Below are 141,206 nucleotides of genomic sequence, written 5' to 3'. Positions count from 1 at the left end.
CCATGTTTCATTCTGTTGTACGTAGGGTCCCTATGCGTGTGAGATGACTCGACAGCACCTAACAGCAACAACTTTTTAAGACCTTTTAGGGTCTAATGCGCCTGATCATTTAACTCTCCTTTTTGTCTCTCTCTTCACCCTGTGTCACTGTCTCTCTCTCTCTTCAAGGTTCACTGTTCTCCACATAGGCCCCTGTTCTAGAGCAGCAGGAACATAAGCCAAGAGACTGTTCTTTGTATCTCTCGCCTAACTTTACTTGCTTTTTTTCACTTTTATTATTTTCCATAGATGCTCATGATGTTCTGGGTTCGTGTAAACAACACAAACTTAGTGACAAGGGAATGCTGGGAAGGAAGAGTGCTTCTTTTCTCCCTGAGTCCTGTCTTGCCTGCTTTCTGCCCACTCTTGCCTGTGCAGAAGGAACCTCAAGTTATGAATATCACTGAGGAATCTCAATTTTGGGGCAGAAGTCAAACCACACGTGGTTCCTGTGATTTTTAGACCCCTGCTGTAGCCTCCTTCTGCTTCTGAAAGAGAATGGAAAGCTGCCCACAGTCACCTGGGGGCGTTTCTGTTCTGCTCCTCTGCAGGTGTGGAGCCTGGAGAAGCAGGATGAGGAGGGAGAGGTTCTAGCGTAGGAGTACCAAACTGGGGCAAAGCCGAGTTCTTCCTGCTTTCCCCCAGCCAACCTCCCCTCTTCCTCCTTTCACAACCGTATCTGTGTGTGAGATATGGTATGAGAGACATTATACTTCCGCCATGCACCCCACCTTGTCCGGTGTTCATGTCTTTTCTCCAGCCAGCCTCGCCTCGCCTCTTCCTCTGTTCACAACCCTATCCCTGTGTGAAATATGGTATGAGAGATGTCCTACTTCCTCGATACGCCACAGCTTGTCTAGTGCTCTTGTCTTTCCTGGAGCCACTGGGGAGTCATACTGAAGAAAAACTCTACTGTGGACTGCAGAGAACTAAGAAACTGTTATATAGGCCAGTTTCTTCCAGCTCTGGCTGGCCCATCCTCTTTGTATCTCTGAAGAGTAGAGGGTGGTGGGGGTAGTGAGGGAGATAGAATGCAGGATGGGATGGTGTGAGGACTTTGAAAAGCATACTTAGTATAATTTTACATTTTGGAAAACAAAACAAAAACAATTGTTTTCATGGTATGAACTAGCAAGAGTCAACTTTTGGGTTGTTTTGACTGAAGCTTGAGAGGCACTGAGAAGATGGCATCTCCAGCCCAGCTCAGAAGAGGGAGCTGTCTCCAGAACCTATGTAGGTAAAGCTGCAGGCTCTTCTCCACCTTACAGTTTCTGTTGCAACTCTGTCCCAGTTCAGCACTCCCTCCAGACATTATAACCATTTATAATCCATATGGGAATGTATGAAGTAGTTAAAAATACAAGAAGTCAGATAGATTAGTTGGCTTCAAATCTTAGTTCCCACCCCTTGCTAGTTCTGTGTTCTTTGGCAAGTTACCTAACCTATGATTAACTTACTGTTATGAATTGAATCGTGTCCCCCCAAATACGTGTTATAAATCCTAACCTCTGTACTTGTTGACGTAATCTCATCTGGCAAACGGGTTTCTTTGTTATGTTAATGAGGCTGTATCAGTGTAGAGTGTGTATTAAGCCAATTACTTTTCAGATATGAAAGGAGGAGCTTAGGCACAGAAACAAGCAAAATGGGGAAAGATTGATGTCACATGGAGATCACCAGGGAACCGAGGAAAAGAAGCTGAAAAGAAACAAGGGCCTTCCCCCAGAGCCAACAGAGAGAGAAAGCCTTACCCTAGAGCTAGTGCCCTCAATTCAAACTTCTAGCCTCCTAACTGTGAGAAAAGAAATTTCTGTTTTTTAAAGCCCCCTACTTGTGGTATTTCTGTTATACCAGCACTAAGAAACTAAGATACCTAGTAAAACTCCTAATTTCAGGGGTTAAGATCATGGACCCTGAAGCAAGTTATGAGGGTTGGATTCCTAGCTCCGAAGCTTGTTAGCAGTGTTACCTCGGGTACGGTACTTATCTTCTCTGGGACTCAGTATTCTCATTTGTAGAACGGGAATAATACTAGTACAGCTACCTCACAGGGTACCTGTGAGGATGGAATTGGCTATGTATGTGTGTATGTGTATAAATGTATGTATGTACCTGGCACACAGTAAGTGCTTATAATTACTGGTTAGTACTATTATTAATATTTTTTTTGTTTAGGATTAGACTAAATTATATGAAAGTAAGTCGGAAAAAACATAAATGAATCATAACATAGGTAATACAGAGATATGGTGAAAATTGAGATAATGATATTTTATGACTGAAAAGGAGTGCTTGTCTAGACGACAGGCATCCTGTCCTCTGCTTTGTACCTCACTGGTTCCTGCTGATTTTTTTTTTTTTTTTTCTTATCGTACTTGGTGGAAACACTGGTGGCGTAGTGGTTAAGATCTACAGCAGCTAACCAAAAGGTCAGCAGTTCAAATCTACTAGGCACTTCTCGGAAACTCTATAGGGCAGTTCTACTCTGTCCCATAGGGTCACTATGAGTCAAAATCGGCTCAGTGGCAACAGGTTTTTGTCATACTTGGTACTTCTATTTACTGGGCTTGCTATCATGTACTTCACGGAAAACCAGCTCCTTCAGTGCCTGTTGAATACTTCTTCTACCCTCTCATTCTTTCTACTTCTGCATCTGAAAAAGAATTATTCTAAGGGTTCCAACGTCCCATAACCACTCCCTAATGCATTAGAGAACAGATATCTATTATATCTTATATCAGCGGTTCTCAAAGTGTGAAGCCTGGACCAGCAGCATCAATATCACTTAGGAACTTAATAAAAATTCAGAGTCTTGACCACCCCCCCACCCCACTACTAGATGACTCTGAGAGTGGGTCCCAGTAATCTGTGTTTTAACAAGCCCTTCAGGAGCTTTTGGTGCATGACGAAGCTTGAGAAACGATGCACAGTGGAAGAGCGGCTCAGGTGACTATTTTGGGGTTGTTCAAGCTTACAGCTGTGGTCTAGACACAGGACTCTTATGCAAAACTATGAGGCTCAGCTGTGAACACAAGAATCAGAGACCGCTGACCACTATGCCTTATGACCTGAGCTCAGGGATGCTGGGCCTGGTGTGTTGGGAAGATAACCCTAATTCCCATATGGACTATACTGATCAGTTGTGAGAACTTGGGGAGTCACGTAACCTCTATGGGTTTCATCATAGATCATAGCCCTCTGTGAACAGAGATTTTTTTTCCTAGGGAATAAATGAGGTAGCATATTTGAAAATACTCTGCAAAACTGCAAACTACTCCTCTACCGTGAGTTGTAACCAGACAACTAAACTCTTTGCGGCAGCAATTCTCAACTTCTCTCCGGTGGCCACGCATAAACCAGATTATGTTCACATGCTGAACAGACTCCTGAGGCATCCCAGCTGCCACTTCTCCCATTCCTCTTCTGCTCAGAGAGGGAATGTTGACAAGCTCTGAGTCAGACTTACAATGGGTAAAGAGATGTTTCTGCAGCTTGTGAGCATGACCTTATCTATTCACTGCTCCCCATTCTAGCCCAGCTCAGCACCCTGCAGTCTCTCCATCAGTATCTTTCTAATCTCTTCTTTCGTCTGTGATCTTTCTCTCTTAACCTCTGGGAGTGAACTCCTCGCCTTCTCCTACCAACGATGTGGACCTTTCATGATCCCTTCTATTCCATGCCACCAAAGTTTCTTTCCAGGAGCACAAGTGCCCGTTGGGAACTTGGTTTTATTGTTTTTTTACTGAGGGAGAGGGTAGTTCCTGAAAGGAACTCTACCTCTACCTCATCTGACCCTACTCCTGGGACAGGGTTTTACACGGGGACATGTGTGTAGTCGACAAAAAGTCAAAAGCTAATCAATTCATTGAGAAAACCTAAAAAAACCCAGATCTCCCCAGAACTGATCCCATGCATCTCATCTATTGATTCCCAAATGCAGACTTGGACACTTTCCCAGTCTTCTTTTGTTTTCCATGTTTAGGTATCTGGAGACACCAAGGGGCCGTGTAGAATGGTGGTTGAGAGCATAGGTTGGGGAGCCAGGCTGCCTGGATTTCAGCAGAGCCAGGACACTTACCAGCTGGATGAACTTGGGCAAGTTATTTAGTCTACTGTCCTGCAGTATCCCTACCTGTAGAATGGAATAAAAAGAAGATAGTCCCTAACTCATGAGGTTTTGTAAAGATTGAATGGTTTAATACGTCTACAGCACTTAGAACAGGGTCTAGGATATAGTCAGTGCTATGTGCTTGTTCTATTAATAATAAGAACACGAAGTGTACAAAGTACACATCTAGGAAAATTGGAAGTTGTCAAAAATGAAATGGAATGTGTAAAAATGGATATCTCAGGCATTAATGAGCTGAAATGGATGGGTATTGGCCATTTTGAAGTGGACAATTTTATCACCTACTAAGCTGGGAAAGAAAAATTGAAGAGGAATGGTGTTACATTCACTGTCAAAAAAAAAAAAAATTCAAGATCTATCCTGAAGTACAACACTGTCAGTGATAGGATAATATCCATACACCTACAAGGAAGACCAGTTAATGCAACTATTATCCAAATTTCGCACCAACTACTAAGGCCAAGGAAACCCTGGTGGCATAGTGGTTAAGAGCTATGGCTGCTAACCAAAAGGTCAGCAGTTCCAATCCACCAAGTGCTCCTTGGAAACTCTAGGGGAAGTTCTACTCTGTCCTAACCAAAAAACCCACTGCCGTCAAGTTGATTCCGACTCATAGCAACCCTATAGGACAGAGTAGAACTGTCCCATAGAGTTTCCAAGGAGTGCCTGACAGATTTGAACTGCCTACCTCTTGGTTAGCGGCTGTAGGACTTAACCACTATGCCACCAGGGTCCTATAGCGTTGCAACATGTCAGAATTAACTCAACGGCAGTGGTTTTTTTTTTTTTTTTTTTTACTAAGGCCAAAGATGAAGAAATTGAAGATTTTTACCAGCCTCTGAAGTCTGAAATTGATCAAACATGCAATCAAGATGCATTGATAATTACTGGCAATTGAAATGTGAAAGTTGGAAACATACAAGAAGGATCAGTATTTGGAAAATGTGGCCTTGGTGATAGAAACAACGCTGGAGATTGCATGATAGAATTTTGCAAGACCAACAACTTCTTCATTGCAAATATCCTTTTTTAACAACGTAACAGCAATATTACACATGGCCCTCACCAGATGGAATACGCAAGAATCAAATCAAGTGTATCTGTGAAAACAGACGATGGAGAACCTCATCAGTTAGAACAAGGCCAGGAGTCAAATGCGGAACAGACTATCAATTATTCATATGCAAGTTCAAGCTAAAGCTAAAGAAAATTAGAGAAAGTCCACAACAGCAAAAATACAACCTTGAATATATCCCACCTGAATTTAGAGACCATCTCAGGAATAGATTTGACTTATTGAACACCGACTTGTGGAATGATGTCAAGGACAATGTATGTGAAGAAAGCAAAAGGTCATTAAAAAGACAGGAAAGAAAGACCAAAATGATATCAGAAGAGACTCTGAAACTTGCTCTTGAATGTTGAGTAGTTAAAGCAAAAGGAAGAAATGATGAGGTAAAAGAGCTAGTCAGGATTTCAAAGGGTGCCTTGAGAAGACAAAGTAAAGTATTACAATGAAAAGTGCAAAGATCTGGAGTTAGAAAAAAAAAAGGGTGGAACACATTTGACATTTCTCAAGCTGAAAGAACTGAAGAAAAAATTCAAGCCTCAAGTTGTAACATTGAAGGATTCTATGGAGAAAATACTGAACAACACAGGAAGCATAAAAAGAAGATGGAATGAATACACAGAGTCACGTACCAAAAAGAACTGGCCACGTTCAACCATTTCAGGAGGTAGCATATGATAAAGAACCGACAGTACTAAAGAAAGAATCCAAGCTGCACTTAAGGCATTGGTGAAAAACAAGGCTCCAGGAATTGACAGAAAACCAAGTGAGAAGTTTCAAAGAACAAATGCAGCGCTGGAAGTGCTCTCTCATCTACGCCAAGAAAATTGCAGGATAGCTACCTGGCCACCCAACTGGAAGAGATCATATTTGTGCCCATTCCAAAGAAAGGTGATCCAACCAAACAGAGAAATTATTGAACAATATTGTTAATATCACATGGAAGTAAAATTATGCTGAAAATCTTTTAAAAGCAGTTACAGCCGAGCATCAACAGGGAACTACCAGATGTTCAAGCTGGATTCAGAAGAGAACATGGAAAGAAGGATATCACTGCTGATGTCAGGTGGATCTTGGCTGACAGCAGAGAATACCAGAAAGATTTTTACCTGTGTTTTATTGATTATGCAAAGGCATTCAACTGTGTGGATCATAACAAATTATGGATAACTTTGCTAAGAATGGGAATTCCAGAACCCTTATTTGTACTCGTGCAGAATCTGTATATAGACTAAGTGGCAGTCATTGGAACAGAACTAGGGGGTACCGAGTGGCTTAAAGTCAGAAAAAGTGCCACTCAGGATTACATCCTTTCACCATACTTATTCAGTCTGTATGCTGAGCAAATAATCCAAGAAGCTGGACTATATGAAGAAGAACATGGCATCAGGATTGGAGGAAGACTCATTAAGCACTTGTGATATGCAGATGACACAACCTTGCTTGCTGAAAGTGAAGATGACCTGAAGCACTTACTGATGGAGATCAAAGACTATAGCCATCTGTATGGATTGCACTGCAACGTAGAGAAAAGAAAAATCCTCACAACTGGACCAATAAACAACATCATGACAAATAAAGAAAAGATTGAAGTTGTCAAGGACTTCATTCTACTTCAAACTTCAATCAATGCCCATGGAAACAGCAATCGAGAAATCAAAAGACTGATTGCCTTGGGCAAATCTGCTGTAAAAGACCTCTTTTAAGTGTTAAAAAGCAAAGATGTCCCTTTGTGGACTAAGGTGCACCTGACCCAAGCCGTGGTATTTTCAATTGCCTCATATGCATGTGAAAGCTGGACAATGAATAAGGAAGACCAGAGAAGAATTGATGCCTTTGAATTATGGGGTCGGTGAAGAACATTGATTATACCATGGACTGCCAGAAGAATGAATAAATGTGTCTTGGAAGAAGTATGGCCGAATGCTCCTTGGAAGCGAGGATGGTGAGACTTTGGCTTACGTAATTTGGACATGTTATCAGGAAGGACCAGCCCCTGGAGAAGGAGATCATGCTTGGTAAAGTAGCCCCCAAAAAAAAACCAAACCCTAAAGTAGAGGATCATGAAAAAAGAAGGCCCTTAATGAATTAACTGACACAGTGTCTGCAACAATGGGCTCAAGTATAACAATGATTGCGAGGATGGCACAGGACTGGGGAGTATTTTTGTTCTGTTGTATATAGAGCGCTAGGAGTCAGATCTAACTCGTCAACAACAACAAAATGTGCAGTCCATCATATATTCAATATTCTTTGTATCACCATAATTCAAAGGCATCAATTCTTCTCTGGTCTTCTTTATTGATTTTCCAGCTTTCAGATTCATATGAGGCCATTGAAAATACCATGGCTAGGGTCAGGCACACCCTGACACTTTAAAGAGGTCTTTTGCAACAGATCTGCCCAATGCACTCTATTGTTCGATTTCTTGTCTGCTGCTTTCATGGGCATTCATTATGGATCCAAGTAAAATGAAATCCTTGACAATGTCAGTCTTTGCTCTATTTATCATGATGTTTCTTATTGGCCCAATTGTGAGGATTTTTTTTCCTTTAAGTTGAGGTATAATCCTTACTGAAGGCTGTAGTTTTTGATCTTTATCAAGTCCTTTTCACTTACAAGAAAGCAAGACAGTGTCATCTGGGTATCACAAGTGCTTAATGAGTCTCCCTGATGCCATGTCCTTCTTCCTATAGTCCAGCTTCTTGGATTATTTGCTCAGCATACAGATTGAGTAAATATGGTGAGAGGATACAACCCTGACACACACCTTTCCTGATTCTAAGTCTATGTTCAGGTTCAGCATGAGGACAATTAAGTGGTCTGGAATTCCCATTCTTAGCAGTGTTGTCCATAATTTGTTATGATCCACACAACCAAATGCCTTTGCATAGTAAATAAAACGCAGCTAAACATCTTTCTGATATTCTCTGCTTTCAGTCAAGATCCGTCTGACATCAGCAACGATATCCCTCATTCCATGTCCTTTTCTGAATCCAGCTTGAATTTCTGGCAGTTCCCTGTCAAGGTACTGCTACAATGATTTTTAATTATCTTTAGCATAATTTTACTTGTGTGATATTAATGATATTGTTTTATAATTTCCACATTCTGTCGGATCACTTTTCTTTGGAATGGACACAGATACAGATATTTTCCAGTTGATTGGCCAGGTAGCTGCCTTACAAATTTCTTGGCATGGAAGAGTATTTCCAGCGATGCATCAGTTTGTTGAAACATCTCAGTTGGTATTCCGTCAATCCCTGGAGCCTTGTTTTTTATTACTGCCTTCAGTGCAGCTTGGAATTCTTCCTTCCGTACCACTGGTTCTTGATCATATGCAGCCTCCTGAAATGGTTGTACGTCAACAATTCTTTTTGGTCCAGTGGGCTACACAGAGTCACTTGATGCCCTAGTGTGATTCAAATACTGTATCACACCCCAGACTATTCCCTTATATACTCCCTTCTGTGCTTTATTAATCTGCCCCCTTACACAGTTCCCTTTGCCCTGGCTTTGAGCCTTAGCTAGCTTTTATTCGCACTTCAGGGGTAGAATTGAAGACCCAAGAAAGATATATATGGGCAGTGGGATCACTTAGTTCGGAATTCACATCTGTCCAGCTTAGAAAAGTTTCACTAGTCCAAGCGGTCCTATTTCACCCATTTGTGGTTCCAGGGGAATTGAGAGCCTGTCTCTCTCCACCACCACTTTTCTTTACAAATGCACATGGCTCTGCCTCTGGGTCACTTCTCCTCTACTGCACGTCTGTAAGAGATATCTAGGGGTGTACAATGTCTTGTAGCACTTACTTCCAGCCCCCAATAGCTGCCTTTTGGTTTCCTGAGTGCCCTGAGCTTGTTCCCATACAGAGGTCTTTGCCCTCTCTGTTCCCTTTGCCTGGAGTGCTCTTACCCCAGATCTTTGGACAGCTTCCTCTTTGTCGTTATTCACAGGTCTTTATCAGAGAGCCCTTCCTTGGCGACTCTATCTAAAGGAGTCCTTCTCTCCTCCTTATTATACTACTCTATTTTGTTTTCTTCATTGTTCTTTACCTAAAACTGAAATTATTTTATTTAATTTTTTGTCTGTCACCAGTTTCTGGTGACAGAGGGGTGCTAATTAGGTCACCACCTTGTTTATATATTGCTCTGAAATAACTTTTTGTTGTGCTTAATAATTAGAACTGCATACATAGACATTCTGTCAGGTTAAACAACAAAGTATATTTTTATTTGATATCTCTCACTACCGCTTGGCCCAGAAACAGGGAGGAGGAAGCCACACTTACATTATCAAAACAACATTGTTGACCATCTTGGGTCTTTCATTACTTTGGTCAAGTAGTAATCATCTGAAGGGCTTCTCATTCCTGAGTCGCTCAAATGCCAGGCCTAAGGGCTACTACCAGTATTCTCCCAACTCCAATGTCCTTCTACAACATAAACCTCTTGAGCACTGGCGGCCTATCTGTCTTGTTCATCATAATATTCCCAGCATGTTGGCAGGGCCTGGCATGGAGGAGGTGATCAACAAACACAGTTGAATAAAGGAATGAGTGAGTGACAGGCAGGTGTCTGTATCTCTGGACAGGAGGGTGTGTCTTTGTGTCCCTTACCCGTTGCAGTGGGAACCCGACTACCTCACCTGATGGAGGTGTGGTGGTGTAGGGCATGTGGAGCGTCTGGAACAGCACCCACAGCAAGTGCTTCGTAACATCTGCTGTTCCCCCAGGACCCAGGCCGGAGACTCAACTCCCATCCTGGGGTCCTGGCATTTAGCCCACTAGGGTTCCTTGCACCACATCCGGCTGTTGTTGGATGACATTCTCACAGAGAAATGGAGACTGTCAGGTTTATTTATTGGAGAGCCCGGTCCACAATGCTGCCCAATCATAAGAACAAGACGCAGGCGAGCAGAGCAGCTCATCTTCCACAGGGAAAGCCGTGTTCCTGTGTCAGATTCCAGCTGGTGGCCACGTGCCACGGGAGAAGCCAGCACCAGTCAGTGAAGGCCCAGACCATGAACCATAGCAGGAACTGGCTACAGCCTGAGTGTCTGCAATAACAGCATTTGCTGCAGCAGGAGGTCCTGGGTGGAGCAGGCAGGGCTGCATTCTGCCTGGGAGAATTTCTTCTTCTCTGAGCAGCCTCAGTTTTGCTCTTAAGGCCTTCTCCCTGATTGCCACATTATCAAAGTAATCTCTTCTACCTAAAGCCAACTGATTATGGAGGTTAACTACATCTACAAAATACCTTCACAGCAACACCTAGAAGCCCTGATGGTTCGGTGTTAAGCACTTGGCTGCTAAGTGAAACGCTGGAGGTTCGAACCCACCAGCTGCTCTGTAGGAGATTAAGAAGAAAAAAACAAAAATGATTTTTGTCAGGTGACACCAACTCATGATGACCCCACACATGTCAGGGTAGAACTGTGCTCCATAAGGTTTTCAGTGGCTGATGTTTTTCAGAAGTAGACTGAAAGGCCTTTCTTCCACACCTAGATTACTGTTTGATTAAATAACTCTAGTCTAACCAAGTTGACACATGAAACTAACCGTCATAGCAAGTGAATCAGTGAAATTATTACACAGATATCCTTGAATTTGCTTTAATATATTTTTTAAATCATAAAATATGTAATTCAAAATCATCCCTTCTTTTTTATTAGTTAGAAATTATTTACAAAATATTTGTATTAGTCTCTTGATTCCACATGATAAAAACCTTGCTTGAGCTGATTAAGCAAAAGCAAAAATTTATTGTAATTAAAGAGTGGGAGACAAAGTGGCTTCTGGAATGGCCTGATCCAGGTGCACAAATGAAGGTGTCAGTCAGCTGTTTCCATGTCTCAGCTCTGCTTTCCTATGCCAGTTTCGTTCTCAGGGAGGCTCTCCCCGGGTGGTGGCAAAGATGGCTTCCTGAAGCTCCAGGCTTACATTCTACCAGCTTAACCACCATGCGCAAGGGAATACTTCTTTCCAAATCATTCCAGAAAAGTCTAGAAAAGACTGACTCTAGGTGGACTGACTTGAGTACAAGTTCAGGTCTGGGTCACATGCCCTCCTCTGTAGCTGGAATAGGGTCAGCCCCCTCTATGCTGCATGGACTGAGAATGGTTGACTAAAGGAAAGTTGCTGAAGGAAGCGTGGACACTGGGCAGGCAAGTGAAACAGGTATCCACTCATAACAGACCATCACAAGAAAAGGATCCCAGCACAGTGGTTGATCCTTTCCTGTGTGGCCAGTTGGATACCAGGGCATTTCTCTGCTCTTGACAAGAATGACCAGTTCTGCTTGATGCCTTCCACTGCATCTAATCCCTCCACCAATTTATCTCTTAAGCCCCAATTCAGTTTTCTTGATCTTTTCCTATTCTGCCTTCACCCCTCCACTGGGAATGAATTCCTCACCTTGTCTCCAGCTGGGGTACCTGTCATCACTTGGGTCTCTCATTCTTTTCCTTCTCTAGGTGAGATTTCAGGGTGCCTTCTCCCAGGTCTTGCTCAGTATTTTTTGTATCTAGCCTCATCCTATTCCCAGGCAGATAGCTCTTAGAGATCAGCCCTAAATGGACATTTAACAACTTGTGAAATAAGGTGTGGCAATACAGGTACCTCTCTCATCTTTGAGTTTCCCAGGAGCCAAGAGCCTTTACATTTCAACTTGCTATATGTCAGAAGGTTGAAGCCCTAGTGGTGTAGTGGTTAAGTGCTGCTGCTGCTAACCAAAGGGTTGGCAGTTCAAATTCTCCAGGTGTCCCTTGGAAACTCTATGGGGCAGTTCTACTCTGTCCTATAGGGCCGCTAGAGTCTGAATCAACTCGATGGCACTGGGTTTGGTTTTTTTTTAAATATGTCAGAAGGTGGAGCCCTGGTGGTGTAGTAGTTAAGAGGTTGGCTGCTAACCAAAAGGTCAGCAGTTCGAATCCTCCTGCCACTCCTTGGAAACCTGTGGGGTGCTACTCTGTCCTATAGGGTTGTTATGAGTTGGAATCAACTGCATGGCTATGGGTTTGGTTTTTATACATCAGAAAGGGGAAGGTCAAGAGTTGAGCTCTTTCTCAGTCCACTTAGTCCTCTCTGGTTCTCCTAAAAGTCTGTCCCCACAAATCAAATATGTGTATTCTAGATCCCAAGCCCTGATTATTCTTTCAGATTTTTGTTCTGCTTTCATAATTCAGGTATCCTGTTTTATGCCCTTCCCTTGGCTGATTATTGCAAATGAACTTGCCTACTGGCAATTTCTCATGTATTCCTTCCCATCCCCACCCCTGGCCAGTATCCTTGTTTGGTCAGTCCTTATTCAGGATCCAACTGGAATTGTTTATTCTTCAGCCCTGCTTCATGAAACCTTCCTAGAATCCCCAGACACATGAGCACCCTAGAAGAAAGTGGTGCCATTTGTTAAAACACCCACAGACGGCCAGGGTTCCTTGTGAATCTCATCACTGTCTGCCCGCAGAGGCTCTGACACTTTCTCCTACACTAGCATCATCTCCCAATGTCCTGTCCCCTGCCTCTGCACTACCTCTGCCACCTTCTCACCTTGTTCTCCCCTCAAAACATATAAATCTGGGGTGCAGTTGACTACTTTTGTGTGTGGCCTTTCTAGCCATGGTCTTGCAATTCCTACTCAGGTGATTGGGAAGGGTTGTGCAAATGAGATAATCCTGGCCCACCAAGTGGGTGGTCACTTTTGCCTTAAAACAGAGCTAATTCCAGAGCAGAGAGAAGAGCATACTACCACCAAGGAAGGAGAGACCAGCAGGAGAGAACCGGCAGCAGGAGGTGGTGAGATGGGCTTCTCAGCTCACAGAGAGGGAAAGCTGAGTGTCTTTGGGCAGAGAGTGAGGGCCAGAGAAAGGCGTGCTTGTGAGCACTGCTGGGAAGAGGCTATCCTGATGAAATAACTGTATCCTGAGTGTTCCTGAGCCTGAACTGTAACAATTACTTCCCTAATAAACCCCATAATTGTGAGCATGATCTGTGAGTTCTGTGCGGCCATTGCAATGAATTACCAAACCCAGTAGAGAGTGCTGTGGGAGGGAGGGTTGGTGTCAGAACTGGTAAAGATGACAGAGAGAGGAGGCATATCTGACCACTGCCTCATAGGAATCGGCATTGGGCTGTTGATCTTGAGTCTCCTTTCCCCTTGTGAAGTTAGAGGAGGTCAGACACAACTCCTGTGCATGCCTATGAGGCGACTGAAAAGACCATGGCTTGTGTTGGGCACACCTTAATCTTCAAGATGACATTTTTGCTTTTGAATACTTGAAAGAGGTCTTTTGGGAGGAGGCGGAGCCAAGATGGTGGAATAAAAAGATGCTTCCGGTGAGCCCTCTTTACAACAAAGACCTGAAAAAACAAGTGAAAGGAGTATATTAGTGACAAGCTGGGAGCTCTGAGCTTCAAAGGCAAGCTTAGAAAATGAACTGATGGGCAGGGGGAGGAAGAGACCGTTCAGAAGGGGAGAGGACTTATCAGACCTGAATCGTGGGGAGCTCTCAGGCACCATTCCCCGGGCGGAGGCAGCAGGATGGTACTAGCGTTCGGCGGCAGTTTCCTCGGGGAGAAGCAGCCGGCCACACAGCCTACTCACACCTCCGGAACCTGAGAAGAACTGCACTCTCGGCAAAAGCTAAGTACTTGTGTACATTTTACCATGACCCCCCGCTCCCAGGCCAGCTTCAGCGGCTGAATTCCCTACGCCTGAGATAAGTACTGTTGAGCACCCAGAGCCATCCTCCTGGCCTTGGGGAAGGAAAAAATTTGCAATTGGGGGATAAGATAACTTGCTAGCTCCACTAACTGGGGGAGCTCAGGACAGAAGCAGCTCCTATCCAGGCATAAACCGTCCATGGACTTTGAGCACTTTTCCCTTCTGCATGGACCTGTATGGGCCTATTTTGGGAGAATAGGCCCTTCTTGGCAGACTCCAACCATTTCAGCTGTGCGTTGGAGAGATGGGTATTTGATGTTTGACATTGCTTTGCCTATTAAACCAGGTCCTCACCTGCCCACATCAGGGACCTAAGGACTGGTAGCTCCACTCAGGTCAGCCAGCCACCTGCGACAGGTGTCCAGAGATAACTGGTAGCTCCCAGTCCTTACAACCAAAAACTTTGGATGCCCACAGTCCGTCTGCAGAACCTACCCACCTGCATGCTCTAGGAAACAGGGACGTGCTTTCCTCAGAGGCACTCAGGGGTTGGTTCTCAGTCCCCTGCCTTGTTCAGGGCGTGACCCCCTGCTGAACCAGATACTGGTATATAGCCAATCACCCCTGCCCCTCTAAGACTGTAGGACAGAGCCTGTAACACACACTTCATGATCAGCTACCTGGAAACCTGAGCTGAATTCATACAAGAAAACTGAGTGGACTCCTAGACTGATATATATACCTGATAACAGCTCTAGCCATCTGGGGACAGGACGTCAGAGCTCCCAAGGTGAAAATAATCAAGCTAGCTCACTCAAGCAACCCACAGGGGTATACCAAAACAAAACAAAGCAAGAAGCTACAACACAGTAAGCAAGCATAAACTAATACCATAACTTATGGATGATTCAGAGACAACAGTCAATATCAAGTCACATAAAGAAACAGACCATGATCACCTCAACAGGCTCTCAAAAAAAAAGAATCCAGGGATCTTCTAGATGAAAGTGCATTCCTGGAATTACCAGAGCCAGAATATAAAAGTTTAATATACAGAACCCTTCAAGACATCAAGAAGGAAATGAGACAATACACAGAACAAGCCAAGGAACACACAGATAAAGCAACTGAAGAAATTAGAACGATTATTCAGGAACATAATGAAAAGTTTAATAAGCTGGACAAATCCATAGAGAGACAGCGATCAGAAATTCAGAAGATTAACAATAAAATTACAGAAATAGACAACTCAATAGAAAGTCAGAGGAGCAGAATTGAGCAAGTAGAAGCTAGAATTTCTGAACTGGAAGATAAATCACTTGGCACTAATATATTTGAAGAAAAATCAGACAAAAGAATTAAAAAAAAATGAAGAAACCTTAAGAATCATGTGGGACTCTATCAAGAGACATAACCTATGAGTGATTGGAGTACCAGAACAGGGAGGGATAACTGAAAATACAGAGAGAATTGTTGAAGATTTGTTGGCAGAAAACTTCCCTGATATCATGAAAGATGAGAAGATATCTACCCAAGATGCTCATCAAACTTCACATAAGATGGACCTTAAAAGAAAGTCACCAAGACGTATTATAATCAAACTTCCCAAAACCAAAGATAAAGAGAGAATTACAAGTGCAGCGAGGGATAAACAAAAAGTCACCTACAAAGGAGAGCCAATAAGAATAAGCTCGGACTACTCGGCAGAAAACATGCAGGCAAGAAGGCAATGGGATGACATATTTAAAAAATTAAAGGAAAAAAACTGCCTGCCAAGAATCATATATCCAACAAAACTGTCTCTGAAATATGAAGGTGAAATTAAGACATTTCCAGATAAATACAAGTTTAGGGAATTTGTAAAAACCAAACCAAAGCTACCAGAAATACTAAAGGGAGTTTTTTTGTTAGAAAATCAATAATACCAGGTATCAACCCAAGACTAGAACACTGGGCAGAGCAACCAGAAGTCAACCCAGATAGGGAAATCCAACAACAAAAAAAAGAAAGATTATAAAAAAAAAAGCTCAAAACACTCAAAAAAGGCTAACAAAGATGTTATTACATAAAAGAAGACATTAAAATAATAAAGGGGGACTAAGAAATGTAATCATACACCTTCCATATGGAGAGGAAGATACAGCGATACAAAGAAATAAAAGTTAGGTTTAAATTTAGAAAAATAGGGTTAAATAATAAGGTAATCACAAAGGAGACAAACTATCCTACTTATCAAAATAGAACACAAGAAAAAATATAGACTCAGCAGAAACAAAATCAACAACAACAAATATGAGGAAAGGACAATATATAAAGATAATCTACTCAGCACACAAAATTAAGTGGGAAGAAGAAACTGTCAACAACACACAAAAAAAGACATCAGAATGATAGCACTAAATTCATACTTATCCATAGTTACCCTGAATGTAAATGGACTAAATGCACCAATAAAGAGACAGAGTGGCAGAATGGATTAAAAAACAAGATCCGTCTATATGCTGCCTACAAGAGACACACCTTAGACTTAGAGACACAAACAAACTAAAACTCAAAGGATGGAAAAAAATAAGCAGACAACAATCAAAAAAGAGCAGGAGTGGCAATATTAAATTCTGACAAAATGGACTTTAAAGTTAAATCCACCACAAAGGATAAGGAAGGACACTATATAATGATTAAAAGGACAATATACCAAGAAGATAGAACCATATTAAATATTCATGCACCCAATGACAGGACTGCAAGATACATAAAACAAACTCTATCAGCACTGAAAAGTGAGATAGACAACTCCACAATAATAGTAGGAGACTTCAACATGCCACTTTCATGAAAGACAGGACATCCAGGAAGAAGCTCAATAAAGACACAGAAGATCTAAATGCCACAATCAACCAACTTGACCTCATAGACATATACAGAACACTCCACCCAACAGCAACCAACTATACTTTCTTTTCCAGTGCACATGGAACATTCTCTAGAATAGACCACATATTAGGTCATAAAGCAAGCCTTAGCAGAATCCAAAACATTGAAATATTGCAAAGCATCTTCTCTGACCATAAGGCCATAAAAGTGGAAACCAATAACAGGAAAAGCAGGGAAAAGAAACCAAACACTTGGAAACTGAACAATACCCTGCTCAAAAAAGGCTGGATTATAGGAGACAATAAGGATGGAATAAAGAAATTCAGAGAATCCAATGAGAATGTGCTGGGAGCCAGGCTGCAAGGGCGGCCCCTCTGCACCCACTGCCCCCAGCATAAACATCGAAGAATTCCTGAAAAGTCAGGTGCTGGGAGCCAGGCTGCAAGGGCGGCCCCTCTGCACCCACTGCCCCCAGCATAAACATCGAAGAATTCCTGAAAAGTCAGGAATATCTCTGTCATCTGTGTTATGTTTCTGTTTCATTTTCAGCCTGTGTATAGCAGAATGTGTAAGCATAAAATTCCATTATAGATTTAGGGACCTTTGGAGGGGGGCGTCCTACTCATAATCCCCTGGTAAAATCCCGGGTAGGGACAGCCTGTGTATTACCTGGGGATAAACATGAAGTTTTCTTAGGGGGAAAACAAATAGCTCGACTATGGAAAACAAAAACAGGATGGTGGAATCCTGGTACTTACCGAGGCCCTTTTGTGATTAAACCACCACCCACACATGATCCCATAAAAGTGGAAAAACAATATTTTGAATTTCTATTGGCAAGAAATTGGGATTATGACGCTGATTGGAGACCATATAGAGTAGAAGGAAGTTTTATTACTCCAAAACCGGCTTGGGGGTGTAGAGATTGGGCTAATTGTCCTTGGCATAATCGTGGACAATATGACGTAACCCAAAGTGGCTGGACTTCAAGAACTTGGCCACCCTGGACAAGATGGACAAAGCCTATGTGGCAATGGTTTTGCAAAAAGACTAATTGTTATAAAAACTGTGGAAGGTATTGCAAGATTAAGCATAAGTGTAAAGCAGTATGAAGTCAATTGTTACTTTGTGTAAAAAATCAACAAAATGTTCTCTTCAATTAAACAAAAACTCATTGTATTTGTGTGCGTATGCGGAACTGTACTATGTGTCACTTGGAAAATTATGTCTCTGGAAAATGATGTTATCTATGATGATTATATCTTGTACTGCCCCTTTGTTGATCATGCGATGTTATGCTTATGTAAGCTTATGATATAAAAGACCATGTAAAAAATAAAGAAGAGGCTTTTTTTTCTGCAGAATGAAAATATAAGACACACTACGTCTCATTCTTTTTCGCCAAACTCTACCCTTCCTTTGGTGACCCTGTTCTTTGCTGAGGCTGGCCCCCGGCAAGAATGAAAACACTTCCTATCAGAACTTTTAGGACACAGCAAAAGAGGTGCTCAGAGGCCAATTTATGTCAATAAATGCACACATCCAAAAAGAAGAAAGGGCCAAAATCAAAGAATTATCCCTACAACTTGAACATATAGAAAGAGAGCAACAAAAGAAACCCTCAGGCACCAGAAGAAAACAAATAATAAAAATTAGAGCTGAACTAAATGAAATAGAAAACAGAAAAACATTTGAAAGAATTAACAAGGCCAAAAGCTGGTTTTTTGAAAAAATCAACAAAATAGATAAACCACTGGCCAAACTGACAAAAGAAAAACAGGAGAGGAAGCAGATAACCCGAATAAGAAATGAAAAGGGCGATATTACAACAGACTCAACTGAAATTAAAAGAACCATATCAGATTACTATGAAAAACTATACTCAAACAAATTTGAAAACCTAGAAGAAATGGATGAATTCCTAGAAACACACTACCAACCTGAGCTGACACAAACAGAGGTAGAACAACTAAATACACCCATAACAAAAGAAGAGATGGAAAAGGTAATCAAAAAACTCCCCCCCCCCCAAAAAAAAAGCCCTGGTCCAGAGGGCTTCACTGCAGCATTCTACCAAACTTTCAGAGAAGAGTTAACACCGCTACTACTAAATGCATTTCAGAGTATAGAAAAGGATGGAACACTATCAAATTCATTCTATGAAGCCACCATATCCCTGATAGCAAAATCAGGTAAAGACACCACAAGAAAAGAAAATTATAGACCTATATTCCTCATGAACATAGATGCAAAAATCCTCAACGAAATTCTAGCCAATAGAATTCAACAACATATCAAAAAAAAAAAAATTCACCATGATCAAGTGGGATGTATACCAGGTATGCTGGGATGGTTCAACATTAGAAAAACAATTAATATAGTCCACCACATAAATAAAACAAAAGACAAGAATCACATGATTTTATCAATTGATGCAGAAAAGGCATTGGACAAAGTTCAACACCCATTCATGATAAAAACTCTCAGCAAAATAGGAATAGAAGGAAAATTCCTCAACATAATAAAGGGCATCTATACAAAGCCAACAGTCAATATCACCCTAAATGGAGAGAGCCTGAAAGCATTCTCATTGAGATCGGGAACCAGACAAGGATGCCCTTTATCACCACTCTTATTCAACATTGTGTTGGAGGTCCTAGCCAGAGCAATTAGGCTAGATGAAGAAATAAAGGGCATACAGATTGGCGGGGAAGAAGTAAAAGTATCTCTATTTGCAGATGACATGATCTTATACAGAGAAAACCCTAAGGAATCCTCATGAAAACTACTGAAACTAATAGAAGAGTTCAGCAGAGTATCGGGATACAAGATAAACATACAAAAATCAGTTGGATTCCTCTACGCCAACAAAAAGAACATCGAAGAGGAAATCACCAAATCAATGCCATTTACAGTAGCCCCCAAGAAGATAAAATACTTAGGAATAAACCTTACCAGAGATGTAAAAGACTTATACAATGAAAACTACAGAACACTTCTGCAAGAAACCAAAAAAGACTTACGTAAGTGGAAAAACATACCTTGCTCATGGATAGGAAGACTTAACATTATAAAAATGTCTATTCTACCAAAAGTGATCTATACATTTAATGCAATTCCAATCCAAATCCCAAGGACATTCTTTAAGGAGATGGAGAAACAAATCACCAACTTCATATGGAAGAGAAAGAGGCCCCGGATAAATAAGGCATTACTGAAAAAGAAGAACAAAGTGGGAGGCCTTACTTTACCTAATTTTAGAACCTATTATACTGCCACAGTAGTCAAAACAGGCTGGTATACTGGTACAACAACAGATACATAGGCCAATGGAATAGAATTGAGAATCCAGACATAAATCCATCCACATATGAGCAGTTGATATTTGACAAAGGCCCCAAAACAGGTAAAGGGGGAAAAGACAGTCTTTCTAACAAATGGTGCTGGCATAACTGATACCATCTGAAAAAAAAAAAAAAATGAAACAAGACCCGTACCTCACTCCATGCACAAAAACTAACTCAAAATGGATCAAAGACCTAAATATAAAATCTAAAACGATAAAGATCATGGAGGAAAAAATAGGGACAACATTAGGAGCCCTAATACATGGCATAAACAGTATACAAAACATTATTAAGAATGCAGAAGAAAAACCAGATAACTAACCCAGACCGGGAGCTCCTAAAAATCAAACACCTATGCTCATTCAAAGACTTCACCAAAAGAGCAAAAAGACTACCTACAGACTGGGAAAAAGTTTTTAGCTATGACATTTCCGATCAGCGTCTGATCTCTAAAATCTACATGATACTGCAAAAACTCAACTACAAAAAGACAAATAACCCAATTAAAAAATGGGCAAAAGATATGAACAGACACTTCTCTAAAGAAGACATTCAGGTAGCTAACAGACACATGAGGAAATGTTCACAATCATTAGCCATTAGAGAAATGCAGATCAAAACTACAATGAGATTCCATCTCACTCCAACAAGGCTGGCATTAATCCAAAAAACACAAAATAATAAATGTTGGAGAGGCTGTGGAGAGATTGGAACACTTCTACACTGCTGGTGGGAATGTCAAATGGTACAACCACTTTGGAAATTGATTTGGCGCTTCCTTAAAAAGCTAGAAATAGAACTACTATACGATCCAGCAATCCCACTCATTGGAATATATCCTAGAGAAAGAAAAGCCTTTACACGAACAGATATATGCACACCCATGTTCACTGCAGCACTGTTTACAATAGCAAAAAGATGCAATCAATCAAGGTGCCCATCAACGAATGAAGGGATAAATAAATTATGGTCCATTCACACAATGGAATACTATGCATCGATAGAGAACAGTGAGGAATCTGTGAAATATTTCATAACATGGAGGAACCTGGAAGGCCTTATGCTAAGTGAAATTAGTCAGTTGCAAAAGGACAAATACTGTAGAAGACCACTATTGTAAGAACTTGAGAAATAGTTTAAACTGAGAAGAAAACATTCTTTTGTGGTTATGAGAGGGGGGAGGCAGGGAGGGTGGGAGAGGGGCATTCACTAATTAGATAGTAGATAAGGACTACTTTAGGTGAAGGGAAAGACAACACACAATACAGGAGAGGTCAGCACAACTGGACTAAACCAAAAGCAAAGAAGTTTCCTGAATAAACTGAATACTTCAAAGGCCAGTGTAGCAGGGGCAGGGGTTTGGGGACCATGGTTTCAGGAGACATCTGAGTCAGTTGGCATAATAAAATCTATTAAGAAAACATTCTGCATCCCACTTTGAAGAGTGGTATCTGGGGTCTTAAATGCTAACAAGCAGCCATCTAAGGTGCATCAATTGGACTCAACCCACCTGGAGCAAAGGAGAATAAAGAACACCAAAGACACCGGGTAATTATGAGCCCAGGAGAAAGAAAGGGCCATATGAACCAGAGACTACATCATCCTGAGACCAGAAGAACTAGATGGTGCCCGGCTACAACCGATGACTGCCCTGACAGGGAACACAACAGAGAGCCCCTGAAGGAGCAGGAGAGCAGTGGGATGCAGACCCCATATTCTCATCAAAAGACCAGACTTAATGGTCTGACTGAAACTGGAAGGACCCCAGTGGTCACGGCCCCCAGACCTTCTGTTGCCCTAGGATAGGAACCATTCCCAAAGGCAACTCTTCAGACATGGATTGGACAATGGGTTGGAGAGGGATGCTGGTGAGGAGTGAATTTCTTGGATCAGGTGGACACTTGAGACTATGTTGACATCTCCTGCCTGGAGGGGAGATGAGAGGGTGGAAGGGGTTAGAAGCTGGCGAAATGGACACGAAAAGACAGAGTGGAGGGGGAGAGTGGGCTGTCTCATTAGGGGGAGAGTAATTGGGAGTACGTAGCAATGTGTATATAAATTTTTGTGTGAGAGGCTGACTTGATTTGTGAACTTTCACTTAAAGCACAATAAAAATTATCTAAAGAAAAGAGTTTGAACAAACAAACAAAAAAAAGGTCCTTTGTATCAAATTTGCCCAATGCAATGTGTTTTTTGATTTCTGGACTGCTGCTTCCGTGGCTGTTGATTGTGGATCCAAGTAAAATGAAATCCTTGACAACTTCAATCTTTTCTCCATTTATCATGATGTTGTTTATTGGCCCAGCTGTAAGGATTTTTGTTTTCTTTACACTGAGATGTAATCCATACTGAAGGCTGTAATCTTTGATCTTCATCAGTAAGTGCTTCAAGTCCTCTTCACTTTCAGCAATCAAGGTTGTGTCATCTGCATATTGCATTTTGTTAATGAGTCTTCTTCCAATCTTGATGCACCCTTCTTTTTCATATAGTCCAGCTTCTCCAATTATTTGCTCAGCATACAGATGGAATAAATATGGTGACAGGATACAACTCTGACACACACTTTTCCTGAATTTAAACCACTTAGTATCCCCTTGTTCTGTTTGAATGACTGCCTCTTGGTCTATACACAGGTTCCTCATGAGCACAATTAAGTGTTTCAGAATTCCCATTCTTCTTGATGTTATCCATAATTTGTTATGATCCACAAAGCCAAATGCCCTTGCATGGTCAACAAAACACAGGTAAACATCTTTCTGGTATTCTTTGCTTTCAGCCAGGGTCCATCTGACACCAGCAATGATAACCCTGGTTATCTAAACAGTTTTGTTGCTTTTTATTACATCTCATGATGAAATAGTTGCTTTTTTTAAGTCTTATATTTAATACATCAAAAAGCTTTGCATTTGATCATATAGACCTTAAGCTCACATTTCTGAGAGTGTAAGTGGCATTAAATTTTAACTACAATATTTTGAATCACTGAACACTTATACACCAGGTAGCTTAATGTTTTATATATGCACAATTATATACATAGCCTCACACGTCTATAAGTTTGTCGTACTGTGGTGGCCTGCATGCTGCTGTGATGTTGTAAGCTATACCACTGGTATTTCAATATCAGCAAGCTCAACTATGGTGGATGGGTTTCAGTGGAGCTTCCAGACTAAGCAGACCAGGAAAAAGGACCTGACAGCCTGCTTTAAAAAATTAGCCAAAGAAAACTACATGAAAGGCAGTGGAACATTGTCTGGTACAGTGCCAGAAGATGAGCCCCCAGGTTGGAAGGCACTCAAAATACGACTGGGGAAGAGCTGCCTCCTCAAAGTAGAGTTGGCCTTAATGACATGAATGGAGTCAAGCTTTCGGGACCTTCATTTGTTAAGTGGCTTGACTCAAAATGAGAAGAAACAGGTGCAAACATCCATCAATAATCAGGACATGGGATATACGAAATAAGGATCTAGGAAAATTGGCAGTTGTCAAAAATGAACTGGAACACACAAAGATCAATATCCTAGGTATTAGTGAGCTGAAATGGACTGGTATTGGCCATTTTGAATCAGACAGTCATACGGTATACTAAGCCAGGACTGATAAATTGAAGAGGAATGGCTTTGCATTCATTGTTAAAAAAACATTTCAAGATCTATCCTGAAGTACAGTACTACCAGTGTTAGGATAATACCCACACTCCTATAAGGAAAACTAGTTAATATTACTATTATTCAAATTTACACACCAACCACTAAGGCCAAAAAAAAAAAAAGGCCAAAGACGAGGAAATTGAAAATTTTTACCAACTTTTGCAGTCTGAAATTGATCAAACATGCAATCAGGATGCATTGATAATTACTGGTGATTGGAATACGAAAGTCGGAAACACAGAAGAAGGAACAGCAGTTGGAAAATATGGCCTTGGTGATAGAAAGGACGCCGGAGATCGCATGATAGAATTTTGCAAGACAAACAACTTCTTCATTGTGAATACCATTTTTCGACAACACAGACAGCAACTATACAAATGGCCCTCACCAGATGGAATCAAATTGACCTGACCCAAGCCTTGGTGTTTTCGATTGCCTCATATGCATGTGAAAGCTGGACAAAGAATAAAGAAGGCTGAGGAAGAATTGAAGCCTTCGAATTATGATGTTGGCAAAGAATATTGAATATACCATGGATTGCCAGAAGAACAAATGAACCTGTCTTGGAAGAAGTACAGCCAGAATGTTCCTTAGAAGCAAGGATGGCAAGACTTCCTCTCACATACTTTGAGCATGTTACCAGGAGGGACCAGTCCCTGGAGAAGGACATCACACTTGGCAAAGTAAAGGGTCAGCGAAAAAGAGGAAGACCCTTCATGAGATGAATTGACACAGGGGCTGCAACAATGGGCTCAAGCCTAACAACAATTGTGAGGTTGATGCAGGACTGGGCAGTGTTTTGTTCTGTTTTATGTAGGGTCACTATGAGTTGGAACTGACTCCATGGCGCATACCAACAACATACATACAGCGGAGCAAACATAGTGTGTCATTTCACTCGATCAGCGGTTCTCCAACTGCTCTTAAAAATTACTAAGGACTCAAAAGAGTGCTTGTTTATGTAGGTTATATCTATTGTTACTTACCATATTAGAAATTAAAACTGAGAAATTTTTTTAAAGTATTAATTTAATAATAATAATCACAAACCCATTACATGTTAGTATATATAACATATTTTATGGAAAATAGCTATATATTTTTCAAAAAGTTGTGAGAACAGCGGCATTGTTTTATATTTTTGCAAGTCTTATTAACGGTTGGCTTAACAAAAGACAGCTGGATTCTTATAACTGCTCTGAATTCCATCTGTTGCACTACTGTGTGCCATGTCACCTCTGGGAAACTACTGTACATGAGACAGAGAGAGAGAATGAGAGTGAAAAAAGCAACTGAGATCTTGACACCATTATGGAAATAGTTTCAGCCTCACGGAAAGGTGATCCCTGGGTCCCTGAGGTGTCTGAAGACCACACTTTGAGAATTGTTGCATTATATTCACATAATTCAATGCCATCTGGGCTGGCTTTTTTCTTGATGGGCGGTATTTCAGGGGAAGAAGGCAAGAAGGAACAGGGGAACCAACCGAGGAACCCATAACCTCATATTAAAATGTCTAAGATAACCACTAAATTAATAGAAATAGAGCATATATTTTCCAAGTCAGTGGAGGAATAAATGAAATGAGAACCACAGCAACCATAAAACTTAATCCCAAAGAAAGGCTCAAACCAAACCAAACTCACTGCATCAAGTTGGTTCTAACTCATAGCCACCCCTTAGGGTTTCCAAGGCTGGAAATTTCTACAGAAGCAGACTGCCACATCTTTCTCCTGGAGAGCCGCTGGTGGTTTCGAACCCCCGACCTTTCGGTTAGCAGTTGATTGCTTTACCTACTATGCCACCAGGCTCCTTCAAAAAAAGGCAAGAGGGGAGAAAAAGGAAATACTAAAATGTGGGGAAAATTGCACAAATTAAGGCGGTAGAAGTTTCGTTTTTTCAAATGAGTGTAGTCACTTTGTGATAATTCATCTGACTTGTGAACTTACTTGGCCATATGTTTATGCAGGTACATTTCATTATGTGTATGGACTTCAACGAAGGTGTTTAAAAATAAGACGGCAGGCATAAATCAAAATATATTTAAGGGGACAAAGAGGTACAGTTAAAAGACAAATATTGTCCGATCCTGAGACCAGATTTTTCAAATCCAACCACTCTATATACTGCTTATAAAAGACACATCTAAAAGATGAGGATACAGAAAGATTGAAGGAAAAAAGATGCACAAAGATGTACCAGGCAAATATTAACAACGACAAAAAAATAGTTGGTGTGGCTATACTAATGTACTAGTTACTAGGGTTGCTGCAACAAATAACCCCACATTTGGTGGCTTAAAACAACAGAAATGTATTCTCTCACAGTTCTGGTGGCCCGAAGTTTGAAATCAAGGTGTAGGTGGGGCCAGGGGCATATCTAAGGCGTGGCAGGTATGGAACGTGCCTTGGGTGCCACTCGAAGCAGGGGGACGCCGTTGAGCAGTTTCTATTAAGCCAATATGGCTTCACGTCCTTCCTCAAGCACAGTAGACACAGAGGCGTGGGGGGCGGGTGGCGGCTCAAGGGAGGACAATTGCCCCTGGCCCACGACCAAGGGGGTGCCAGATGAGATGCTGGAATGATATTCAAGACGCCACAGATATGAAAGGCGCCTGACTGAGACAGCTGGACAAGAGGAAGGAAGGCGTTTCTGCTGACGCATCGCTGCTATCAACGTGGGTTCATCTTGAAATTGGGGGGAGGGTGCAACTTAAAGATTGCCCCTGGGTGCTTGTACTCTCCCTACGCCCTTGGCATAGGGGTTTCCAAGGCTGTAAATCTTCATGGAAGCAGACTGACTATCTTTCTTCTCTGGAACAGCTGGTGGGTGGGAACCTCGATCTTTTGGTTAGCAACCGAGCATTTAATCACTGCACCACCAGGGCTCAGATAACAACAAATGTTGGTGAGAGTGTGGGAAGATTGGAACTCTTATTCATTGCTGGAGGGACTGTAAAATGGTACAAGCACTATGAAAAATGGTATGACGCTTCCTCAAAAAGAGAAATAGAAATACTTTATGATCCAGCAATCCCACTCCTAGGTATATACCCTACAGATCTAATACAAGAGACACAGACAGACATATGCACACTTATGTTCATTGCAGCATCATTCACAATAGCAAAAAAAAAAAAAAAGGAAACAGCCTAAGTGCCCTTCAGCAGATGAATAGATAAGCAAAATGTGGTCCATACATACAATGGAATACCGCAGCAACATAGAAAACAATGATGAGCCTGCGATACATATTACATCATGGATGCAGCTGGGGGGCATAGCGCTAAGTGAAAGAAGTCAAGCACACAAGGACAAATACTGCATGATCCCACTTTTATCAGAACACAAGAATGGATATACACACAGAGACCAACGTTCATTGGTGGTTATCAGAGATGGGGGGGATGGGGAAAGGGAATCACTTTCTAGATCGTAGATACTTGTTATTTTCGGTGATGGGAAAAGTTGCACAGACAGGGGGTATGACGAGCACAGCTTGACAAAAGTAAACAATGCCACTAAGAAGCACACAGAGAAAAGGATGTTTGTGCTAAGGAATATAACATACATAATTTGGCAACAGCACTAACAATATGGTCACATATGCAGGTACGAAGGCATGTATGTGTATTGGTAGGTACAGGTGCACATGAATTTGGGTACAGGTACCCAAACCATTGCCGTCAAGTCAAATCCAACTCCTAGCGACCCTACAGAACAGAGCAGAACTGCCCCATAGAGTTTCCAAGGAGTGCCTGGTGGATTAGAACTGCTGACCTTTTGGTTAGCAGCGTAGCACTTAACCACTATGCCACCAGGGTTTCCTACTGATGTATCTATATGTATGTACAGATATGTGTGTGTATACATATATATTCATAGAGGACACAGTTACAGATACTTCTCAGACATAACCATACACCTTTTGAGGTTGCTTTTCTGGATTTGAAGACTTAGGACCTTAGTCTCATGGGACCACTTAGTCAATTGTTATAATATAGTTCACAAAGTTTATGTTCTGCATCCTAGTGAGGTGAGTAGAGTCTGGGGTCTTAAAAACTTTCGAGTAGTCATCTAAGATACAACTATTGGCCTCTACTCCTCAAGGGCAAAAGAGAAAGAAGGAGACCAAAGTCTCAGAGGAGAAACTAGTCTATATGGCTAATAGCCTACCCAAGCCACAGCTCCATCTACCCCGAGACCAGAAGAACTAGATGGTGCCTGGTTACCCCTACTGACCATTCTGATCAGGGCCACTACAGGTGCACCCTGATAGAATGGGAGGATAACACAGAAAAGAACTCAAATTCTTTAAAAACCCAGGCTTTTTGAACAAGTTGAGTACTCTCTGAGACTATCGCACTAAGATTCTCTAAAACTTGAACCGAAACTATCCCGAGTCACTTTTTAGTGAAATAAGATTGGTACACAAAATACAGGATATTAGGTGTGAGTATGGTACTCCATTAAAAAACCATCTACATGAGACCAAAAGGCCAACAATTACCCCAAAGCAAAGATGGGAAGATAAGGGGGCATGTATACCAGAGCACTGGAAATGGAGCTACCAGAACACAATTAAAAGAGTGCTGGCACATTACAGAACATGTAACTAATGTCACTGAACAGTTCATATAGAAATTGTCAAATGGGAACCTAATTTTCTGTGTAAACATTCACTGAAAACAGTAAAACATTATTTAAAAAGAAAAGATCGATCAAGGAAAAAAGAAGGCACAAGTACACAAATTAAGGATTTGAAATAGGACACAACTAGTAAAATATATCCTGGCCTGAATTTTCTTCTCACCAGCTCTGATTCTTCTCCCAGTGACTGATTCTTTCCTTGCATTTTTTGTAGACCTGAGCCAGCAAGTGCTTTGATTGGAATGCCGGTCTTCCAGGTCCACATGCAGGATCCTACCTCGTTCTGCTGACACTTGCCTGTGTTGTGATATGCGGACCTAGCATGTGGAACCACCTTTCTGAATCAGGGCCAAGGATAGAACTAAGAGCCCTGCATTAGATATGTGTAAGCAACCATCTCATATATGCTGAGTGGAGAAGATGAAGAAATTCAAGACTATCAAGTAGACACATGAGACTATGTGGGCAGCTCCTGTCTGGAGGTGAGATGAGAAGGCAGAGGGGGACAGGAGTGGGTTGAATAGACATGAGGAATACAGGATGGAGAGGAGTAGGCCCTCACATTGTAGGGAGAGCAACTAGGGTCACGTAACAATGTGTGTATAAGTTTTTGTGTGAGAAACTGACTTGAATTATAAACTTGCACTTAAAGCACAATAAAATAAAATAAAAAAGTATTCCAAGACTATGATATTTCAGGATAGATGGATTTATAATTTACCATGAGACAGTACCAACCATAAATAAGGAAATGCCATCAACCCCCAGGGAACTAAATAAAAGCACACTCATCTGGTGGATGAGTTGGGTTTGAGATACCCACTGCTCTCCTTTGCCTTGTAAACTGGGAACAGGAGCACTTACCCCAGTTCTATGTCATTTTTCAGCTTTTTATGCATCTCCCCCGCCAAACTATGTAACACCAAACTGGAAAACCTAGTCTCCTGTGAAGATGACATTGCTTGTGCCTAAGCTCTCATCTGCTTTCGTTGTGGCTCTCTCTTGAGTTCTTCTCCTCCAGCACCCTGACAGAGAGGTACCCCAATTCTGCAGCCTCTGTAACCCTTTATCAAAGTCTCTGCGTACCAGTGAGGAGGAGAAATAGAAAATTAAGGGGTCAATGCACGCATTGAGAGCACTTAGCAACACAGCGTATGCACGCCAAGTTACGCTTTGCTTCTTGAAGAACCCCACCACATGAGACACATTGTAGGGCCCAAAACAGACCAGGAAATTGAAGAGAGTCACAGCAGCCAGCCCCACAGCTCTCCAGCGCTTCTGGGCCCCCACTTGGGACCTGGAGAGCATGATGCGCACAAAGCGCCAATAGCAGAAGATAGTCACCACCACGGGGATGAGGAAGAGGACCATGCAGAGCTCCAGCCGCACAGGGACTACCAAGTCCAGTTGCTCTTTAGTAAACTTATCATAGCAGGCAGGGAGCTCTTTGGCATGATTTACTGTATCGCTGGTTGGTAAATATTGGACAATGATCACAATGCTACAGTGTCCCAAAGACAAGACCCAGGAGACCACAGCAGCCATCACTCCATACACCGGCCGGCGGGAGAGCTTGTAGTGCACTGGGAAAGCCACACTTCGGTAGCGCTCGATGCTGATGCCTGCCAGGAGCCACGTGCTGCAGTAGATGCTGCTGTAGAAGCCATAGCCAGTGAGGGCGCAGAGTATGTCGCCCAACAGCCAGTGGAAATTGTACATAGCCTCGACCATCTTGAAGGGCAGCAGCAGCAGGAGGAGGAGGTCTGCCAGCGTCAGGTTGAGCAGGAGGATGTGGATGGGTGCAGGGTGGGGCTGACGGAGCCGCCTGGCAAAGGCCCTCAGGGCCAGCAGGTTGGCAGGAAGACCAATGAGAAACGATATGATATAGACAAAGAGAGCCGCCAGGCTTCTGGAACCCAGGGCCATCTTTCCTGAGGAGACAAAAGGTGAAGTCAGAATCCTCTCTGATCATGGGCTTCCCAATGCCAGACCAAAGTGAATCCATCTGAGCTTCTTTGCGCACCCTTCCAGCTGGCAACTGTTGAGCTTCCTATGTTTGCCATTGTGTGTCATGGACAAAGAGGCTGCCTTTTTTACCTACCAGATTCCTTCTTTAGCACCCTCCTCCTGAGCATTTCCACCCCACCAGGGAAAAAGTTGCTTCCATAAGCATTTTGATGTCCCAGAAGTCTACACAAAAAAAGTTGTGAAGTCTCCAAGACCCCACTAGAAAAGGAAACTCAGGAAGACATTGACATCCCCTGTTTTGTTCAGCACTGCAGCCCTAGTACCTAGAATTATGCCTGGCACATAGTAGGTGCTCAGCAAATATCTGTTGATAATTCAATGGATACATTAACTGAGGATATTTTTAATGAACTGAGGAGACAGTTATTTTATCAGGAGGAGCCAGGAAACTGAGACTATCTCTGAGTTTCCCAAGTTCATATTCTACACTCTTAGCCCAGCTACGGCATTTTTCTCTCTTTGCCTCTTTTCTCTCCCAGCATCAGTGCACTTGAACACAAGACTCTCAGCTTTAGCTCTGGAAATGGGAATTTGGCTAAGCCTGAGAGAAAAGTAGCTTAAGCCTAAGGTTAGCTCCGGATGTTCAAGCTTCTTGATTCCATGTCGAGCCTTTCAAAGAAAACCTGTAGGTTTGGGTGGGGTAATGGAAGGGGCCTGACCTGGGCAAAAGGATTGAAATCCTAGCCATGGTTCAGATCAGTCATGTGACTCTCGGAAAACAGCTCTAACCGCTTTAGCCGTCAGTACCCATTTTCACCACATAGAAGCGCTGGTTTCACCAGGGCTATCACTGTTCCTAATATACACGACCTGCAAATTCACTCTTGCTCTCCTCTTGGAGATAGCATATAGGCATTAGATTTATGAAAATCAAGAGTTGCCTTAAACTTCCTCTAGTTTATCATTAAATTGTAGGCATTTAAAATAAAACTTGAGTCTTTAACCTATATCTGGTAGCGTACTACTTATGGGTGACTCATCTGCATATCTCATTCCTACCTTTGAGAATCTCAGAGGTAGAGGACCAGGAAGATTCCCTGCCTTGTTGGGGCCAAGCTTGTCTATTTTTCTACTCATGTTCTCACCTCTTCCAAGACCCACAAAAGCATCATCTCTCTCTACACTTTTCCTGGCCCCTTTCCCATTTCTCTGACCTCTTCACTCTCTTCCTTAGAGAATAAACCCCGTATACTCCTCCCTTTTCATAAGAGCTTGTCGACATGCATTCCTTCTATCCTAGCTCTTCTTAAAGTTGTAATCCCTGAAGCCTCTTCCCTGAGCATAAGCAGATCGGGTGCCTTGCCTTATCCTGGAGGCAGATGATGGCTTTTCAAATATGTCAGGTTTCAGAAGCAGGTGGAAATCTTGGCTAACTGGACCACCTCATTCTCTTCCATGGCTTTTATACCTAGTAGGGTTGCGTAGTCAAAAAGAGGAAGGTGAGTAGTTGAGCCTTTTCTGAGGCAGCTTGACCCTCTTGATCCCCCGCAAAACTCTGTCCCCAACAAACTTAATTTATCTCTCTCAGAATCCAAATCACAACTATTCTTTCAGGTTTCTTCCTACTCGTGGATTCCAAGTAATCTATTACATTTTTTTTTTTTTTTTTTTTTTGGTGGCCAATTATTCCAAACCATTTTGTACATGCATGAGTTTCTTACTACCTCTGTTCTTTCTTCACCAGCTCCTTCCCCGTGTTTCCTCTTAAGGCCCCTGACAGGGTCAATTTCCTGTTCTGTTTCCAGGAGGCTCCAGCTGAAGCTGAATAATATCTTAAGCATTGCTTGACTTCCTCCAGCCCACCAGGTCCATTCTTACAAATTATGACCACAGGCAGATGATCCAGAAAAACTCCCTGAGCCCAAGGGGGAGTCAGGAAGAGGCAGGCTCTGCGATGACCTGTCCACCCATTCCCTCTCTCAGTGAGTTGTGCCCAGTCTGGGCTGTTTTCTCTTCTCACTGTTGTTGTCTCACCAACCTGTGTAGGGTCTACATTGTTCCATCATCTCTGGTGGTGCCTTTGAGGCAGAAATATGAAGATATGGAGACACAGGGAATGCTTTTGTCCCTCCTGAGGGAATGTGTGTGTTTTACTACTGGTTCACTGGCCCTATCAACAGAGACTGTTGTGCTTCCCTCTGGACCCAAGAGGAGTGACCCTCAGCCAAGCTCCTCCCCTAGAAAGGATCTCTTGTCGTTTAGGTCTTTACTCACTGATCAGCAGTATTCACCTGGGTACCCAAGTTGTCTCTCTACATTCCTTCTAGGTGGTCCTCCCTCACCCACACAGCACTTGTCCTAAAAGGAACATGCAGAAAATTGTTTTGGATGCTTGGTGCACATGAAAAGAATGCAACACAATTATCTTTTAGTCTCACCAATTTAATTTGTGCATTTTCCTATCTGCATTTGATTAAACACCAGAAACTTACTGGAAAGGCAGATATTACCAGATAGGGTGTTCTCATAATCCTAAATACTGGGAGACGGCCCTCTTTTCCCCATGCCCATCCTTAACTATGCAGAGCTGACTCCCACTTCAGGGCAGAGCTGTAGTAGAGTCCTTTCTTCTAGAGGTGCCTGGGTAATTTCCAAGGCCTCAGGAGTCTCTCAATAGTCCCCTTTTCTCCTCCTTAGATAATTTCACCCCTTCTTATCTGTTAGGGTTGAGTATAGATGTGATTGACTCTTCTGAAAGTGGTTGTTTTGAAGTTCATCCATAGTCAAAATACCTAACACAGTCTGTGATATATAATAAGCCAAAAAAACCAAACCCACTGCCTTCGAGCTGATTCTGACTCACAGTGACCCTACGGGACAGAGTAGAACTGCCCCATAGGGTTTCCAAGGAGCGACTGGTGAATTCAAACTGCTGACCTTTTGGTTAGCAGCTGAGGCCTTAACCACTGTACCACCAGGGCTCCGCTTGTATATCGTAGACGCTCAAATACTATGGAATGAGAAGTTGCAAGCTGGATGCGCCTGTAAAAGCTTGCTAGGTGATGATTCAAGCAGAGATTGCTGGCCTGCCACTGAGGTCAGAACATACTTTTTTGCCTCTTTATCTCCATTCTGCATCCGAGTCATGGATATTAGTTCGTCTTTGGTGCTGGGGTCCCTAGGGTCACTGGAGTAGAAGGGAGGATTCAAACTAAGTTGGTTTGCAGAAGTATATGGGAGTGGGCAGTGCAACATATTAAGTCTAAGTCAGATTCATTCATAATATTTATTCATGTGAGGTTCCTCTCCATGATGCCACATCATTCACAATCACTCTACTTTCCATTCATGAAATACTTTGAGCTTTTACTCTGTGCAAGACACCGCTCTGGGCACTGGGAATATATGTGAACATGACAGACAGTAAACCAATAAACCAACTAACTGGATAATTTCAAGTGATATGACTTATGAAGGAAGTGAAGCCCTTGTGGCACAGTGGTTAAGAGCTACAGCTGCTAACCAAAAGGTTGGCAGTTTGAATCCACCAGCTGCTCCTTTGAAACCTTATGGGGCAGTTCTACTCTGTCCTATAGAGTCGCCAAGAGTTGGGATCAGCTTGACAGCAACGGGTTTGATGAAGGAAGTAAAACAAGAAAATCGAGAGAGGGACCGGTATGAAAGTTTTTAGATAGAGTTGTCAGGAAAGGCCTGGTCTGAGAAGGGATATTTGAACTGATGAGAAGCCACCAGCCATGTGAAAGAGCTTTTCCAGTATAGGAAACAGTGAGCGCTAAAGTCCTGCAGTGGGAACGTGCTCCCTGAGTCAGACAAACAGAAATGGGGCCAATGTGGTTAGGTATAGAAGATGAGGTCAGGCTGCTCAAACTTGTGATCCATGATAAGAGGTCCCAGGACAGAGCTTGAAAGTGCTGACTTTAGTTTGAAGATCTGTTCTCTCATCTGCTGATCTTATCTTTCTCCCCTGGTCTTTGCTGTGTCTCTATAAGCTTTTGTAACCAATCAGAGCCTGACAACCCCCCTCCGGCAACACCAACCCACATAGAGCCATACTGTCCTCTTCAGTATCCGGCAACAACAGACAGAGTGAAGGTCAGAAGTGAGACACCGAACACAGGGTGGCTGTGACACAGCTGTATGTACCAACAGGGGAAACAAAGAGGAGAAACATGGATCCAGCCAGGGAAGTGGGTTTGCTACTCGTGCTCTCATTTGCTTTATAGCTAGGTTTCCTGTACAGCTCAGCCCACAGCAGTTCAACTGTATTCCTTTGGTGATTTTTAAAAATTTGCCTGTGGTTAAAATGTGCATAACAAAATGTGTGCCATCTCAGCAACGTCTACATGTAAAATTCAGTGACGCTGATTGCATTCTCGAGCTGTGTAACCACCCTCGCTAACTTTTTTCCAAATCGTTGCACCACCTTTAACATAAACTCAATGTTTCCCCCAAAAAAACTCCCCTTTACCGGTCCCCACCACCGCTGGTAACCACTACTAATCTTTGGCTTCTCTATATTTGCTTGTTTCATTTAAGTGAGATTATATAATATTTGCCCTTTTGTGACTGACTTATTTTGCTTAGCATGATGTTTTCAAGGTTCATCCATGCACCTGGACTTCCTTTCTCTCTATGGATCAGTAGTATTCCATTGTGTATATATACTACATTTTGTTTATCCATTCATCTCTTGATGGACATTTCGGTTGTTTCTACCTTGTGGTTATTGTGGAAAGTGCTGTTATGAGCATTGGTGAACGGGTTTCTGTTGGCATTCCTGCTGCCTTCACTTCCTCTGGGTATATACCCAGGATGGGGATTGCTGGGTCATATAGCAGTTCTACGTTCAGGTTTCTGAGGAACTGCCAGCCTCTTGGTTACCTAGTGCTGCTCTAACAGAAATACCTCAAGTGGATGGCTTTAACAAAGAGAAATTTATTTCTTTTCAATAAAGTAGGCTAAAAGTCCTAATTCAGGGTGTCAGCTCCAGGGCAAGGCTTTTTCCCTCTGTCGGCCTTCTCCTCAATCTTCCCCTGGACAAGGAGCTTCTCTGCGCAGGAACCCCGGGTCCAAAGGACATGCTCTGCTCCTGGCACTGTTTTCTTGGTGGAATGAGGTCGCCCTGTCCCTCTGCTTGCTTCTTTCTTTTGTATCTCAAGAGATTGCCTCAAGACACACCCAATCCTGTAGATTGAGTCCTGCCTCATTAACAAAACTGTAGCCCATTCTCCCTCATTAACATCATAGAGGCAGGATTTACAACATATAGGAAAATCACACAATAATGGGAATCATGGCCCAGCCAAATTGATACACACATTTTTGGGGGGACATAATTCAATCCATCTGGTATTCTCTGCTTTCAGCCAGGATCCATCTGACATCAGCAGTGATACCCCTGGTTCCACGTTCTCTTCTGAAACCGCCTTGAATTTCTGGCAGTTCCCTGTCAATATACTGCTGCAGCTGTTTTTGAATGATCTTCAGCAAAATTTTGCTTGCGTGTGATATTAATGATATTGTTCTATAATTTCCACATTCGGTTGGATCACCTTTCTTGGGAATAGGCATAAATATGGATCTCTTCCAGTCAGTTGGCCAGGAAGCTGTCTTCCATGTTTCTTGGCATAGACGAGTGAGCACCTCCAGTGCTGCATCTGTTTGTTGAAACATCTCAATTGATACTCCATCAATTCCAGGAGCCTTGTTTTTCGCCAATGCCTTCAGAACAGCTTGGACTTCTTCCTTTAGTACCATCACTTCTTGATCATATGGCACCTCTTGAAATTGTTGAACATCGACTAATTCTTTTTAGTATAATGACTCTGTGTATTCCTTTCATCTTCTTTTTTTTTTTAATAATTTTCATTGTGCTTTAAGTGAAAGTTTACAGGTCAAGTCCGTCTGTCACATATAAGCTTATATATACCTTACTCCATATTCCCACTTACTCTCCCTGTAATGAGTCAGCCTGCTCCCTCCTTCCAGTCTCTCCTTTCGTGATGGTTTTGCCAGTTTCTAACCCTCTCTACCCTCCCATCTCCCCTCCAGACAGGAGAAGCCAACACAGTCTCAAGTGTCCACCTGATACAAGTAGCTCACTCTTCATCAGCGTCTCTCTCCAACCCATTGTCCAGTCCCTTCCATGTCTGATGAGTTGTCTTTGGGATTTCATCTTCTTTTGATGCTTCCTGCATCATTTGATATTTTCCCCATAGAACCCTTCACTATTGCCACTTGAGGCTTGAATTTTTTCTTCAGTTCTTTCAGCTTGAGAAACGCCGAGCGTGTTCTTCCCTTTTGGTTTTCCATCTCCAGCTCTTTGCACACGTCATTATAATATTTTACTTTGTCTTCTCGAGACGCCCTTTGAAATCTTCTGTTCGCTTCTTTTACTTCATCAATTCCTCCTTTTGCTTTAGCTGCTCGACATTCGAGAGCAAGTTTCAGAGTCTCCTCTGACATCCATCTTGGTCTTTTCTTTTTTTCCTGTCTTTTCAATGACCTCTTGCTTTCTTCGTGGATGATGTCCTTGATGTTATCCCACAACTCACCTGGTCTTCGGTCACTAGTGTTCAATGCATCAAATTTATTCTTAAGATGGTCTTTAAATTCAGGTGGGATGTACTCAAGGTCATATTTTGGCTCTTGTGAACTTGCTCTGATTTTCTTCAGTTTCAGCTTGAACTTGCATATGAGCAATTGATGGCCTCTGGCCTTGTTCTGACTGATGATATTGAGCTTTTCCATCATCTCTTACCACAGATGTATCCAATTTGATTTCTGTGTGTTCCATCTGATGAGGTCCACGTGTATAATAGCTGCCGTTCATGTTGGTGGAAGAAGGTATTTGCAATGAAGAAGTCGTTGGTCTTGCAAAATTCTATCATTCGATCTCTGGCATTGTTTCTATCACCAAGGCCATATTTTCCAACTACTGTTCCTTCTTCTTTGTTTCCAACTTTCGCATTCCAATCGCCAGTAATCATCAATGCATCTTGATTGCATGTTCGATCAATTTCAGACTACAGCAGCTGATAAAAATCATCTTTGGCCTTAGTGGTTGGTGCATAAATTTGAATAACAGTCGTATTAACTGGTCTTCCTTGTAGGCATATGGTTATTATCCTACCACTGACAGTGTTGTACTTCAGGATAGATCTCAAAACATTCTTTTTGACGATGAAAGCAACACCATTCTTCTTCAAGTTGTCATTCCCAGCATAGTAGACTATACGATCGTCAGATTCAAAATGGCCAATACCAGTCCATTTCAGCTCACTAATGCCTAGGATATCGATGTTTATCAGTTCCATTTCATTTTTGATGATTTCCAATTTTCCTAGATTCATACTTCGTACATTGTAGGTTCCGATTATTAATGGATGTTTGCAGCTGTTTCTTCACATTTTGAGTCGTGCCACATCAGTGAATGAAGGTCCCAAAAGCTTTACTCCGTCCACATCATTAAGGTTGACTCCACTTTGAGGAGGCAGCTCTTTCCCAGTCATCTTTTGAGTGCCTTCCAACCTGGGGGGCTCATCTTCCAGCACTGTATCAGACAGTGTTCTGCTGCTATACATAAGGTTTTCACTGGCTAATGCTTTTCAGAAGTAGACTGCCGGGTCCTTCTTCCTAGTCTGTCTTAGTCTGGAAACTCAGCTGAAACCTATCCTCCATTGGTGACCCTGCTGGTATCTGAATACCAGCATCACAGCAACACTCAAACCCCCACAGTATGACATCATCCAGAAAGTGCAGCCAGAATGCTCCTTAAGGGAAGGATGGCAAGACTGCCTCTTACATACTTTGGCCATATTGTCAGGAGGGATCAGTCCCTAGAGAAAGACATCATGCTTGGCAGAGTACAGGGTCAGCGGAAAAGAAGAAGACCCTCAACAAGGTGGATTGACACAGTGGCTGTAACAATGAGCTCAAGCATAACAACAATTGTAAGGATGGCACAGGACCAGGCAGTGTTTCGTTCTGTTGTGCATAGGGTCGCTATGAGTCCGAACCGGCTCTACGGCACCTAACAACAACAACAACAACAACTTCTACCACCCTGGTTCGTGGTACCATCACCATCTCTCACCTGTGTTCCTCTAGTAATCTCTCTGGTCCTCCTTCTTCCAGTGTTGCCCCCTTTAATCGGTTCTTCAAACAGCACTCATTCAGAATGGTTCTTTTAAAACATAAGTAAGTCTTGTCCCTCCTATCCTATACAAAATCCCATAGTGGCTACCCATCTATCTTGTCAAAATCTTTACTGTGACCTACTTGTCACTATGCCAGTTGCTTCTCCCCATCACTCTGCCATGTCATCGTCTACTACTCTCTCTCCCCTGCTACTTGGACACTTCTCTAGGGGGCAATTTGATGGTGTCTTTCAAAATTAAAAATCCTATGCCATTGGACCCAGTGGATTGATGTCTACAAATTTATTGTATGGATATACTTTCCCATGAACATGAAGAAGTATGTTTAAGGATGTTCATCACTGCATTTGTTTGTTTTCCGTGATGATAAAAGACTGGCAACAATCTACCCCCACCACTAAAGGGTATGGTCAAATAAAAGTTATGGAGGCATCCATACAGTAGGAATACCATGCGTCTATTACAAAGAATGAGGCAGATCTATGCCAATGTAGATCAAACCCTAGGATGTTATGCGAAATAAGCAAGGTATAAGAACAGTGAGTTATAAAAAAAAGAATGGAATATACACCCACACATTCGTTCAATGGATACTTTGTGAGCAGCTCCCATTTCACTGCACCCTCTGGCACTGGAGAACAAGGCCTACCTTCACAGAGCTGGTGATTCGTTGTGCAAGATAGGCAATAGATTGATAAATGGATACTTTACACAGTGCGCAAGGCCAGACTGGTGCTCTGAAGGATAACCAATGCTGGAAAAGCAGGGTAAGGGACAGAGAATGAGGGCAGTCAGAGAAGCCCTTTCAGAGGAAGTGATGTTTGAGCAGATATCTGCAAGAAAAGAGGGGGTGAGGCATGAAACTTGGGAGGGAGGAACATTCCAGTCAGAGGAACAGCCAGCCCTGAGATGGGCCACAGTGTGTTGGACGAGGTTTAGGAGGCCAGAGAGGCTGCAAGTAGACTGAGAGAAGAATCATGGGAAAGAATTCAAGGCAATTAGTAGAGGCCACCAGACCTTGTGAGGCCTTGTCAGTCATGGTCAGGATGTAGAATGAAATCCCAAGAATGGTGAGAAGCCACTGGAGGATAGAGATGTGATGGAATTTGTTTACTATTTCCAAATGATGCTTCTGGATGCTGGGTTAGGACTAGACTGGGTGAAGGGATACCCATGACACTGTTAATGGTTGTTGTCTCTGGGAAGGGGAACTGCGAGTCAAGAGTGGACGAGAGACTTACATTTTCCCATGTGTCTTTTTGTACTGTTAACTATTATTTCCTGAGTGTGAGTGTAACCTTACTCAAAAATCAAACCAAAGACAAGAAAAAAAATCACAGCTAACATTTATTTAACATTATCATATTCTATGCTGCTCACCATGGTGAAAACCCCTGAATAAGGCAAGATAGTACACATCAGTGTTGTAAAAAACAATGTGGGGGGCGGAATCTGATACCTGTGACTTAACAAGGGGGAAGGAGAATCAAGATCGACAGCCCAAGGCTGATTCCTACGACGCAGATGTCACACATGCCTCCTCTCTCCGCTAATTTTATCAGTTCTGACACCCAGACATCCCTCCCACAGAGCTCTCTACTTCTCTGCTGGGTTGGCTAATTCATTGAAGTAGCCACACAGAACTCGCAGACAATATTCAAGGTTATGGGGTTTATTAGGGAAGTAACAGGTTACAGTTCAGTTTCCCAGAATGCTCAGAAAACAGTTCTTCCATTGGGACAGGCTTTTCCCAGCAGTGCTTGCAGGCATGCCTCTCTGGCCGTCAGCCTGGATGCATTGAAAACTACTGGTGATTGGAATGCAAAAGTTGGAAACAAAGAAGAAGGCTAGGTAGTTGGAAAATATGGCCTTGGTGATAGAAATGATGCCAGAGATCACATGATAGAATTTTGCAAGACAAACAACTTCTTCATTGTAAATACTTTTTTTCAACAACAGAAATGGCGACAATACACATGGACCTCTACAGATGGAATACACAGGAATTAAATCGACTACATCTGTAGAAAGAGATGATGAAAAAGCTCAATATCATCAGTCAGGACAAGGCCAGGGGTAGACTGTGGAATGGACGATTAATTGCTCATACGCAAGTTTAAGTTGAAGCTGAAGAATATTAGAACAAATCCACGAGAGCCACAGCACAACTTTGAGTATATCCCACTGGTACGTGTCAAGGTTGTATCTCTTCACCATACTTATTCAATCTGTATGCTGAGCAAATAATCCCAGAAGCTGGACTATATGAAGAAGAACACAGCATCAGGATTGGAGGAAGACTCACTAACAACCTGCGTTATGCAGATGACACAACCTTGCTTGCTGAAAGTGAAGAGGACTTGAAGTACTTACTAATGAAGATCAAAGGCCACAGCCTTAGTATGGATTACACCTCGACATAAAGAAAACAAAAATCCTCACAACTGGACCAATGAGCAACATCATGATAAATGGAGAAAAGATCGAAGTTGTGAAGGATTTCATTTTACTTGGATCCTCAATCAATGCCCGTGGAAGCAGCAGTCAAGAAATCAAAGGACATATTGCATTGGGCAAATCTGCTAAAAATGACCTCTTTAAAGTGTTAAAGAGCAAAGATGTCACTTTAAGGACTAAGGTGTACCTGACCCAAGCCATAGTGTTTTCGATCACCTCATATGCATGCAAAAGCTGGACAATGAATAAGGAAGGCAAAAGAAGAATTGATGCCTTTGAATTATGGTGTTGGTGAAGAATATTGAATATGCCATGGACCGCCAGAAGAATGAACAAGACGAGATGGATTGACACAGTGGCTGCAACAATGGCCTCAAACATAGCAACCATTGTGAGGATGGTACAGGACAGGGCAGTGTCTTGTTCTGTTGTACATAGGGTGGCTATGAGTCAGAACCAACTTGATGGCACCTAACAACAACAATCATTCTCCTAGCTATTGAATCTCTCAGCCGCATCCACGCTCACAGTTGGCACTATCCAGCTTCTGAGTTTTGGCCAGTTGACTGAATAGCAAGCGATGTCTCTTTGCTGTTTTAATGCAGTCTCATGTTTCTGATTACTAGTGAGTTGAGCATCTTTACAGACTTTCTTGCTCATAATCATGGTGCTGGGCTAGTGTCTCAGTGATGGATCTTAATTGCAGCAACTGAGGCCAGCTCTGGCTAATTTCAGGATTTAATGATAAGATATTGGGTAACTCAGAGATTCACCAGGAAGGCTGGAAAACCAGGCTTGCATAACAAAGGAAGTTGTGCAACCAGGACCACATTAAAAGTCATGCTACTGACCCAGATCAGTGAGGACACGGGAGCCCATACTGGGCCCTGAATCCCTTCTTTTCACTACCACTGCTGCCACCACTAGAAATAATTTTCCACTGTCCCTTCTTCTTTGTAGTGCTAACTTCAGATTCAGAATTTGTGGCAGATTAACCCAACTGGCCAAAAGGAAGGGAAATTGAGAAAACAAGATCCCTGCACTATCAGCCTCCTTAGTGGGAGGCAGAGCCTGCCTTCCACCAAGATTCGTAGGCGTGTAGTACTACAAATATGGGGAATGGGTTAAGATGCTAAGCCATTGAAAGCCTAATAAGTCAAGACAGCCCAGCCTACTTGCATTTTTTGAGATTCCTGGTATTTGGGGGGTAAAAAATGACAAACAACCAAAATGGGATTGCAAAAATTCTGATGTCTTTTAGATGTTTACAGTAATACAGCATTCTTAACACGAAATAAGAAATATATTTGTACTGAGCTTAAAATAATTAGAGGATTTTATGTGTTTGTTTTTCAACAAAACCCATTACAGTGTAGAGCCAGAAAGAGGCCAGGGATTTAATGTTGGGTCCTGTCAAGATATCTCTGTGAATGTATGTTTAACCTCATTTGGTGATCACGTCAGAAGCGTACAGATGTCCTCCCTAGGACAGATGTCTTCCCAGGCTGGCCCTGTGATGGGCCCTGGTATAGGCAGATGGTTCAGGGCTGGGATCACCCTCGAGCAGCAGCCCCTCCCTACACAGGCAGTCTGGCCATGTGGGAAGCCAGGCTCAGTGATCATTCCAACAGAAGCCAAGAGCTGCAGGAGATGTCGTGCAAATCTGAATGCCAGAAAAGCAAATTGCTGCACCCTGAGGCCGTCTAGAATCACAGATAACCAGGGTACTAAACTAGCTAGACTTGATAAGATTTAAGGAGAAACCAGTTTTATTCTTCCCGTCCACCCCTTCTTGCCACACACGGCTTCTGTAGCTCGTAAGGCTCATGGCTTCTTCAGACACTCTTAGGTCATAAAAAGTCCAGTCTAGTCTAATAATCACACACTTCCAGGCCAGGGTAATATCAAAATTCCAAAGCAGAGCTTTACCCTACCCAGCCCTTCAAAGCCTCAGGCCCTGGTCTGCAGAGGAGGGGTTGGGGCTTGGTTGAATTTGTCTTTCTTTGGTCAGTCTTATTTCATCTCCTTTCCCATTCATCAGCTGCTGCTTTGGACCTCACCCTGTTTGCAGAAAGGAGGCTCCACAGGAAGCAAATTCCTAGCTAGTGGGGTAGAGGTGTGGCCTGTACTGATGCCCTCTGGGCCAGGAAGATATTTAGAGCTGACTCTTCCTTCCACTGGGAACTCTTGCAAGTTCATGGGCTTGCATAGCTGAGAACTTCCTCTGCATTTACCTTGAATGTGAACAGGTCCTCCTTTGCTTGGCCACATTCAACCCACTCTTAGTCCTTATGCATCCACTCTGTGGGATTACATTGCTTCTCTAGGCAAACCTTTGAATGCGATCATTTATAAAATGATTCCAGGCTAGCTTCTAAACAAGGGATCCTAATTTGGTTCAATGGAGCCCGGAACTCTTGTCCCATTGTTGGTGGAGCAGCAGCTCACTCCCATTGTAGCCTTCTCTCCCTTTGGCTCTGCTAGCTCCAGCCAGCCTCTAACTTTTTTATTTCTCCCAGTAAATGTATGTCACTAGCCCTCTGCCCTCCAAACTTCAGGAGCTTGTCTAGCTCTGCCAGTCATTTTCTTGAAGTCCTTTTACCATGGGCAAGTATGGGTGAGTGGGAAACTCCCCCTGTTCTTCCCATCGGGATTAAAACACAGCTTTCTGGCACCTGTCTCAAAACAGTCCTTACTGTCTGGTTCCATGTCCTTGCTCCTTTTACTTGGCCCACAGGTGCATCTTGAGTAATACTAACAGAGTCTAAGCACATTTTGCGTAGATGGCCTAACACCTCCCATTAGGCCAGGATGTGGCAATACTTGGCTTCTATTGATTGTTCTTGGCTCAAACTAAAACAGCTAAAGCCCCCCTTCTATATTTTGAATTCATTTCACAGATATGATCTGTCAAGAAAGCAGAATAATACCTTCCCCTCAGGATTATCTTTACATATTTAAGAGATATTCCATGGGAAAATCTTTGCAAAATCGTAAAGGGCTCCGCCAACTCTGATTATTTCATTGCGCTTATTTGCCAGCCAACCTAACAGGCTAATGATTTCTCTTTTGTAGACACTGCATAGGAGGAATAACACTCATGTATGTAACACAGGTCGTCAGGGACAGCAGAGTTTTGAGCAATGACTACGACACTAGTTATAACTTCACCTTCTTCTCCACTGAAGGATGTTTGGGAGCCAGACGCACAGGGAAAACTTTGATTCTGCTCCACTCTTTTCTCTTAAGTTACCATTTTTAAATTCTGCCTTCTAGGTGTTGTTATAGAAGGTTCCTCCCAAAAGACCGTAACATCATCAGTGCCTGGAAGGCTCCTGCCACACCTCTCAAGGACTCACAGGAGCCCTCTAACTTGTTTTTTAGGGGTGTCTGGAGACCAGTGTGGTGAGCTCCAGAGCAGTACCAACACTGATTGCATTTTGAGCTCATCGTAGATGATTCCAAGCAACTGGTTTCCAGGAGACTGTTCAAACAGGGTTCTGTCGGGGCGTGATTATCCCCATAGTCACCTTTTGGGGTACTTTTCCCATAACTTATTAGCTGAAGAAATGGCAGTGCCCAAAGGCATACGCTGGCCTCCATGCAATGCCTGGCATCTGTGTGTCTACCCTGGTAGTCATTTCTCGATGGTCTGCCCTGCTTCCATTCCCCCATCTTCCGGTGATGCCCCCTCCCCCTATTTTTCTTAAGGAAAGTACTCTTCTTGCTTTCAATGCCAGAGATGTGGGGGTGGCTTAACCACCTCGTTCCTAGCCAGACCCAGGGCTGAGCACTGGGAGGCCAGGAAACTACAGCGACTTGAGAGCTTTCAGGGAACTTGAATTTCGAAGTCTGCTCTAGTTGGCCAGAATCAAAAGTGGTCAGTGTTTTTGTGCTATTTTTTCTTTAATTTAAAAAGATTAATAATAATACATGAACATATCCTTACTGGAAAAAAGTTCAACAATACAAAAGAAAAATGCAGAATTGCTACTTGTCATGGATTGAATTGTGTCCTCCAAAAATATACATCAACTTGGTTAGGCCATGATTCCCAGTATTTTGTGGTTGTCCTCCATTTTGTGATTGTAGTTTTCTGTTAAAGAGGATTAGGGTGGGATTGTAACACCGTTACTAATGTTAACATCCCTGATCCAATGTAAAGGGAGTTTCCCTGCACCACCTTTTATCTTACAAGAGATAAAAGGAAAGGGAAGTAAGCGGGGTGGACCTCATACCACCAAGAAAGAAGCACCTGGAGCACAACACGTCCTTTGGACCCGAGGTTCCTGTGTAGAGAAGCTCCTTGACCAGGGGAAGACTGATGAGAAGGGCCTTCCTCCCAGAGCAGACAGAGAGAGAAAGCCTTGAGCTAACGCCCCGAATTTGGGCTTCTAGCCTACTAGACTGTGAGAAAATAAATCTCTTTGTTAAAGCCATCCACTTGTGGTATTTCTGTTATAGTAGCACCAGATGACTAAGACACTACTTCACTTCTCCCTGACACTTCTGCTTTCCCAGAGGTAACTATTATTTTGTTTATATACCTTGTGGTGCAATGGGTTTTCTCTTATATCACCTTTGTGGCTCTGGAAAAAAAGGAAGAAAACCAAAGACACAAGGGAAAGTTTAGTCCAGAGGACTAATGGACAACAACTACCACAATCTCCACCAGACAGAGTCCAGCACAACTACATGGTTCCTGGCTACCATCACTGACCGCTCTGACAGGGATCACAATAGAGGGTCCTGGACAGAGCTGGAGAAAAATGTAGAACAAAATTCTAATTCACAGAAAAGATCAGACTTACAGGGCTGATAGAGACTGGAGAAACCACGAGATTATGGCCCCCGGACACCCTTTTAGCTCAGTAATGAAGTCACTCCTGAGGTTCATTCTGCAGCCAAAGATTAGACAGGCCCATAAAACCACACAAGACTAAAGGGGCACACCAGCCCAGGGGCAAGGACTAGAAGGCAGGAGAGGACAGGAAAGCTGGTAATAGGGAACGCAAGGTCGAGAAGGGAGCGTCTTTACATGTTGTGGGGTTGGTAACCAATGTCACAAAACAATAAAAGGGAATGAAATATTGATAGTCATAATAATTTGAATGAATCTCAAAGGCATTATGCTGAGTGGGAGAAGCCAGTATCAAAAGGTTCCATATTGTGTGATTCCATTTATGTGACTTTCTTGAAAAGATAAAACCAGAGCATTGGCGAGTAGATCCCTGGTTGCCAGGAGTCATGGGGGAGGGGAGGATGTGTCTCTAATGGGTCTTTCTCTGGATTATGGTGGTGGTTACACAAATATACATGTGTGTTAAAATTTATAGAACTGTATGCCCCTTCTCAAAGCACTCTTACTGTATGATGATTTCAAAAATAAAAAAAGAATTGATCTTAAAAAAAAAGAACGACGTCTGGGTTTCTGGCACAGGTAAATGGGTAGATGGTGTTGCCATTTACAGAGGTGGAATGGATTTATTGATGATATCATGTACACCTATGCTATGGCCATGAAAGCCAGGCAACATTTATTTTATTCATTTATTTTTTTACTTCCAGTGGAATTTTTTTTTTAAATGGTAAAACACACATAAAAAGAAATTTGCCATTTTAACCATTTTTAAGTCTTTGGGGTGTACATCTAGAAGTTGACTTCTTTTTTTTTTTTTTAATCACCCTTATTGAAGTTTAATTTACATATAATAAAATGTACTCATTTTTAGCAATGAATTTTTGGCAAATGTAGATATCCATGTAACCCCCACCACAGTGAAGATACAGAATATTTTCATCCTCTGAAAAATCCTTTTGTTAAACCCTGGTGATGTAGTAATTAAGTGCTACAGCTGCTAACCAAAAGGTCGGCAGTTTGAATCCACCAGGCACTCTTTGGAAACTCCATGGGGCAGTTCTACTCTGTCCTACAGGGTCACTATGAGTTGGAATCGACTCAGCAGCAGTGGGTTTGGTTCTGGTTTTTATCTTCCTGGTTAATCCCTTCACCTAACCCATCCCCAGTGCTTCTCAGCCACTGATCAGTTTTCTGTTAGAATCTATATTGTTGCTTATGTCAGTAATTTGTTCCCTCTTATTGCTGAGGAGTATTCCATTGTATGGCTATACCACAGGTTTTAAATCCGTTCTCTTGTTGACGGACACCTGGGCCATTTCTACTTTGTGGCTATCAGGATCAAAGCTGCTATAAATAGCTTGGTGCAAGCCTTTGCATGGACATAGGGCTCTGGGCTGATTCCTCACTGGTGGGTGGGCTCTGGGCTGATTCCTCACTGGTGGGTGGGCGTGCAGCAGCAGGAGTGCTCTGTGCACCCTCTGCCAGCACACTCTTGTGGAACCAAGCGGCTTGCTTTACCCACACATGCTGGTCTGTTTGTTCAGTTCACCCTGAAGCAGTCTCTTCTGCTTTACGTCTTTTCTAGCTGACCTTCTTTTGATTCACAGTAAATAATTAGATTTTTTCCAAAGGATAATCAAACTAGGAGTTATTTTAATGGTAGAAGCCTCTAGGATGTTAGCTAGATGAGGGTCGTGCTCTAAGCATGAGGAAGCACAAGAACGGTTATTATAAAAAGTGGAAGCGGAGACAAAAAACAAAGGTTTCAGCTAGCAGCAAACCCCTAGCTGTGTGCGTTGATTGTAAGTGGTAAATTAGACGTCTAGGAACACTTTTTCTCATCTTTGTATGGGCATTAGGTACATTATAAAGACTCCATGGGCAAAAAGACGGGGTAGCACTCTTGTTTCCAAGAACAGTGAGCAAGGCCAAGCAGCCTTTCACAGGACCACACTGCTCATGATCCCAGCCCACTCCCTCGGCCCTCTCCTGTTGCCATGATGACTGAGATTCCACAACAAGCATTGGAATATTTATCAATAAAGTGAGGCAAGCTTGCAGTAGAGACTGTCAGTTAAGTGATATTTGACGTTAGAAAGCAGCCATGCAACCCCAGCCCGTGGGCTCTCAGAAGCCTCCTTCTGAGTGAGGGGAGCCCTGACATCATGGAGCCAGAGATATTGAACGGAGCCGTAAGAAATCTCCCCTAAGTCTAGCCATGATAGATAAGGCAACACTAAGATTACATAGCTCTTAAAAGGCGAATAGAGCAGAGGTTAGGAATTCTAGAGTCATAAAATATTTCAAAATAAGACAGTTTGTCATTGGGTAGTCTAGGAGGTCCTAGTAAGGTCTAGTATGCCTAAGTATAAGTCCATCCTTTAGCGATATGATGCATCTGGCTGCAAGCTAGAGAATATCTGGTCAATAGCTTCTCATTTGTAGGCATGTTTATTAACAGTAAGTTTGGAGGTAGGTGGTCCCAACTCAACAATGTCATCAAGGGCTCAGGTCCTTTAGTTTTGCTCTGTCACCCTTCCCTTGTTAGCTTTCTCCCTGTAGTTTGTGACCACATGGCCCCAAAATGGCTGCTGCACTTCCAGACATCACATCCTCTTGTAAAAACTTCCAAATCAGGAAGAGAAAGGACAGGAACAAAAGGAATAGCTCCTCACACATCTATCTCTTTCACCATGGAGGAAAAGCTTTCCCAGAAACCCCTTTCCAAAACCGCAAAACTTCTTACCATTTGATGGCCAGATTGGGCCATGTGTCCAACCTGAGACCAGTCACCAGTAGAGAGATTCAAGATTGTCATGATTGGTGGTGTCATGAGTTGACCCCCAGAGTTGGGGTCAGCCTCAGGGAGTGCTAATCACTTGTTGGGAGTGTCCTCACCAGTTTGGTTGTCTCCTTGTAAACTTTTAAGTAAAATCACCCTCTTCAAAAAATATTTCTGTACCTCATTCTCTTTTCTGAAACATTTTCCCTCCGTTGGCTCCACACCTCCATGAGAGGTGAGCTCTGTGCCCTGTTCCTTCTACTACCGTGTTTATCAGCATTCATCCCTTCTGGCCCAGCCTTTCTCTGGAAGGTGATCCCAGCATTTCTTTCCCAGAACACAGGCTGCCATCTTGATGCTCTGATCCACCTCCACATGAATGGTTTTTCAGAACTGGCCTTAAAGGGAAGTCAGTGGGCTTCTCACAGATGTTACAAAGTTTTAGTGGCCTCAACTTCCTATATATCTTGGAGCTTTTTTTTTTTTTTTTTTTTAACCAGAAGGAGTAATTTGTGAGAGAGATATAAGTCAAAAGTTGAGCACCTTCTCACGTTATTTTGTTCACTTTGATTTCCCTTCCTTCCAACTCTATGTCCCACTTCCCCTCGTTCCCTCTTCCAGAAATGTTTATTCTGACACTTCTTCCAGGTGTCTCCTACTTTTATTGATGCTCTGCTTTCTCCCTTTGGGTGATTTTTGCATTTAATTTTGATGACTCCCAGGCTTCTTGTTCATTCTGATCTGTTCTTCAGCTCCCTTCCACCCTCTTCTGACTCATGACCTCGTCCAGTTTTTGCTTCCTTCCCAGGATCCAGCGGAAGCAGATTTATCTCTCTTGCTTTGCATCACAGCTTCCCTCGACCCACCAGCAATGTACACACACTGGGAGGCCACCTGCTAAGGCATCCAGGTGTTGTATTCAACTGAGGGAAGCACTTCAAGTCAACCTATCTTCCACACTTGGTTATTTCCCACCCCTTGTCCTGATGGTCACCTCTGCCGTTCTCTTGTTGACACTGGTTTATTGATCAGCTCTGGGTCCTCAAGTGTACACTGATTTTCCCACTCAAGGCTTTAATCACTCTGTATGGAACCATCTGTGCCAGTTCATTAATGACTTCTTAGACAGCTTCCCTAGGGTTCTGGTCACATTTGGTGATTCAGAACTTTTTGTCTCCTCCCCATTCCTCTGTAACCTTAGACTTGACCTGGCCCTGGGAACCTGGGGCAGGGATGGGTCAGATCTTCTCTTCCTCCCATCCTTCTCAATTGTGCTGCTTCAGGCTTTGGAGAAGGAGGAGCATTCCTTCCAGAAGGGAAAAAAGTCCCACCTACTTCATGGCCATCAATTGGTTCCTCCCAGGATCTCCCCAGGACTCTTTAAAAAAATGTTTTTATTGGTTTAACAAAATTAAATACTGCTGAGAAAACTTGTTCTCTGACATCTCAGACTGTCAGAAGCTTGGCTGTGTAAAGTCATATCACTAGGAATGAAACATCCCACTCCTGCTTGGAGGATTTGAATTTCTTTGACACAGAGAAGCAGCCTTGACTTCCACCCCACCAGAGCCTCAGATAAGGAGTTCCAGACACAACATTCTTCCTTTATCTTTATTTTGTAGTTCCAAAAAAAAAATAGGACACTGAGTGCATTTCTCAGCCCAGCCCGGTATTGACTTCTTTACACACAGCCTTGCTTTGCTTTGCACCTATCAAGCACGCTTCATTTCAGATTCACCTAAACTTCACTCTTAACCCCAGGACCTGCAACAGGCCTTTGTGAGATGCCCCTCACACTCCCTCTGGAGTGGTCTCCTTTGCTGCAGCAAGATAATAAACCTGAGTCAGTATGAGACAGGCTTTATCACTCTATTGACTAAGACTATCCCTCCCACTCATGCACTCGTGGCAGGGGTAATATGGCCCTCCAAAGGGCCATAGCACACAAACACATACAGTATATCTGTGGTATGAAAATTCCCTGGGCCAAGAGGGAAAGTGGTGAGTGGAAAAGAAGGAAAAAAAAAAAAAAATCTTAAGGGGGAAGTAGTGCAAAAAAGGTTGAAAAATAGTACTTTAGCTAATATTGAGTAGCTTTTGGCATCCTCTGTGACTCAGATGCCCAAGTACTGGCTCTCTTTTGCAGCTAGAATGTGAGTTCTGGTCCCTGTCTTGGGAGATCCAATCCTGGCTTGACCTCTTCCAATATCCCCAGAACTTCCACCCTCACCTGTAATCCCCTCACCTGTGGGAGACTCACACTGGCTGGCATGCCAATGGTGAGAGTGCAGGGGACTCCATTACTCACACATACACTCCCCTCTGCCTTCTCTCAGCCTTTCTCCTTCCCCCTGCCTAGATAGGCACAGGGCAAGAAGTCACAGAAATGCATCTCTTCTTGTGAGCTTGCCCTTCTCTGAGATCCTCTTCCCCTGAATACCAAAAGATGTAGAAAAAACTACAGTTTCCCTTACCACCACCCATATGATTGTCCCAGCCTCCGATGGCTTATCATCCCCCCCACTTCCTCCTTAGTCTTTTGCTTACATAGACTGGGGTGGGTATGGTGCTGGGTCACGGTAGGGACAGCAAAGCCAGTTAAGTTGCCACTAATTCATCTTAATAAACCCCGAGGAAGGGATCAGACTACTGTTGTTTGTGGCTTTCTTTAGAATGTGGGTTTTCAACTCTTTTTTGTCATCAGCTTTGGATCCTCTTTCCCACTTTTAGGGTCACAGAGAATGTTCCATGTGACACTTCATTTATGTTACCCTTGTTCCCTTCCTGAGCCACGTAGGCCCATGTTAGCATCAACTTCTTACCAGTTGCCAGGACACAGTGCCTTGAGACAATCAGATGAGCTGTGGGATAGAGAGACAACCCAAGCCTTCGTCTCTTCACAGAGCTGTGTCTCTGCCTTTCCACCTGAAACCCAGTCCCCCACTGGTAGCCCTCGTTCTCCCAATGGCCTTAACCTCAGGAAGAAACTACATATTAAAGACATTAGCAGGCTTTTGAAATCCCAGAAGTCCCAAATTGAGCCAGCTGTACATAGTAGGTGCTCAACAAATGTTTTTGAGGTAAAGCTGACTATGCGACTCGAGGGCACTGGGTCTGGGTATGTACAAATAGGTGGCAGCATTTCTCTGGTTGGCTTGCTGGGGGGCGGGGGGGGGCCTCTGACCAGCTGTTCCTTATGTACCACCCAAAGGTGGAAAATGAAAACTTACTAAAACCAAACTAAACCTGCTGCCGTCATAGGCTCAATTTTGACGAAATGACCACATTTCAATGAAAATAACTCCTAAGAAGATAAGGTTTTTGCAGTGACCCGAGGTCAACCATGCTCATTATGGTAATTTTTTTTTTTTTTTTTTAAGAGGGTTTCTTTCCTGGGAAGAGGATGTACCAACCCAGATAGTTGACCTGCTTTGCATTTAATTATACTTTTCGTTATAAGCTGTTTACTTTGTGTGCTAGTAAGACTACCTTTTCTACCTTTGGGGGGCCAGGTCACATGGGACGTTACACAGCTGAAGGAAGCTAGAAGCATAGTTTTGGAGACAGATAATCCCACCTTCAAGGCCTGCTTCATTTACTTGGGACCTCCAGCTAGAGACTTCACTCTCTGTGCCTGTTTCCTTATCTGTAAAACGGGGATCATAGTACCTACTGTGTGGTTATTGAGAGGATTAAAGAAGATAATGGGTCAGGCCAAGGTCTTAAGACAGAAGTTAGCTCTGTGTTTTTATTCTTCCAGCCCAGATTCTCTCCCAGGGTCTAGCCATCTTGTCATTTAGCTGTTTTCCTTCGGAACTGACCCATTTTATCCTTCCATCCACTCATTCCACCTGATCCATATACGCCGTAAGAAAAAACAGGAGAACCAGGAAAGACCATTCTCTTTTTGCTTGCCATCAAATTTATTTGAGTGACTTTTCTTCTGTCAATTTTTATAAAAGTCCCGGAAGTTCTGAATTTCTCGAGCACAGAAACTTCTTGGAAAAGCACACGTGAGAGCAGATGCTCCCTCAAGCCCGGAGTCTGAAATGCCTGCCAGCCCTGTTCGCCCCACTCCTGACTTGCCAGTAGGAGCACCCATGATGGGTGGGGTCTTCCCTTCCCCTGTCCCAAGCCACTGGGCAACTCCCTCAGACTATGCTCACCCCTCTTAACTCCTTCTTTGCCCTCAGAAAAGCACAGGCACTGGCAGCTGCCATGGGGAGCTTCTTTTTCCCACAGAAGTCTCTCACTCTGACTACTTCCCAGGACTGAACCTGTTCGTGTGGGGACAGGTGGTACAGTAATGTGGTGCGATCAAGAGTTGGCCTTTGGTGAGCACACTCCCAGGCCACATCAGTTCCCAGCCTGCCACTCAAGGTCCTGCTTGACTGAGATAGGTGCTATGCTGGGGACGACCCATCAGAACACCTAGCTTTCAGCCCAGGCTGCCTGGCCACCAGTTTCACAGCCCTTCTAGAGTCTCCTACCTACTTTCTACCTTGGACAACTCCTGCCCCTCGCTTTCCCGTGTCACCTTCAGTTCCACGCTGCGCTCCCGCCTGTAGGAGCTCCAGACCCCTGCCAACCTCCTCAGCAGCCCCTGGAAGTCAGCTTGGAACCCAGATGATGAGAAGTAGTAGACAAAGGGGTCGATACAGGAGTTGAGGGTGCTGAGGAGCAGCACGTAACCTCTCCACGACGGGCTTTCACCCCGGACATAGCCCACGACATGGGACACATTGTAGGGCCCAAAGCAGACAAGGAAGTTGAGCAAGGTGGCTGCCACAAGCCCTGCCACCCTCTTCCTCCGGTGATGGCTGGCTCCTTTGCTGAGGATCCACACCAGCTGGCTGTAGCAGTAGCTGGTGATGAGCAGGGGCACCCCAAAAAGGACCACAGCCATCTCCAGCCGGACAGGCAGGAGAATGGCCAGCTGGTATTTCTGGAACTCCAGGTAGCAGGTCCCATTGGTGTTTGGACTGTGGGAGGAGCCCTCAGAGAGTTCGATGACGTAGACCACACTGCAGTGGCCGGCGGCCAGGAGCCAGCAGGCCCCACTGACCAGAACAGCCTGTCCCGGCCTTGGCCGGGTCTTGTACCATACAGGGTAGGCCACACTCAGGAAGCGCTCGATGCTTACAGCAGCCAGGAAGAGGGAGGTGAGATAGATGGTGGTGAAGAAGAGGAATCCGGAGAAAGGGCAGAGGAAGAAGGGCAGGGGCCATCGCATGCCACTGGCTGCCTCCACCATGCGGAAGGGCAGGAAAAGCAGCAGGATCAGGTCCGAGATTGTCAGGTTGAGCAAGAGCACATCCACAGCCACCGGGCGGTGCCGAAGCTTGCCCACGAAGATCACAAGGGCCATCAGGTTGAGGGGGAGCCCCACGAGGAAGGCGAAGAGGTACACAGAGAAATAGAGCCAGTGGTGGCCAGGGAAGAAGGACTGCTCTGGGTTTGTGCCCATGGTGATGGTAACTGGCAAGAGAGAGAGACACGGAGATGATAGTCTGGTGGGGATCTTCCTGGCCCTTGCCAGCAGCATCTCAACTCTGAGCAGGGAACATTGTCACAGCCCTCCCCCAACCAAAGCGTCCCCAGCTGCTTTCCCCAGTGAGGTCGCCTGCCTGTCTTTCTGATCATTCCCTGTCTCCTGTCTCTTTCCCCCAGCAAAGAAAGCACCAAGGTGCTGGGCCTAACCACTCAACTGCTCCTCCACACAGCTCCTCAGGGCCCCGTGCTCACCTGCTTATTGGAGAACCCAGGTGCTCTGCACCCAGCACCCTGCCGTCTCCTCCAGAACAATATGGTTAGCTACGTATCTGCAGAACTGATAAAGGCTCATGACGTCACTCACTGCTGAGCAGCAGCACAAAAGATGCCTTTAGCTCCTTTGCCAGAGCTGTGTCAATATGCAAAAAGAGGAGCAAATTCCACAAGTGCGCGCCCTGCTCTTCGGGTGGCTTCAGGGGGAAAGCTTGAACCACACCAGAGCAGGCTCCATTTCTCCTTCCTGATCCTCCACTTGAATTTTATCTGCTCCTCTAGAATGGGACTCATCCAGTTTGCCTTGTAAGGGCAGGAAGTGCATTGCAGTGATGACAAGAACATGGGCTCTGGAGCCAGGAGTTCTGAGTTCAATGCTGGCTCAGTCACTTACTAACTTGGCAGTGTGGACCAAGTGATGTAAACGGTCTGTCTCGGTTTCCTGAGGGGTTAACTGTAGCACCAATCACGGGAGATTGTTGTGTAATGCACGTAAAATGCAAGGCTTAGAGCAAAGCCTGGTATGTGGTGAGCTCTCAATAGATGTTAACTGCCACTGTCCCAGTCATTGGGACCATGTGGCTTGTCTCTAGAGTGGTAGTACTACTACCACTAATAATAATGGATAATGGTGGCAATGATGATAGCAGCTACCTTTTAAAATCCATTGCCATCAGGTGAATCCCAACACATAGCAACTGTACAGAACAGAGTAGAGCTGCCCCGCAGGGTTTCCAGGGAGCGGATGGTGGATTCAAACTGCTGACCTTTTGGTTAGCAGCCGCGCTTTTAACCAGGGTGCTGCCAGGGCTCCAGCTGCCTTTTAGGGGGCACATAACCGATACCACTCTGCTCAGCAGGACATCACCATTATGTCGTGAAATTCATGAGCCTCACAGTACGGAAGCGAGTTGCTGCTCCAGGTAGCATAGCTGCTGTTAAGTGTTGCCATCAGGATTCAAGTCCAAATTCTGTCTAGCTTTAGAAATAATTTATTTACTCATTCAAATGTTTATAGAGCACAATGAGATACCATCTCACATCCACTAGGAAGCCTTATAGCAAGAACTCAGACAATAGCGAGTGCTGATGGGAATTTGGGGAAATTGGAAGCCTCATACACGGCTGATGGGAATATAAAATGGTGCAACCACTTTGGAAAACAGTTGGACAATTTCTTAAAAAGCTAAACATTAGTTTAAGACCCAGTAATTTCACTCTCAGTGTCTACCTGAGGGACGAAATGAAAACATCTGTTCTCATAAAGACTTGCTCATAACTGTTCATAGGCATCATTCAGAAGAGCCAAAAAATGGAGACCTCAGCTGGTGGTCCATCAACTGAGGAGTGGATAAACAAAATGTGGTATATCCGTACAATGGAATACTACTCAGGAATAAAAAGGGATGACCCACCAACACCTACGACAGTATGGAAGAGCCTGAGAAACATTATACTAAGTGAATGACCAAAAAAACCAAACCCATTGGCCTCCAGTCAATTCCGACTCATAGTGACCCTATAGGACAGAGTAGAACTGCCCCACAGGGTTTCCAAGGAGCGGCTGGTGGATTCAAACTGCCGACCTTTTGGTTAGCAGTCGAGCCACCAGGGCGGGCTCCTAAGTGAATGTAGCCAGACATAAAAGACCACAGATTGTATGATTCCATTTATATGAAAAGTCCAGAAAATCTAGAGATAGAAAGTAGATTAGTGGTTGCCTAGGGCTGGGAGTGGAAATGGACCAACTATATACAAGCATATGGGATTTTATTGGGATGATGAAAATGTTCTAAGATGGGATTATGTTGATGGTTGTACAATTCAGTAAATTTTATTAAAAATAACTAAACCATCCACTTAAAATGGATGGATTCCATAATACGTAAATTAGATTTTCCAAGATGCTGCTGGTGGATTCGAACTGCCGGCCTTTTGGTTAGCAGACATAGCTTGCCGTTGCTCTTAACCACTGCCCACCAGGGCTCTGTATCTCAATTACATTGTTGAAAGTACAGCAGTGAACAAAGCAGTGAATATAAGCTCTCGGGGTGCTTCCATTTAGCGATGCTGGAGCTCGGGGACATTGAGAGGTTAAGAGGATAGTGAGGACACCAATAAAAAAGGGTCAAAGAACCATTGGGACAAAAACATCACCGGGGCACAAATTTGATGTGCTGGGTGGACTAGTACCAGGTATAGGGCTCAAGGGCATCACGCAGGGCCTCATGCGTTCCAAGGAGGAACTGGGTTCTCCCCTAAACGGAAGGAGGCACAAGTAACTGGATGAGGTAGCCCAGGCCCATCAGGTGCCCCGCCGCAGTGACCACAGTGAGTGGTCCTTGACATTATGGGAGGGGCAGTGGGGCTGCCTGGGCGGGTGCTGGGGCTTTCACTGAATTTTCTGCAGTCACCACTGCAGGGGGCAGAGTTTGCTGATGGTCTCTGCAGAGCCTCGGGCAAGTGACTTCACCTCCCTGGCCTTTCTGTTTCCATATTTATAAAGAAAGTGGGAGTAATAGAACTTACTTTGGAAGGTTGTTAGGAGCAATTGTTCACTCAGCAAATATTTATTTAGTGCCTCCTATTTTTTTTTTTTTTTTATGTGCCAGGCTCTGGGTACATATCAGTGAATAAAACAAAAATCCTTGCCCTGTGGACATTTAAGCATGGAAAGAGATTATTTGTATAAATCAGCTAGTGGATGCCGGGCACCTAGTTACCAGTGCTCTGCTACCGTGCACTCATGGCATTGTTGGAGGAAAAGCCTGCGGCACCTAGCTACCAGTACTGTGCTACTGTGCGCTCATGGCAATATTGGAGGAAAAGCCTGCGGCACCTAGCTACAGTACTGCGCTCCTGCAGATCATGGCATTATTGGTGGAACAAGCTAGCTGCTGTACCTCGCCTTACCAGGGCAGAGGCTCAGGTGTTTGCTCCTTCACAGCCACTCTCCTCTGACAGCTGCCTCTTGGGCTCAGGTCGCCATCTTTCACCTTTGTAAAGTTGGCCACAGGTATGGTGTTGACCCCAACACCCCAAATTAGCCAAATATCCCCTGGCCCTTTGTGGCCTGCTTGGGGAATCACATTCCACTTCCACCCCTTCCTTACTGCGGGGCTTCAGGCACGTTTCTTAATCCCGTAAAATGAAGATGATAATAATACCTGGCTTCAGGACGAAGGGTAACTCAGGCAGCACCTTTGCACAAATTAAGAAAAGGTACACCTTCCAGGTGACCACCACCCTGCACAAAGTGCACTGCTCCAGGAATGGATGAAGTCTGTTCAAATTAGAATGAGATGCTTCTTCTACTGGGTTGAGGCAGCCTGGTGCCAGGCACATGGCTTGGTTAGCAAGGAACAGGTAGATTTTTTTTTTTTTTTTTTTTACCCCCTCTGCCTAGCACCCTTGTGCAGTGAACAACCTGCCCAACTATACAGCAGCAGCACGGCTAAATAAAAACGTTGTGGGTGCTGCCTGGTACATACTAAGGTCTCCATATTTTTTTGGAACTATTACTGTTGGTCGTATTTTCCTTCTCCGAGCTGAAGCGTTTATGCCTGCCAACTTCCTGATCACAGCGCCAATGCTGCCCCCTTGTGAGTTCTCAGTAGTACAACAGTTTCATTATCCCGTCTTTCTTCCTGGAGCCCTCGCTGCGCAGTGAGCAGAGTTCGGCTGCTAACCAAAAGGCCGGCAGTTCTGATTCACCTGCCGCTCCTTTTTTTTTTCCCCCCAACTTGGAAACCATTTCCGAGTAGCGCCTCCCAAAGTTTATCATCAAAACGGTAAGCTCCCTAGAGCAGAAGCAAGCTTCCCCCCTCCTTCCCTGGGAGCAAAGGGCCTGTGCCCACAGCACCCTGGAGACAGACCCGAAAAAAAAAAAAAGGGCATGAGAAAAGGAGAGACTGGGCTACGGAGCCCGCCGATGCCTACAGAGGCAAGCTTACCTTCCTCCTGTGGCCCAGCTCCTGGCCTCCATTTTTCTCTCCTGACTGGGACAAAAATCTTCTGCCAGGCTTGGTCCTTTCTGTATGAGTGGTTCCAGGGAGGTTTCCAGGCAAGGCTGTCCTGCAGTTCCTTGGGAGCGTCGCCCACCAGGGGCCTGGAGAAGCAGCCTTGCTTCCCTGCTCCACGCCCCCTTCCCCCAGCAGTAGCTACTACTTCTGAGATGTCATCTCTTGCATTTTTGCCACACATGCTACCCACTGGCCAGTCCCCCCTCCCAAGTAACCAGTCACCAGTGGGTTGAGCACGACACTCCAGGCACCTGTGATAAGCCCCAGCTTCCGCCAGCCACCTCCCATGTCGGGGCGCAGGAAGCCAGCCACATTGGAGGCATTGTAGGGCCCGAGGCAGAGAAGCAGAGTGAGCAGAGCCCCCCCAGCCACCCAGGCTGCCCTCAGCTTCCGTCTGTGGCTCAGACCTGAGTGGGCCAGTGCCCGGACACAGCCCACATAGCAGAAGGCTGTGATGGTCAAGGGCAGGAAGAAGAACAAGAGGGAGAGACTGAAGCGAGCAGGGCCAGCTAAAGCTGGGTCCCAGGCCTCCAGGCAGACTGGAGAGCCATTGACTGGTGTGCTGATGCCCAGGGAACTGGTGGCATTGTCCATCCAGCCTCCTGGAGCCTCCAACCCCAAGACCAGACCCAGGTGACAGAGGACAAGGGCCCATATAGCCGCACACACACCCCAGGAGTAGCATGGCCTCCGGATGGCTTGGTAGCCCAAGGGGAAGGCTGCCCCCAGGTAGCGGCCAGCACTCAGGGCAGCCAGGAAGCCCCCACCTGCATAGAGGGGAGCGAAGTGGGCCAGGGCAAAGACAGGGCAGAGGGCAGCTGGCAGAAGCCAGGCCCCCTCAGCCAGGGCCTCCACTGCCTTCAGGGGCAGAGAGACTGCCAGCAAGAGGTCAGAGCAGCCCAGGTGGAGGGCATAGATAAGGCTGGGAGTGAGGCGGAGCCGGGCATGGGACGCGGCACTTCGGATGACCAGCACGTTGAGCGGGAAGCCCAGTGCAAAGGCAGTCACATAGAGGGCAAAGAAGAGCTGCGGAGGCAGGTCCATGAGGCCGGTGCTGGCCTCCTCAGCTCCTCAATCAACTTCCTCCACGTCCTTGGGTCTCACAGCATCAGAGAAGAGCTCCTGGAAGCACAAACAGATTTTAGAGCTGCTTGGAGTAGTAGAAGCCATGTAGGGAGGGGTAGTTGAGGAAATGGAGGCCCCTAGAGGGAAGTGGTAGTGCAGTGGTAAAGAGCTCAGCGGCTAACCAAAAGGTAGGCAGTTCAAATCCACCAGCTGATCTTTGGAAACCCAATGGGGCAGTTCTACTGTCTCCCCAAGGGTCACTATGAGTCAGAATCCACTCGCTGGCAACAGGTTTGGTTTGATTTTAGGTTTAGAGGAAAGCAAGGGAGCCCTGGTGGAGCAGTGGTTAAAGCACTCAGCTGCTAAACGAAAGGTCCACGCTGCTCTGTGGGAGAAAGATGTGGCAGTCTGCTTCCATAAAGATTACCTCCCCCACCCCCCCAAGAAAAACCAAACCTGTCGCTGCTGAGTGGATTCCGATTCATAGCAACCCTATAGGACAGAGTAGAACTGCCCTGCACGGTTTCCAAGGAGCACCTGGTAGATTTGAACTGCTGACCTCTTGGTTAGCAGCCAAGCTCTTAACTACTGCGCTACCAGGTCCCCTCCATAAACTCTATGAGGCAGTTCTACTCTGTCCTACAGGGTCGCTTTGGGTCAAAACTGACTCCGCAGCAATGAGTTTAGAGGGAAGTGACAGCCAATTAGCGAGAGTCTGGGTTAGAAATGAGGACTGCTAGCCCCCAGCCCTTTGCTGTCTTTCTACTCTGTCGTTGTTGTTGTGTGCCATCAAGTTGATTCCGACTCTTAGCGACCCCACAGGACAGAGTAGAACTGCCCCATATGGTTTCCAAGGAGCAGCTGGTGGAGTTGGCAGCCAAGCTCTTAGCCACTGCGCCACCACCCTATCACCTCTTAAAATGAAGAGAGCGACCATGGTGTAGGAGGAAAAGATAGAGTACAGGCATGCAGGTCCCAGAGGAGAGAAGGCCTTTGGGTTTCTGAGACTCTGGGGAAAGAAGAAGCAGAGAGAATCAGAACAGGGTGGAGCCTGATCATGCATTTCTCTTTGAAATGGAAGTTAGACTCCTGCACTTAATCCTCTCCTCCCAGCTCCCTGGAAAGAAATGGAGCTATACCCCAACAGGAGAGAGCCTGCAGGGCAGGTGATTAAAGGCTGGTGGTGACTCCCAGCTGAGGGGAGGAGAAGTCGGGGTTCTGGATAAGATGGAGGTTGTGGTGAGGGGCAGGCAGAGGGGTTGCCCAGGGAAAAGCCTAAGGGCAAGCCAGGTCCCGCCAGTATCTTGGGAAAAGACTGAAGCAAGCAGGGCCAGCTAAAGCTGGGTCCCAGGCCTTCATGCAGACTGGAGAGCTGCTGACTGGTGTGTTGATGGATGCCCAGGGAGCTGGTGGCATTGTCCATCCAGCCTCTTCAAGCCTCCAACCCCAAGACCAGACCCAGGTGACAGAGGACAAGGGCCCATATAGCCACACACACACCCCAGGAGTAGTGTGGCCTCTGGATGGCTTTTGTAGCCCAAGGGGAAGGCTGCCCCCAGGTAGCGGCCAGCACTCAGGGCAGCCAGGAAGCCCTCACCCGCATAGAGGGGAGCAAAGTGGGCCAGGGCAAAGGCAGGGCAGAGGGCAGCTGGCAGAAGCCAGGCGCCCTCATCCAGGGCCTCTACCGCCTTCAGGGCACCCTGGGCAGGGTATTTGGGGGTTTGGGGAATAAATTATTGGTGGAAATAGGAGGTACAGAAAGACAGACTCACCTCTTGGCATGGCCAGATGTCTCTGAGGCTCAGGAGTCCCCCTCACTGGGCTGAGCAAGGATGCCCAGGATGGGCAATGAGCCGGAAGGGAGAAAGAAGGGCGCGGTTGTAGGGCCATTAGCCTGAGGCACTAGCAGCTTGGGTGAGCAGCTAATGGGGCATCTCAGCCTACAGCTGAGTAGAAATCTGTTTTGTTTTGTTTTGTTTCTGGGCAGGGTGGGGAGTATGCAGCCAGGACTTTGAAGGAACAGACTCGTAGGGTGCAAGTAGAACACAGCTTTATCCCCTCTCCCACCCACCTGCTCCCCCATTCAGGCCTATTCTGGGGCTAACTCTGTCTTACTCCCGCGTGAAATTGTGGGCAGGCCCTGTGCCTTATTGGCTCACTCCTAGATAACAAAAAGTGCTTCTGTCACTTTAGTCACCCAAATCATCTCCATCGAAAATTAATATGTGGGACAATGAAAACTTCTTTCTGAGGTAAAGCTTCTCCCCTCCTCAGCTTGTGCAGGCTGCAGACATCTTTGGTGAGGACAACCCAGTCACCCAGTGCCGTCGGGTCCTCCATTTTCTTGCCTGTGCTTCTCCTTGCCCTTCTAGCTTGATGACAGTGGTTTCTGACCCGTTCCGTGTTGACAGGAGGGCAAAGGAGGAGAGGCACGGGAGTAACGGGTGGTGGCCTCCACTCTGCGTCTCTTGAGCTGTGTGACTGGAAGCCGACTCCTTCCTGGGCACCTGTGTAGGGACGCGGGATGGCACTCAGGCATGGGGGATGTGCTTTCCTCCCCTGGCTACTTGAGTTCCTTCCCTCAGCCTCTGTTCATCTCACTACTGGGGTTACCAGGAAGACCCAGAAGAACAAGATTTAAAGGAGTTTTGTTCTAGGCTGACTTCCTCTCAGAAGTGGCTCACATCTGGCTCATGAGAAGGAAAGTCCTCTGTTACTGTGATTCTGTGTTTCCAACTCTGCACGTGTCTCTCCATCTGTCTGTCTGTCTCCCTCTGCTACTTCAGACTGATAGCCACAGCCTCTCAACTTCAGTTTTCTTAGATGTGTGTGTCAGTCACCAGGCCGCTATACCCCTCTCAGATTCCAGCACATCTACAACAAGTTTCTCTGGGTGGCCTCCTGGAAGCCCCTCTCACAAGGCTTTTGGTGGGATGTAGCATCCTCACCCCTTCTCCAGGGGAGGATTGTGGTGGTAGGAAATGGGATTCTCAGCATACCAATAACTTCCTCCAAAGAAATTCTCTAGTTACCTGCCCTAACCCCTTATGGAGCCCTGGTGGCACAGTGGTTAAGAACTCAGCTCCTAACCAAAAGGTCAACATTTCAAACTCACCGGCCACTCCTTGGAAACCCCACGGGGCAGTTCTACTCTGTCCTATGGGGTTGCTATGAGTCGGAATCTACTTGACAGCAAAGGGTTTGTGGTTTTTAAGCCTTTTATACCTCCAAGTCACTAAATTGATTCTTGGTTGCCTCCTTTCCAAACCCTTCCTATATGATCCAGCACCTCACTCTAAATGTAGAAAATCTTGTCACCTACTGTCTAGGGTTTGATAATTGGGAAACACTGAAACTGACAGAACTGAGCAAAGAATGAAAAGGAGTTCCACTTTATATCCTGTGACGAGCGTCTGGGAGAAGAGCAAAGCTGGGTGTTAAGGGAGACATCTTCAAGATCTTCTCTGCTTTGGACCGTCCATCCGGTAGTTCAGGTCTCTGTCCACGATCACCTCCTCAGAGAGTCGGCCTTGATCCCTCCGGTGAAACCAGCACCTCCCCTGCCCCCAGCAGTTCTCTCTGTACTAATCCTGCATGGTGTTTATTCGGAGCCCCTGTGACTCTGCGACATCACATTGGTGATCTCCACTGATAGAGCATTACCCTTTCAAGAGCCAAGGTTTCTGTGGGCCTCGTTCACTGCGTGTTGCATAGTGGGTGCTCGGTAAGTATTTTCTGTTGTTTTTGTGAATATGCACTGCAGAACATACACCAATTCAACAATTTCTACGTGTACCATTTAGTGACATTGATTACATTCTTCGAGTTGTGCAACCATTCTCACCCTTCTTTTTTGAGTTGTTCCTTCCCCACTAACATAAACTCGCTGTCCCCTAAGTTTCCTATCTAGTCTTTCAAATTGCTATTGTCAATTCGATCCCATACAGATAGAGCTTAAAAGAGCATAGTGCTCGTGGTAAACATTCTTTACTAGTTAAGCTAAACTATGGTTTTAAGAAGACTACAGCGGGTATTTTTGGTTTAAGGTTTGAAGATTATCTCAGGGCAATAGTTTTCAGGGGTTCATGCAGCTTCCATTGATCCAGGAAGTCTGGGTTCCATGAAAACTTGAACTTCTGTCCTGAGCTTTTTCCCTCTTGATTAAGATTCTTCTATAGAATCTTTGATTAAAATGCTCAGTGGTGATAGTCAAACACCATCCTGTTCTGGTCTCATGGCAAAGGGAGCAGTTGTTCATAGAGGCAATTAGCCACGCATTCCATTTCCTCCTCCTATTCCTGACTTTTCTTCCTCTGTTGCTCCAGGCAAATAGAAACCAATTGCTGTCCCTTGGATGGACACTTGCAAGCTTGTAAAACCCCAGGCGCTAAGCAATGAACTAGAAGGTAGAACAGAGCCACTAAACAAGTTATTAGGCCAGTTAACTGGGATATTCCATGAAACCATGACCCTAAACCTCCAAACCAAGGAACCAAAACCCATTAGATATTTAGCTGGACGTAAGCAGCCTCAGCAGCTACTCTCTTTTCTTTGTTTTCTCCCTGTCGTAAACACATCTATCTCACAACTTTTGCCTAGTCAACATTTTACAAAGGTACAACTCATTGACGGCAGTTACATTCATTGGCTGTGCAACCCTACCCTCAACCAATGGGGTTTTTCCATCACTGTAACCCAAAACTCGGTGTCCCGTAAGCCGTAATCTCTCCCCACCCCCACCCGTCCTGCCCCTGGTAACCACTGATAAACGCTATACATTTGACTGTTCTTGTTCTTTTGTATAAGTGAGCTCATGCAATATTTGTCCTTTTGTGATTGACTTACTTCGTTCAGCATAATGTCTTCAAGCTCCCTCCACACTGTAGCATGTATCAAGGCTTCATTTCTCCTGCTGGCTGAGTAGTATTCCACTGTATGTATGTACCACATTCTGTTTTTCCATTCGTCCGTTGATGGGCATTTAGGTCGTTTTCACCTTTTGGCTATTGTGAATAGTGCTGCAGTGGACATTGGTGTACTAGGCTCTGTTTGAGTCTCCGCTTTCAAGTCTTCTGGGTATATACCTAGGAGTGGAATTGCTGAATTTCATGGTAGTTCTATTTTTAATTTTTAAAGAAATCACCACAATGTTTTCCACAATGGCCGCACCATTTTGCATTCCCACCAGCAATGGATAAGTTTCCAATTTCTCCCCATCCTCACCAGCATTTGTTATTTTCTGTTTTTGTTTTCATCTTAGCCATCCTAGTCATAGTGAAATGGTATCTCATTGTGGTTTTGATTTGCATCTCTCTGATGCCTAATGGCATTGAGCATCTTTGTGTGTGTTTGGTGGCCATTTGAATGTCCTCTTGGGTGGAATGTCTATTCAAGTCCTTCGCCCATTTTTTGATTAGATTATTTCTCTTTCTGTTGTTAAGTTGCTGAAGTTTTATATATATTTTGGTTACTAGAATCTGGTCAGATATATGATTTCCAAAGATATTCTTCCAGTAGGTAGCTTATCTTTTCACTGTTTTGAAAAGTCTTTAGATGAACAAAATTTTTTAATTTTTATGAGGTCCCATTTATTTATTTTGTCTTTTGCGGTTTGTGCTTTCGTTGTTATATTTGCTAATCCATTGTTAAAAACTAGGTGCGACATCACTGTCCTTGCTTTTCCTTTTAAGAATGTTACGGTTTTAGTTTGCACATTTAGGTCCTTAATCCATTTTGAATTTGTTTTTGTGTGTGGCGAGAGGCGTGGATCCTCTTTCATTTTTCTGCATGTGGAAATCCAATTTTCCCAACACCATTTATTGAAGATACTCTTCTTTCCCCATCAAATGGACTTAGCACCCTTGTCAAAAACCAGTTGGCCATAGATGTATGAGTTTATTCTGGACTCTCAATACTATCCCATTGGTCTATGTGTCTATTGTTATACCAGCACCAGGCTGTTTTGATTACTGTAACTGTATACTGTTTTGGAAACTGTATACTGTTTTGGAAACCCTGGTGGCGTAGTGGTTAAGTGCTACGGCTGCTAACAAAAGGGTCAACAGTTCAAATCCTCCAGACGCTCCTTGGAAACTCTATGGAGCAGTTCTACTCTGTCCTATAGGGTCGCTATGAGTCGGAATCGACTCGACAGCACTGGGTTTTTGTTTTACACCGTTTTAAAATCAGGAAGTGTGAGTCCTCCTACTTTGTTCTTCTCTTTCAACATTGCTTTGGGGTCTCTTGCTATTCCATATTAAAGTTGAAGACTGGATTCTCCATTTCTGTAAAGAAGGTTGTTGGAATTTTGATAGGGATTACTTTGAATCTATAGATTGCTTTGGGTAGTATGGACATCTTAACAATATTCAACCTTCCAATCCATGAACACAGAACGTCTTTCCATTTATTTAAGTCGTCTTTAATCTCTTTCAGCAGTGTTTTATCATTTTCATTGTATAATAAATTTATTCCTATGTGTTTTATTCTTTTAGGCACTATTGAAAATGGAATAATTTGCTCAGTAAGTATTATTGAATGAATGGTCAATTATCTGGGCTCTGGGAGGGTGGCTACCTGTGTTCTGGCGTTCCTGCCTCAGAGTTTTCGGCCACCTGTCCTGCACGCCTCATTGGGGCCTGTTGACAGACACATCTCCCAGTCAATTGGTCGTAAAGCAGGTTTATTTCAGCAGCTGAGCTCAGGTACAAGGAGGGAAGGTACCTGTTGGTTGCCAGGGAACATGTTCCAGGCCTCATCAGGCCTGGGGCTGCCTTCTGTTACCTCAAGGGGTCTTAGATAACAAAAAAGTACTTGGAAGACTCTAGATTATGAGAGTGGGACTCTGATATTTTTTATACTCCAGCACCTGGCTCAGTGACAGATGCTTGGTAAACATTTGCTGAATGAATGAATGAGTGATTGAATGACACCAGACCTCATTTTGGGTACATAACCCTAAAATACTTCCTCTCTCATTTTTTTTCTATTTTTTTATTGTATTAAAACATACACAACACAAAACTTGCCATTTTAACCACTGTACATTTTCAAGTATACAAACCATGGCATTTTATGCAACAGTCCCCATCTGTTTCCAGAACTTTCTAACCACTCCAAACAGAAACTCTGTACCCCTTAAACAATAATCCCCCGTTTCCCCCACCCCTGAGCCCCTGATAACCAATAACATACTCTCTCTCTATGCATTTGCCTACTCTAGATATTTCATATAAATGAAATCATACAATTTTTGTCATTTTGTGTCTTGCTCATTTCACTCAACATAACATTTTCAAGATTCATCCATGTCATAACACATGTTAGTACCTCATTCCTTTTCACGGAAGGATAACATTCCATTTTGTTCACCCATTCATCTGTTGATGGGCACTTGGGTTGTTTCCACCTTCTGGCCGTTGTGAATAATGCTGCAGTGAACATTGGCGTACACCCTCTCCTCTCATTTACACAATTATTGAAGTCTCCCCTTCCTCCAGAAATATTTCTAGATCATAGAAAAAATTAATGGTACCCACAAGAAATCCAACTGGGGACAAAGTAGATTGATGGGGAAATCAGTACCTCACTCTGTTGTAATTGTAAGAACGACCAGAATTTCTTCTCCTAGAGTTCATCCTGGTATCTAGCAGAAGCAGGAAAGAAAGGGAGTACTCCTGCAGCAACAATGATGTGCCGGAAATTTTACGTTCACCATCTTGGGGATTTATTAACCATATATTTTCTGCCCTCCAAGGAGAATGGGTCTTGGCCCATTGGCAGAAGCAGGAGAATGAATGGAGAGAGATAAAACATGGAAGGGCTTATCTGCAAAGTGTAAATCGGTGAACATAACAGAGAACTGATGGGATGATGGTGAAAGACAGAAAAGCTGTGAAGTTCCTCCAGACAGTTGGTCTTTGAGCAGTTCTTAAGCAGCTGTGAGTTGTGAAAGGCCTTGGTAGGAGTGACTTTGAGAATAGTTGCAAGTAATGAATTGGCTTCCCCTTTTACATTCCTCAAGAGATGAAGATGGGAATTGGTTTTATTAGAGACTTTTGGCTGCTGTGCTGGGCTTCTTATCATGTGACTCCAGCATATAAAGTGTACACCTCACCTCCTGTCTTGAACCAACTGCAAGGTAGGTGATAGCATCTCCCTTTTGCAGATGAATAAACTGAGGCTCAGATAAGTTGGTGAAATTTGCCCAAGATCACTTCGCTAGTTAGGTAGAAGAGTCAACATTCAAATTCAGGCGTGTCTTCACACAAAGCCGGTGTACTTTTTGCAATGAGACAATGGACTCTTCGGTCAGCTTATTGGATCATAAAATTACTCTGACTCCTTTCCCTTATCCCCAAGTCCACCACGATGCCTTTCCCATCTCTCTGTCCCCAAACACCGTGACCTCCACAGGCTGGAAATAATTCACAGGTTCTTTGAAATGGTATCTGAGCCATTTTTATTGTACAGCTCTGTGCTCCTTACATGTTTCTCCACAACACCATGTCTGTCTTAGGCCACCAGACCCCTGAGGGTAGGGGCCGCGGCAGTGTTATCCTCTCCATGAAATGCCTTGCTGACATGTAGACATGTTTCTAGAGGAGAAACCAGCAGGAAACCATTCCTCTTTCTACCTAATTTCCATCCCTCTTCCCCTGGACTTTATATCTCAGAGGCAGAAATAGGGCGTGAGATTCATGAGTGGGGAAGTCAGAGCAGGGGTGAGGGTAAAGAGGTGAGAAGGAGGAAGAAGAAAAAAATAGTACTGGGAATGGGGTTTAGGGGGCAGATGGTACAGATGGCTGGGGAGTCTTATAGCAAAGGGTAGGGAAGGAGAGTGGAAAAGGACCAGAAGACAGGCCCTTTGGAGAGTCAGGGTTACCAGCACAGAAAAGGAAGACTGGCTCAGGGCCATGCACAAGGTTCTCCACACTGACTAAGTAGCAGTAAGTGTGTGTGTGTGTGTGTGTGTGTGTGTTGAGGGGAGGGGGACTACGTAACTTAGCGACTGAGCAGCAGGGGCTCGAGAAAGCTTCTGGACCTCCCTTCCCCTGCAGCCCCTGGGCACCTCCACCAGAGCTGGTTCTGCCTATCATGGCTTGAGAGTCACGTATTCCACTCCTTCCTGGGCTGGAGGCCGTTCCCCAGACCCCAAATGAACAAGTTCTGAATAATGTATCCCCTCCTCGTCTTCTGCAAAAGCTGGAGCCACATTCTCATAGTCGCCCTGAGAAAGCCACATCATGGTAAGTGTGGACTCATGGTCACCAGTCTCCCACCATCTGCTCTCCCTGCCCATTCGTTCTTTGCTTAATTTCAGCTGAGGATCCAAGATCCCAAGCCGGTGTCCTCTTGTTCAGAAATTGGCTGTAGTCAGCATCTTTCTGCCTCATTTCTGTCCCTCTTTCCTTGGGCTTTACCCCAGACACAAACAGCGTGATCAGGCATGGGTGTGGTCAGACTTGGCGCATCTGACCACACCTGAGCAACCCTCCCCAACGCCCAGCCCTTACCACTACTGAAGTCTACCCAAGTCCTTCCCATACAGGCCTCAACACCGAGACCAGGCTCTCATGCTCGCCCTCCCCCCGCCCTCCAGCATAGCCCTGCCCTCTTACCACTCGCCGCTTCTGCACCACAGAGTAAGTGACCATGTCCTCCATGTTTGAGACACTGGCTGAAGTCCCCACATCACTGAGAGGGAGGCAAACAGATGACCACAAATGAAGCATTTCACGTGAACTCCCCTCCTTCTTCCAACTCTCCTAGTCCCCGAGCAGCACCACGGTTGTTGGCCTCCTTATCTAAAAGCAATTTACTGTATCCCAGGTACCTACTGCTCAACTCATAGTGACTCTACAGGACAGAGTAGAACTGCCTCACAGGGTTTCCAAGGAGTGGCTGGTGGATTTGAACTGCCAACCTTTTGGTTGGCAGCTGAGCTCTTAACCACTGCTCCACCAGGACTCGAAAATGCTCACAGTAGGAGCTAACAAATATGCACCGAATGAGCGAATGTTTGTATGTATAATGGAGTCTTGACCTTCATGATGAAGACTGACTCTAGGCATATATGCTCCTGGCTTGAAGAAACAGGTACAGCTGTGGAGGCCATTACTTGCCCAGAGGGTTGTTGAGGAGATGGAATAAGGTGATGGGGGTATGGCAGTGCCTGGCATGGGCCTGGCACAAAGAGGGTAGGTGGAGCAGGAGCTTTGCCTCCATGCCCCTCCCGGGGAGCAGAAGTCACCCTCCCAGCACCCTCAGTACTCAGCGCCTGGTGTGTCCGTCTCCCCAAAAGGAAAGCGCAAGGCAGCATAGCTAATGCCATCTTCCATCGCTGGGTTATAGCATCCTAGGGAGTGGGGCCCTTCGGAGAGGCCGGCTCTTCTAATCTGGGAGAGAGACAAGGTATCAGCTCTAACCACTCCTTTCCCCACCCCTAATTCTCTTCCCCTGGCCTCTGATCCCCCAGCGCCCCCTCCCAGAGTGCTTTTTACCACCCCTCTTCACCTAGTTTCTTTGCTTGACTTCAAGGGTTCTGCCCAGCATGTCACCTTTCTCTCATCCTACCTTCTTATTCTTCACAAAGAAGCTCTGCCCACTGGAATTTTCCTGAAGCTCCTGCTGCTCTCGAATCTTCTTCCAACTGCAGAGATAGAGAGACACTTGTTGGGGGTCAGGAGAGTGGGAACTGGACCCTGCGGACTTAGCATGCAGAGGCTTCAGGATTGAGCCAAAGGAGAGAAATGGAGGAGCTTACCTTCTGTAAACCTTGACCCCCCAGATTGCCAGGATGAAGATGGACAGGCACACCCCGATTCCCAGAGCTGCTCTCTTGCCTATGGTCTCTGGGCTATCTGGTGAAGGAAGGAGAACTGTCGATCAATAAAATAAGAACCAGCTCCACCCAGAGGTATTTGCCTGGAAAGCACCCTCGATTTCCCTCGACATTCAGGTGCTGTCCTTCTTGCCTGTACGCGCCCTCCATGGACTGGGAGAGTGATGCAGAGAAAGAGGGAGAAGGCAGCCTCTGCCAGCTGGAGCTCCCACTGGGAGGAAAGGGCTAGCTCTTTCTCATGAGGCGCTGCTGCTTTGCGACAGACAGAGCACGTTACTCTGATAAATGGATGCAACCTCTTCAGGTGTCTTTTGGCAATTCTATCAAAGCTTAAAATGCACCTGTCCTTTGACTCAGCCATTCCATGTAGGAGGTTGTCCTGCCCAAAGTGAAAGACTGCAAATAGCCTTGAGGAGAGCACTGGGTAGATAAAATACATGGGACTCACGCAACGGAATACAGTGCAGCCACCACAACAAGAGGCAGGTCTCCAGGGTGTCTGAAAAGCCTGGAGACACAGGGAACACTTGTTTATATACCATGTGTTAGTTACAAATAACATGCTCATGATGCTTTCCTTTCATCTCCAGCTTTGCAGGTGATGATCCTCTAAACTTAGAGTCATGGCTCCTATCACTAATGTACAAAAGTACAATAAATCAGTGAGATAGCTCTCCTATGTTTGCAAACTCTTTAGACACCTTGTATATACACTGATGGAGCCCTGGTGGCACAGCTGCTAACCAAAAGGTCAACAATGTGAACCTACCAGCCTCTCCTTGGAAACCCTATGGGGCAGTTCTACTGTGTCCCATACGGTTGCTATGAGTGGGAATTGAACTGACAGAAACAGGTTTGGTTTCTTGTTTGTTTGTTTGTTTTATATGCACTGATATAGGACAATGTCCAAGTGGTATTATCTTATGAAAAAAAAAGTCCAGGACTAAATCCTGCCACTTGTGTAGCAAAGAAGGATGTGCGAACACAGATCTGTACATGTATGCTGTACACGTATAGATATCTCTGTAAAGAGACACAACAGGCTGCTAACCATAGATACCTCTTGGGAGGGAATTAGAGCTCTCCGGGATCAAGAATAAGTGTCTATCTTTCCATTATTTGCCTTTTTGTGCTTTTTTCTTACCATGTACTCGTATTGTCTTTTTAAAAACCACCAAAATCTTAAAAGATAAAAACAAGGTAAGACAGAGAGAGTCAGAGAGAAAGAACCCAGTAGAAGCTCAGGATACATGAAGGTGGAGACAGCTTGAGAAGGAATCGTCCTAAAGAAGGCTGAGCCAGGAGAGGGAGTGAAAGAGAAAAACCTACAAGAGGGACAGGGTGACCCCTGGAGGCAGGTGAGCTGTGGGGCTCTGAGGCTGTAGCCAGGGATTTGCTTTTGAGTAGATAGGCTGGGCTGGGTCTACAGGAAATGGAGAGGGGAGGGGAGGAGAAAGGGAAGAAGGTACAAGGTAGTCTGGGAGGCACAGCCTTGGGGGAAAGCTGCAGAAGCAATGGGGCCAGAGAAAAGCATGAGAGAAAGTGGGAAGAAGCCTTACAGTAGACAGTGAGGGTGCTGGGGGGTGACTGGCCCATGCCCAGCTGGTTGTTACCCTGGCACCAATAGGCGCCAGAGTGCTTGACATTCACAGGCTCCAATCTCAGCGTCTGAGCCGCATGGTGGAGGTTTTGGTTGTTCCAGTCAAACCAGGTATACCAGGAGACAGGAGGGTTGGCATCGCTCTCACACGTCAAGGTTGCCTTCTTCCCCTCCATCACTCTGTCTTGTGGGGCGATGGACACCCGCAGCCCCCTAGGTTTATCTGTATGGAGAAGCGAAATCAGCATCTACGTTGCCAGGTACCCACTCTTCTCTGTTTCCAGCTTCCAGCTCTGGTCACTCACACAGTACTTGGAGCATCCAGGCCTCAGATGTGGTCTGTCCTATGGAGTTGTTGACCAAGCAGCTGTAATGTCCAGCATCTTCTGGGGAGATGGAGTCAAAACTCAGCTCTTGTCCTTCCTCCAGAAAGCTTCCATTTTTCTTCCAGAAGAAGCGGACATCCATAGGGTGGCTTCTTGAGAAGTCACATCGAAGGAGGACTGGGTGCCCTGAGTGGATCTCAGTCCTGGGGCTGATCTTCAGGACCCTGACGTCTTTGGGGGCATCTGGAGAACGAGAGCCTCAGGCTGACCTCTACGTTCTCTCCCATCTTCCTCCCCCCAGGACCTCCCCTCCCCACAGCCCTGAGGCCTGGCTCTCTCCCCTCAATTCTCTGGGAAGACTCTGCTCCAGGCTCCAACCTTCTAACCCTTAGATCCCCATATTCCAACTGGGCAACCTACTCCCAGATCCCCCTGCCCAGGTTACTCACAGTGGACATCCAGTGTGACAAAGGGAGCCTTCGAACACCAGAGGTTACAGGCCTCGCAGGTGATTGGCTTGACATCCCAGGTGACTTTTCTAATCATCATCACCTCGGGGAATGACTTATTCTTGGAGGCTTCAGGTTTCCATTTATACTCAGTAACCCTAGGGTTACTGGAATTGTAGTTACAGACCAGGGTCACATCGTCTCCTTCTCGAATTGGTGTCGGATTCTGAATCACCATGGTCACCCCCTTGGGGGCATCTGGGAAAAAAAAAAAAGAGAGAGGTAGGTGAAGAAAAGGCAAGTATCCATAAAGCTTTTTCCTTCCTGCTTCCTCTGTCTCCCCCCACCTGCCCTCTTTATTCAGACAGGTCCAAAATTAATCAAAGGAAAGCTAGTGCTTCCCTCCTGCATCTGTGTGAGGACAGAAACTTTACCCTGGGCATTTTGCTTTGATGTGATTTGAGGCAGGATGGTGCAGTAGTTAAGAGCACAGCTCTGCAGCCAGCATGTTAGACCCTGCCACTAAGAGCTGTGGGCCTAGTTTACTCCTAAGAGCACCCAACTCAGGGAATTGTTGAACGGAAAAAATGAGATGATGCCCTTAAAGTGGAACGTGGCACATGGTAAACACTCAAAAACCTTAGCTGCTGTCTAGATGTCTAGGATTTGGGCATCCCCATCAGTGCTCAGACATCTCAGAGTCCAAGGATCAAACTTACGGATTCTCTTTGTCTGGGGCTCAACCCAGTGCCAGGGGTCACTGTGTTAAAGAAGGTCCAAGAATGGTAATGAGACATTTTGTTTCCAATTCTCCCCCAAAAACTTCAGGATTCTTTCTGGAACTCAGCTACTGTTTAATGATGCTAAGCCTCTGTGTCCCTCAATGGGTCTGGACATCTTGTCATTTATTCATACAGCAAATATCTACTGAACACTTACCACAAGCCAGGCCCCATTCTAGATGCTGGAAATACAACTGTGAAAAAAAGACAAAAGCACCTGCCCCAAGGACCTTACACGTTAGGAGACCCTGGCTTCTTACTTGATATCCTTTATAGGACCCAGGCATCTCCTTCCCCCTCCCCTCACTTTTATCTTCTTTCCCTAGAACCCAGGAGTACTGTAACTACTCACATTGTATGTCCAACTCAGCTTCCTGGCCAATCTCTCCAGGACCAAGACTGTTTTCTGCCAAACAGGAATAATTCCCAGCATGACAGAGGAGAAGTTTTGGGATCTGGAAATTCTTTTCTCTCCTTCCCTGAACTTCTTGCCCATTGTGATACCAGGTGTAATTTGTAGGAGGAGGGTAGGCTAGCGATGTACAAGTCAGCTCCACCATCTCTCCCTCATTAGCTGGTGAGGGGACGATCTGAACACTGGAAGGTTCTGGCGTAACTGAAAGAAGTGGTAGAGGCAACAGGTGGGGGTGAGGAGAGACCTCCAACCTGTGCAAGCCTCCACTGCTCACCAGTCAAGGGCTTTGGTTTCAGCCTGGCCCCCCTCCCACTAACTCCCTGCCTGACCCCTCCCCAGCTCCAGGGAGTCTCACACTGCACATGGAGGACCACGTCTTCTGACTTTCCTGCGCCCACAGAATTGAAGCTCTGACAATGGTACTTCCCACTGTCTCTCTTGGTCACTGTGGACAGAGTTAACACGTTCGTCTTTTGCATGATCAGTTTGGTGCTGTCCTTGAACCAGGATATATCTCCATGCTCTGGGTTGCTGCTGATGACAAGGCACGCAAAAATCACAGACTCTCCTTCCATGACAGTGGCTTTTCCGGAACTGATCTCGATCTTCAACTTTGGAGAGTCTGCAGGAACAGAGGGCCAGCGGGGGGAATTCTCGGAGGGTGGAAAATGGTGAGAAGTGGCAATGCTTTTATTCCGACTAAGCAGTGGCCTACACAGGCATGAACACGCGTGCAGTCACTCAGTTGTCCCAGTCAGCAAGGCTGGGCTGGTCTAAGCAGTCAGATGACTGTCACAGCCTCCCAGCTGGTCTCTCTGCTCCTCCCGGCACAGACTGGTCTGCACCAGAAGCCAGCAGGATTCCTTATAGTGTCAATCACACTCTGTCACTACCTGCTTAAAGCCATTTAGTAGAGCCCACACTTAGAACAACATCCCAACCCCTTACCCCGGCCCACATAATCTAGTGTTCCACTCCCTCCCAGACTTGGCTCCTGGGATGCACTGTGCTTCAGCCTCTCTCGCCCTCTTGCTCTGCTGTGCACACACCAAGCAAGTTCTCACCTCAAGGCCTTTGCACTTGCACTTTTCTCTTCCTGGAGTGCTCTCCCCCAAATACTTGCCTGCCTCAGTTTCTCTCTTCATTCGGGTCTCAGTTCAAATATTTACCTTCCTCAGAGAGGTCTCTTTTACCGCTTCCTCCATCCTAACCTTGTTTTTTCTTAATATATTCACATAATTGGCATTATATCCATATTTCTTTATTATCTATTTATTGTTTGTCTCTCTCACTGCAGTACTAGCTCCATGTGGGAAAGAACTTTGTCTGGTTGCTCACTTCTGTATTGCCAGGAACTGTCGCAGGGCCTGACCACCTAGTAGGTATGCAATAAACGTTTATTGAATGAATGAATGAGGTACAGATGTGAATAACGATGGTATGAAAAATTTCCCTCAGGGGGTGGGGAGAGGCCTAACTAGATAATCTCAAAATTATGTTGTAGGTTGGGGACAGATTCAACCATTTTATTCTGTTACACCAACACAGACGCTAAAATGAATCTGCTTCCTGGAACACTGGGGCTGAAAACAGGGATGGTGGAGGAGGGAACAAAGCTCTGCCTGAGCCACCCCCAGCTGTGGGTGACTGCGGAAGATTAACGTTTTGTTCGTTATGGATTGAATTATGTCCCCCCCTAAAAAAAATGTGTGTCCACTTGGCTAGGCCATGATTCCCAGTATTGTATGATTGTCCACCATTTTGTCACCTGATAGGATTTTCCTGTGTGTTGTAAATTCTTCCTCTATGGTGTTATCCTGGTGGTGTAGTGGTTAAGAGCTACGGTTGCTAACCAAAAAGTCAGCAGTTCGAATCCACCAGGTGTTCCCTGGAAACGTGTGGGGCAGTTTTACTGTGTCCTATAGGGTCACTATGTGTCAGAATGGACTCCACAGCACTGGGTTTTTGTTTGTTTGTTTTTTATGATGTTAACAAGGTGGGATAGGAGCAGTTATGTTAATGAGGACTCAATCTACAAGATTAGGCTGTATCTTGGTCAATCTCTTTCTGAGGTATAAAAGAGAGAAGCGACCAAAGAGACATGGGGACCTCATACCACCAAAAAACAAAAGCCAAGAGAATAGCACATGTTTTGGACCTGGGGTCCCTGCACTGAGAAGTTCCGCAGCCAGGAGCGATTGATGACAAGGACCTTCTCACAGAGCCCACAGAGAGAGAAAGCCTTCCCCAGGACCTGGCACTCTGAATTCAGACTTCTAGCCTCCTAGACTGTGAGAAAATAAATTTCTCTTTGTTAAAGCCATCCACATGTGGCATTTCTGTTATAGCAGCACTAGAAAACTAAGACGCTGTGATTCTTGGTGCTTACTGATGGGGTGGGAAGAAGGTGATAAGGACCCCATCCTTTCCTTGGGAGCATTGGGGAGACTCACGGTTCACATTCAGCTGCACCGTTTCCTGTGAGAGCATCTCCCCTGAGTTATCCTTGAGCTGGCATGTCAGGTTCTGCCCGTGGTGAGTCCAGTTCGGGTGGAACGTGAGCTTGCTCTCTGTGGAGACAGTCTTGGGGTCCATGGAGATCAAGGTGACAGCCGACTCCTCCAATGACCACTGCAATTGGATCTGGTACCCAGGACAGGTGAAATTCAGTGAGCAGGTCAGAGTGACTTCTTGGGACTCTTGGATTTCTAGAGGGAGCTGAATGTGAGGTGGAGGAGGCTTTTCTGCAAAAGAGTAGGGATCTTGCTGAGGCCTGGAAGACTGAGAACTAGTTATGTAGACGTATCTTACACTTGGCTTCAGACTTTCTACCCCAAATAACGCCCCTCAGAAATCACTGCCTTTCTCTGCTTTGAATCACCTTTGCTCAGCTGAAATACTCTCTGAAAGGTCTTGTGTATACTAAACCTCCTCAGAAATTACATCTCATACTTATTTCATTCTCACATCCTGACACTTGCTTTCTAAATGTCCTCAAGATTGCTACTCCAAGGCCCGTAAATGAAGTTCGTCAGTTTCGTTCAGCGTGTATTTCTTAGCTTGAATGACAAACTTGTATTTGTTCAATGGCCACAATATTGGAGACCGGCAACTACTGCCTTTCTGCAGTGGGATCGGCCTGTGTGTGGCCAGTCACAGCTCTCTCCAGGCCTGGACCACTCTCAGACTACGGGATCCGAGGCTGTTTCTCTCACTGTGGACATAGGGCTGCTTAGAACTGACCACCAAAGAAATAGACTTGGACTGGAGTGATCAGACTGCCTAGGGCAGAGGCCTCAGACTTACGTTCGATGGGTCATATCAAACCCCTATGCATGTATCATTTAACCTCTGCAAGGGCTAATTAGAAATAGAATTAGTCACAAACATTAACATTTTTGGGAGATTTCACTAAAAAATGCAGATATACAGCTTCTCTTGAAAAACCAGTAGCTGGGACCTAGATTCCTGTGTGCCAGAATGGGCAGGAACTGAAGGGAAGCCTCCTGCTTGAGGCGGTATGAGTGCTCATGCTCCAGGTTACCACAGCCCCATTGTCTGGTGCTGCCCACATCACTCGCTGGCATCCCCTGCCTGGCCTCTACAGGCATCTCTATTTGTTCCCCCTGCTCCAGGAAGTCGGCATATTTCCCACCTCCCTCTTTGCTCTGCAGAGATAGTAGTCCTCTTCCTCAAAAGTCTTACCAGAGACATTGAGGTTTATTGGCTCCATCCATTTATCAGTTCCTGCTGTCATCCTCAGCCCCAGCTGACCACTGTCATTGACGTGCACTGTCTCGATGTGCAGGCTGCAGTTGTTTTTGTAGTTCCCCAGGAATTCTACCCTGCTTTTCTCTGGGTAAGGAAGAGCCTCCTTGTTGGTATAGAGGATGGTCCCCGTAAAGTTCTTGGTGATGTTGTCATACTTAAAATTGTGGTACACAGTGAAGCTTTCCAGGGGCTTTGACCGATACGGAGTTTTGTAGAGGCAGGGAATCCAGACACAAGCCCCTTCCCAGCTGTAGAGAGTGCCAGGGTGGTCAACCTTCCATGAAGCTGAGTCAGAGAAAGCCAAGTATTCTGGAACCCGTCACAATGATCAGAAAGCATTAATGCAGGGCTTTCAAAGGAATAAAGAATGCCCTCTGAGGATAGAGGGATAGATAGAGAGATACGCAAAGAGAACAAGATACAAAGAAAGAAGTGTATATGTGAACTGCTTGCCCCCATCCTCCCCCACGTTTACTCTTCTTTGCCCCAGGTCTTTCCTCCTTATCCAGCTCCCACTGCCATATCCAAACCCAAGTAGCAACCTAGGCCAAAACCTTACCGAGAAGCAGGAGCGAGGGGCCGAAGAGACGCATGGTGTCGTGTCTAGGTAGGAGCCTGAACCAGGAAGAGTTTGCCTTTGAGCAATCTGGTCACTTACTTCTTCCAAGATGGCTTTTCTTGCTCCCCCACTGAGCTCTGATCCATTTTTCCAAACCCAGGAAGCCCATATCTGGTTGTATGATCGGATGTAGAAAGCTGGATATTCATAGGGCCTTTTCTGTATATGCTGTGACTCTCCCTCTGGCCTGAGGGCCCTGGAGCACCAGCTTGTCTGTCTCTTCCAGCACCCAGTCTCAGGCTCATTCCACCTATCCATCCACCCATCCACCCATCCATCCACTCACCCATCCATCCATCCATCCACCTACCCACCCACCCACCCATCCAACCGTTCATCCATCCATCCACCATTCACCCATCCATCCATCAACTCATCCATCCATCTATAATTTTATAAACTCCCTATCCATATTTCAGGCATTCACTGGGACCACACTGAGAACCTCAAATGCCAGGCTCTGGGTAACTTTGAGCTCCCCCTGGGGCTCCCAGTGAAGAAACCCACCCGGTTTGGGTGAAGAGTTTTACACAAGGGAGAGACATGGTCAAACCTTGATTTCAAAGACCAAGGAAAAAAATAAATAAAAATTAAAAAAAGTAAGGTGCCAGAAGGGCATTTAGAGGGATCTAGTTTAGTAGACTGGTGGTGTAGACTGGTGGTGTAGTGGTTGAGAGCTATGGCTGCTAACCAAAAGGTCAGCAGTTCGAATCCACCAGGCGCTCCTTGGGAACTCTGTGGGGCAGTTCTATTCTGTCTTATAGGGTTGCCATTAGTTGGAATCAACTCGACAGCAATGGGTTTAGAAGACTGTGGCCCAATGGTCCCACTCAGGTGCCCCCAGAGCCTGGACAGAAAATGTAAATCAACCAGGTGGAGACAAGGTCAAGCCTTGTCTAAAGGCAGCAACTGTCGCAGTTCCAGCCAATTGTTGCCAAGGAGGAAAATAGGCCCATCATTGCCCAATCTTTCAAGAGAAATAGGGAGCAAGAGTTTCCTCTGAAATGCCCCACTTTAAAAAAGGAAACAAACTGAATAAGTAAAATGTCTGTGCTGCCAAACAAAACTGTGTGTGGTCTGGAGGAACCCAAGAGTGCCAGTTCGCAACTCCTGCTTCACTGGGTGCAGTGAGCTTGCCCTCCACCTTCCAAGACTTTTTTTAAAAAACCAAACCCATTGCCATTGAGTCAATGAGTTTGGTTTTCATTTTAACCTTTACGGAAGCAGACTGCCACATCTCTCTCCTGGGGAGCGCCTGGTGGGTTTCAACCGCTGACCTTTTGGTTAGCAGTCGAGCGCTTAACCACTGTTCCACCAGGGCTCCTTTCCTAGACTTTTACATAGAATTAAATTTACATAGTGTTAAAATTAAGTCCCAATTTACATGGTTGTGCCTTCTGTGCCAGTCCTCTGGGAGCCAACAGGATGTGTCAACCGAGTGTGTCTCCTGTCCCAGCACAGGCTCACGCCCCTCCCACCAGCCCCACCAACTTTTCCCACGCATCAATGCCCTCCTCTTTGCTGTTGATCTCCCCAGTCTGCCTGGCTCATGCCGAGGACTACTGGTTATCTAGTATACCAGGAGTGGGGGAAGCTAAGCTGCTTGCTGAAAGCAGGATGGGGATTCTGGACTGGCCTGGCCTGGGCATGAATCAGGAGTGAGGGTCTGAAGCTGGGGCAGGTTCTCCAGGCAGGGGTGACACTGGTTCTGCAGGTGCTAATAATGTTACACCAAAAAAAAGTCTCCAAGATCGCATCCATTTGAGAAAAGCAGGCTTAAAAAGGTAAATGGAGTGCTTAATGTAGGACTTTTCAAACCCTTCAATAAGCTTGTGCGTGCAACATAAATTTCCAAATGTGGGGGCTGGCTTGGAGTGCCACAAAAACTGTAGGGGCAATGTTCTGAGGGATGCACTTTGGGGTCCCCTCTAGGGTTTCCACAGGGCTGTGGCAAGAGCTAGATTCCATTTCCTGTGGCAAATACTGCCCCTTTACCAACACCCACCTGCCACGCTCTCATCAGGGCCTACCTAGCTTAAGGATCCCAGAATGAGTAGGAGAGGGGCACTTCTCAGAGTAGGGCTGCATTCTTACCTCAAGGAGCTCCCAGACAGTCTCTAGAGAGTAAGAAGTATGGCCCCAGGCCTAGGAATTAGAAGGTTGTTGAGACAGGTTGTGGCATGGAAGCTAGGGACCATAGTCATTAAGCACGAAGGCTCAGGGCTAGGCCATACTGTCCAGACCTATGGCCTGCTCAGCACAGGCCCATTTAGGGTCTTGTAGGACCTTGAAGCTGGCTTTCCTGACTCCATTCTTCCCTACTGGGCATCCAGAGACCCATCCTACTCTTAGAAGACTCATTAAGTCCAGCAAGGGAGATGCCCAAAGACAAGGATCTAGCTTGTTGTTAACACAGGCAAGAGAGGAATGACATCACCACTGTGTTCCCAGCCCTAAGAATTGTGCCCAGCACAAAGCAGCTGCTCCATACCTGCTTTCTGAATGCAAAAGAAAACAAAATATCTTACCTGTTTCCTCGTGTCCTCCCTCTTCAGGGACCTTGGCAGCATGTGAGAGTAAAAGGGGAAGTGCAGTGAAGTCTCTAGTGCCTGATTGTCACCACCCTTGGCCACGCCTCCTTCTTTCTCTGTGATTCTGGGGTTGAGCAAGAGGCATCATGATTTGGGGAGTGGGGAAAAAAGACAATGGAGGGACATGGTCTTGGAGTTACACTGGAAGGAATGCTTGAATATCTAGTCAGTTCTTAGTTTCAGTGTATGGTTTTTCCACACCAGATCAGTTTCAGAGCTGGTTGATCCACAACTCCCCTTCTACCCAGCCCTCAGGAAATGCTCACTCAGTTTATTAATGATTCAAGTCAAGCAGATTAGAACTGCAGCCTGCCGATAAAGGTACATGTCAACTTGAAGGTGTTTTCTCTCCTTGGGCATCAGTGGTGGAGACTCAGACCACTTACACTGATGCTTTGGCAGCCCCCAAGGATTGAAAGGACAGAGACATAGATGTAAGTAAGGAAAAAGTTATCTTGTTCAAAGTGTACTGAATGGGAAAGTCACCCAAGGAATGACATGTTGGCGATTTTCCTGGGTTTTCTTTTTGCCTCAGAATTCCAGGCTGGATACCAGAGAAGCCAGCCACCCGGACAAACCAAAGGATGCAGACAAAAAAAAAAAAAAAAAAATCCAGCAAAAACCTGCTCTCTCTAGCCAAAGTATCAAGAAAGGGGAAGCCTAGCAAGACAGAAACTTTTTAGGCAATAACAGCTCTACTTCAGCCAAACACATAGAAAAAATTGAGGCTGCACCAAACTCATACCAGCAAAAGCTGAATGAGGAGAGCCTAAAAATTCCATTCTTGCTAGATTATAATGAGAAACCCCTCAAGCTTCCCTTCCCCCTATTAGAGGGGTTTCAGAGAAGGTCGAGTATGGAACTGGGAACCTCATCCCCACCAAGCTCACCATCCCTTAGTGTCAGTGAAGACTTCATGGGGAACCTGGACTTCCACCCCCACCGAGAGGTAATAAAGCATTCAACCTCCTTATCACTTGTCAAAGGAGGCCTAATGAAGACTCAGGACTTTCATCACCACTTAGTGGTAGCAAGGCCACCATGCACAATGTCACTGGAAGCCATGTGGAACAATAATGAAGTGCTCCTCTCCTTCACACCCAGGGTGGTATCAACAGATGCCTAGTTGGGGGTCTGAGCTCTCACCCCAACCCAGCAGTAACAAGGAGGTTTTCCCACCAGATAACAACAGAGGCCAAGTGGAGGACCTGAACTTCTACCCCAACCTGGCAGTGATGGGGTGGTGCCCTTTTCACTTCGCTGGAGCAATGTCGGGGAGACCTGCTAAAACACAGATTTAAATAAGATCCAAAGTCTTATAACATAATACCCCAAAAGCTCAGTTTTCAACTGAAAATCATTCAGCATACTAAGAACCAGGAAGATCTCAAACCACCGTATTTTTAGGCAAATAGCACAAACCTTCTACATTTGTTTAACAACTGCTCCCTCCCCCTATGAGATATTTTCATAAGCACACTATGCTAATTTGTTTTTCAACATGTAAAAAAAAAAATTGGCATAGCGGGGCTTACAAAAATACTTCATGAGGGGAGGAAGCGGTTGGCAAACAAATATAGAAGATACATGTTATATGCATAAAAATACAGTAAATGAGAACAGATAACCAACAGACACCAACGCCAAGATGAGACAGATGTTAGAATTATCTGACAAGGATTTTAAAGCAGCCATCATAAAAATGCTTCAACTAGCAATTATGAACATGCTTGAAAACAGGTCTCAACAAAGACATAGAGGATGTGAAAAACAACCAAAGAAAAATTTTAGACTTAAAAATACAATAATTGAAATTAAAAAAAAAACTCAATGGATGGGTTCAACAGAAGAATGAAGAGTACAGAGGAAAGAATCAGTGAACTGGAAGATAGAAGAATAGAAATTATCTAATATGAACAATAGAGAAAATAGACTAAAAAAAATAACAGAGCCTCAATGATGCGCGTGACTATAACAACAGATCTAACATTTGTGTCATTGAAGTCTCAGAAAGAGAGGAGAGAGTGTGGGGCTAAAAATATATTCAAAGAAATAATGGCTTAAATTTTCCCTAACTTGGCAGAAAACATGTCTATAGATTCAAGAAGCTGAGTAAACCCCAAACATGATGAACCCAAAGAAATATATATCAAGATGCAAGAAAAAAATCCTTGAAAGTAGCTAGGGAGAAATAACACATTACCTATAAAGGGAAAATAAATTAAAGTGGATTTCTCAGGAGAAACCGTGGAGGTCATAAGAAAGCAACGTAATCATTTTTCTGTTAACCCAGAATCCTACATTCAGCAAAAATAATCTTTAGGAATGAAGAAGAAATCCAGACATTCTCACATGAAATAAAACTAAGAGAACTTGTGGCCCAGAAGTCTAAACAGAAAGGAAATAACAGAAGGAATTTTGGAACATGAGGAAGAACATAGAAAGAGCAAAAATATGGATAAACACAATAGACTTTCCTTCTCCACTTGTGTTTCTAAATTGTTTGACAGTTAAAGCCAAAACTCTAACACTGTCTAATGCGGTTCTCCGTGTATGTAGAGGAAATAGATAAGACATTTATAACCTGAAAGGGGGAGGACAAAAGCATATAAAGGGAGGTAAAGTTTCTACACTTCACTTGAACTGGAAATGTTGACACCTGTAGACTTTGATAAGTTATGCATATATAATGTAATGTCCATAACAGTCACTAAAAAGCTACACAAAAACACTATAAACAAAAACAAAAAGCACCAAATGCAGTGCCATCGAGTGGATTTCGACTCATACCAACCCTATAGAACAGAGTAGAACTGCCCCATAGAGTTTCCAAGGAGCACCTGGTGGATTCAGACTGCCAACCCTTTGGTTAGCAGCCATAGCACTTAATCACTACACCACCAGGGTTTCCAAAAAAAAAAAAAAAACACTGTAGATAAATCAAAATAGAATTTTGAAAATGTTTAAAGAACCCATAGGAAGACAGGAAAAAGAAAACAGAAAAGAGAGAACAAAGAGAAAACAAAAAATAAAATAAAATCACAGACTAAAGCATTAACATATAAATAATCACATTAAATGTAAATGGTTTCTATACATAAAGTAAAAAACAGAGAATGACAGAGTGGATTAGACAACCATAACAAGATACTACTGTATGCTGTCTACAAGAAAATTACTTCAAATATATTAACGAGTTGAAAGTAAAGGAATAGAAAAGAATATATCATGTAAACATTAATTAAAAGAAAGTGATTGTTGTTGTTATGTGCCATTGAGTTGGTTCTGACTCATAGCAACACTGACCAGTCCTGCGCCATCCTCAGATCATTGCTATATTTGAGCCCATTGTTGCAGCCACCGTGTCAATCCATCTTGTCCAGGGTCTTCTTTTTTTTCACTGACCTTCTACTTTACTCGGCATGATGTTCTTCTCCAGGGACTGGTTCCTCCTGATAACAAGTCTAAAGTACGTGAGACGAAGTATTGCCATCCTCACTTCTAAGGAGCATTCTGGCTGTACGTGTTTCAAGACATATTTGCTCATTCTTCTGTCGGTTCATGGTATAGTCAATATTCTTCAACACCATAATACAAAGGCATCAATTCTTCTATCTTCCTTGTTCATTGACCACCTTTCACATGCATGTGAAACAATCAAAAATACCATGGCTTGGGTCAGTCTCACCACAGGCCTCAAAGTGACATCTTTGCTTTTTAACACTTCAAAGAGGTCTTTTGTAGCAGATTTGCCCAATGCAATGCGTCTTTTGATTTCTTGACTGCTGCCTCCATGGGCATTGATTGTGGATCCAAGTAAAATGAAATCTCTGACAATTTCAATCTTTTCTCCGTTTATCAGGATGTTACTTATTGGTCCAGTTGTGAGGATTTTTGTTGTCTTCATGTTGAGGTGTAATCCATACCAAAGGCTGTAGTCCTTCAAGTTCTCTTCGATTTCAGCAGCCAAGGTTGTGTCTGTCCTGATGCTGCATTCTTCTTCATATAGTCTGGCTTCCTGGATTATTATTCAGCATACAAATTGAGGAAGTATAGTGAAAGAATACAGTCCTGATGCACCTCTTTCCTGATTTAAGCCACACAATATACCCTTGTTCTGTTCAAACGACTGCCTCTTGGTCTATGTACAGGTTCCTCATAAGCACAATTAAAGTATTCTGGAATTCTCCCATTCTTTGCAATGTTATCCATAATTTCTATGTTCCACAAAGTCTTTTTGTAGTCAATAAAACACAGATAATCTTTCTGGTATTTTCTACTTTCAGCCAAGATCCATCTGACATCAGCAATGATTTTCCTCATTCCACATCCTCTTCTGAATCCAGCTTGACTTTCCAGCAGTTTCCTGTCAATGTACTGCTGCAACCAGTTTCGAATGACCTTCAGGAAAAGTTTACTTCCGTGTGATATTAATGATATTGTTTGATAATTTCTGCATTCTGTTGGATCACCTTTTTTTGGAATGGGCACAAATATCAATCTCTTCTAGTCAACTGGCCAGGTAGCTGCCTTCCAAATTTCTTGGCATAGGCGAGTGGGTGTCTCCAGTGTAGCATCAATTTTTTGAAACATGTCCGTTGGTATTCCATCAACTCCTGGAGCCTTGTTTTTTGCCAGTGCCTTCAGAGCAGCTTGGACTTCTTCCTTCAGTACCATTGCTTCTTGATCATATGCTACCTCCTGAAACGACTGAAGGTCGAGCAATGCTTTTTGGTACAGTGACTCTGTGTAGTCCTTTTATCTTCTTTTGATGCTTTCTGTGTCATTCAATATTTTGCCCAGAGAATCCTTCGAAATTGCAACCCGAGTCTTGAATTTTTTCATTAGCTCTTTTCAGCTTGAGAAACCCTGAGCATGTTGTTTCCTTCCAGTTTTCTAACTCCAGGTCTTTGCACACTTTGAAATCTTCAGTTCAACAACTTTATTTCTTCATTTCTTCATTCACTTCAGCTACTCTACGTTCAAGAGCAAGTTTCAAAGTCTCTTCTGACATTCATTTTGGTCTTTTATTTCTTTCCTGTCTTTTTAATGACCTTTTGATTTCTTCATGTACATGTCACCCTATAACTCATCTGGTGTTCGTCACTAGTGTTCAGTGTGTCAAATCTATTCTTGAGAAGGTCTCGACATTCAAGTGGGATATACTCAACATCATGCTTTGGCTCTCATGGACTTGTTTTAATTTTCTTCAGCTTCAACTTGAACTTGCATGTAAGCAATTAATGGTCTGCTCTACGGTCAGTCCCTGGCCTTGTTCTGACTGATGATCTTGAGTTTCTCCATCACCTCTTTCTGCAGATGCAGTCTGTTTGATACCTGTGTAATCCATCTGGTGAGGCCCACATGTATAGTCACCATTTATGTTGGTGAAAGAAGGTATTTGCAATGAAGAAGTCGTTGGTCTTGCAAAATTCTATCATGCGACCTCTGGTGTCATTTCTATCACCAAGGCCATATTTTCCAACTACTGATCCTTCCTCTTTGTTTCACATTCTAGTAACTAGTCATTATTAGTGCATGCTGGTTGCATGTTTGATCAATTTCAGGCTGCAGAAGTTCATAAAAATCTTCAATTTCTTCATCTTTGGCGTTAGGGGTTGGTGAGTATATTTGAATAATAGTATTAACTGGTCTTTCTTGTAGGCATATGGATATTATCCTATCACTGACAGCGTTATAATTCAGGATAGATTTTGAAATGTTCTTTTTGATGATGAATGTGATGCCATTCCTCTTCAATTTACCTTTCCCAGCATGGTAGACCACATGATTGTTTGATTCAAAATGGCCAATACCAGTCCATTTCAGCTTGCTACTGCCTAGGATATTGATGTTTATGTGTTCCATTTCATTTTTGATGGCTTTCGATTTTCCTAGATTCATACTTCATACATTTCATGTTCCAATTGTTAATGGATATTTGCAGCTGTTTCTTCTCATTTTGAGTCATGTCAGATCAGCAAATGAAGGTTCCAAAAACTTTACTCCATCCACATCATTAAGGTCGACTCTACTTTGAAGAGGCAACCCTTCCCCAATTGTATTCTGAGTGCCTTCCAACCTGAGGGGTTCATCTTCTGGCACTATATCAGACAATGTTCTACTGCCGTTCATAATGTTTTCATTGGCCAATTTTTTTAGAAGTAGATCGCCAAGTCCTCCTTTCTAGTCTGTGTTAGTTTGGAAGCTCAGCTGAAACCTGTCCACCACAGGTGATCCTGCTGGTATTTGAAATACCATTGGTATAGCTTTTAACATCACAGCAATGCAAAAGCCACCACAGTATGACAAACTAACAGACAAGTGGTAAAAAAAAAAAAAAGTGGTAGCAAAAGAAAATAGGACCAGGTATATTAGTCACAAATAAGGCAGAATTCAGAGCAAAGAAAATTACCAGGGAGAGAGAGGGGCATTATATAATGAGGAAAGAGTCATCCACCAAGAAAATACAGCAATCCTAAACATGTATTCACCAAACGACAGAGACGCAAAATATGTGGAGAAAAAACTGACAGAAATGAAAAAAGAAATAGACAAATCCACAATTAAAGTTGAATACTTCAGCAACCCTTCCTCAATAATTGCTAAAACAACTAGAAAGAAAATCAGCAAGGATATAGAAAAACTCAACAACACCATGAACCAACAGGACCTAATTGACCTTCGTAGAACACTTCCCCCAACAATAGCAGAATATACATTCTTTTCAAATACCCGCGGAGCATACACCAAGATAAACCATATCCTGGGCCATAAAACAATCTTCGAAATTTTTTTTTAAAGAATTGAAATCATATACAGTATGTTCTCTAACCACAATAGAATCAAACTGGAAACCAACAACAGAAAGATAGGGAAATATTCAAGCACTTCAAAGCTAAGCAAGACATTTCTAAATAATCCATGAGTCAAAGGAGAAATCTTAAGAGAGATTAAGAAAATACATTGAACTGAACGAAATGAAAATACAACTTGTCAAATTTTGTGGGATGCGACTAAAGAATAAGAGGGAAGTCTATGGCATTAAACATTAGAAAAGAAGAAAAGTTTCAAATCAGTAATCGAAGATCCCATCTCAAGAAAATAGAAAGAGCAAAATAAACCCAAAACAAATGAGAGGAAAGAAATAGTAAATACAAGAGCAAAAATCAATGCAATTGAAACAGAAAAAGGATTTCCTTTTACTTGGATCCACAATCAACACTCATGGAAGCAGCAGTCAAGAAATCAAAAGATGCGTTGCACTGGGCAAATCTGCTGCAAAGGAGTTCGGTAGTGTTGAAAAGCAAAGATGTCCCTTTGAGGACTAAGATGCGCCTGACCCAAGCCATGTTATTTTCAATCTCATCATATGTATGTGAAAACTGGACAATGAATAAGGAAGACAGAAGAAGAACTGATTCCTTTGAATTACGGTGTTGGCAAAGAATATTGAATATACCATGGACTGCCGGAAGAACGACAAGTCTGTCTTGGAAGAAGTACAGCCAGAGTGCTCCTTAGAAGCAGGGATGGTAAGATTTCATCTCACATACTTTGGACATGTTATCAGAAGGAACCAGTCCCAGGAGAAGGACATCATCCTTGGTGAAGTAAGGGGTCAGCAAAAAAAAAAAAAAAAAGGAAGGCCCTCAACAAGATGGATTGACACAGTGGCTGCAACAATGGGCTCAAACTCAGCGACGACTGTGAGGATGGTGCAGGACTGGGCAGTGTTTCGTTCTGTTGTACATAGGGTTACTATGAGTTGGAACCAACTTGACGGCACCTAATAACAACAACAGGACTTGGTGAAGGGTTGTGAGACATGACACCAAAAGCATGATCCCTAAAAGAAAAAAATCGATAAATTGGACCTCATCGAAGTTAAAAACTTTTGCTCTGTGCAAGACCTGTTAAAACGAAAGGATAAGGTATACAATAGAAGAAAATATTTGGCAACCTGTATCTGGCAAAGAATTCACATCTGGAAGGAATGTAAAGAACTCTCAAAACTCAACATAAAAAACTAACAATCCAGTTAGAAGATGGGCTAAATAAGTAAGGAGGCATTTCACCAAAGAGGCTATAAGGATAGAAAATACCACGTAAAAAAGGTATTCATCTTCACTAGCCTTTGTTTTTGTTGTTGTTAGGTGCCATCAAATTGATTTTGACTTATAGTGACCCCATGTGACAGAGTGGAACTGCCCCATAGGGTTTTCTAGGCTGTAATCTTTCCAAGAGCAGCCTTGGTGGCTCAGTGGTTAAGTACTCAGTGGTTAACCAAAAGGTCGGTGATTCAAAAAGATTAGTGGTTCAAACCCGCCAGCGGGAGAAAGATGTGACAGGAAGGAAAGGCGTGGCAGTCTGCTTCCGTAACAATTAAAACCAAAACCAAACCACTTGCTGCCCAGGCTATTGCAACTCATAGCGACCCCTTAACACAGAGTAGAACTGCTTCATCGGGTTTCCAAAGAGCAGCTGGTGGATTTGAACAGCCGACCTTTATGGTCAGCAGCTGAACTCTTAACCACTGCACCACCAGAGCTCCTCGGAAAGATTACAGCCTTGGAAACCCTACGGGGTGGTTCTTCTCTGTCACATAGGGTCATTATGAGTTAAGTGCATGCGAAAGCTGAGTGATGAATAAGGAAGACCAAAGAATAACTGATGCCTTTGAATTGTGGTGTTGGCAAAGAGTATTGAATATACCAAGGACTGCCAGAAGAGCAAACAAATCTGCCTTGGAAGAAGTACAACCAGAATGCTCCTCAGAAACAAGGATGACAAGACTATGTCTTAACATACTTTGGACGTGTTGTCAGGAGAGAGCAGTCCCTGGAGAATGACTTCATGCTCGGTAAAGTAGAGGGTCAGTAAAAGAGAGGAAGACTCTCAACAAGACAGATTGACACAGCGGCTGCAACAATGGGCTCAAGCATAGCAACCCTTGTGAGGATGGCGCGGGACTGGGCAGTGGTTCGTTCTGTTGTGCGTAGAGTCGCTATGAGTCAGAACTGACTCAATGGCACCTCACAACAACAAATTAGTCTAAATCCGTTCAATGGGAATGGGTTTTTAATCTTTAGGGGAAGGAGCCCTGGCGGCACAATAGTTAAGCGTTAAGTTCTACTCTGTTGCTATGAGTCAGAATTGACTCCACAGCGCACAATAGCCACAGTCTGTACAAGGGCAGATCGCTGGGCCTTTTTCCCATGGAGAGGCTGGATGGGTTCGAACCACTAACCTTTTGATTAGCAGCCGAGTGCTTAACAGTTGCACCACCAGAGCTCCCTTAACTAGCCTTTAGGGAAATAAAATTAAGAGAAGATGAGATATCACTACACACCTATTAAACAAACAAAAAAAAAATAGTGGCAATACCAAGTACTGGAAAAGATGTGTGGAGAAACTCAGTCTCTCATACATTTTAGGGGGAAATGTAATATTGTGGAACTGTTTTCCAAGGCTGGTTTTTTGGAAGTAGATTGCCAGACCTTTCTTCTGAGGCATCTCTGGGTGGACTGGAACCTCCAACCTTTCAGTTAGTTGCTGAGAGCATTAACCGTTCGCATGACCCGTGAACCCTTAGAGTTATTGTATGATCCAGCCTTTCTACTGCTAGGCATATATATACGCAAGAGAAATGAAAATGGATCCATCCAAAAACTTATACACAAATGCTCATAGTAGCATTATTCATAATAGCTGAAAAGTAGAAAGAACCCAAATGTCCATCAAGTAATGAATAGATAGATAAAATATGGTATACCATACAAGGAACTATTATTTGCGGTAAAAAGGAATGAAGTACTGATACAGGCTACAATGTGGATGAAACTTGAAAACGTGCTAAGTGAAAGAAGTCAGTCACAAAAGGCCACAGACTGTACGATTCCATTTATACGAAATGTCTAGAAAAGGCAAATCTATAGGGACATAGATTAGTGGTTGCCTAGGGCGGGAGGAGGGGAGGGTGAGGGGAAAGGAGAATGATTGCTGAGGGTAAGAGGTTTCTTTTTGTGGTAACGAAATATTCTAAAATCATTGTGGTATTGCTTTCACAACTCTGAATATACTAGAAGAAAAGATGAATTGTACACTTTAAATGACTGAATAGTATAGTATTTGAATTATATCTCAATAAAACTATTATATATATTATAAAAACCAGTCCATTTAGAAAACGGGCAAAGACATGAAGGGACATTTAAATGAAGATGATACACGGACAGCAAGTAAGCACATGGAAACATGTTCAACATCACTAGCCATGAGTGAAATGCAAAAGAAGGCCATTTTGAGATACCGCTACACATCTACTAAAGAAAAGCTAAAATAACAGATAGTGACAATAACCAAATGCTGGTGAGGATGCAGGGAAATTGGATGGTTCATACGTTACTGGTGGGAAGGCAAAATGTTAGAGCCACTCTGGAAATAGCTTGGCAGTTTCTTTAAAAAGTAAACATACCTTTACCATATAAGCCAGCAATTGTGCTCCCGAATATTTATGAAATGGAAACTTATGTCCACATAAAACCTGTACATAACTGTTCATAGCACCTTTATTTGTAAAAGCCCAAAACGAATACAATCAAACGTCCCTCAATAGGTGTTATGGATTGAAGTGTGTCCAACAAAAATGTGTGTCAATTTGGCTAGCCCTTGATTCCCAGTATAGTGTGATTGTCCACGGTTTTGTCATCTGATGGGATTTCCCTATATGTTGTAAATCCTATCTCTATGATGTTAATGAGGTGGGACTAGTGGCAGTTATGTTAATGAGGCAGGACTCAATCTACAAGATTAGGTTTTGTCTAAAGCCAATCACTTTTGAGATATAAAAAGGAGAAGCAAGCAGAGAGACTTGGGGCGTCATACCACCAAGAAACAAGAGCCGTGAGTATCGCTCGTCCTTTGACCCCGGGGCCCCTGAGCTGAGAAGCAACTCAACCAAGGAAGATTGATGACAAGGATCTTCCCCCGTAACCGACAGAGAAAAGAAGGCTCCCCCTAGATCTGGTGCCCTGAATTTGGACTTCTAGCCTCCTGAATTTCGAGAGAATAAACTTGTTTGTTAAAGTCATCGACTTGTGGTATTTCTGTTAGAGCAGCACTAGATGACTGAGACAATAGGTGAATGGTTCAACAAATGGAGTACTATGTAGCAATAAAAAGAATAAAGTATTGATACATGCAATAACTTCGATGAATTTGAAGGGCATTATACTGAATGAAAAAAGCCAGTTTAAAGGGTAACCTACTGTGTGATTCCATTCATGTAACATTCTCAAAATGACAAAATTACAGAGCTGGAGAACAGGTCACTGGCTGTCCGGGCTTAAGAATAGTAGGGAAGAGAGGGTGGGCGTGACTATAAAGGGGTGGGATGAGGGAGATCTTTGTGGCAATGGAATAATTCTGTATCTTGATCGCAGTGGAGCTTACACAGATCTAAACTGTGCTAAAAGGACACACACGTTGTACCAATGTCAAATTCCTAGCTTTGGTATTAGACTATAATTATGTAAAAAGTAACCATTAGGGAGCAGCCCTGATGGCGTGGTGGTTAAGCACTCAGTGGTTAGCCAAAAGGTCAGCAGTTCAAACCCACCAGCCCCTCCAAGGGAGAAAGACGTGGCAGTCTGCTTCCGTAAAGATTAGAGCCTTGGAAACCCTCTGGGGCAGTTCTTTTCTGTCCTGTAGGGTCGCTGTGAGTCGGAATCCACTTGATGGCAGTGGGTTTGGTCTTGGTAGTTTGGACCATTGGGGGAAACTCCGTGAAGGGCCCACAGGACATCTCCGTTCTAGGTTTACAACTTCCTGTGAATATATAAAACCAAAACCCACCCACTGCCTCCAAGTCGATTCCGACCCATAGCGACCCTACACGACAGAGTAGAGCTGCCCCCTAGAGTTTCCAAGGAGTGCCTGGTGGATTTGAACTGCCAACATTTTGGTTGGCAGCTGTAGCACTGACTACTATGCCACCAGGGTTTCCATGACTATATAAGTATTTCAAAATAGAAAGTTAAAAAAAAAGAAAGCAGCAATTTCAGTGGGGGCTTGAAACCGGAGCAGAGGGTTCCGAAGGTCTCCAGCAAGGAACCCACCAGAGACTTGAATCCCCACTCCTAGCTGAGAAGCACAGTCCAAGGTCTTTTCTATGCACAGCTCCAGGCGCTGCTCACAGTCTGGTGTGGTGACAAGAGGAAGCTGAGCAACATGTTCGTGAGCATGCCTTGACTGCTGGAGGCCAAGCAAGGGCTGCTAGAGAAGGCAGGTAAGGGGCATGGGACGCCTGAGAAAAACAGTAGCTTTGATGCCTTCGCTCTTCCTTCCTTCTCTCCCTCTGAAGAGGTAGATGGTCTCCGTTTGGGGTGACTTGACTGTTATCTCCTCACTAGGGGGCCAGTGCCGCACTAGTGTGAGCCTGGACTGCCACTCCTGCTGGCTGTGAGCACCTCAGAACCCCTCCCAGGGTCTCCTGGCTACTGATGGTGCCTTCCCCAGGGGGTTCCGGAGATCACAGTGTGCAACCAACCCTTCATGGTGTGCACAGATTTGACAAACAGATGGTAAACAGACCACAGTTCCAATCCACCTTCTGCCAATTGTCAGCTGTGTGAAGGTAGGCGGGTAGCATCCTCTCAGCTTCTGTCATGGGTTGAATTATGTCCCCTTAAAATATGTGTCAACTGGGTCAGGCCATGATTCCCAGTATTGTGTGGTTCTCCTCCATTTTTTTGATTGATGTAATTTTTCTATGTGTTGTAAATCCTAACCTCTGCCTGTGGTTAAAGAGGTAAGATTAGGTTATGTCGAAGAGGATTAGAGTGGGATGTAACACCTGTACATAGGTCACAGCCCTGATCCAATGTAAAGGGAATTTCCCTGGGGTTTGGTCTGCATCATCTTTTATCTTAAAAAAAAAAAAAATTTTTTTTTTTTTTTTTAATCTTACAAGAGATAAAAGGAAGGGGAAGTGAACAGAGAGTTGGGGGACCTCATACAGCCAAAAAAGCAGCACAGGGAGCAGAGCACCTCCTTTGGACCCAGGGTCCCTGAGCTGAGAAGCTCCTAGACCAAGGGAAGATTGATGACAAGGACCTTCCTCCAGAGCCGACAGAGGGAGAAATCTGTCCCCTGGAGGTAATGCCCTGAATTTGGACTTCTAGCCTACTAGACTGTGAGAGAAAAAACTTGTTTGTTGAAGCCATGTTTGTTGTGGTATTTCTGTTATAGCAGCAGCAGATAACAAAGACAGCTTCCCATCTCAGGATGATGATGCTGTTGGTAGGACCAGCTTCACAGGTGTGCTCTGAAGGAGTCCCTGGCTGTCACGGAATTAGCTCTCTGTAAAAGGGGGGTGGAATTACTGCTGGCGTTTCCACTTGCTCTCTCACCGACGCCCGGCGATAACGTTGATCCGCATACCTCTGGCTTCTTGTCCCTCACCTGACCTTGACAGAGAGGCCCTTTGAGACCAAACTCTTGTTTCCCTCCCACTCCCCAGGGAAAATATTCAGGCCGACAACCTCTGGGTGTGGGAAGAGGATCTCTTCTTTGGCCACTGCACTGCCTATGAGGAGAAGTTCTTCACTCCTGTCCAGGAACAGGCCAGAGTTGAGGTGGGTGGGTGTTATGGATTGAATTATGTCCCGGGAAAGTATGTGTTGTAAATTCCAGCCTCTTTGGGTACTGGGTATCCCTGTGGTTATAACCCCATTTGGGAATGGGTTGTCTCTATTATGCTAATGAGGCAGAATTAGTGTAGGGTGTATCTTGAGTCAACCTCTTTTGAGATATAAAAGAGATTAAAAAAGCAAGTGAGCAAGCAGAGATGGGGAAAGAGAGATGCGGGAGCACATGAAGATCACCCAGGAGCAGAAGCTCAAAAGAGACAAGGATCTTCTTCCAGAGCTGACAGAAAGAGAAAGCCTTCCCCCAGAGCCAATGCCCTGAATTTGGACATCTAGCCTCCTAAACCAAAAACCAAACCCACTGCCGTTGGATCAATTCTGACTCATAGTGACCCTGTAGGATAGAGTAGAACTGCCCCAGAGGGTTTCCAAGGCTGTGATCTTTACAGAAGCAGAATGCCATGTCTTTCCTTCCTGCCACACCTTTCTCAAGTGGAGCAGTGGGTAGGTTTGAACCTCTGGACTTTTGGTAAAACACTGAGTGCTTAACAACTGCACCACCAGGGCTCTTCTCTGGCCTCCTAAACTGTGAGATAGTAAATTTCTGCTTGTTAAAGCGATCTACTTGTGGCATTTCTGTTAACACAGCACTGGAGAACTAAGACAGTGGGGAAAGAAGGAGGCTTGGCTACTTCTGGTGTAGCCTGCTTCTTGCAACCTCAAGACTGTAGCGCCATGAGTCCCCACCTCTGGTCGTGACAGCCCAGCCCTGCCTGGGTCTAGTCTGGGAAGAGACTTTGAAGAAGCCAGTGTTGGCCTAGGTCTCTTTCATCAGTGAGGATAATGGAGTTGCCTGCCCCAGGCACAGTGCTCAAGACTGGGGGGTGGTGGGAGAGCAGGCCAGGGATGGGTCATCTCAGCCAGGAGTAACCCAGGAAGTTGGTGGGAGTGTAGGGACAAAGAAGTCCCTATCATGACCATAAATGGCCTGGTGCCTTGGCCTCCTACTTCCTGCCTGGGTAGCCCATTCCTTCCTCATGCCTGAGGCCAAGTCAGGCTGGGCTCTCTAAAGAAGCAAAACCAGTAAAGTGTATAAATGTCTATAAAGAGATTTATACCAAGGAAAAGGCTCACTCAATAGTAGAGGCTGGAAATCCGTAGGTCAGGCTGGAGGCGTCTCCTGATTCATGTAGCCACAGGGGCTGATGAACCCAAGATTGGCAGGTCAGAGAGCAGGGCTCTTGCTCACAGGTTTCGAAGACCAAAGAATTCCAAGATCAGCAGGCAAGACCGCAGGTAACCTGCTAGCTCAAGTCCCAAGAGCCAGAGGTCAGAAGGACAGCAGCCAGCTGCAGGATCAAGAGTGAGCAAAAGCCAACAGCCCTGCCAGACAGTCCATCCACACTGAATGCAAGCCACACCCCCAAGGAAACTCTCCCTTAACTGATCAGCTACTCACAGCAGATCCCATCATGGAGGTGACCACATAATATCAAATCTCATCATGAAAGCGATCACAACATCATACAACTGCCAAACTACATCATAACTGCCAAACCACTGAGAATCATGGCCCAGCCAAGTTGACTCACAACCTTCACCATCACACCATCTCTGTTCCAGAGTGGCCAGACCTCATTCCTGCCTGTGTACCCATCTCTCTGAGTCAGCAAGTGTGGGTCACTGTGTCATGGGTTCTGACTCTTCCTGCTTGGCATCCCCAGGAAAGGGGTACTGTTGGCCCTTCCTGGCCCTGTAGGCCCCTCCCCAGGGCTGAATGTGGCCAGAGCAGAACACTGTGTTCTTCACTGAGCCTGTTTCTCCCCTAATCATCAGCATCTTAGGAGGTAGCAGGAGGCAGCTTGACTCCCCTTTCCCTCACCTCCATGTCAGTTCCTCCTCCAAAATAGATTCTGACCCACCCTCTTCCATCTCCACATCCTCTCTCTTGGACACCTGCCACGGAGGCCTCCTAAACCTATACTTATTGTCACATAGCTGCCAGCAGGGTCTTTTAAACCCCAAGCCCCTCTATAATATTCCTCTGAGTATAACTCTCCAACAACTCCTTATTTTACTCAGAGTAAAGTCCAAGTTCTGACTGTGGCTTACAGGTCCCCTGTGATCAGGTTCTCTTGGGCCACCACTCCTGCCCCTTTGGGTATGCTGGTTTCCTTCTTATCCTGTGATCCTAAAAAGTACATTCCAGCCAAGGGCCTTTGGTGTTCCCTGGACACACATTCCCCAGAAATCCAGAGGGCTCCCCCCTCCCTTCCTTCTGGTCTCTACTCCAATGACTTCACTTTCTAAAACACCAGCCTCACCCACAGCACTTGGTCCTTCTAGTCTTCTTACCTCGCTCCCTATCTGACCTACAGTAATGCATATACTTGTTTATTTGGTCATCGTCTCACTCCACAGAATCTCAGTACCATGAGGGCGGAGTGTGACTGATTGCTGCCATACTCCCAGAGCCCAGCGCAAGCACACAATGGGTGCTCAGTAAATGTGCTGACAGAATGGATAAAGTGTGGTGGGGTCCAAGGCCTGGTGGAGAAAGTCCAAGAGCATGATATCTCAGTTCGGGTTCTACTTGTATATCGTCACTGAATGTTAGTCCTTCCCAAGAGAGTGTCTTTGTGTTAGATTTTTCATTGTTTCCCAGACTTTAGGTGCTTGCATACAACCTTCAGAACTTTTGCCTTACCTGGGAATAACCTGAAATTTTTTTATTTAATATATTTCTTTAAATCAGTTCACTTGGTTGATTTTTTCCCTCTCCTTCTCCTTTTCTTCTTCGTTCTTCTTCTTCCCCTTCTTCTTTTCTTCTTCTTTTTTCCTTCTTCTTCTTCCCCTCCCTCTCCCCTCTTCCCCTTTCCTCTTCCTCTTTCTACTTTCCATCCTTTTATTGAAAAAAGTCACCAGTTTGGTACGCTGGTTTCCTTCTGTTCTTATACATGCTAAAATGAAACATACATATCAAAGCAAAAGCAAGTCACCTCTCGCCCCTCCTCAGATGGCCTTTCTCAGGCTGCACTTTGGGCAACACAGGGTTACTCCACCGGCCCTTGTTATTGACACGCCCCGTGCCTGCTCCGGGCGAAGTCCTCTTCGGGCATTCCTACCCGGCCAGACGTGCTGGAGCCAGGGTCTGTTGTCAGCGGACAGGTGTTGCAGGCGGGGCCCTGAGTGTGTGTACAAGAGATCAGGATGGCACTTCCATCCCTGCTGTCTCATCTCACACCGCTCCCCCCAGCCTCTCCAGCCTTGTTTCTGATCCTGGACTTGTGCCCACGTGGGACCTTCATTCAGGAGACTTCCTACTAAGATTTTCTCCCATAGGGAAACCTCCCCCTGTCTCTAAGACCCTAAGTCACGTTTCTGTTATATGCTGTAAAAACCCTGCAGCTCCTGGCTGGCTTTCCTTAGTAGCGGGTGTTACCAGCTGCAGTTAGGGTCTTATGTCTGGACTACTTAATGTCCTTCTCCCAGCCAAGGCCGTGAGCTCTGTGAGGGAAAGACAAGCACTGGACCAGGCTTGGAGCAAGCCTCACAGTAGGATGTTTGGGTGAACAACCACACGGAGGGTTCCCGTCCCTCCTGCTCACAGCCCCGTTCCACCTGCACCTCTTCTTTTCTCCTGCAAGTGGAATTTCCATGCCAGCTGAAGTGGCCTTGTCACCTTCCCCTCCAGCACGGTTTGTTTGTTCCTGTCTCTAGGCCTTTACTGTGGTCTCTGCCCTGTATCCTCTGCCTTCTTCAGAAACCAGTGGGGAACTGCCTTCCTCAGGAAACCCTGCCTGAACTGCCTCCAGCCCTCCAGCTTTACTCCTGCTGCTCCCTCAGCCACCCACACTCCTGTGAGCTCTCAATCGGTCTCACCAAAAGGGCAGTGCAGTGGAGTGGTAAGAGCCTGGGCCCTGGAGCTATCTTGTTTCAAATCTGGGCTCCACAGTTACCAACTGCGGCCCTCAAGGAAGTAATTTAACCTCTCTATGTCTCAGCTCCCCTGAGTAAGTAAGATGATAACGGTACTGATCTCTTAGGGAAGTGATTCTTAAACGTCAGTGTGCATCAGAATCACGAGGAGGAAGTGCCAAAAACACAGGGTGCTGGCCCCCACCCCAAAGTTTCTGATTCCTGCAGCCTGGGAGGGGGGGCCCACAAATTTGCCTTTCTAAAAAGTTCCCAGGCTATGCTGCTGCTGGTGAAAGGCCACACTTTGGGAACCATTGTAACAGTTGGTAAGGAGGATAATCGGAGATCAATCAATGTAACGGTAGATCCATGTGGCATGTAGTAAGTACTGAACAAACTGTAGTTATTAATACCACTTATACCAGAGTCTGGAAACCCTGGTGACCCAGTGGTTAAGAGCTCGGCTGCTAACCAAAAGGCCGGCCATTTAAATCCTCTGGTCGCTCCTTGTAAGTCCTGTGGGGCAGTCCTACTCTGTCCTATAGGGTCACTATGAATTGGAATTGACCCGACGGCAATGGGTTTTGTTGGTTTGGTATACCAATGTCTGGCCCTCTTTAAATTCCTGAGAGATGTTACAGAAAAATTACATTTTTAAGTAGAACTAAGCCCAGAGCTTGGGCACACCATTTCCTAGCTCTGGGGCCCTAGGAATATCACCTAGCTTCTCTGGAGCCCTGGTGACACAATGGTTAAGAACTTGGCTGCTATCTAAAAGACCTGCAGTCCAAATCCACCAACCACGCCTTTGAAACTCTGTGGGGCAGTTCTCCTCCGTCCTATGGGGTTGCCGTGAGTTGGGGTCCACTCAACAGCAACGGGTTTTTGTTTTTTTTTGGTCTCTGACCCTCAGGTTGCTAGGTGGTGTTTGTTTGCAATGTGCTGCTAACCTAAAGGTTGGCAGTTCAAACCCACCCAGGATGCCGTGGGATCTGCTTCTGTAAAGATTACAGCCAAGAAAACCCTACGAAACTGTTCTATTCTCTAACATGTGGGGTTGCAAGGAGTGAAAATCAGCTGAATGGTGTTTTTTTTTTTTTAATAGTTCTCTGAGCCTCACTGTTTTTGTCTTCATGAAGCTGTCATCAGCGTCCCTTCCCCGGACAGCCTGAGCTCCCTGAAGGGGCTCAGGGCCCAGAACACAGGTACTGACCAATTAATGCTTCTTGAACCAAATGCAGTGAAGTTTGAAAGGTTGCAGCAGAAGAGTGCAGCTTGGATGTGAGGGATGGCAGCCGAGCCAACGCGTGAGATGTCACTGAGGGAAGCAGGCAGGTGTGGGACAACATGGAATAGTGGGAACTATGGCAAGTGGGTGGCCTGTGTCCCTTCAGAAGGGGCAGCTCCCCTCTGCTTCAGCAAGTCTATGCATGTGAGTCCAGTGCTCTCAGATGATCTGACTGCAGCCAAAGCCAGAGACGAGTTTTGTTGTGTGAAATCACCCATCAGTCAAACACAGTATGCTGTGGACCAGACCCCAAGTTAGAGAACCCCTGGGCCCCTGCCTTCCACGAGGGCCCAGCAGGGGGCAAAGGGAAACTCTGTGGTCATTCTGAACACAGTGGGGATGGCAAACTCCCCAAGGATAGGTCAGAAATTATCAGACTCTAGACAGGGGTTTGGAGACAGTGGGAGTGACAGACTCCTCGAAGTTGGATCAGAAATTATCAGATTCTAGACAGGTGTTTGGCTTTGGGGCATTTATTGCATGTCCCTCTTGGAAAGACCCTGGGACCAGGTATGGGAGGCAGGAAACCAGGCAGTGGGTAAAAATAAATATCACGGACAGACAGAGCTCCCCTCCAGACAACTGAGGTTAAAGGAGGTTAGAGGGGAGCCACAATGGGGGTAGGGAAGTGTGCTGTCAGGGAGGGGGCAGAGAAGAAGAAGAGGGAGACCAGGCCCCCAGGACCCTGCAGTCACCTGCCCCATCCCCTTCTGGTCCCAGCCCCACTATTTTCCGGAGGAAGGGAGCCCACAGTCAGTGGGGGCCAGTGAGGATCCTGAAGGGGGGTGGCCACACTGACTGCCCCCGGCTCCCTCACTTGACACGGATTTCAGCATATTCAGCCAGCTCTTCTGTCAGGGTGTAGCTGTCCTTGGTGGGTCGTTTTCCCAGATCCGAGTGGGAATAGCTCAGGTCCAGCTCTGGGGGCTCCCCCCGAAGGCCCAGCAGCCTCCTTTCAGATCCCAAACGCCTCTCGCTCTGTGAGGGGAAGCAACCCATTAGCAAGGTCCTGTCCCCCTTTTCCCTAAAGCAAAGGCTGGAGTTGCTTGTACCCCCACAAGCCCAGAGTTCAGACCCAAAGCCCTGCCTATATGCTCAGGCCCTGTGTGAACCTCCTTTCTCAAGGACTCTTAGCCCAACTAGCCCCACAGCCTGACAGTCCCACCTACACACACAACCTCCTCCTTGCTAAGTTTGAATTTTGCCTAAAAATTAAATTTCTCCAGGAAACCTTCCAAGGTTAAGCTTCCTGGTTGGAATCCCGTCTTTCCAAAGTCTGGTAAATGTTCAGAAAGTCATTCTGCTACATGGGTCTGGTGTGGTCCCCTCCTTGATATGGAATCCCTGCAGGTGCCACCAGCTTCCCCGTCATGTCTTTTATCCCCTCTCCCACCCCAATACATGCCCTTGAACACACACACAGAACAGCGGCCACAGGCAGACAGAAAGGAACAACAGTGGGACAGAGTAGACAAGGCCAGGACTGCTGGGCAGGGCCGGATTCAACCCAGCACCATCCTGAACATCTGACGGGGACGAACACACATGCACACCAACCCCAGAGCACAGCGAGGGCCCTGGGGCTGGCACACTGAGGCCCCCGGAACCTACCTCCTGGGGCACTCAGTGACATTCCTGGGTAGAGAACTCTCTGGACTATTGGAGAAGGAAATGCAGTCATAGACCCAGGTGGGAGAACGAGGGCCTCCCTTCAGCCCTGCATCCCATAAGCCAAAAAAAAAAAAGAACCATTGCCATTGAGTCCATTCTGACTCATAGTGACCCCAGAGGACAGAGTAGAACTGCCCCACAGGGTTTCCAAGGAATGGTTGGTGGATTCGAACTACCAACCATTTGGTTAGCAGCTGAACACTGCATCCCATAAAACACCTTGAAACCTCAGCCTGTGCACCCCCTCCTCAGCCTTGAGGTCTAACCCAGCCATATGCAGTGTCTTCCCGTCCCATCCCGGCTCCTCTTTCCCTCTGAGGCTTTGGCTTCCTCCTCCTGCCCCTCAGCCCCACAGGCCCCTCCCCGGCTGTTGATGTTCCGGCATTCAGATTCCCAGATAGCCTGAAGCAACAAGGCTTTGGCCCTCACCTCATACTTCTCCGGTGCCCCAGAGATGCGGAAGTCGCTGCTGAACAGGACTGGGGGGTTGTCCCCTGCTGAGAAGCTGGGGCTCTCTGTCACATTCTTTCTGCAGGGTAGGGTACATTAGCCCCAGTGGGACCCCGTCCACCTTTCCCCTCCCTGTCTCCACCCTTACCTACCTTAGGACTTTGGCCCAAGAAACCCACAGCTACTCCCTCCCATCCCTCTAAGATGGGGCAAAGTGCCTCTCCAGAGTGACAACCCTCCTGTCTACCACCATCTGTCCCTCCCCCGTCTTGTGGGCTCCCGCCTAGCTGGGGATGAACCACCTGGTCCTGGTCTCCGCCACTTTCCAGGACCCCAGCCTGGCTTCTCCACTTCCCCTCATACGCTCTGGGTCTGCCTGTCCCTCCTGCTGCCGGGATGTGGAGCCAGAAGATGAACTCATTATCAGGACAGCTGGTGAGTATGTGCCACAAGGAAAAGAAGTCCCTGGTCTTTCCCCATCACACTGGGGAGTGTGGGGAGACTTTCTGGATGTCAGGGAGGCATGGCAGTAACATAGAAGGCAGGGAAACTGGGTGATGAGTCGTGTAAAGTGCTCAGCCCAGGGACCAGCCTGCCCCTGACCAACAGCGGCTCCCGTTAGCGGGGGCCCTCTCTCCTCCATCTAGCTGCGTTCTCAGAGGAGGATCCACCCCACATGCACTCACACGCATGCAGGGCTGCCCTGCTGTGCCCACCTCCCAGACTCCAAACCCATTAGAGACCCCAGCTCGGCAGGCATACTCACTTTCTTCGAGTCTGGGTAATGTAGCAGACGATGGCTATGAGGATGGCAAAGGCGACCACGGCTCCCACGGGCCCAATCTTGGCCCACATCAACCGGTCTGAGGACAGAGAAGACCCAGGTGCTCTCAGGGCTGCTGGTGGTAGTAGGCACACCTCGGTCTCAGGCAACGGGCTGGGGCAGGGATGGTGGTCAAAGTCTGCAACTGGCACATCCTTGCACTGACTGACCAGCGTGGAAGCCCTGGCCCCCTTCATTTGCAGGGGAGCCCAGATGAGGGGGTAGTAAAGTGAAGCAAACTCAGGGTAGTTGCTCCATACCAACTGGAAAGGGAATCTTTTGGTGTTTTATCAATCTGCATAGCATGACCCATGCTCAGTGGCTGATTGTCAGCCTTGGGGAGAAGAGCTTGGTTCCAGCAGCAGCCCTGCTTTCCCTGTGGCTCCCACCCCAAGGCCACACCACTCACGGGCTCCCTGGAAGGGCAGCTCCAGGCTCTTGGTGCCGTAGAGGTTTCGGGAGGTGCAGATGACCCGGGGTGGGGCCTGGGCCTGCCCACGCAGCGTGAGGATGCTGGTAAGCAGAAGGCCACTGCGCTCCGAGTACACAAACTCCCGCTCAGTCTCGTTCACGGTCACGTTGCGCGAGGGCAGCTCGAAGGCCACGATGGGCTCTGGGTTGGCCTTCACTACACACAGGCACTGCACTGTGTCTCGGGCCGCTGCGCAGTGGGACTCCAGGAGGATCATGGGGGCAACTGTGGAGGCAAGACCAAGAGTGGGCTGGAGACAAAGGAGGCTGGGCCTCTGGGAGCTCCTTGACCCGAGGGCAAGGCTGGCATGGCTGCAGGCTCAGGGGGCCAGCTACCTCACAGAGGTGAGCTGCATTTTCTGCTCTGCGGTATCTCTTGCACCGTCTCTAACTTGGTTCACCTTTACGGCTCATGGAGCTCACCAGTACTAGACCCTCAGTTTGCTCCCTGAGTCACTAAAATAAAATCCACACTCTTTGCCTCAGCCTACCAGGCCCTGCAGGACCTAGGCTCTCTCTAATCTCCTCTCATCCTTGATGGTTCCTTTTCAATTGTGCTGGCCTCCTTGCTGTTTGTTTCTCAATCTCCTGGAGCTTTTTCTGTGTTTCTCCTTCTGCCTGGAACACCTCCCTGGTATACCTGCCAAGCCTACTCTCTCGCTCTTCGCAGGTCTCTGCTCAGATGATATCTCTTTCCCTGACCACCCTATATAAATTGCACCCTGCTTCGCTGCTTACCAAAAGGTCAGCGGTTCAAATCCCCCAGCCACTCCCCGGAAACCCTATGAGGCAGTTCTACTCTGACCTATAAGGTCACTATGAGTTAGAATCAACTCAACAGCAACGGGTTTTCTCTCATCATGGAGTCCCTCGGTGGTGCAAACACTTCACATGCTTGGCTGCTGATTGAAAGTTTGGTGGTTCCAAAACACCCAGAGGTACCTTGGAAGAAAGTCCTGGCAATCAGCTTCTGAAAAATCATCGGTCATTGAAAACTCTATGGAACACAGGTCTAGACTGACACCTGGAGTCACCATGAATCAGAATCGGCTGACAGTGGCTGGTTTTCAGTCGTCATTGTCCCCCTGTCCTGCTCAGGCTTTCTCCCAGGTGCTCACCCTTACTGTGTTACGTACTGATATGGTTGGTCTCTTAGTTTCATGAAGACAGGACCTTGCTCTGTCTCCACCCTGTCCCTCACTCCTAGAACGTGCCTTTTGTATAACAGGAGCTCTGTAAATACTTACAGCATGAGTGAAAGGACTGTCCCTGCCCCTGGCCTTGTCAGCCCTCGTGGTCTCATACACAGAGGGTCGGCTCCTCTCTGGCACCCAGCCTCTGCTCTCCCCTTTGGGTCTAACCTGTAGGTGCCCCTTGAGTCAGACATCATGCAGGACTCTCCACCGCTGCTAGCACCACAGATGGGTTTGCTGAGCTTGGCTTTGCTGCCGCTCCTATTGCAAAACTAGCACCGGTGTCCTGTTTTCTTCCCCTTTCATTTTCCAAGATATAAAATTACATTAGAATATTGAATGTTGCTTTTTAAAACCATGTTCTCTTCCCCTTCTAGAGAGTCAGATACCCCCACCCTCTGCTCCCTCTAGACAGAGCACTAAAAAAACCCACTGCAGTCGAGTCAATTCCGCCTCACAGCAACCCTATAAAACAGGGTAGAACTGCCCCATAGGGTTTCCAAGGACCGGCTGGTGGATTTGAACTGCCAACCTTTGTGTTAGCAGCTGGGCTCTTCACCACTGCACCACCAGGGCTCCAGACTGAGCTCTAGGTCTCAATGAATAATATTTTTTAAAAAATTACTTGCCCCAAATTCTGTTTATGCAGATACACATTGTACCGCTGTGTGTTAACTAATTAACACACCACAGAGCAAATTAATAACAAACTGACAGCCATTAATGATTTCTTTTAAATAGCTGGAATGAAAAAACCCTTCCCCTTAAGACTGCACTGCTGGTGCTCTGGTGACAAATGTCTGCCCTGGTCACCATGGAAGTATCAACACCCTGGCTGGGCACGCACCCTCGAAGCTGCCCTGGTCACCGTGGAAGTACCAACACCCTGGCTGGGCACGCACCCTCGAAGCTGCCCTGGTCACCGTGGAAGTACCAACACCCTGGCTGGGCACGCACCCTTGAACCTGCCCTGGTCACCGTGGAAGTACCAACACCCTGGCTGGGCACGCACCCTCGAAGCTGCCCTGGTCACCGTGGAAGTACCAACACCCTGGCTGGGCACGCACCCTCGAAGCTGCCCTGGTCACCGTGGAAGTACCAACACCCTGGCTGGGCACACACCCTCGAAGCTGCCCTGGTCACCGTGGAAATACCAACACGCTGTTTGGGCACACACCCTCAAAGCTGCATGGACAGCCTGGGAGACTTATGAAGCCTGACGTGGCACCAGACAAACTCCGAGTCATACAAAGAATGGAGAGGTTGGGGTGGGACTGCTTTGGTTTGCACCCCAGGTCTGCCACCTACCAGCTGGGTGGCCTGGGTCGGGTCACTCAGCTTCCCTGGGCCTCCAAGAGGGAGTCTCATCTGTACCCATTGTCGTCAAGTCAATTCCGACTCACAGTGACCTATAGGGTTTCCAAGAAGCAGCTGGTGGATTTGAACTGCTGGCCTTTTGGTTAGCAGCTGAGCTCTTAACCCCTGGGCCACGAGGGTTGGTACTTCTCACAGGGGGCTACAGGTACCCCTCAGATAGATGCCCGAACGTGTTGTAGACTCTTCAACATAGCATCCAGGAACCTATTGTTAAGTAGAACAATTCCAGCAGAGGGAGTACGTGAAGGAAGCCTTGGCAGCAGGCCTGCACGGCCAACATCCAGACTAGAGTTGACAGGAAAGATGGCTAGCACTCAACGAAGGTTTGCTGCCCCGCTCTCATTATGTAGCAGAGCTCGGAGACTTACCTGGGAACGTATGTGAGATAGTGGGGGGTGTGTTCAGGTGTTTCCAACAGATTCTCTAGGGTCCTGTGGCCCTCAAATCTTAAGAACATGGGGTGTGAGTAACAGGGGAGAAGAGAGCAGCAGAAGCGGAGGGTGGGCCCGGATGGTGTGAATAGGGAAAGCAGGGTACCGCAAAGTCTGTATGTCATGATCACATTGGATGCTGCAAGGGAGCAGAGACTGGGAGGAGATAAGCCCAAAGATTAAAGTCAGCAGTGAGTGGGCAGCCATACCTTTGCTGTGGAAGATAGCATTCCAGGAGTAATCTGTATCTACCAAACCAAACCCGCTGCTGTCGAGTCGGTTCTGACTCATAGCAACCCCATAGGACACAGTAGAACTGCCCCATAGGGTTTGCAAGGAATGACTGGTGGATTCGAACTGCGGACCTTTTGGTAAGCAGCCAAGCTCTTAACCACTGTGCCTCCAGGGCTCCCTATATCTATTACATACCGATTACTGAGCCTGTACCGTGTAACCCAGTGCTGTCGAGTCCATTCTGACTCATAGAGACCCTATACAACAGAGTAGAACTGCCCCATAGAGTTTCACGGAGCACCTGGCAGATTCAAACTGCCCACCCTTTGGTTAGCAGCCATGGCACTTAACCGCTATGCCACCAGGATTCCCATGTACTGTGTAGCAGGCACTATATATACTGAGTGCTTTGCATGTTGGATGTCATTGAACCTTCCAGCAAATGTGTGTGGTGGGGAGCAATGTAGGAGGGGTAACCGAGGCCCAGAGAGGTGAAGTTGAGTGTGCAGGGTCACGTAGCTGGTATGTGGCAGAGCTGGGATTTGAATTTGGGTTGTTCTAACTCTAGAAACCAAGCTCTAAGCTGTGGGAGCTGTGTTTGGTAAACCAGAAGAAGGACAGTGATAAGGCTAAATTAAATTGAGCAGTTACTATGTGCGACGCCTTTGTGCTGCTTACCTTTACTTGTGTTAGATAATCCAACCCTCGCCAATCCCCATAAAGCAATACTTTTATTGTCATTCCTCATTTTACAAATTAAGAAACAGAGGCCCAGAGAGATGAAGAAACTTTCCCAAAGTGAAGAGGCAGAGCCAGGGGTGTAATGGAGGAGCCTGCCCTGGTGGCACACTGGTTAAGAACTTGGTTGCTAACCAAAAGGTCAGCAGTTTGAATCTACCATCTGCTCCTTGGAAACCCTATGCGGCATTTCTACTCTGTCCTATAGCGTCACAATGAGTTGGAATCGACTCAACGGCAAAGGGTTTGGGGTTTTTTTTTGTATCCACTTGAGAGACTATGTCAGAGGTCAGGCCACAGCTGAGGAGGAAGCAGGGGACTGGGGTGATGGATGTGAGAGATCCCACAGGGAAGTTGCTGGAGGAGGGGATGTTAAGCTGGGACTTGGGAGCTTTGACCTGGAGGGACTGTGAGGGGTGGGGGTGATGCTGTTCTTAGAGAGGCTGGGAGAGGAGCGGTTTGTTGCAGAATGATGGGTTTAATGTCCAAGACAGTTAGCTTTTTATCTGCATGAATCTCACCGCCATGGCTGGGCCATATCTCATGATAAGCTTGGGGTCCACACAGGCCTGCCGCCTCCCACACAGCCACACAGCCCTCTGCACACAGCAGCTGCCCGATCACTGTGTTCTCATGGAATACCAGAGAGTGTGGTCAACTTGGCGCAGGACAGAAGAGTGGAACCGTACTGCCTGGATTTGAATCTCGAATTTCTGCTGTCTCCTAGCTGTGTGACCTTGTCATAACCCCTCGATCTCAGTTTCCCCCTCTGTGAAATGGGACTGTACAGAACCTCCCTCATAGGGATGTCATGAGGATGAAATGAGCAGGCGCCTGTTCAGTGCTTCCAATGGCACCTGGAACCCAGCAGTGCCCCAAAAGGGCTAGGTGGTGGCGCAGAAATTGTCTTAGTTAGTGCAAAGGAGGCAGGGGCCACAGGATCCAGAAACCTCTTTGGGCAAGAGCCCACCACAAGATGTTAGGGATCATGTCCTCAGGTGGGATATCTATTTCCTTGCTCTGGATTCAGTGCCCCTCCCATCTCCATCCTAGTCTGCTGGTAAAGACAGGCAAAGCCGCCCAGGTTGGGATGCTTGGGTGCTTACCAGTAGCCTAGGGATCTCCTACCGCACCATTCACCCTGGCAGGGAGAGGGAGTCCCGTCAGCCATCCCTCGTGGGGGTGAGAAGAAGAGAGGCACTCACACTCCACAGAGAGGTTGAAGGCCGTGGCCCTCTGGCCATACTGGTTCTCCGCCACGCACCAGTACTCTCCGTCGTCTTCGGGCGTGACGGCCAGCAGCTCCAGCTGCAGCTCGCTCTCGTAGATGGCCGTGGCCAGGATCTGCTTCTCCTTGAAGATGGTCAGGATGGGGTCTGGGTTACTCTGTGTGGAGCACAGAATGGAAACCATCTCCCCCTCCACGGCCACCATTGTCCCATTCACTGTTGGCTTCCAGGGTGCATCTGAGGGGCAGGACAGGGGACGGGAACATGGGGAGTCAGGAGCTGTCTCTTCTGTCAGCCAACCCCTACCTCCAAATGCGACCACGGACACCCCAAACAGAGCCCAGCAGTTCAGGTAGCCCTAGTCCTGGCTGTCTCGTTTACCAGAGTGGGAGCTGTGCAGCCACAGGGTCTGGCTTGAATCCTGGCTCAACCTTTTCCCAGCTGTGCGTGGACCTGCAACGTAACCTCTCTGTGCCTGTCTTCTCATCTTGAAAATGAACTTAATGACAGCGCCCGCCTCACAGAGATGCTCACTCAACATTTACTGAGCACCTACCAAGCATTGGAGCCCTGGTGGCACAGTGGTTAAGAGCTTGGCTGCTAACCAAAAGGTGGGCAGTTTGAATCCACCAGGTGCTCCTTGGAAACCCTATGGGGCAGTTCTCCTCTCTCCTGTAGGGTCTCTGTGAGTTGGAATCAGCTCGACAGCACCAGGTTTGGTTTTCTGGTTTACCAAGCATCAGGCACTGTTGTCGCTTAAACATAGCAGATGGAGACCCCTGCCCATGTGGGCAGATGTTATGCGAGTAAATAAGACACACAGCTGGCAAAATGGGGATGATATAAACATTAAGGGTAAGGGTGGTCTCAGCTTTAGACCGAGTGATAATAGAAGGCTTCCCTGATACCAGGAGGTGGGAGCCAGCCCTGGCATGTCCGGGGAACGAGCATTTGTGTTAAAAAACCAAATGAAACCCACTGCCATCGAGTCGATTCCAACTCATAGCGAAGCACTCAGTAAATGTTAGTTGTGGCTGTCATTACTATCCTCAATAAATATTTGCAAATGAATGAATGAATGAATGACCTCTCCTTGGTTGCTAGCTAAGAATCCTGTCCTGGCCAGCCCTTCCTCCCCTACCCCAAAACCTATATGTGCACACACGGGCCTGGCGAGGCCAGGGTTCCTCTCCACCCTCCGTTAGAACACAAAGGGCCTATGTGAAAATGCAGATTCCTGAGCCCTGGCCCAGACCTACTCCATCAGTTTAGCCAAGGGCTGTCCCCAGAAAATGGTTTAGCAGACTTTTCTGGGAGACACAGACCACATCTATGTACTTCCCAACCTTGTCATCAGACAAGAGGAGTATGGGGCAGGTGCTCACCAGGTGCTCTGGAATGAATGAATGAGCATATTGACCTGCAGCCCCTTCCTCTCCACCTTGGCCCCGACAGTGTCTACGCCTGTCACTGGGTCCTGGCCCAGGGTGGGGTTGGTCCCTCTTCTCTCTCTGCTGCAGGGTGTGAGCCCACAGGATGCCGACTCACACATGACACTCAGCCCCACGGTACGGTTGTCCTGGCCATAGGCATTCTCTGCCAGGCAGGCGTAGACGCCGTCCTCCCCAGGGGTCACCTCCTCCAGCTCCAGGAACAGGTTCTCGGCCACGGCCTCCCGGAGCACTGTCCCGTCCCGCATCCAGGTCAGCAGCGGGGGCGGGTTGCTGTCAGCCCCACAGAGCAGGCCGACATTGGAGCCCTCGATGGCCTCCACAGAGGAGTTCATGTCCACAATCACTGGCGGGTCTGAGGCCAGTGAAACGGCAGGGTCAACGGGTGGGCCTCAGACCCTGCCCCGCCCCACAGTGACCCCACCCTGCCCACATCTTGACCCGACCCCGGGCCTGGCCCCAGCCCCGCCCCCCGGCCCGCACCCTGGCTCACACTTGACGTCCAGGCTGGCATAGCCCTCGAACTGCAGGGTAGTGTTGGGGAAAGAGGCCTGGCAGCCCAGCCGGTGGCCGTTGGCCTCCCTAGTGGGCACGAAGTGCAGTAGGGACACCTGCACCCAGGTGCCCTCGTCCTCGCGCAGCCGACCAAGCACAGCTGGCTCCCCCAGCCCCTCGTGGCCCAGCCAGCTCAGCTCCGGGTGCAGTTCTGGGCAGTTGTCAGGCACCGTGCAGCTGACCTCCACCTCCGTGCCTGCCACCACTTCTGGGGGGACCACGATGTTGGGTGTGTCTGCGTGAGATGGGAAGGCTGAGGCAGAAGCAGCACTGGGCTACCCGACACCCCTCCCCACCTTGTCCAGCTCCATCTCTGGCACCTCATCTCCTTCCCTGCCTCTGGACTCAGAATTCCCTGCAACCTTTCTTCCTCTCAGTTACCCTTTACCCAGAATCCCTCCACGGAGCCAAGGGAGATGTAATAAGGATGAAAATAACCACTCGATGGTCTGAAAACTCGGAAGTGTTTAACTTGCTCAATCCTTCCACTAACGCTGGAAGGTGGATGTTGTTATTATGCTCAGGGTGCAGATGAGGAAACCGAGGCCACAGCTAGTACCGGGCAGACCTGGGCTTCAACCTGGCCCGTCTGGCTTCAGCGTCTGTGCTGTTGGCCCTATATTGTATTCCTTAAGAAACTGTTCTCCTCCCCATGTTTGTTTTGGCTTACCCTCCACCGTGTGTGTCTGTGTGTCTGTGTCTGTGTGTCTGTGTCTGTGTCTGTGTGTCTGTGTGTCTGTGTCTGTGTGTCTGTGTCTGTGTCTCTGTCTGTCTGTGTCTGTGTCTGTGTCTGTGTCTGTGTCTGTGTCTGTGTGTCTGTGTGTCTGTGTCTGTGTGTCTGTGTCTGTGTCTGTGTGTCTGTGTCTGTGTCTGTGTGTCTGTGTCTGTGTCTGTGTCTGTGTCTGTGTGTCTGTGTCTGTGTGTCTGTGTCTGTGTCTGTGTCTGTGTGTCTGTGTGTCTGTGTCTGTGTGTCTGTGTCTGTGTCTGTGTGTCTGTGTCTGTGTCTGTGTCTGTGTCTGTGTCTGTGTCTGTGTGTCTGTGTCTGTGTCTGTGTGTCTGTGTCTGTGTCTGTGTCTGTGTGTCTGTGTCTGTGTCTGTGTGTCTGTGTGTCTGTGTCTGTGTGTCTGTGTCTGTGTGTCTGTGTCTGTGTCTGTGTGTCTGTGTCTGTGTCTGTGTCTGTGTCTGTGTCTGTGTGTCTGTGTGTCTGTGTCTGTGTGTCTGTGTCTGTGTCTGTGTGTCTGTGTCTGTGTCTGTGTGTCTGTGTCTGTGTCTGTGTCTGTGTCTGTGTCTGTGTCTGTGTGTCTGTGTCTGTGTCTGTGTCTGTGTGTCTGTGTGTCTGTGTCTGTGTGTCTGTGTCTGTGTCTGTGTGTCTGTGTCTGTGTCTGTGTCTGTGTCTGTGTGTCTGTGTCTGTGTGTCTGTGTCTGTGTCTGTGTGTCTGTGTCTGTGTCTGTGTGTCTGTGTCTGTGTCTGTGTGTCTGTGTCTGTGTGTCTGTGTCTGTGTCTGTGTCTGTGTGTCTGTGTCTGTGTCTGTGTGTCTGTGTCTGTGTCTGTGTGTCTGTGTCTGTGTGTCTGTGTCTGTGTCTGTGTCTGTGTCTCTGTCTGTGTGTCTGTGTCTGTGTCTGTGTGTCTGTGTCTGTGTCTGTGTCTGTGTCTGTGTGTCTGTGTCTGTGTGTCTGTGTCTGTGTCTGTGTCTGTGTCTCTGTCTGTGTGTCTGTGTCTGTGTCTGTGTCTGTGTGTCTGTGTGTCTGTGTCTGTGTCTGTGTGTCTGTGTCTGTGTCTGTGTGTCTGTGTCTGTGTCTGTGTGTCTGTGTCTGTGTGTCTGTGTCTGTGTCTGTGTCTGTGTCTCTGTCTGTGTGTCTGTGTCTGTGTCTGTGTCTGTGTGTCTGTGTCTGTGTCTGTGTCTGTGTCTGTGTGTCTGTGTCTGTGTGTCTGTGTCTGTGTCTGTGTGTCTGTGTCTGTGTCTGTGTGTCTGTGTCTGTGTGTCTGTGTCTGTGTCTGTGTGTCTGTGTCTGTGTCTGTGTGTCTGTGTCTGTGTCTGTGTGTCTGTGTCTGTGTCTGTGTGTCTGTGTCTGTGTGTCTGTGTCTGTGTCTGTGTCTGTGTCTCTGTGTCTGTGTCTGTGTCTCTGTGTCTGTGTCTGTGTCTGTGTGTCTGTGTCTGTGTCTGTGTCTCTGTGTCTGTGTGTCTGTGTCTGTGTGTCTGTGTCTGTGTCTCTGTGTCTGTGTCTGAGTCTGTGTCTGTGTCTCTGTGTCTGTGTCTGTGTGTCTGTGTCTGTGTGTCTCTGTCTGTGTCTGTGTGTCTGTGTCTGTGTGTCTGTGTCTGTGTGTCTGTGTCTGTGTGTCTGTGTCTGTGTCTGTGTCTGAGTCTGTGTCTGAGTCTGTGTGTCTGTGTCTGTGTGTCTGTGTCTGTGTCTGTGTGTCTGTGTCTGTGTCTGTGTGTCTGTGTGTCTGTGTCTGTGTGTCTGTGTCTGTGTCTGTGTCTGTGTGTCTGTGTCTGTGTGTCTGTGTCTGTGTGTCTGTGTCTGTGTCTGTGTCTGTGTCTCTGTGTCTGTGTCTGTGTCTCTGTGTCTGTGTCTGAGTCTGTGTGTCTGTGTCTGTGTCTGTGTGTCTGTGTCTTTGTGTCTGTGTGTCTGTGTCTGTGTCTGTGTGTCTGTGTCTGTGTCTTTGTCTGTGTCTGTGTGTCTGTGTCTGTGTGTCTGTGTCTGTGTCTGTGTGTCTGTGTGTCTGTGTCTTTGTGTCTGTGTGTCTGTGTGTCTGTGTGTCTGTGTCTGTGTCTGTGTGTCTGTGTCTGTGTGTCTGTGTGTCTGTGTGTCTGTGTCTGTGTCTGTGTCTGTGTGTCTGTGTCTGTGTCTGTGTGTCTGTGTCTGTGTGTCTGTGTGTCTGTGTCTGTGTGTCTGTGTCTGTGTCTGTGTGTCTGTGTCTGTGTGTCTGTGTCTGTGTGTCTGTGTCTGTGTCTGTGTGTCTGTGTCTGTGTGTCTGTGTGTCTGTGTCTCTGTCTGTGTCTCTGTCTGTGTCTCTGTCTGTGTCTGTGTGTCTGTGTCTGTGTGTCTGTGTCTGTGTCTGTGTGTCTGTGTCTGTGTCTGTGTCTTTGTGTCTGTGTGTCTGTGTCTGTGTGTCTGTGTCTGTGTGTCTGTGTCTGTGTCTGTGTGTCTGTGTCTGTGTGTCTGTGTCTGTGTCTGTGTCTGTGTCTGTGTGTCCTGGAGATGAGTCCGTGTCCGGCTGGGCATATGGAGTCTTGTTCTGCACCAGAGTAGTTCATCTGGCTCCTCAGATAGTCTTGGTGCTGATGGGGAACCCGGGTCTAAGGGCTCCAGGCAACGGGGCCTTTTAGAACTCAGCTACAGGGGCTTGCTGCTCTCATAGCCACAGCTGCCCCTCAGATGCAATTTATTTGGCCTAAAAGGCTTTAAAAAAAAAAATCTGAATTTATGGCCACCAAAATGCCAAACTCATTGCCATAGAGTTTATTGTGACTCATAGCAAGTCTAGAGGACAGAGTAGAACAGCCCTGTAGGGTTTCCAGGGAACAGCTGGAGGATTTGAACTGCTGACCTTTTGGTTAGCAGCTGAGCTCTTAACCACTGCACCACCAGGGCTCCAAATTAGTGGCCAGTATTTAAGAATTAGATGTTGTCTCTGCGTGGTGCAAACAGTTAAGTGCTCAACTACTAGTTGATAGGTTGGCCTTTCGAACACACCCAGAGACACCTCAGAAGATCAGCCTGGCAACCTGCTTTTGGAAGGTCACAGCTTTGAAAACTCTATGGAGCGGTTCCACTCTGCACACATGGGGTTGCCATGAGCTGGAATCGAATCCACAGCAATTAACAACAACAACAACATTTAAGAATTGGGAGATTGCATCAAACAAAAAAAAAAAACACACACACACACAATTCTGGTTTCTCTTGAAAAATGAGAACAGGGCTGGTCCAGGATTTCCACCCAGAACATTAGCCAGAGCTGAGTGTCCTGTGGCCGGCAGGGCCCTGAGCTGTTGGCCACTATTAACCCATTTTGGTGAGTGCTGTTCTTATCCTCATTTTACAGAAGAGAAAACCGAGGCCCAAGTAAAGTAAGTAACTTGCCTGAGATTATCCATCTAATGCGAGGATCCAAAGCTCCTGCCCCTAACTCCTGGGACCTACTGTCGGTCTCCCAGGTATTTCTAGAAGAATTTATTGTTGCTGTTATTAGATGCCATCGAGTCGGTTTTAACTCATAGCGACCCTATGTACAACAGAACGAAACACTGCCTGGTCCTGCGCCATCCTCACAATTGTTGCTATGCTGGAGCCCATTGTCGCAACCACTGTGTCAGTCCATCTAGTTGAGGGTCTTCCTCTTCGTCACTGACCCTCTACTTTACCAAGCATGATGTCCTTCTCCAGGCACTGATCCTTCCTGACAATATGTCCAAAGTATGTGAGACAAAGTCTCACCATCCTTGCTTCTAAGCAGCATTCTGGTTGTTTTGAGCCACCATTTTCCTCAGGACAGCGAAGCTATTTGGGGCCCTACTCTGCTTGTTTCTGTCGTGGGCAGGGTCTCCGTGGACACTGAGGTCTGCACCCTCCAGTAAAATGACACTTCTTTTGATCCAGACCTTCCAGAGAAAGGTGCTGAGTGGGATTTTCTGCTGCTCCCCTGCCTGCCCCGGCACTGCCCCCAGCCCCCAAGTACCCGCACCACCCCGGGGACTCACTGATGATGTCCAGGACACTGTGCTCCGAGAAGGTGTACTGGTTGTAGCCCCCCAGGTCTCCCCGGAAGTAGTACTTGCCGCCTAGCTCGGGGCTGAGGTTGCTGAGAAGGAGGGTGCAGTTGCGTAGGCCCAGGTCCCCCAGGAGGCGGCTGCGGCCCTGGAAGCTCTCGTGGACAACCTGGGTGCGGGACTTGAAGACCACCGGGGGGTAGTTCTTGGGGTAGGGGCTGTTGAAGTACCAGACTCCGTGCACGACGGGGGGCCGCAGCTCATCGGGGAAGTCGAAGCGGCAGGGGATGGAGACACATGTGCCCTCGAAGGCTGAGATGGACGAGGGCATCCAGGCACTCCAGTGGCCCCCGCGAGAGGCTGTGGGCGAGCAGGGCTGCTGAGGCTGGCGGACATGTGCCCCCGGCCTCCCTTCTCCTGCTCCTACAGGCTTCCACTGCCCGGTGGTGCCAGGACCCACAAGAACAACCCCAGCTGCTCAGGGGCCAAGGTACCTGGCTCCCCAGCACCCCCCCAGACATTACCTGAAATCATAATCCAAAACAGGGGCAAAGCCGTGAGGAATATCATTTTGTCCAGCAAGCGAGCAATAGCTGGAGAGAGGAGAAGAGAAGGTTAAAACCAAGGGAACGTGGGTGCCGATGCCAAGGGTTTGGCGAAGAGCCTGCTCAGACGTTAGCTGCTGGTGCTGTTGTTTATAATAACAAACACGAACACGGCATTGGCCACGTGCGAGGCCTGCGTTGACTCATTTGGTCTCTTTGAAGTAGGTGCAATGATTGTCCTCATTTTATAGCTGCAGTCCAGAAAAGTTAAGTCACTTGTCCAAGGTCACACAGCTTGTAAGTGGCAGAGCCAGGATTTAAGCCTGCAGCCTGGCTCCTGATCACCAAGCTGTCCTGTCTCTACTTGATTGTGATGTGCTGATAATTACCTTCATCCCCATCATGGCCCGGGGGACCTCTAGAAGGGAGAGCCAAGGCTGGGCCAGTGGGGCACAGGAAGTGGGGTGAGGGAGGAGGAAGCGGGAGCTGGTACCCTGCCCCTCACCTCAGTCTCCCTGAGTTGGGAATGTCTTCTGGTCCCACTTGAAGCCGTCTGCCAGCCAACCTAGAACAACAGTCAGACAGGTGCAAAGGGTTCAAGGGGGTGGTAATCTGGACACCCACCGTCTCCTTCTTTCCATATCCACCATGGATTATGGGACAAGCCGGTCATAAAGCTGCTGGAGTGTCTTCTTCCGTTGCCTGTGATTGCTTGGGACCCTCCCACACAGCCTCGCAGCCACTCTACCCAGCATTCCCCCTCCCCCAGCCAGAGACTGGGAGCCCTGCAGGGCCAGAAAGGGGCACAGCAGAGCAGCGGCTGGGGGGTAGCAGTGGTGTGGTATAGTGAGTAGGGTGAGGGAGCATATGTCCCACGGCTGAGCCCTGGGGGTGGCAGGCAGGGACCAGGACCCATCAATGACTGGGTTTCACAGCATCAGCATTCCCAGCATGCCGTGTGAATTCCTGCCGCCCTCTTCCTCCCCACAGATGGCCCCTGGTGTCCCCACCCTCAACGGAGGCCAGCACCCCGGTACAAAAGGGCCCTGTTCCCTCAGGGTGAGGCTGCCTCATCCCAGGAGACTTCTAGGGTAGGTGGGAGGTGAGGGAGGAGGCACGCACTCCTGGCTAGGCTCTGAGTGCGGGCAGGAAGGACTGCGGTGGGTGGCGAGGAGCTGCCCTAGGATCAAGGCCAGGATTTCCAAGTGGCTGCGTTTCCCCACTTTCTCCACCCTCTTCCCATGTACGCATGGAGGTCAGATGCACGCATGCCAACACGGGTGTGAAATGTGACAGGTTTAGATCCAGCCTGTCGGAGCAGGCTCACCCAACAGAGACTTGTCAGACACCCAGACAGGCCCCTGAGCCCGACACACACACCGTCACAGATGCATACCTGGACTGCCCTGCCTCCCATCTGTCATACTTGACAGACAGGGGCATGATATTTGGGCACACACATGGACCTGAACACATACACACCAAGGTATAGAGGGACAGATCCACCCACACTGCTGATGGACATGTGGCAGGCTCAGGCACCAGTGACGGGAAGAAGACAGGATTCACACAGATCTGGGGACCAGACACATGGCCTGGGCCGACATGTGAAAGCAGCAGGTAGGTAACCATGCGTTCTCAAAGGGAGCAAACCTTGGTTTTTGAGATGGGTAAATTTTTAGATGCTACAATGATTCCTTAAAGAGCCACAGTACATAATCATATATACAATGTATCTGTAGTCTTAGAACTTCAAGGGCAGGGGGTGGAGCCGGCAGGGGCAATTTGGTAAAACTCTGTCTAAAAAGTTTCCTTCCAAAACCAAACCAAGCCTCTTGCAGTCCCGTCAATTCCGACTCATAGCTACCCTACAGAACAGAGTAGAACTGTCCCATAGGGTTTCTAAGGAGCACTGGTGGATTCAAACTGCCGACTTTTTGGTTAGCATCTGAGCTCTTAACCACCGCACTACCAGGGCTCCAGAACGTTTCCTTAGGGAGACAATAATATAAAAATGGCTGAGAAACATTGATGTTGACTGAGATTCACACAGGGGCGGTGCATGTGTATGCTAGTGGGCACGCACACACACACAACACACAACACACAACACACACACACACACACACACACACACACACCTGTTGTCAGTCTACAAGCTGGAACTTGCTCACTCACAGCCGGCTGCCCCCACCCATCTCCTAGATCACAGGATGCAGGTGGCTGGTCACCTGGACGTCCTTCTGCTCTTCACCCAGTCCCAGGCCACTTCTGTCCCCATCTTTTCCAAACTTGGGAGCTTCAGATCAGCTGTGCCTACAGAACCTCCAGGCACATGGGGTGCTGAGGGGGACTCTTGTTCTTTCCTTCTATGGCTCCTCCCCAAAGCCCCATCACTGTCCCTGCCATACTCCCAACCCATTCCCAAAGCCACTGTCCTAAATTAGTGGCAGTTTGCAGTGACCATCCACCCTCCAGACACCTGACCTTGCACAGGCCTCCGGGCGCCCTGCCCCATGGCTCACTCCCTCACCCCCGCCCTGTCTCTGCTGCAGTACTCACTTGGATGAGCTTGCTCCTGCACCCTCTGCTCTGCCGGCCGGCCCAGCTCACAGTCCCCCAGCCACCCAGGGTCTAGGCCCCCACTTGCCGGCCCCTCCCTTGCCCCCCGGGTGCCAGGGGCCGCCTGCCTCCAGGGCTCAGCTCCTCCCTGCCCCCGGGGGAGGGGGGCACAAAGGGGCCCTTGTCACCATGGGGCTCGGACTGGGCAGCCTGACGCCTGGGTTCTCCTAGCTCCTTCCTAGAGGGGATTGGGGAGGGGGGTGGCTGCCTCACTTGCTCCCCCCTCCTCCATCACCATGCACCCTGATTCTGGGTCCCTGGGAGGAGGTTCTAATCCCTCTGAAAATTTCAGGTGAAGGACAGAAGGCTTTGTCCTCAGCTCCTAGGGAATCTTGGTGGCAATGTTAGGTGTAACCCTGGTCCTGAGAAGACAGCAGAGGCCAGTGTGGGCAGGAGGAGGAGGCAGAACCTTCCCACTCTCCACCTCAGTGTCAAATCCACTCTCTCTAGAGTCACTGTCCCTCAGTTATTCTTGGTCCACTCAGCCTGGTCTATTTTCTTCCAGGTTCTTACTGTCATCTGAAATGATCTTATGTATTAACTGTCTCCTCTTCTCAGAACATGGAGCCCTGGTGGTGCAGAGGTTAAGAGTTTGGCTACTAGCCAAAAGGTTGCTAGTTCGAATCCACCAGCTGCTCCTTGGGAACCCTACAGGGCAGTTGTACTCTCTCCTATAGGGTCACTGGTAATCAGACTCTATTCCATGGCAATGAGCTTGTTTTTTGTTTTTTCTCCTCAGAACACAATGTCCCTGAGGGCAGCAGGTTCTATTCTCAGTCTATCCCAGCTCATAGCACAGCTCTGGCGCAGAGCTAAGCTGAGTTGGTGTAGAGGGTGGGTGACCGTGTTCCTCAAGCACCCTGCAGCACTTAACAACTCAAGGCCTTTGTGCTCGTTCCTCTTTGCCCCAGAAAGCTCTCCCCACCGCATCCCACTCCCCACTGGCCACAGCCCATTCCTCTTTCAGGCTCCTCAGCTCAGATGCCACCTGCCCTGAAAGCCATTCCTGACTCCGGCACCAAGCCAAGCCCCTCCGCTTAAAGGCTGTCTTTTCTCTCCGCAGCCCTCAGCTCCATTTGTCCGTTTGCTCGCTCTGTGTACTGAATCAGGGGCTAGCTTCCCCACCACCAGCACAGAGCTCTAGAGGGCAGGCTTCCTGTTTGTCTGTCTTGTTCACTGTTTCCCTAGAACACTGCCTGATGCACAGACGGGCTGCCTTGACTTTTGGGGCTGTGAGGACCTACTGCCACCTCAGCCTCACCCATTGTCAGGGGGTGTATGGAAGGGGAAGCTGGGGGTGGTGTGGTTATGTGTGGTAGTGGTTTGACCCCGCCCTGTTTGTTTAGCCACATTGTACATCTTCTGTTCTTCTCTAGGCCAGTGCAGTGGGGAGGAAGAGAGGGTCCTTTCTCCCAGGGAGAACCCGGGAGTGAGGGGTGGGGAAATCCCTCAGACCAGGGAGTGAGGAGCGGGGAAGGCTGGGAGGGGAAGGGGAGTCCCACCCCCTCCTCAGGCTCCATGATGTCAGCCTCTGCCTGTGCCTTTCCCAGTCAGGGACAAAGGCCCATTGAGAGTGGGGTGGGGCTTGAACACTCAGGTCCTGGAGAAGAGAGGGGCCTGGTGCCTGAGCTTTGGGTGAGGATGCCCAGACCCTGGGTGCTCATGTGCCACGGCCTCAGAGTCAACACCAACCCCTTGGAATTGTGCGCCTGTGCAGTCTGGAACTCCATATCCTCACTAGGTGTGACCTGAGGCTGCTCCTGGGTCGAGGTACACAGGCGCGTGCATCCAAGATCAGCGTTGGCAGCTGTCACTGAAATCGGAAATTCCCGGTCTGCAGACCACAGGAGTGAGGCAGGTGGAGTGAGTGTGTGGGCTGGGTGAGGGCTCCAGGGAACTGAAGAGCAGGTGCACTGTCTAAAGGGGTCAGCCACCCCTAGGTCCAGCTTCCAGGGTTGCCAGATCACCTGGTCTTTTCAGAAAAGGCAGGAATCCAGGCTTTTGTGTGAAATGACCTAACTTTTAGGACTAAATTTCAACGAAAACATTGTACGTTGTTGTTCTTGTTGTTAGGTGCCATCGAGTTGGTTCCAACTCATAACGACACTGTGTGCAAAAGAATGAAACACTGCCTGATCCTGTGCCATTCTCACAATCCTTGATATGCTCGAGCCCATTGTTGCAGCCAGTGTGTCAATCCATTTCATTGAGAGGCTTCCTATTTTTCACTGACCCTCTACTTTACCAAGCATGACTCGCTTCTCCAGGGTCTGATCCCTCCTGATAAGATGTCCAAAGTATGTGAGAAGATGTCTCACCATCCTAGCTTCTAAGGAGTATTCTGGTTGTACTTCTTCCAAGATAGATTTGTTCGTTCTTTTGGCAGTCCATGGTATATTCAATATTCTTCACCAACACCACAGTTCAAAGGCGTCAATTCCACTTTGGTCTTCCTTATTCATCATCCAGCTTTTGCATGCACAGGAGCGGATAAAAACACCATGGCTTGGGTCAGGCGCACTTTAGTCTTCATGGTGACATCTTTGCTTTTCAACACTTTAAAGAGGTCTTTTGCAGAAGATTTGCCCAGTGCAATACATTTTTTGATTTCTTAACTGCTGCTTCCATGGGTGTTGAGTGTGAATCCAAGTAAAATGAAATATTTGATGACTTAAATCTTCTGTTTACCATGATATTTCTTAGACCAAGCAAAACTCATCTCCAGCATTGAACCCTCAGGCCCACCACTTAACGGTCTCCTGAATCAGATCTAGAACTTGGTCCAACCAAGAGGCACATGCTTCCCTCAGCCAGAGCTCGTAGCTTCACACCTGTGGTCCTCAAAGTGTGGGCCCTGAACCAGCAGCATCAGTGTCATCTAAGAACTCATTAAAAATACAAGTTCTGGGCCCCATTCTGCACCTACTCAATTGGGATTTCTAGGGGTGGGACCCAGTGATCTGAATTTTCACAAGCCCTCCAGGAGATTCTGATGCCCATTAACGTTTGAGAACCTCTACTTCACACCTTCTCCCATTTCTAGGACCACCTTGGAGAAACTGCTTGCTAAGATGTGAGAAGCACACCAGTGTCATTAAACGTAATTAGCAATTTCAAATTTCCCACCTCCTAGTATTTACCACCCTCCCCTCTTAACACAGGTAGTCCCCAACTTCCGAGGTATTGAGTTATGATGAACCACACTTACTACTGCCTGTTTTCTTGTACATCTTATTGTTAGTAATATGTACTACATATAGCCCTGCAGCATATAATTTGCTGATTTATCATTCTCAGATGGTCGCTCCCAGATGTTCAGTGTTATGATTTACTGTTCAAAACACTGCCATATAGCAGTTATAAAAAATAAAAATAAAGAAGACGTACTCCACTTATGTCAGAATTGACTTAAGACGGAGTCATGGGAGTGGAACCCCATCGTAAGTCGGGGACTACTGCACTATTCCTTTAACCTTTGAGGCTTTTGATGATTCCCAAAGCAATTTTACACTCATCCTCTTGTCTGAGCAGCTCAACAGCCAGAAGAGCTGAGTGCTGTACAGACACTTCTCTCCTTTAACAGATCAGGGGAAGAGTTTCAGAGTGGGGAGAAGCCGCATGGAGGATTGGGAAACTAAGAGAAAGCTAAGCTCTCTACTCAGGAGACCTTTTCTGCCAGTGCTTCAGAGGACAAATCTCTCATAGCTTTTGAGGCAAAAGACAAAGTTGCTGGTGTACTAAGGATGAATGGGCTCCCAATCTGTGTGTATGAGACTGACTGGGCTTCCAGTCGGTGTATACAAGACTGACTATGCTCACAACAGAGGGTCCTGGACAGCGCTGGAGGAAAATGAAGAACAAAATTCTAAGTCACAAAAGAAGACCAGACTTAGTGGCCTGATAGAGACTGGAGAAACCCTGAGAGTTTGGCTCCTGGGCACCTTTTCAGCTCAGTAATGAGGCCGCTCCTAAGATTCACCCTTCAGCCAAAGATTGAACAGGCCCGTGGGACGAAACAAGACTAAAGGGACACACCAGCCCTGGGGCAGGGACTGGAAGGCAGAAGGGAACAGGAAAGCTGGTATTAGGGAACCCAGGGTTGAGAAGAGAGAGTGTTGACATGTCATAGGGTTGTTAACCAATGTCATAGAACAATGTGTATACTGTTTAATGAGAAACTAGTTTGTTCTGCAAACTTTCATCTAAAGTACAATAATAAAAATAATAATACCTTCCCTACCAAAAAAGAAAAAAAAAAAAAATAGACTAACTGGATTCTCAGATGGTGTGTACAAGACTGACCAGGCTCCCAGGTGGTATGTACAAGACTGACTGGGGTCCCAGGTGGTGTGTACAAGACCAACTAAGCTCCTAGTTGGTATGCAAAAGATTGACTGGGCTCCCAGGTGGTGTGTACAAGACTGACTGGGCTTCTAATCACTGTGTACAAGACTGACTGGGCTCCCAGGTGGTGTGTACAAGACCAACTAAGCTCCTAGTTGGTATGCAAAAGATTGGCTGGGCTCCCAGGTGGTGTGTACAAGACTGACTGGGCTTCTAGTCACTGTGTACAAGCCTGACTGGGCTTCTAGTCACTGTGTACAAGACTGACTGGGCTCCCAGGTGGTGTATACAAGATTGACTGGGCTCCCAGGTGGTGTGTACAAGACTGACTGGGCTCCCAGGTGGTGAGTACAAGACTGACTTGACTCTCAGGTGGTGTACAAGACTGACTAGGCTCCCTGTCAGTGTGTACAAGACTGATCTAGCTCCCAGTTGGTGCTACGAGTCTGAGCAGGCTCCCAGACAGTGTGTATGAGACTGACCAGGCTCCCAATCATTGTGTACAAGACTGACCAGGCTCCTAGTTGTGTACAAAACTGTGCTCCCCGTTAGTGTGTGCAAGAGTGATCGGGCTCCCAGTGAGTGTTATGAGACTGTGCTCTCCGTCAGTGTGTGTGAGACTGATCGGGCTCCCAGCTCCTGTGTACAAGACTAACTAGGCTCCCAGTTGGGTTTATTTTGGCCCACAGAGTATTGATTTAAAAAACAAATACCTTTATCAGTTGCCAATATTTTTAAAAATTAGGAAATTTCACATCAAAATTAGATTACCATTCACTTGAAAAACCAGAATCTCTAGCCACGTTGGGCGTGCCTTTGGGCATGGAAGCGATCTCCTGGAACCCCCTTCAGATGGGGCTCCAGACCACACCGCTCCTAGTTGATACCCAACATTGAGGTCAAGTGGCTGATGCTCATTATCATCACACCAGTGCTGTTGTTTTCTTGTGCGCTAAGAAGAAAATGAAATACTTCCTGCACCTCAGCTTTTCTCAGAAGTGGGAAAATCAGAGAGAGAGGTGTACAGTTTTCAACAACAGGGGAGAACTTAATTCCTGGTGGAAGTGGAGAATATTCTTACGCATTTCGTATGCAAAGTGAATCCTTGTTGAGAGACCGTAACGTAAGATACTCTTATTTAACAAAGCCAGCATGCCTCACTCATTTACTGTGCCTGTCTGGTCCCTGAAGGTCAGTGGTTCTCAAAGTTTTTGGTCTACAGAACCCCTCTACACTCTTAAAAATTATTGAGGACCCCAAATTCTTTTAAGTGAGTAATATCTATAGTTGTTTAACATATAGAAGTTGAAACTGGGAACATTTGGAAGGACAAGCTACACAAGCACAGAATGGGTAGGCCATCCGTGATAATGTCATCATGTGTCACATAGCCTCTAGAAAACTCCACTGTACGCTCATGACAGTGAATGAGAGTGAAAACAGCAAGTAGCGTCTTAGTAGTTTCCACTCTGTGGATCCCTGGGAGGGGTTCCTGGATCTCACTTGGAACACTCTTGCTAAGCATTTGAGTTTGTTACCTGTTTTAATAAGGCTTCAAGGAAAGGAAACTTTAAAATGTTTATCCCCTGCTGTTGCAAGGTGAATTCCAAGACTTTTGAAGGGAGAAAGAAGAGAAAACAAATTTGCTTCATTAAACTTCCTGCAACCCCCAACACAGCCCACCAAGTACTGGCCCAAGCCTCTGGCATAGACCCTTGGCAGGAAGAAGGAACAACAGACACTCTAGTTTGGAAAATAAAAGAACCAGCCATTTTATTTCAAGACCTTTCAGCTCGCGTTGGAGAGCAGCAGGAATAAATAAGGAAGGGGGGCCAGGGTGGGGGCGGGGGGCTCTATGTCTTGCAGCACATCCCACACTTGGATCTGTGACAGCAGCCGCAGCAGAACATGCAGATGGGGAAGTGGGTGTCTCGGCTCCTTCGCCTCTGGATCACAGACTGTGGGCAGGAACGGGGAGTCGGTGAGGCATGGGCGCAGCCAGGGAAGGGGGGGTGGGTGGCTCGGAAGGGAGTCTTAAGTGGTCTCACCGTCAAGCTGGCCTTGGCTTCAGCTGAGTCCTGGGCCTGGAGGTCTGCAAGCTGTTTTGTCTGCGAAACAAGAGGGTGTTGAAGATGGAAGTGAGCCTGGCAGAGCTTAGAGTTGCCCCTACCCCCTGGATGGCATCCCACTGCTCAGCTGGAATCCTAGGACTGGTCTTGCTTTCTTATTTGTCTCACCTCTCACGGGAAGTTCTCCTACCCCAACACATCCCAGATCTGTCCCTTTCTTTTCCACAGTTGCTACCCTTCTTCAGGACGTCCTCCTCTCTTGCCTGGACAGCGAGAACAGCCTCGTAACAAGTGTCCCCATGTCTCTCCCTCCTTACAATCCATTCTCCACACAGCAGAGTGACTCACGTTATCAGCCAGATCATGTCTCTCCCTGTCTTACAGCCCTTGCACTCAGAGGAGAACCAGCGCCTGCACAGCTGCCCACTGGACTGTGGGTGTTTGTCCGCCGGCCGCGCCTCCACCTCATCTCCAAGTCCCCTCTCCCTCGCTGGCTAAGCTGCCTGACCCTGGGGCTGCCCTGTGTTGCCCTCATCTTCTGCATGGTGTCCCTTTCGCCTGGACCATCCAAGCTATAGCTTAAGTGTCACTTTCTGACAAAGCAGCCTCACTTGACTGCCAGGCCCTTGACTCTAGCACCTAAAGCACCCCCTCCCCCCGCCATGGTCACTCTACCACCCTCTTTTGTTGGAGCCCTGGTGGCGCAGTGGTTAAGAGCCACAGCTGTTAAACAAAAAGGTCAGCAGTTTAAATCCACCAGCTGCTCCTTGGAAACCCTACGGGCAGTTCTACTCTGCTCCAAGTGATTGGGCATCCCCAGCTATCCTCAGGGTCCCCTCCCAAGGGTCTGGGTCTACAGCCCCTGTAGGTCCTGTAGGTTCTCACCTGGTGGGGGAGGACCGAGCCGCTGGTCAGGCTGGCGAGGAGGAGGAGCAGGAGGCAGGCAGCCTGGATCTGAATGTTCATTGCCACTGCGTGTCTGCCTGGCTGTCCTGCTGTTGAGTCCAGGACTTGCTCCGTGTCTGGGGTCCAGTGACAGTCACTTTTATGGGACCTGCTGGAGGGGCGGGGGTGCTGAGCCCCCTCCCCTTTGCCCTGACTCATTTCCAAGAAGGTGGTGGCGCCGAAGAGGTGGAAGAGATAAGCGGGAACAGACGACAGGGAACAGGGTTGTGTCACCCTCAGCCAGTGGAGGTGTGTCTTGGGGGTGGGGCAGATGGGGCCACAGACATGCACCTCCAGCCTGCCACCTGGGGACCCTTTCTCCAACAGGACATCACCCTATTGAGTTTAGAAAAATGTTACTTTTTTTTTTTTCCCGGAAGCCGAACAGCTTGGTGAGCAGAAGCACGGTGGCCCCTCATCCCCTACCTTTCCCAGACACCTACATCCAAGTGTAAGACAGCTGTCACTTACGGGACGCCTCAGGAGTGCCTGGCATAGTTTAGGGGCGCTTCCCACTGCTTTGGGCTCTCTTCACACATGGAGAGTCCCGGAGGAACCCTCGGAGAGCAAGATGCAGGGCGTTTCTACCAGTGTGAGCCTCCAAACTCACGCGGTGTTTTCTAAGTGTCAGCATTGTAAAAGTGGTCCTGCTATCTGAAGAACGAATGTAGGCAGGAACTTTTGACCAAAAAAGACAGCAATAACAGTCACAGCTAATATCTGATGGATGCATCCTATATGCCAGGCATTCCCCTAAGCATGTGTACTGACTTCGGTGTTCACTCAGCTGGCCCCCCTGTTCTCTATAAGCAGCTCCCAGCTGCCCAGGCCACCCTGAGCCCTGAGCTGAATTCAGAGCCCCAGCTGCCTTCTCAGCCACCCAACCCTGCTTCCTCTTAGGAGCCTCCTTAACCCACCATCCTCTGAGACATTTTCTTCACTTTACAGAAGAGGAACTGAAGGCAGAGAGAGGCACTGCCCAAGCTTGCCCAGCCTGGGGCAGAGCAGGAGTTTAGCCTGGGAAGCCCCCTCTGAGGCTGCTGCTGGTATCACCAGGCTTTCCTGCTGCTCAGCAGACACTGCAGGGCGCAGATGTGCTGGAGCTGGCTCTCAGGAGCAGACTGTGCGCATCCCACCTCTGCGTTCAGGGCATCCTTCTGGGGCTTTGATATCAGCCATGGCTGGAGTATTCACACAACAAAGATCTGAACACTACAAACCGGGGCTTTTTTGTTGTAGAGAGCACGGCTTCCCCAGCACACCCCTGGACAGGGATGACCTGAGGCTGCCTGGCTGCGGTGCCTTCATCCTCCACTGAACGTGGCCCACAGCCCAGACCCTTACCCACTCCGCCATCTTGCCTCTCCACCTCAACCCTATTACCTGGCTGGCTGCTAACTATAAAGGTCCGCAGTTCGAATCCACCAGCCTCTCCTTGGAAACTCTATGAGGCAGTTTTACTCCATCTTATAGGGTATGAGTTGGAATCGGCTCAACCGCAATGGCTTCAGCACCAATGCTGTCCAGGAATGAACACTTCCTCCTGGCCTACTCAAAGCCACGAAAAAGGAAGGGCCCCTATGACTGCCCTGACAGGTAACACCACAGAGAACCCCTGATAGAGCAGAACAGTGGGGTGCAGACCTCATAGTCCAGTAAAAAGACCAGACTTAATGGTCTGACTGAGACTGGAGGGACCCCAGAAGTCATGGCCCCTGGACTGTTAGCCCAAAACTAAAGCCATTCCTCGAGCCAACTCTTCAGACAAAAATTACACAGGACTATAAGACAGACTATGACACCGGTGAGGAGTGTGCTTCTCGGCTCAAGTAGACACATGAGACTATGTGGGCAGCTCCCGCCTGGAGGTGAGATGAGAAGGCAGAGAGGACAGGAGCTGGTTGAATGGACACAGGAAATACAGGGTGAAGAAGAGTGTGTTGTCACATTGTAGGGAGAGCAACTAGGGTCACATAACAATGTGTGTGTAAGTTTTTGTATGAGAAACTGACTTGAATTATAAACTTCCACTTACAGCACAATTAAAAAAAAAAAGGAAAGTCCCCTGAAGACTGCTTCCTGCCATCGGCCTCCCCACCCACTCCACCAGGGGCTCCTCCTCACTGTCCTGCAAGCATACCCTCTCAAAGACGAACCCTAACAGGGGAAAGCCATGAGGAGGAGGGCGGGTGGGTTCTCAGAGAAGAGCAAGACCAGCTGGGGCCATCTGGGGAGGGGAAGCGGGGAGAGCTCCGAATGTGCCAGACTAGCAGGCCTAGATCCTGCGAGCCAGTGGAATTGAGCGGGGGCAGCAGGACGAGGCAGGGCCCAGAGAATGGCCACGGGCTCACCCACAAGGAGACACAACAGCATCCCCCAGTTCTGCAGGCGTCTCTGCATCTCCGCTCAGGCCAGGTTTCATCATCAGTCAGGGGCAGGGGTCACAGCACAGGCGCCAGAGCCGTAGCTCCAGGCGACAGGCTGACGGGCCAAGCCTGGCTTCCTGGCCCTTGGCCCTCCCTGGGGGTGAGGGGCTCAAGGCCAGGCCCCATCATTGGCTGGCGCAGAGGGGAGGGCTTCAGCCGAGCAGGCAAGGCCAGGAGCCAGGTCTGATGTTAAGAACTGCTGACATGGGAGACCCCAGCTTCCCCCCCAACATCATGGGACTTGTCCTTGACCCCGCCCTCGCATATGCACACCTGGGGCCTCAAAGAGGACATTCATTCCTTCATTCCTCCATCCAACCAACGGACTGGGTCTGGGTGGTACAGGGTACAGGGACTGGCATGCAGTTGTGAACATGAGAGCTGAAGCCTGCCCGCACGGAGCTCCGCAGGCCTCAGCCGGCCCACCCATGAGATGGACAGACAGACAAGGCAGGGGCCACATGGGGCCAGTTTATTGCAGTTAAATACCTCTCTATTTTTTTTTTTTTTTTTGTCCATTTTTCCATAAAGAAAATTAAAACACACACACCCAAAGGGGAGGGGGGATCCAGAAACAAGAGGTGGGGGTGGGACATGGCCTCCCTGCTTAGGTCCAGGCCTGGGGAGGACCCCCCCAAAGGCCCCCCGCCTTCCCATGAGCACCTTGTCTCAGCACCTCTAGAGACCAAGGAGGCAGCGGGATTTGGCGGGGCCCCGTCCCCTTCCCTCTTGCCTCCAGGCAGGACAGATGTGCCAGGGCTTAGTGGGGGCTGAGAGACGGGAGACAGACAGACAGATGGTGGGGATGTCGGTTCCAAGTTGAGGTGGGCGATGGGTGCTGTATCCACAGAAATGCATCATTTCTCCCCGTTTTTGTTAAAAATCTACTATAAAAAAACGCAGCTGGGGGAGGGGCATCTGTCCCTCTCTGTGCTAAGGGCTGGGGAAGGGGGCAGCAGAGGGCCCAGCGGAGGCTCCTGTTTGCACGGTGGGCTGGACGTCACTGCCGGGTGCTCTCGCTCACCATTTCTAGGTTGTGTTGCTGCAGCTGGGCTCGAAGCAGGGCGTTCTCATTCTTCAGCTCCTCTATCTGGTAGACACACAAGAGGGTGCGAGGGAGCAGGCTGCCTCCTTGTGTCTCAGGGGCTTCCAGCCCCCCGCCCAGCCCCAGGTCCTGGCACTCACCTGTTGCCTCAAGAGCTCGTTGTCCACCTGCAGCCGCTCAGCCTCCTTGAAGGTCTCCTGCATGCGCTGGTTTGTCTGGCGTAGCTCCCGGATGTAGTCGCAGGCCTTGGACAGAATCCCTCCTTTACTCTGGGGTGGGAAAGAGCAGCAGAGTGGGCACTCACCACCAGCCCCTGCCCCCCGACCACCCAGGACAACTCCTGCGCCTGGCGGGCAGGTGGTCTTCCGAGACAGGGTTGGGGAGCTGGGCCTACAGCAGCAACTGAGGTTCAGGGGGCACTCACCGCTCCCGTCTTGCTATTGTCTGCGTTACAGTCTGGAATGATTTTTGAAAGCTGGACGATCCAGTTGTTGATCTTGTCCCTCCGCCTCCGCTCCACTGTGGGGACGACAGCAACAGGACGGCTGTGCTTCCAGCGCTCACTGCGTGCCTGGCACGCTGCTAAGCCATTTACCTCCGGGGGAGGGTGCTGCCAGGCCTCAGCACACCGGGGCACGCGCAGGCCCCGTCCCAAATCGTACAGCTAGTGAGAGGCAGGGCCAAGATTCGACCCCAGGCAGCCTGGCTTCTGTGCCCACTTCATATTCCTTTTCCAGAGGAACACAAAAATCCTGACCCACAAACTCCCCACACACCTCTAGGGCAGAAATCAAAGCTGGGGACTGTAGGTGTGTTTTGCTGGCCTGCCCAGCATGTTTTTAAAAATTAAAACAAATTGAGCCAGCATTTAAAAATTGGAAAATTTGCCATAATAATTGGCATAAAAAATGGACTTCTGGCTATGCTGGGCACATAGTTTGGGAGGTACATTCCAATGGGTTTCTCTTCTATGTGGCCTTTCTGACCTTGGGTTTATAATTCTGCCCAAAATAAGTGGATGGGCCACAGCCTGCCCTGTGATTAGTCTATTTTACACAGCTTGCAGAGACTGGTCAGTTTACTATGCAAATTAGGCGACTCTGTGTCTACTGAGGGGGTTGGTCAGTTTTGCCATCCTGCTAGGCTTAAAAGGACCAATCGCACAGAGGTTGAGGGGGACCTCACTACTATCAAGAAAGGTCTGGAGCAGAGTATGTCCATCAGACCCAGGGTCCCTGCACTGAGAAACTCCTAGGCCCAGAAGACATAAACAGCTGTAACACTGGAAAACAGCTGTAACACTGGAGACGGTGCCAGACAGTCGCAGTAGGCTTACCAACCCATAGAGCAAGAGAGCTGAGCACATGCGGGCAGGAGGCTTGCTGGCAGAGTGGGGTGCCCCTAGGCATGTGTCAGCAGAGCTAAAGGTCTGTAACACTTGCCCAAGCAGGACAGATGCCAGGGACAGTGAGGCCCGGTGGCCGCAGGCCCAGAAGAAGGGCCTGCCTGTGGGCACGGCCGAGAAGCTGAGAGCTGTCATGGTTGGAAACTGCCCTGATTAAAGAATTGTATCCTGTCTCCTGAGCTGTATCCTCTTGTTTCCAAGTTGATCCTGATCCTGAATTGCAGCCTGTTACTTCCCCAATAAACCACAGAATCCTGAGTACGGTCTGTGAGTTGTGTGGCCGTTGCAACAAATTATCGAACCCAGCAGAGAAGTAGAGAGTGCCGTGGGGAGAACAGCTGGTGTCACGAAAGGTGAAAAAGTTGACAGTGGAGGGAGGTATGTCTGACCTCCGCCTCACAGGACTCAGCTTTGTGCTGGTCTTGATTCTCATCCCTCCCTGTGAAACGAGGTGAGTTCAGACGTCACTTGATCACAGTAGGCAAGAACAGGCAGTAGCCCACCATACAGACCTGACTGCCTGCTCTCTAGTTCTCTTTAGCCCCTCAAGTTTGGTCCCCATAGTCCTTGGTCTCCCCAAAGCTCTTAGCACCTTGATTTTATTTTTTCCTCATCTTTAAAACCGAAGTCCAACCAGGTCTTACCCCTACTTAAAATCCTTCCCAGGTGCCTCAGCATCAAGTGCCAGTTCCCCAGACTGGCACTGGTGGCTCTAGGTCTGGCCCCACAAGGGCCAATATGAACCCTACCCTGGAGACCAGTGATGACAAACCAAGAGAAGTACCCAGATTTGTGACTTTACTTGACTAAACTCTATAATCTCCATCAAGCTACCTCAGCTGGGCCGAGTGGCAGCTTCCTCCCTTCAGGCAGGGTGCATGCTCCCTTCCTCTGGCCCATGCCACATCCTGGTGACACTGCCTGGGTCTGTTCACATCAGAGCCTGAGACCCTGGTTCAGGGCTAATGAAGCAAGGCTGTCTCAGCCCTTCGCTACCTTCCAGGCACACAGCATTCAGGGCACACACGGCACTCAGGGTGGGCAGCAACAGCAAGCCCAGCTGCTCCCTCACCTCTGCCCCACACCCCCTAGTTCTCCTGCCGGACGGCTCCTGAAGGAGACCCTTGTGGAGAGAAGAAACCCACCAGGTCCCACAGGGCTGGCAGGGGCCTGGGCCTACATCTAGGTGGGATTTGGGAAGGAGGGCAAAGGGGCATTTTCTAGGGCTGGGCGGTAGTGATGAGAGATTGGGGTGGGGGTGGTTTCAGGTAGGAGTGAGACAAGAGGGGTGAGCTCCTTACTCCTCACCCTCGGGCCCGCACTTCCTCTGGGGCAATCTCTAAGTTGTGTCCCGCCCCCAGTTTCAAGATGAATGGACATTGATGAGTCAGCAGCAATGCTTTCCCCCTCTTATGCTGCTGCCTCAGTCAAGTGCCTTTCATGTTTGTGGTACCTCGGAGTAGCATCCCATGCTTGTCTGGTGCCTCCTTGGACTTGCACCCCTTCTGCCCCCACCTCGCTATGCCTCTGCTCTACTCCAAACCCTGCCATTCCCTCAAAGGACACTCATGACCCGCTAACAGGCAAATCCCGGTATCTTTTCTCACTAGTTGGTTTCATCCCCTTCCTACTGGCCAGCTCCTCCCCACCTCCAAGTGCCCCCTCGCAATGGCCTGGGTGACACGGCCCTCCACCTGGATTTCCCTCCTCCCTGGCCCCTTTCACCTTCCTCTTTCTTCCAAAAACCTCCCAAAAAACCCAAACCCGTTGCCGTCATATCAATTCCAACTCATGGCGAACCTATAGGACAGAGCAGAACTGCCCACAGGGTTTCCAAGCAGCGCTTGGTGGATTTGAACTGCTGACATTTTGGTTAGCAGCCATAGCTCTTTAAGCACTACACCCACCAGGACTCCAAGTACTAAGCTTCCTCCTGGCCCAGCCCTTGGCTCATTGAGTGCTACACACCTGGAGCACCATCACTATTGTGGTGAACCATCAAGGATGGCCAGGTTCTCAGTCTTCAGGAACTCCGTTGTCAGACGGGTGAAGTTACTTCCCAACAGAAGCAGCAGCATTGAGAGTCCCACCCAGGCCTGGCTGCACTGCCCACCACCTCCCTTGGCAGCACGCTCCATTCCCAACATTTCAGCTGAGGAAGTCTATGGCAGACGGCTTTTCAACTTCTTTCTCTACCTTCCTGCAGTTCAGTCTTCATGAGCTTGGGCACCGTGCCGCAGGTTGGCTCCATCCTCATCCCAAGCCATCGTGGGCAGGGACAGGGAGGGGAGGTGTGTCTCCTCCCCCTGCACTTGCTCCTTACCAATCATCTGCCTGCCCTGCTGGGTACACGGCACACCACAACGTCTGTGCCAACAGCGGGATGGGTCCCAGCCTCCGTCCTCTGGTGCTCCCAACACCACTATGAAAGGCTGGCGAGCAGACATACTCGCACCGCAGGGTGCGTGCTCTAACCAATAACATGCAAAGGGACCAGGGAATGGCAGGGGTAGAGCAATGATTTCTGTATGGGGATCGGGGTGTGAGGGAATTACCTTCAGAGAAAGGCTCAGAGAGGAAACATTTGGGCTGCTTCCTTGGAGCAAGGATATCAGACAGATAGGTGCCAAGATCCCAGAAATGGGGACAGGAAAGTACACTTGGGGTATGTGTGGTGGGCGAGGCGGGGGAGGGAAACGAGAGCCTGTGAAAATGCGCTGTCAAGGCCTTGAACGTCACGCTGACGGGCCCGGACCTTGTGCTTTAGGAATCCAGGGCCTTCATTAAGGCGGGTGGCAACGTGGGCAGGCCTGTGGTTTACGAAGGCCAATACGGTACATTTGAAATGGAGAAAGATGCATTACGACCAAGGTTACATGTCTTCCACAGAAGTGCTTCAGTTATACCCACGTAACTTTCAAAACACAGCTTAGAGGCAAAACCTGCCAGAACTGAAGGGAGAAATAGATAATTCTGCCAATAAAGTTAGAGACTTCAACACTCCTCTTTCAATAATTGACAAAACAAAAACAGAACCAAACCCATTGCCGTTGAGTCAATTCCGACTCATAGGGACCCTACAGGATAGAGGAGAACTGCCCCATAGGGTTTACAAGGAGTGGCTGGTGGATTCGAACTGCTGACCTTTGGGTTAGCCGCTGTAGCACTTAACCACTGAGCCACGAGGGTTTTCTAACAAAACAAGTACATGAAAATGGGGATATAGGTAATCACCAACTTATAACATGTTTGGGTTACAATAAACCACACTTATGACCATCTGGTTTTTTGTTTTGTTTTGTTAAAGCCAATAGGCAGACTTGGGAAGCAATGAGATGTCTCCATAAAATATATGAAGAAAAAAGAGAAGGACCATACAGGCAATTCTCACTAATTTTCTGACTAGAAATGCTATCCCCATTCCCAGGGATGATCCAGATGGTCCAGAACCTTCCACAAGTGGAGTTATTACTGCAGCTGACAAAACGCCAATGTTGTTCAACTCTTCTTCGTCAGTAAATTTTTATGACTTGTGTACTTCTTTTACATTTGCGTTAAATTATATCTGTAAATTTATATGTAATTTTTCCAACCCCCAAAGACAAAGGGATTGGATTTATAGGGACTGATGATAAAAAAAGAATGATGATAAAAACTAAAAAAAAAAAAAAAAGAGGTGGTCGACTTATAACAGAACTAGCTTACAATGGAGTCATAGAAACAAAACCCGGTTGAGTCAGGGACTACCTGTAGAGAAAACGTGAACACCATCAACCACGTGACCTAACAGAAGGTCATGGAACGTTCTACCCACCAGCAGCAGAACACACACCCTTCACCAAGACAGACCATCGGCTGTAAAATGCTGCTGTTGTTAGGTGCCATCAAAGATTCCGACCCGTAGCGACCCCGTGCGACGGCAGAGAACTGCCCCGTGGAGTTCTCTTAGCTGTAATTGTTACGGAAGCAGATCGCCAGTTCTTCCTCCTGTGGAGCCACGGGTGAGTTCAAACAGCCAATCTGTATTAGCAGTTGAGCGCTTAACTGTTTGCACCACCATTGCTCCATGGCCATACAGGTATCTGTAAATACCAAAAGACTGAAATCCCGCAGAGTAGGTTCTCTGACCACCACAGAATTGAAATAAATCAAAATCAGTAACAAAAAAAAATCCAGAAAATGCACAAATATTTGGAAATTAAGCAATACGCTTCTACACAACCCACGGATCAACAAAGCCACAGAAAAACTGGAAAATATTTTGATCTGAATGTCAATGAAAACACAACATATTCCAATGGGAGGCAGCTAAGTGTTAGAGAGAAATTTACAACTATAAAGGCTTGTTATTAGAAAAAAAATTGAGGCTTAAAGTCACTTTTAAAAGCTGGGGGAAAAAAAATCTGGCAAATTAAAACCATAGTATGTAGCAAACCAAAAAAAAGAAAACCAAACCCTTGCCATTGAGTCAATTCTGACTCACAGCAACCATTAGTAATATTAAAAGTGGAAACCAATAAGACAGAAAAAGCAATTCAATCCAGCCCTTAAAGACCAGATTTCACATACAGATCTAGACTTCTGGTTTCTCAGAAGTTGCGGCAACAGTGGGCCCCAATTCTGACAATGAGCTGGCCCTGAGCAAGGGCTGCCCTTCACTCACACCGGACACACATGTCCCAGTTCACTGGTAGCCCACAACTCCCCTTTCTGCCACACCAAGTGCTCTGTGCTCCTGCCAGTACCCAGGATCACTGGGGAAGAGAAAAAGGAGAAAAGGAAGGGGATCTGAAAGCCACAACAGCACACATCCTGAGGTCTGCAGATGTGAGGCAAAGAGGAGAGAGCGAAGCTGAAGATGGCTCTGGCTTTCGTTTCTGCCTTGGGTACTTGCAAAGGAGTGCCTTTCAGGAGGAGAGAAGTGATGCATGCGAGGGAAGACGGCACGTTTAGTTTTGAATAAGTTGGGTCTGAGGTGTCTCATCCAGGGATGGAGATTTTGAATGGGTTCAAAATATGGGTCTGGAGTTAGAAAGAGAAAAATGGAGCTTTGAGCATTACCAGCGCCCGGGTGGTACGGGACGCCCGAGGACCCTGTGAAGCAGTTCTTCCCGTTTTGTGGGTCACGTGCCCTCTTCCAGAGAAAACTAACAGGCCCCCTCACTCCAAAAAAATGACCAACACCTGCAGTTAGGGATAGTGTTTTGGGGATACTGACAAGAGCCTGGAGGGTCATCCCTGGGCTTATGGTTTCACATTTCTGAGACTGACAGAGGAGGTGGCCAGACCTTAAGAAACACCAAGAGCCAAAGTACTTTCTCAGACTCACGCACACTGAAGAATCACCTGAGGGCCTGTTGAAAATCCAGATTCCCGGGCCTTCCCCCGACCTACTCTGCCAGAACCTCCTGGAAAGAGTCCTGGACAGAGGTTGATATTTAACGAGCTTTCCAGGAAAGTTTGGGAAGCCTTGCTTTGCAGGGCAGGCCAGGAAGAAGCAAAGCGCACAGGAGAATCAGAGAGGGCAGAGCAGCGAGGAACATTCCCGCAAGGAGGGGAAAGGGCAGGGTTAGATGCTTGGAGCTCTGACAGGAAAGGAAGCCAGTGGATTTGGCAATGAAGTCATCACTAGATGACCTTAAACAGAGCCGTCTGGCAGAGAAATGAGCCAGCCTGCCGAGCATACAGGGCAGATGGGCAGATGGTAGGTCAAACATTCTGCAGGTTAGGAGAGGAAGAGGGGCAGGATATACCTGGAGGGAAAGAGCCAGGCTAATTAAAAGATTGTTTTTATAGAACGAGAAAGATTCAAGACCATGTGCAAGTGGATTAACGCAGATAGGGGGCGGGCGGGCGGGGGGCGGGGCGGGCTGGATGATACCACCAGATAGGTTTACTGCATTGTTTCTACCCGGCACACCATACCTCTGCTAAGAGCCTCACATGTCACAACTCACTGAAACCCACTAGGAGCCTCCAAGGTAGCTGTGTCAACATCAGTTTACAAAGAAACAAACAGGTGCGGAGTTAAGGACCAGCCTACGATCATACAGCCAGTGAGTGTGGGCACCAGCCTCAGACTCACCCTACCCAAAACCAGGCCCAGGCTCACCTTCTTCCCTTCTAACCAGCTCTCCCCCTTGACCGTTCTCCCACGAGGCCCACCTAACTCCAGCGTGAAACCCAGATTCATGAAATCCTGATTCTTCAGTCCTGTTAGCCACTGCATCTGAGCTCAGTGAGCTGCCTAAAACCAGGGCTTCCAACCCGTTCTGCTAATTTGCATTGCTAACAAGTTCCCAAACCAAAACCCACTGCCTGCTGAACTTGGTACTCAGCCCTCTGCATGTACTCTTTCACTGAATCCTCACATAACCCAGAGCTAACCCACTGCCGTGGAGTCGATTCCAACTCATAGCAACCCTATAGCACCTCACAGAACTGCCCCATAGAGTTTCCAAGGGGTGGCTGGTGGATTTGAACTGCCGACCTTTTGGCTAGCAGCCGTAGCTCTTGACCACTACACCACACTCGGCTGGAAAGGTTGGCCGTTTGAACCTACCAGCCATTCCACAGGAGAAAGATGTGACAGTCTGCTTCTGTAAAGATTTACAGCCTTGGAAACCCTGTGGGGCAGTTCTACTCTGTTCTGTGGGGTCACTAGGAGCTGGGACGGACTCCACAGCTACAGGGTTGAATGCTGCTGGTTAGGGATCAATTCTGACTAGTTCTCAAAATTTATCACACGAGAATCTTGTTAAAACATAGATTCTGATTCAGCATATCTAGAATGAAAATACAAATTCTCGGTAAAAGTTGGAACCAGAATGAACCAGTTCAAAGCTCTGCCTAAAACACAACTTCACAGGCCAACCCTCGCCGCCCTCACACCCTCTGCCACGAGCAAACCAGCGGCAGCTGCAGCAACCTGGCTCCACTCTGCCTTCCCCCTCCAACCTGTGCTCCCCTCTGCCTGACAGGCACTTCCAAAGACCACTTCCCTGAGGATGCTTCACCTAACCTCCCTACCGGTCAGAAACAAGTCCCCGCTCTTCCAAAATCCCCAAACACTTCGGATCAGGCTCCAGACCTGGCACAGGACACAAGCTACTCAGCCCGGAATCCACGTTAGTAAATATTTGCTGAATGACGGGTGCTTGGGTGTGAAGTGTCCCTCTGGCCCTTGCATGCGGCTGTAAGGACTGATGTGGGACTAGGGGAACCTTTGCCAGCTACAACGAACTCAGGCTGGGATCTGGTGTTTCTGGGAAGGGCACATCTCTGGCCTTGGTCGGCCAGAAGCAGTTCCCTCGGGCTTGCTCCCCATCCAACAAGCACAGCCTCTGGGTGCCAGGCAGGTGGTGGGATGAGGATGGGCTAAACAGCTGCCGACCAGACCCTCTCAGGCAGCCTTGGTGGGGCTCACACCCCAGGAGGAGCACTCCACACCTGCAGTGGCTGCCCTATGCAAAGGTGGGTCTCAGGGAACCTAGTCACCCAATATTTCAAGGGGAGCACAAAATCCGTATGTAAGTAAGAAATCTCCCATTCGGGATATTGGCCGTTAATTCCAAATCACCGGCCAGGCATGACAAAACCTGGCCGATTCCAGTTCACGCCCCCTGCCGAACTGTTTCTATGAGGTCGACACCCTTCCCGTTCACTTTCTATCTCCCTGGTGGCATTCAACAAACAGCCGTCCGGCACCTGTGTGCCCAGGAATGGGCTAGAGTTGCTTCCCTCTTTGTGCCTCCAAATACCAGGACTGACGATGCCTGCATGGGCGGTGGCCTGGCCCGGCACAGGAGCCCCACCTGGTCCTTACCTTCATTGTGCTGAGCTCTCCTTCTCTCGTCCCGGGGCGTTCTGGTTCCATCAATTTTCCTGGAAAAACAAAAAAAACCGGCACGTGACATCTCAGGTCTTATTTACCCGAGTACTCGTTAAGCCATCAGACTTAAAAATTACCTTTGTAAGATCGATCTGGATTCAGAGAAAGAAAAGAAAGGAAGTTCTCTTTACTTACACAACAGAAGCAAAAATAAAACAGATACATCAAGTGCCTGCTGTGTGCTAAACTGCCCAGGTCCCAGCCCAGAAAGCCTTCTTTTCCACTAGGCCCAACCTCGGGCCCTCCCAGGATCCCCTGGCCCTGGGAGCAAAGCTCCTGTACGTACGGGGAATAGGGGTGTGTCCGGGGTGCAATCGTCCTCTGTGTTCCTGTCTGAAGCACATCCTGGGGGGTCATCATGACGTAGAATTGGCCTGCAGGAAAAGTAGCGGTTAGTGTCACAGGTAGAGCAAAACTGGCACTGGCTGGGGGCTTCCTTCCCTGCTAGGACTGCTGTCCCCCTTGGCCCTCTGTCCTGGCCCCTTTCTCCCCTTACCTCCGGCCTGCAAGCTCTGGTCTGTGGTCTGTACCGACACAGCCGTAGTATCTCCCACGCTGGAGGCTGGGAAATAGGCAAACCGTGCCTCCCCACTGACAGCCTCGGCTGCCGGGCTGCCACCATTACTGAAGGGGTTTTGGATTACAGCCTGGGTATAGGATACAGAGGTCACCCGTAACTATCTCTACTGCCCCCTTCCCAGCCCCCTGTAGGTGTATCTGATGTTTGCTATGCCTTCTGTGTTGACGAGGAACATCTGTGTGTGCCACTCTGTCCCATGCGTCCAGAGAGTCCTGGCACTTGGCAGATACTCAGCAAGCACTTGCTGAGACAAGAGACTATCCTGTTACCATCAAGCCCATTTTAGTGGAAAAAGCTTGAGGCCTGGACTGAGGATCTTGCCCCAGGTTTCGCCTTGCATAACAGGAATTTGACCCCAGATGACCTGAAGGTAGCACCTGTGTCCCATTTGCCCCACCCCCTGGGACTCCCAAACCTAGTATCCCTCTCCACGCCCCAGGGGCTGCTGGGTACCTACCAGAGGAAAGGGTGCTGCAGGACCTGGGGGCACAGAAGCAGCGGTGGGGCCCGGGCGCTGAGCCGCCCCGTCCACACCCACCTGGGTCACAGCCTGCTGACCCCCCGTGAAGGCAGCCGTAGACACCACACTGACCGCGCCAGCAGCGTCCCCCTGGCCATCCAGCTGACCATCAGTCACCTGGACTACACGGTATGTCACCTGCAGGGGGCGGCACAACAGCGAGGCCTGCCTGGGGCTTGGGCAGGGGGCCAGGCCCAAGCCCCCTCCCAGCTCTGGGCTCACCTATCAGCCTGCCCGCCCATCCGCCTGCCCACCCGGCTCCCGGCCCATGCCTCACCTGTCCTCCATTATTCTCTGTGCGGAACTGGTACTGGATGTTGTGGTCGCCGAACGCCGCCTGCTGGACGCTGGCGATGGCCACTGCCGTCTGCTCCTCCGCCCCAGGGCCGTCCCCGCCTGGACTCGGTCGGAGGAGGGCAGGGGGTGGTCAGCGCGGGCCGGGCCAGGGCGCCCCGTCCCCCGTCCCCGGGCGGGCGCCAGCCGCAGCCCCAGCGGGCCCGCGCGCACTCACCTTCCTGCAGCTCGACAGCCTCTTCTGCTTCGGGTCCCTTGTCGTGGCTGCAGGGGGTCGGGGGAAGCGGGGTCAGGGCCGTCCGCCCCCGCCCCTCCGCTCAGGTGCAGGGCCTCCACGCCGCCCGGCGCGCTCCGGGGCGGGGGGCGCCCCTCGGGCCGGGGGCCGGAGTGCGGGGCGCCGGGTACCCCTCCCTCGCGGCCTCCATTTTGAGCTGGGCCCAGCGGCCACTCGGGATCATGGCGGCCCGGCCACCAGGCCGAAGGGCCGGGGCCCGGGCGCGCGGGGCGCGGGCCCGCCTGGCGCCCTTACCTGGCGGCGGCGGCAGCGGTGGCCGAGGCAGCGGGGTCCAGACCCGGGTCCAGCATGTCCATGGGGGGGTGGGGGCGGGGGGGGCCCGGGGCCCGGGGGGGAGGGGAGGGGAGGGGAGGGGAGGGGAGGGGGGGGAAGGGGCGGGGGGGCAGGGGGGGCCCCTACCCCGGCGCTCACGCCGCGCGGCAGGAGGGGACGGAGGAGACACGGGAGCCGCTCGCGCTGATCACGGGGACAAACAGTGGGGTCATGTGAGGAGGCGATGCCGCCGCCGCCGCCGCTCCCGCCGCCGCCGCCGCTCGCGCCGCCGCCGCCTCCGCCCGCGCGCCGGCTCCGGGCGGCTCCAGGCTCCGGGGCGCAGCGCGGCCGCCCCCCGCCCGCGGCACGCGGCCCTCCTTCCCGGAGCAGCCGCCGCCGCGACTTTCCTCCTTCCCACAGGGCCCTGCCCGGCGGCCGCCTCCGCCCGGGTCGCCCGCTGGCTGGCGCGCCCGTGCGGCCTGGCCGGGTCCGGGGCGGGAGCTGCCGCAGCCAACGCCGCTTTCTACTGCCCCCCCCCCCCCTTTTTTCCTCCTTTACTGGAGCTGCGCGCACGCGGCGGCGGCGGCGCGGGCCCGGGACCGACGCGCGGGGGGAGGGCGGCCCCGGGGAGCGCGCGCGCCGGCTCGGACGGCGGCGGGCGCGCGCGGGCCCGGGTCTCCGCGGGCCGGGGCGTCGCTATTGTGTCCCGCGGCCGCCAGGCGCCAGCCAGCGCTCTGCCCTGGCAGGACGCGCGCCCGGAGGCAACACTGGGGACCCGGAGAGGGGTCCGGCCGCCCGGGACGAGGCAGGTCGCTGGGCTTTGGGGACAGTAAAGTAGGTCGGGGGGGCGGGGGCGGGTGCTGAACGGG

General features: G+C 47.3%; 7 protein-coding genes across 15 annotated transcripts; all 7 read right to left on the bottom strand.

Annotated features, from left to right (window-relative positions):
* Positions 1 to 29,353: 29,353 nt before the first annotated feature.
* On the bottom strand, positions 29,354 to 30,343 carry LOC126085985 (free fatty acid receptor 2-like). The gene has a single exon (XM_049901901.1). It carries the CDS (start codon positions 30,341 to 30,343, stop codon positions 29,354 to 29,356), a length of 990 nt encoding a protein of 329 aa, XP_049757858.1.
* Positions 30,344 to 52,479: 22,136 nt separating this feature from the next.
* On the bottom strand, positions 52,480 to 58,634 carry LOC126085555 (free fatty acid receptor 3-like). 2 transcript variants are annotated; one of them, XM_049901092.1, is made up of 2 exons: positions 58,385 to 58,634; positions 52,480 to 54,143 (listed from the first exon to the last, which is right to left on the bottom strand). In XM_049901092.1, exons 1-2 carry the CDS (start codon positions 58,632 to 58,634, stop codon positions 53,152 to 53,154), a joined length of 1,242 nt encoding a protein of 413 aa, XP_049757049.1. In that variant the 3' UTR covers positions 52,480 to 53,151. The 2 variants fall into 2 exon arrangements, with proteins under 2 accessions (XP_049757049.1, XP_049757051.1); XM_049901094.1 differs by lacking the exon at positions 58,385 to 58,634 and adding an exon at positions 54,411 to 54,617.
* FFAR1 (free fatty acid receptor 1) lies at positions 58,595 to 59,497 on the bottom strand. Its single transcript, XM_049901095.1, has one exon. It carries the CDS (start codon positions 59,495 to 59,497, stop codon positions 58,595 to 58,597), a length of 903 nt encoding a protein of 300 aa, XP_049757052.1.
* A 2,237-nt stretch (positions 59,498 to 61,734) lies between these two features.
* On the bottom strand, positions 61,735 to 80,889 carry CD22 (CD22 molecule). 8 transcript variants are annotated; one of them, XM_049901086.1, is made up of 15 exons: positions 80,852 to 80,887; positions 80,418 to 80,468; positions 78,264 to 78,319; positions 77,639 to 77,989; positions 76,387 to 76,677; positions 74,289 to 74,555; positions 73,871 to 74,134; positions 72,737 to 72,994; positions 72,267 to 72,530; positions 71,921 to 72,184; positions 70,284 to 70,380; positions 70,094 to 70,169; positions 69,791 to 69,915; positions 69,139 to 69,214; positions 61,737 to 62,025 (listed from the first exon to the last, which is right to left on the bottom strand). In XM_049901086.1, the coding sequence occupies exons 3-15, from the start codon at positions 78,295 to 78,297 to the stop codon at positions 61,789 to 61,791; spliced, it is 2,604 nt and encodes an 867-aa protein (XP_049757043.1). In that variant the 5' UTR covers positions 78,298 to 78,319; positions 80,418 to 80,468; positions 80,852 to 80,887; the 3' UTR covers positions 61,737 to 61,788. The 8 variants fall into 8 exon arrangements, with proteins under 8 accessions (XP_049757046.1, XP_049757043.1, XP_049757044.1 ...); XM_049901084.1 differs by having other exon boundaries at positions 61,738 to 62,025; positions 77,639 to 78,013; XM_049901087.1 differs by lacking the exon at positions 80,418 to 80,468 and having other exon boundaries at positions 80,852 to 80,889.
* Positions 80,890 to 100,274: 19,385 nt separating this feature from the next.
* On the bottom strand, positions 100,275 to 115,689 carry MAG (myelin associated glycoprotein). The gene is made up of 9 exons (XM_049901091.1): positions 115,629 to 115,689; positions 115,096 to 115,464; positions 110,331 to 110,627; positions 109,935 to 110,192; positions 108,363 to 108,623; positions 103,123 to 103,410; positions 102,657 to 102,753; positions 101,870 to 101,969; positions 100,275 to 100,747 (listed from the first exon to the last, which is right to left on the bottom strand). The coding sequence occupies exons 1-9, from the start codon at positions 115,672 to 115,674 to the stop codon at positions 100,583 to 100,585; spliced, it is 1,881 nt and encodes a 626-aa protein (XP_049757048.1). The 5' UTR covers positions 115,675 to 115,689; the 3' UTR covers positions 100,275 to 100,582.
* Positions 115,690 to 124,386: 8,697 nt separating this feature from the next.
* Positions 124,387 to 126,113, bottom strand: HAMP (hepcidin antimicrobial peptide). The gene is made up of 3 exons (XM_049901276.1): positions 125,570 to 126,113; positions 124,664 to 124,723; positions 124,387 to 124,573 (listed from the first exon to the last, which is right to left on the bottom strand). The coding sequence occupies exons 1-3, from the start codon at positions 125,786 to 125,788 to the stop codon at positions 124,469 to 124,471; spliced, it is 384 nt and encodes a 127-aa protein (XP_049757233.1). The 5' UTR covers positions 125,789 to 126,113; the 3' UTR covers positions 124,387 to 124,468.
* Positions 126,114 to 128,505: 2,392 nt separating this feature from the next.
* On the bottom strand, positions 128,506 to 140,404 carry USF2 (upstream transcription factor 2, c-fos interacting). The gene is made up of 10 exons (XM_049900668.1): positions 140,320 to 140,404; positions 140,008 to 140,054; positions 139,774 to 139,892; positions 139,434 to 139,634; positions 138,893 to 139,043; positions 138,683 to 138,770; positions 138,331 to 138,389; positions 129,525 to 129,619; positions 129,241 to 129,369; positions 128,506 to 129,145 (listed from the first exon to the last, which is right to left on the bottom strand). The coding sequence occupies exons 1-10, from the start codon at positions 140,379 to 140,381 to the stop codon at positions 129,056 to 129,058; spliced, it is 1,041 nt and encodes a 346-aa protein (XP_049756625.1). The 5' UTR covers positions 140,382 to 140,404; the 3' UTR covers positions 128,506 to 129,055.
* Between the last annotated feature and the right edge of the window lie 802 nt (positions 140,405 to 141,206).

Source organism: Elephas maximus, chromosome 11, assembly GCF_024166365.1.
Source record: "Elephas maximus indicus isolate mEleMax1 chromosome 11, mEleMax1 primary haplotype, whole genome shotgun sequence".
Lineage (NCBI taxonomy): Eukaryota > Metazoa > Chordata > Mammalia > Proboscidea > Elephantidae > Elephas > Elephas maximus.
Note: the sequence above shows the minus strand (reverse complement) of the source record. Positions and strands in the feature narration are given on the sequence as shown.

Bases quoted from the DNA above. Each gene is read 5' to 3' on its own strand.
- LOC126085985 (XM_049901901.1), bottom strand. From the start codon at position 30,343: ATGGCCCTGGGTTCCAGAAGCCTGGCGGCTCTCTTTGTCTATATCATA.
- LOC126085555 (XM_049901092.1), bottom strand. From the start codon at position 58,634: ATGTGTGGCAAAAATGCAAGAGATGACATCTCAGAAGTAGTAGCTACT. The intron at 54,144-58,384 runs GTAAGCTTGCCT...CTCTCTTGCCAG, and splicing joins AGCTGGGCCACAGGAGGAAG to TTACCATCACCATGGGCACA.
- FFAR1 (XM_049901095.1), bottom strand. From the start codon at position 59,497: ATGGACCTGCCTCCGCAGCTCTTCTTTGCCCTCTATGTGACTGCCTTT.
- CD22 (XM_049901083.1), bottom strand. From the start codon at position 78,297: ATGCGTCTCTTCGGCCCCTCGCTCCTGCTTCTCG. The intron at 72,995-73,870 runs GTGAGTAGTTAC...TTTTTTTCCCAG, and splicing joins AGCTGAGTTGGACATACAAT to ATGCCCCCAAGGGGGTGACC. The intron at 70,170-70,283 runs GTAAGCTCCTCC...CTATCTCTGCAG, and splicing joins GGGGTCAAGGTTTACAGAAG to TTGGAAGAAGATTCGAGAGC.
- MAG (XM_049901091.1), bottom strand. From the start codon at position 115,674: ATGATATTCCTCACGGCTTTGCCCCTGTTTTGGATTATGATTTCAG. The intron at 103,411-108,362 runs GTGAGTGCCTCT...TTGCCTCCACAG, and splicing joins CTTCAACCTCTCTGTGGAGT to TTGCCCCCATGATCCTCCTG. The intron at 100,748-101,869 runs GTGAGGGCCAAA...TTCCCCTCACAG, and splicing joins GGGCACCGGAGAAGTATGAG to AGCGAGAGGCGTTTGGGATC.
- HAMP (XM_049901276.1), bottom strand. From the start codon at position 125,788: ATGAGTCAGGGCAAAGGGGAGGGGGCTCAGCACCCCCGCCCCTCCAGC. The intron at 124,724-125,569 runs GTGAGAACCTAC...CTTGTTTCGCAG, and splicing joins GCTCGGTCCTCCCCCACCAG to ACAAAACAGCTTGCAGACCT. The intron at 124,574-124,663 runs GTGAGACCACTT...TCCTGCCCACAG, and splicing joins AAGCCAAGGCCAGCTTGACG to TCTGTGATCCAGAGGCGAAG.
- USF2 (XM_049900668.1), bottom strand. From the start codon at position 140,381: ATGGACATGCTGGACCCGGGTCTGGACCCCGCTGCCTCGGCCACCGCT. The intron at 139,635-139,773 runs GTGAGGCATGGG...CGCCCCCTGCAG, and splicing joins CAGAGAATAATGGAGGACAG to GTGACATACCGTGTAGTCCA. The intron at 129,146-129,240 runs GTGAGTGCCAGG...TGTGTCTACCAG, and splicing joins ACGAGCTCTTGAGGCAACAG to ATAGAGGAGCTGAAGAATGA.